The sequence below is a fragment of the Pleuronectes platessa genome, chromosome 6 (genome assembly GCF_947347685.1).
Source record: "Pleuronectes platessa chromosome 6, fPlePla1.1, whole genome shotgun sequence".
In the NCBI taxonomy this organism is placed as follows: domain Eukaryota; kingdom Metazoa; phylum Chordata; class Actinopteri; order Pleuronectiformes; family Pleuronectidae; genus Pleuronectes; species Pleuronectes platessa.
Genome location: NC_070631.1, coordinates 13,897,775 through 14,016,514, shown reverse-complemented (window position 1 = coordinate 14,016,514; position 118,740 = coordinate 13,897,775). Strand labels below are relative to the sequence as shown.

At 42.2% G+C, this 118,740-nt stretch overlaps 2 protein-coding genes and 1 long non-coding RNA gene across 4 annotated transcripts in view; 2 read left to right on the top strand and 1 right to left on the bottom strand.

Moving 5' to 3' along the window:
• dclre1b (DNA cross-link repair 1B) overlaps positions 1 to 1,904 on the top strand; it is a 5,024-nt gene extending 3,120 nt beyond the window's left edge. Inside the window, exon 4 of the mRNA XM_053425633.1 lies at positions 1 to 1,904. This exon is cut by the window's left edge and continues 709 nt beyond it. Coding sequence (XP_053281608.1) covers positions 1 to 487 — 487 coding nt within the window. The 3' untranslated portion in view covers positions 488 to 1,904.
• A 3,707-nt stretch (positions 1,905 to 5,611) lies between these two features.
• On the top strand, positions 5,612 to 6,737 carry LOC128443109 (uncharacterized). 2 transcript variants are annotated; one of them, XR_008338945.1, is made up of 4 exons: positions 5,612 to 5,798; positions 6,081 to 6,155; positions 6,328 to 6,459; positions 6,546 to 6,737. It is a non-coding gene; the product is annotated as an uncharacterized LOC128443109 (long non-coding RNA). The 2 variants fall into 2 exon arrangements; XR_008338944.1 differs by lacking the exon at positions 5,612 to 5,798 and having other exon boundaries at positions 5,947 to 6,155.
• Positions 6,738 to 27,357: 20,620 nt separating this feature from the next.
• On the bottom strand, positions 27,358 to 96,908 carry cpne5a (copine Va). The gene is given in 23 exon segments (XM_053424158.1): positions 27,358 to 27,546; positions 29,054 to 29,127; positions 29,310 to 29,367; positions 32,403 to 32,505; positions 34,335 to 34,462; positions 36,831 to 37,012; positions 37,904 to 37,950; positions 49,605 to 49,666; positions 50,228 to 50,281; positions 52,829 to 52,904; positions 53,194 to 53,235; positions 57,932 to 58,036; positions 58,302 to 58,405; positions 62,694 to 62,757; positions 75,503 to 75,579; positions 75,753 to 75,767; positions 76,741 to 76,780; positions 77,852 to 77,955; positions 82,887 to 82,933; positions 83,729 to 83,769; positions 96,444 to 96,580; positions 96,583 to 96,666; positions 96,669 to 96,908. Coding segments are annotated over 23 exon segments (2,073 nt in total).
• Positions 96,909 to 118,740: the final 21,832 nt, after the last annotated feature.

The following is a 118,740-nucleotide window of genomic DNA, read 5'->3' as shown; positions in this document are numbered from 1 at the left end:
AGGAGCTGGAGACACGTGGAGCCTCAACATCGTCCAGACAGTCTCAGAAGACATGCTAATGGAAGAATCTCTGCCACTCAGTCAACATACCCAGAGAAACCAGGCTCCAGTGGAGATTTTTACAAACAGAAGGCCTTTTGAAACTAATGCCAAAACAAGGAACACAGCATCAAGTGGAAATTACAACAGTCAACAACGGGGACACAGAAATGTTGAGAACAACCACAAACTGTCAGACGAGGACGGCATGAGTCAGCACAGTGGATGTGGAAGTGATTGGGACAGCCTGACATTATTGCAGAACAGCTCCAGTAACATTTCCTGTACTTCCTGTCGTTCCTCCACTGAGCTGAAGGAGAAGTATTTAGAGGAGTATGAAAAGAGTGTTTTAAAGAACCTCCCCTTCATGGAGGAGGATTATAAGACCTGGGGCCTCCTGCAGCACAGCTCTGTGCGGAGTTTCCCCTCTCCGCTATATGATTCATAATGAAATCTCAGTAAATAATGTGAGCTGAAGTTTTTTACCTTGTTTTCTATGCGTGTTAACATAAATACTTTAAAACTGACTATTTTCTGTCCTATATATAATTTTCCTTGTGGTGCTGCCTTTTTGTGGGTGGTCTGGAGTTAAGCTTCGGGTCTGTAATAGAAATTTATAAATTTAGATTTACCTCTTTCTATCCTCCCACTAGTCATCAGTGTTTCAGTGCCTCTGTTCGTCTTCTATAATTTAGTTTGTGGAACACAACTCAGAAACCATTTGGAATTTAGTAAGGACATGGTGATATATTTGGGGCGGTTAGGGGGTTGAATCAACTCCTGATGACCCATGTCAAGAGCCATGAGTTATGAGCAAAAATCTGCATTCAGTTTTAGCCTGAAAGTTTAAACGAATTGATCAAATGTATTTGCCATATTTCCAGTTCAGCCTTTTTAACTTACACTTTATTATTTTACTGCATATGATGCATACTTTATAGTAGAAAAGAAAAACTAAAATGTATGATTTTAACAGCAGTGTTCCTTACTGTATTAGTCAGCCAATTATGAAAAACTAGAGTGAAACCCTGTTCAGAAAAATCTTAAACACTTGAATAATTTATTATATATTTTGTCATATATTCGTAAAAATATGTGTTCCTATATCGCTGAAAATATAGATAGGAAATTTATTAAAATAATACTTTGTTTATCTAATGTTTTAAAATATAATGCTGTTTGAAATAAGGTTAATTTAACCCTATGAGACAAATTGTGATTTGTGAATATGGGCTATACAAGTAAAATTTGATATGGTTTGGTTGATATGGTTCAAGAGGTGCACATGGTGACAGTATTTCATTTGGCCAAATCACTTAATTTCAGTTAAGAATATAAAATTATGTATATGTGAATCCTTGGTTCTTTAATTCTCTTGTAGTTTATATTAGAACTACAAGAGAATAGAGAGAGAAATATGAATCTTCAAAGGCCTTCAGTATGATTATAGGCCATTATTTCAGTGAAGTGATGCAGCTACAAAAACAATTCAATTAGAATTGTAAGAAATGAATGGATATATGTGTAAGAAATTGCAGTATTTCTTCTGACTTTGTTCCCTCCACAGTGTACTGTGTGTTCTATATTGTTTTTTGTTTTCCATTATTTTTTGGACATTTTTGATAAAAGGTGACAGCAGCCTGAAAGCTGAAGCCCCCCTAAAATGTGCTTCAGCCCCCCAAAATAATTATTGTGATTTTTCTTTTTTTTAAATTAAACTATTGTTTTACACATGGACAAGTTATTTATAACTCTAACATGCTACATGTCATTTTAAATTGACTTCAGTGCCATGAACATGTCTTCTGATCTGATATGACCTCAACCATGAATAAATTGAAATAAATGTGTATATATACAGTAAATATATAAATGATAATGACTTGTGTGTGTGTGTGTGTGCGTGCGTGTGTGTATGCCTGTGTGTGTGCGTGTCAGATGGGCGTGGTCAGTGTGATGGGTGGGCCCTCAGATGAGATGATAGTATTATTATTGTATTGTCATAATTAATATATAGATTTGACCAAATGTAAAAAAGTTAAGAAACATTGTTTGTCTATGCTCTGCTGTGTTCGTATGAATAGTAGCAAACTAAATGAATCACTCTTATTTGTTTCACTCCAACACTGTGTTAATTGATCAATGAATCCTGTGTGTATATTCAGAAAGACAGAGGTAGATGTTACTGTACTAGTTATTTTTATTCAAAAAGTTTAACATATTTACAACACATCATTAGATCATTTCAAATATGTACAAAGGGGGACAGGGGAGGGGTTTGTTTTGAGGAGTAGAAAAAGGGTGAGGGCGGGGGCTTCTCCACCTCTTCTCTCTCCTCCAGCTCATCTCGGCCTCCTCCTTTCTGTAGCTCAGTCCCATAGTTGGAGTTTTCTCCTGCTGCAGTTTCGTCTCCTTTCGGCCCTGAAGCAAGCACCTTCTCGTTCTCCTTCTCCATGTTGACCTCCACCTCACTGCTCACTTGTGCAGACTTGCTTCCAGAATTTTAGCCTTGGCCTGACAGTCAGTGAGCTCCGCCAAGCAGTCAACATAGGCCCTGAGGCGAGCATGCCCTTTCTCTACCTCCTTCGTTATGACAACATCTTTGTCTTTCACCTGGTTTTCCAGCTGCTCCACCTTCTCCGTCAGGGCCTGGATCTCATTCTCCTTCTCCGTCTCCATCTCCCTCTCGGTCTCAGTCTCAATCTTAATCTCCTTCTTCTTCTCCTTCTCCTTCTCCGTCTCCTTCTCCTCCTCCTTCTCCTTCTCCACCGCCATCTTTATGATATCATCTCTGTCTTTAAGATGGTTTTCCAGCCGCCACACCTCCTCCTTAAGAATCAAAATGTTCCTGTTGGCTCGGAGGATTTCGACATTGTAGATCGTCACAAGTTTCTCCTTCTCCTTGTCCTTCTCCTTGTCCTTGTACTTCTCCTTCTCTTTCTCTTTCTCCTTCTCCTTCTCCACCTCCACCTCACTGCTACATCCTGTATCAGGCTGAGGTGGCTCCTGGTGCAGCCTTGCTTCCATCAGCTTAACCTTGGCCTGACAGTCAGTTAGCTCAGCAAGGCAGTCGAGATAGGCCCTGAGGCGAGCGCGCCGTTTCTTCACCTCCTTCGCTATGACAACATCTTTCTCTTTCAGCTGGTTTTCCAGCTGCTCCACCTTCTCCGTCAGGGCCTGGATCTCATTCTCCTTCTCGGTCTCGGTCTCAATCTCCTTCCTCTTCTCCTTCTCCTTCTCTTTCTCCTTCTCCTTCTCCTTCTCCACCGCCATCTTTATGAACTCATCTCTGTCTTGAAGCTGGTCTTGCAGCTGCCACACCTCATCCTTAAGAGCATTGATCTTCCTGTAGGCTGTGAGGAGTTCGTCATTGAGGATCTTCAGAATATCTGGTTTCTCCATGGTTCACCACAGAGAGTAGATCTATCTTTTGAAGAAGCTGTTGGATGAGTTGATGCACTATTTTCCGAAGAAGTTTCTGCTCTTGTCTGAAACTTGAAGTCAAAAGGCTTTATGTCTGCAGGTGACAAGATGAAATAGTGTGTAAGATTTAGGTGAATTTGATCAATCAAACATTCAATATAAAACAATTGACACAGATAGAGAGACACCCGCAGAGAGAAGGAGAGAGAGGGAGAGAGACAGACTGGCTGGTTTATGCGAGAGATTGAGAGAGAGAGAGAGAGAGAGAGAGAGAGAGAGAGAGAGAGAGAGAGAGAGAGAGAGAGAGAGAGAGAGAGACTCCCCTCCTGCTACGTGTGTATCTGGTTGCCATGGAAACTCAACTGAATGCAACTGCTCTCTCCTCACTGGGAAGAGAGAAATCTAAACTCTGAGTGCACCACTCAAACAACTATAATTCAGAAACTATAAGTCCTATCTGTGAAATAAAGACATCGGGAGAATTCCAAGACTTTGCCGGACACACAGATATATTTGAAATTTGTGAGAGTAAAAAAATGGGGCCGTGTGTGCAAGTTATGCAAGTTGATGCTCCTTCCAGAAAAGTTTTCTCTGAAATAACATTAGACCCAATAGAGAGGGATTGTTTTTTTCCTCAAAGGAGCTACACACCTCATGTAATGTGCTCCTAGCATTAACTTAAGCTTCCGTCAACTTGTCCTTCAACACATTCAAACTACACATTAACCAAAAAATCACCAGTAAATTTTTGAAATAAAACTTCCCTCATCAATCACCATGGCACCAAGCCCCTTCGATTTGAATTTGAATCTGAATTTGATTGGCAGTGATGGAAGCTGTTGTTTTTTTAACTTGTCTTAAATACTAAAGTTAAACACCAAGGTTAATCTTCCCAATGTTACAAAACACATCGTTTGGTAGAATAAGCTGTGAAATGGGAACATTTCCTGCTGCTACAGGTGTTTTGTCCACAATGCCTCGCTCTGCCTGGCCTCGGCGACTTAAAGCTACTTAGCATCACGTTAACACATATCACTCATTAAGATAAGCAGCAGAAAACACAAAAGAAGCCAGCAACAATATTTTCACATTTGTCATAAAAGCAACAGAAAACACCACATTATCAACATGTAACAGCAGAAGCTTCATATTATACAGTGGTTTAATTTCCAAATTGAATAATGAGCCTGAATTGTATCGGTTAGCATGCTGGGTAAATACAGAGAGAGGGTGAGACATGACTTACCTCAGTCAAGGTCAGAGTGCAATAGCAACTGTCTTAAACTTTAACAGTATTTAAAGCAATCAACAGCCAATCAGAGGTCTCCTATCAAAATAGCAACTATGATGCTGTTCATCAAAGCATCAAAGGAGGTATTGAGAGAGTGTCCCTGTCAATCAAAAACATCTTCTATTTCAAATCTTAGCATCTGGTTGCTATGGTGATAGAATCACCTACTGATGATGAAGTTTTGCGATCATTTATTTCTGTAAATAAATTTGTTTCATTTTGGTGGACTTTTAATTGCGTCATTCTTGCAGCATCTGATCTTTAATTTTTTAATGGCTCCTGTCTTATCACCTTCTTGTCTTAATATTAATATATATATATATATATATATATATATTATATATATTAAATATATATATATATACAATATATACCTACATACATGTTTATATACATATACATATGCATGTATACATACATACACATACACATTGTGTGATGGTAGAAAATGTATTTTGTTTCATTTCATTCTCTATTGTTCATTTCGTCGTGTAACCAGGGGTGGACTGGCCATCTGGCATACCGGGCATCGTCCCGGTGGGCCGTTGACCCAATGTGGGCCGGTCTGGTCCGCTATGGGTTTTTTTCCGTTTTTTTTTCTCTTCTTCCTCTCTAAATTCCCTCCAATTGGGCCGGCCAATTGGCTACAGAGGGCTAGCAGTGTGTTTCCAGCATCGACACATATTATTGGTCTATTGTTTGTCATTGTCAATCAATCATGGGCTGACAGGCTCAGAGAGCCCTGACAGTGCTGTCAATCACAACACAAACCAGGGTGGGGCGGGACCTCACGGCATTGGCGGGGGAGTCGCGGGACGGGCTGCTGCGGAGACAGAAACTTAAAATGGATAATAAGAGTTAAAAACGCCCGGGTGGCGCTGAGAAGCATCGGGAAAAAAATCTGAAGTCTCTGTAGGTGGAGGCTGCTACATGAGCCAAACTGACGGACCTGTTTGGAGCCGGGTTCACCAGCCCAGCAGCAGCAGGTGCGCCGGGAGACGAGCGAGGAGGACTCGACAATGATGAGCGAGTGGAGGCAGACATGGTAAGTAACGTTGGCCTGGGGCTGGCTAGGCTACATTTTTGAGACATGTCCAAAACAGAGTAGAAAACGTTTTTGATTGTGTTTTAATATGCCGAATTGTGATATTATGGGTTATTATTGTTCAGATGATTTAGCTAAGCTAGCTAAGAGTTGCTAACGTCGTTTACTGTTGCCATAGCACCAGTAAACTTTCTGAGCTGTAAATAGAGATGAGAGTGCTTATGTGTTGATCCTTAATGGTGTGATCATGTACACTAAATGATCAATTATTCTCCATTACAGGTTGTTGTGATATATTTGAGTAGTCGTTCTCCCTCTGTTTTATATGTGGACATTTGGGACCACTGTTAGAATTTGGTAAGTTTATCATGTATTTTTTTATGTATAAATTCATACTTCATAATTATAATAATTTTCAAAAGGTTTTAAAAGAAACACACATCCAAAAAGTTGTCAACTCTAGGTGCAGGACAGAGGAAAACATTTTCTTTATTTTTCAGACATTATAATGTATCCATGTCCTTCTCAGGTTGACCACTTGACATGTGAGAGCCTGAGGAGTTGTTCCCCCTCTGTCCATGTTCGAGGACTTGCTCTCTGTCTGCCTCCACTCTCTGCCTTCACTGTACCAAAGTTTGTCTGTTGAGTCTCCTCTAGTCTGGTGAGTTTATCATTTTTTATGTTTTATGAAATCATACTTAATTTGTGATGATTAGAGACATTATAATGTATCCATGTCCTTCTCAGGTTGACCACTTGACATGTGAGAGCCTGAGGAGTTGTTTTCCAGACACAGGTAGAGCTGGCAGGGGCGTCACCCTGGGCCGGCCCTTTTGGGCTGGGCTTCAGCTGCAGATCTAAAGGCTGCTTCCAGGGGCATGGGGCCCTCAGCCTTTGTTTTCTTTGCTTCTGCACCTTACAACATACATCACACCTTATTTTCACACATCCAAACACTGTTAACACCACTGACGCGTAACATATTTTACACATCCCACTACGTAGTTAGAGCTATCTTGATTTGGGGTTAAATAAACTTACTTTTGGCTTGAGAGGTTTGTGTGTGGCCTCCCTTCTTGTTGCCATCTTTGAGCTAGGTGGTAACAGTAGTATGCATGAGAGAAGACGCCGCGAGATTTGTGGACTTCTATGTGGTGTCCGCTGAAAATGTAGTGGGCTGGTCTGGACAGACAATGCCAGGGCTGAATTTTTGTCCCAGTCCATCCCTGCGTGTAACTCTTAGCCGCAGTATTTCATCACAAACGAACATGTGAACATTATACAACCCAGGATATTTCCAACCAAAATTCAGACTTAAATAGTTTAAATTTATTTTACCAAGAGGTTCATGTCACACTGTATGGAGAATATTTAAGAAAAGACGATTTTCTACAACCACAAATTCCATTGCACAAGTGTTTTGCAGCAGAAAATACCTTCATAGGTGTCTATGGATGAGAGTAATACGAACTCAGAGCTCAAACAAAACCTAAAGAATCACGGAGACTGATGACCAATTACAATACATATGATTAACTGGATATGAAATGACTTCTACAAGAGGATATGACATTTTGATAATTTTGCGCAGCCCTAGTTTTCATTGAAATGCTTGTTCTCTCACATGAAAATACTTTGTTCTTTAAAATGCACAACAATGTTTGTCAGTAGGACTTGCTGATATCTTCCTCAACGATGAATGGACACACATTCTGTTCATCCACCGACTGCCCTACCTTACACATGGCATGAGAGTATGATTTTGAAGGTCAGATTTCAAAAACATCTCAGAGTTAATTTTTACTGTTTTAGATTCTTAGTACTGGAGATCCTTAACATCTTTCTGTCTAAAGTCGATTTTAGGTCTATTTAAGAAGACGTGTACTGTTTGTAGTGATCTATTAATGCAGAATGCAACAAATTGGCAGCTAACATGGTCTATCAATGAGGCCTAACTGGTTTGACCGCTATAGAGGCTTTTGGAATATATTAACTTCATATGAACGGCATATCAACGACAATAAAGAACCAATGTCTGCTGCAGATGTTCTTTAGAAATTTGTATTATTGTACAAAGATAACAAGAACTGTAGGAGTAACCTTTTGTAATTCATTTCTTTGTCAACATAACACACCATTCATTATGTAAGAGAAGTTTTTTATGAGATCAAATTCTGACCTGATGTTTTGACAGATTCTTCTTCAGCGTGTCTTACAGTGCAGGGCTGTAATATTAATGTTGCTCTCTGTCCTGCACCTCACATCACCTCTCTGTTCCTCTGGTAACTCAGACCAAATGCTTTCCTGAAAATCCATGTCATATTTATTTAAATTAAGCATTTAAATCCAGAGCCTAAATTAGCGAAGTAAATTGTGAAATTTAAAAAATCTATTTTACTCAATCAGCTGAATGGAAATATTTTATCAGGTGCATGTAGAATATATATGTAGAGTATTTCTTTCTTTCTCTCTCTTTCTACATTTCTTGTCTGTTTGTAGTACTTTTGTGTGTCTCTCAGTAGCCATGTTGTGCCACTTCAGACTTGTGTTGTGTCTCTTAGTCTTTTTTTTGTCTGTTTGCAGTGGATTTGTGTCAAATTGTATTTGTTTGGTTAATCTTTATAGTTATTTTTTGTTTCTTGGTAGTTGTTTGTTCTGCCTTAAAAGATATAAAACAAGCACGACGATCTCCATGACTTTTATAACTTCAGACGACAAGAAATAGCAAATAACGATTCAAAGGGAGCAAACAACATGGAACCTCGAACAAACACAGGAGAAATGATACATGTAAAATGATTTAGAACAGTCAATTATATTAATGATTAGATAATAAGATATAACAAATACGATTCTTAGTTTCAAAATGTACTCAAAGGAGAGACGTTTAAATGTGCAAAAGTATTGACATTGACAAATGTGACAACTGAAACAATAACATTTGTATTGGAAGCTATCAAATCTGCACCATCAGCAAATGTAGTCATCCTTATAAATCCTAAACATCTCATTTAATTCAATTCAAAAATATATCAGGCAGCACTATTTTGACATGTGACCATGAAATACTACAAATTGCAGCACTGACTGAGCTTTCTCATAGGTTTGACCCAATAGTTAATACTTTCTCTGGGCTTCAGAAGAGAGTTTCCCTTTACGTGCCACAATAAGAATCCTTTTCCAACATGAACATCTGTCTGGTGTCAGGAGTCAGAGAGAGCGAGGGAGGGGGCAACTCTAGGACAGAGGTTGACAGAGAGAAATTGGGGGAAAAGGGGAGAGAAGATGAGAGAAGCAACAGAAACAGTCTGCGATTGAGGCTTTTCAGACGTATCCTGGTTTGACGATTGGTCAATCTGTAATGGACATAACTGAAATAGCCACATATCTTGACAAAATGTCAGAAACAACACAAAAACTGAGATGTGTTTGGCATTGTCAGAAAGTTTGGACAACCAATCAGGGATGAGTAAAGTCATTTGAAAGCAATCCATCGATGTGTCTGCCATTGTTACCTCTGCCGAGGTCAGAGGTCATGTTTTCACCCCTGTCTGTTTGTTTGAAAGGAAAATAACACAAGAACAACCCAACAGATTTGCATGGAACTTGGTGGAACAATTTGGTTTGAGTCAGAGAAGAAGCCATTATATTTGGATCTTCCTGTAACATTTTGAGATTCTACGTTTTTCAACGCTTTCACCATTTTCCAAGGGAGCAATCTTGAAGGAAAAAGATCTGGCACATTTATGGAACTAATATCTATGAGTGAGTGTAGCAGCTTGATTGAATTTAAGGGGACTGATGGGCCTTGGCGGAGGTGTGCTCCACCGAATGCCCTTCTAGTTTTAACTGTAAATCTCCGCTGTCTGTGAAACTTCTGCTCTCACTTATTGTGATTTGCCTTCAGCTGTACTCTAATCTCCATACTTGCTCGACTGTAGTCTCTAAAATCACCTGTGCCTACACTTCACTAACAATTATACATTTAGGAAACACCCTTCTCACGTGATAATCTGTCAAACCAAGTCAAAATGAATTTCTCCAGTAGGGGTCAGATTGCCTATTTAATTCCTACATGAACAACATAAAACCAACAATGTATCTAATGTTAGCATGCTGTGTCCTGCTCACTGTTGTTAAAGCAGGACAATGGCTTCACATCTCACAGTGATGACATAGGATTTTATAATAATGAGACATATTAGCATTGAGTAATAAAAGGGTGTAAATTATGATGACTTGCTCTTATAATAACCTTGCTGGTGCAAGGACACTAATACTTTTAAAGGTAATGGTAGATGGCTCTCTGATTGGTTTATTGCATGTTATGCCCAAAACCCACCTCTGAATAGTAAAGAGACAAAACAAATCTTGTGTCGAGTGCAGCAACATTTTGTAATAAATCAAGTACTACAGGGAGAGTTGTGTCTGTTTTTGGATTCAATGTTTGGCAAAAAAATGTATGACTGAAGATATCCTATAATTAATATACATTTTTTTTGACAGTTTTACATTTTGAGATTGACCTGTCCGGGGTGTACCCTCTCACCTAATGTCAGCTAGGGTTCGCTCCAGGGACCCTCAAAGGGGTTTTCAACATTGTATTGCTGCTAAACACAGTCAGTCATGAAGCCAAAATAAGCTTAAATGAATAAACAAATTTAAAAAAAAAATCTTCTGACAGTTTCTGATCAATTAGAAATAGTATAAACCATGTTTTGACCCATGATAGGGAGGAGTAACAGAAGCTGTTTTGAGGAAAATAAGAGCCTCTATGTGTCTCTGCATTAGTCAGTTTGAGAATACACAACCTCTGTACTCATCTGATTCGTCCTGTGCAAAGCAGAAACCTGATGCCGCGCTGCAGTGGCTGCAGTCGTTGCTGCTGCTCACCTGACACTCCAAGCGAGACTGGCCGGGCCTTTAGCTCAACCTCAGTCCGGTTCTCCCGACACTCGGCTTGGCACCAGTACCTGTCGGCCTTCTCCCATGTTACCGCGGTCATGAAGTAGCTGTCACCAGAGACCAGGTGCCTGGGGGGGAGCCCTGTGTGGTTTGGACCTGAACCACCAGTAGCTCTTCACAAAAGCAGAGAGGGACTCCACTGTGCACTGCAGTAGCACACGCTCACCCAGGTAGATGTTTGGCCCCGGAGGCTTCACAGAGACACTGGCCTCCAGAGATCCTGCAGGAACAGGGGGGGCTACATTATGGGCTTTTTCATGCCGGGGTAAGGGTTAGGGTTAGGGTTAGGGCTGCTGCGCTGGCTTTCTCACTCTGCCAAGTAACGTCTCTCATCAAGACAGCAGGATTACAGCCAAGGAGTTTAGCTCATAGTAAATGATCCACGGAGTGAAATTGTAAGTACAGTATCTGTAGTTGTTAACGATTGTTACCTGCTTAAATTTAGGTTTACTTGAGGCAAATGAAAGGGAATATTGTAATGAGCTATGTTAACACTAAGCTAGCTAGCTAGCTATTTTGTTAGAAAATGTCTCCAATGAGCAAGAGTGTGAACGAGCAAATTTGAAATGTAAGAAATAACTATCGACAGCTCTCTATTCTTTGCATTAATATCTATCTCTAGTATTTTAAAACAATAATATCAGTGCCTATAGAATGTTGTTGTATATAATCAGTTCATATTTGTGTTGTCAAATTTCACAATGACCCTGAAATTCTGTCTCTTCTGTTATCTTATACTGAATGAATGCAAGCAAAGATACAGAGAAAAATCACACTCTTTCTGATTGAACCAATCTATGAACTGTATGAAACATGGATAATATCTGCAGCCCCAAATGAGCCCCAAAAAAAAGCCTTAGGGGCTAAACCCCCCCTTTCTTTCAACCCTAGAAACGCCCCTGCAACAAAGTCAAAAAATCTGAAGGGGTCTCTCATATCTGAAGGTGTCTGCCATACCTAAAGTGTATAGATGCTAATTAAATAACTGTTGTCAAAGCAAGGGGATATGGTTGACTGTGTTTTTTTTTCCTCCACAAGATGGCAGTAGTTTATAGCAGATGTCACCTTTAACTTGAAGCCTTGCTTCTCATTTAATTAGTCTTGCAGGTCTCTGCAGCATGTCAGATTTTTATAAGAAAAAAAACCCTCACATATATTCAGGAGCTAACGACATGTTGCAGTGCAATGACTCAGCTATCAACTGAACACTATGAAGCAGGGATTGTACTTCTATAGTTCTGCCCATTGTCCTCACAGCTTTAATAGCCTTGTTATGTCTCAATAGGAAACTAATTTACTGTATTACAAAATCTCCTCTTCACCACCTCTACAAAACAGCCCTTGCCTCGAGCAGTGTAATCGCTGTGGACAGCATGGTCGTATAAAGTCATCTTTAGTTGGCTCTGATCCTAGCACGTCCCATTAGACTGCACTCCGAAAAAGTGCCTCTGTGTGAGGTTGAGAAACCTCAGTAGTGTCGTGCTGAGACATCGTATAGTCTCCGTCAGTGGGTTGTCAGATTGACACGAGCTGCCAACAGGAGTCTCCTCTTGTGCTCATAAAGGATGAATGATTGGCTGCTGAATGTAGGAGGAGGCAGATCTGGGATTAGCAATTAGCTACAGGCCCAGAGTCGACTGTGTGCAGCCGAATACTGATGAAGACCAGTGGAACAAGCACAACAAAATACTTCCATACAATAACCCAGTAAAAGTGAAAGTATTCAATGTAGATTTGTTTTGCCTGTGGCTATAATGCTCTTAATTGTTGAGTAATTAAATAATAATGACTGCTGTATTCATGTAAAGGTAGCATTTTACTATTGGAGACCAAAGGGCAGCATCTTCTCAATAAATCAAGCTTTTGTTTGTTTACACCTTTACAATGTTTCTTTTGTCCAACTATTATTCCAAACCTGATGACATAAAGTAGAATTAAATTACTATTAGTATATGTAAATAATTTAGAAAATGATTCTAATTAATAACCGTCACATTTAGCTCTGTTTGTTTGTCACCACAAAACATGGTGGAAGGAAGTAGTATAAGTCAGGAAATGTCCCTTTAAACGTTGGTGCTTATACAGATCAGGGGAAAGATCCAGGAATGTTTTTTGTATTTCACAATGTGAGAGATTGAGTTTTTCAAAATTTCCCTCGATTTCTCTGAGAATAATTCATGGATCACAATGTTCAGGAAATTAATAGTTATGTATACCTGTAATACAGTGTAGATCCAAATAAAAACCTTGATGTAGTGAATTTAAATGTGGTTTTTCATGAGGGGCCTTGGAATGTCATTTTAGTTTTTATATGCATAGAGCTGAAGTTGAAAAATAAAACATAGTGGAGTCAAAAGTCCATTTTAAAAATGTTCTAGAAGTATAAAGAAAGAAGTATTCAAGTAAAGTAAAAATAACTTTACTAAGCTCAGTTGCCATCACTCTTGCAACCCATTGCAACCTCAATAGCCTCGAACATCGCTCACCCACTCCACTGCCACTTTTCTATAATGCCACCAGGACACACTTAATAAGATAACCCACCATAAGCCCATCTGTTGTCTGAAGGCCAGTTGCGATCTATAAATGTTTATGAGTTGTCTTTTACGCATTTATATTGTTGTTGAATGATGTTCACTGTAGAGTTGTTTTAGTATTTGTTACTAGAGACGTAATTTGTGAAGATGAAAGCACAGTGTTGTGGAGCTGACTAACTGAGTACCATTGTAAAGCGAATAAGAAGTATATGCTCACTGTGTCAACATTCCTCCAGTGATAATGACTCCACTGCCACAGCAGAGGAGCGCCACAGGGTTGAAGTCCAGCCTGTGAGATGCTCCTTCTTATACATGACCAGGGATGTATATCCTGCTCTGTAGTGTTTCCAGATAATCAGATTCACATTGATGGATTGTTTTGCATGCCGATTTTGCGGTTTACATTATAGTCAGTCATAATCTTTCTTGAAAGCAATGTGGGACGAACTCTTGTAGTACTGAGCCTTGCTGAATGGTAATCGAGAGAAAACAACACCCGAGACTGGATTTGCATAAAGATTCCTGCATATTTTACACAAGCCTGCGTATTCCCCCCCTCTGCATCCCAGCTCCGATGCTATTTTAAGACAGTGCACTTGCATTGCAAAAGCAGAAAAACATGTTTGGGATGAAAATAATAATCTGTGGGGGAAAGACTGCATTTCCCCTTTTTTCCCCCTTTGTTACACTTGGATTGAATACAAAGCCCTGGGAGTGAGGTGGGGAAATTAAAGGAAATGGAGTGTCACATACCCCTACAAGCTTCACAGCAGGATATAAGGGCTAAGGTCATGGATTCCTCACACACACACCATTACCTCAAAGTGGAAATCCTGAGGATGCTGCTACCTACAAGGCCAATCCCTGATACCTACACTAAAACTGCCTATAGAAAAAAACTCTCCCTTTAATTTCTCTTTGGAATATTGATCTGATTAATGACATAAATTATCTCATCACGCAGGTACAATTGTGCAGACACAAAGAAAAGCTGGGCAAAGTGTAAGAGAAAAAAATGCCTCCAGGCAGCCCCTGTGAGTCTTTGGATATTTCTCTTTTCTTCGTGTGCTGTAAAAAAGACAGGAGCGAAGGATCCAGCTGTGTAATTTATAGCTCTGTCACAGCACAAGCTCTCAATAAATTCTTCAACTGTTGCTGGAGACAAAAAACAAATTCAGTTTCCCTCAAGACCCACAAATAAGAAAAAGTTAATGCACATGACAAGCCGGCACACCAAACTTCTGTTCTGAGTAGCAAAGCACTAAATCACATCGAGTCCCAGATTGTTATTGGAGACTGGAGATTTTTTTATTGCAGATTCGCTGCTGCTGTGGCAGAGTCGGGCTCCTTGTATCTGTGAACAGAGCGACAGCAGGATTTGTCAAGAGTCAAGATGTTAAAATGATTGTATTATTGTTGTTTCTGTATTGTATATCTGAATAACTCATTGTTTTAATGAATTTTGTAATCTAAATCTAGATATGCAGTGGTTAGCGCTGTCGCCTCACAGCAAGAAGGTTCCTGGTTTGAATCCCAATTCTTCCTGTGTGGAGTTTGCATGTTCTCTTCGTGTTTGCGTCGGTTTTTTCTCTGGGTACTCTGACTTCTTTCCTCACAGTCTAAAGAGAGGGTGGCACATTGAAGACACTAAACTGACTCTAGGTGTAAATGGTTGTTTGTTGTCCCTGTGATACACTGGCCACCTGTCCAGGGTCTATACCCCACCTCGCCACAATGTCAGCTGGGATTGACTCCAGCTAATCCCTGCGGGCCTCAAAGGAGAAGCTTTTGATAATAGATGGATGGATGTTATTTTTACTTTTGTGTCACTAACTCAATTAAGATGTGACCTGACTTGAGATGCTCGTGAATAAAGACAGCTGACTCTCCTTATTTTCATGTTTCTTTTGTGAAAATAACTTCATTCGGGTTCAAGCTGAGGTTTAACCTCACAGACCGGTGATTTAAAATGTTTTTTTGTCCGACGTACCCTTTCAACACGTCTAGACGGACTCAAATACCTCACCACTGATAGATGCATGGCCTTCGAAGAATCCGTCAATAGTATTTCACCACAGACCACGCACAGCTTTTGCCATTGGGTTTTTCAAGCATTTATTACTTTGATCCATACATGTTGACTGACTCAAGTCTGACTCACGGTCGAGGTGTGAACTTGCTGGAAGGTTATGCTTATTTTGACAATGAATAATTTTAGTTTTACATACAAAATGTACAATGAAAATAGCTTGCTAAAACCTAACAGCAAGGACTTATTAAAATGAATAAAGTGTACACTTAAATTTACAAAAATGGGCTTGCAGTAACATGAAACCAAACTAAAAGAGTTCATCATATTAAGATCTGCAACAACAAATGTATAACTTATTTTGTGTTTATTTACCCCTAATGCCATAATATTTATATGCAAATATTGTATTACCTCCAGGAGGTTATGTTTTCACCCCTGTCTTGAATGTTTGTTTGTGAGCAACACACAAAAACTACTGGAGGGTCAACACATGGCTTGGTGGTAGGAAGCGGTACACATCAGGGAAGAACCCATTAAATGGCTCCTACGCCTGTCCGATCAGGCGTAGGAGCCAGGAAGTTTTTATCACTTTTGTTAACATTGCAAGATTTCATATATTCTGATTAGATTTATACTGATTTCCCAGGGAATTCATGGGTCTTGATGAAATAAATCAGATATATTTAGGGAACTGATGAGTGTGTGATATTTGGTGCAGCTTGATTGAATTTAAGGGCTACTTTACATATACTCATATATCTATTCTTAGTTCAGCTAATCTTTCCAAGTCCCCAGGGGTGCATGTACTGCTGGTGAATAGAATCTTCTCAAATATTAGATAAAAATGAATAATTGCAAAAATGTTTCATACAAGTGAACAATCAGTGTGGGCGTTGGGTGGTAGAATCCCAGCTGACCTTGGGCGAGAGGTGTCCCCAGCTTATCAAAGGGACATTTACACTCTCATTCATCTATGGTTCTTGTACTTTGGACTGTGGAGGAAACTTAAGGCACTGTTTGCAGGGAGAAGATGCAAACACCACACAGAAAGGGCCGTGCTAAACCGGGGTTCGAAACCAGAACCCTTTTGTTGTCTTTCAACTGACAGTCCAGATCACTTTAATACTGTTCTACCCTGATTCACGTTTGCCAACTGCAGAAGTACCACTGAAGTACAAACACAACTTCACCATACAGAATACATGCATAGTATTTGTTTCTTTTCAGCACCATGGACAGCACCAAGTGAAATCTATTACCATGAATCTTCCCTGAACAGAAAATCAACCTAAAACTATTCCAACCATTTCGTCTTCCAAACACATAAATAAATGTAGAAATACAGAAACAGCCTTTTTCATTGAAAACATATTTATTTTTCATTTATTTATGTATGTATTTATACTTGTGTCATGCCTTTCCTCCTTCATACTCTGGGGAGTAAGCTAGGATGGAAAATACCTCCGATGAATGCATATTTCACAATGTTATATTTTGTATGTTTGAGAGAAAAGTTCATCCATGATGCAGAAGGAGTCCTCCTCCCCCCCAGTGAAGCACTCTCTGCTGTTAAACCAAATGCATCAACTTGACAGACCGCTTGTCTTGACACAGCTGAAACAAGAACTCTCCTGGAGGCAAAAACCAATGAGCAACGTTTCAGCCTTTTAACTCAGGCCCCTGAGAAAACCTGATTCCTTATTTCCTTTGCACTTTAAAGTCTCAAAACGCTGAGTTTGACAGTTTTTTTCGGCGCGGCGCTTCAAAGAGAACACCTTCCTGACAGCGCTGTGTGGGAGACGAGAGGCGGCTCGGAGCTTAGCATGGGTGATAGCACAGGAGCAGTGTGAGTCCTTCAGCCAGCTGCGGCAGACAGTAATAAAGCAATTGGTTTCTGCACTTTGTAGGGATTTCTCTCAGTCCCCCTTTCGCCTGGTCTGTCGTAGAGACTTGGAATGACAGAGCTGAACTGTGTCAAACCCACACAGCAGCAGAGGCTGTTATCTTTTTGCTCACAGTCGACTGCTTTTTCTGCCAATGTTTTGGCGTGTGGGCGTGCACTCGCACACGCACACACACGCACACACATATGGCGATGTTATGTGTAATTGTGTGTCCTCAGAGGGAGAAACACAAGGCTGAGCTGGAGTGAGAGGGAGGGGAGTTATCACAGCAGTCACAAAACATCGCTGTTGACTCGAGAGAAGATAGAAAAGATGGATTTTGAGAGCAGAGGTTAAAAAAAAAATTGGGACGTTTCCATTTCCCACAATCCATCATTAAAAACAGATTTTCAATTTTTCACCTCTTCACCGCCGGCCGGAGACGTATCAGTTGAGAAGGGTTGTCACCTCATCGTTAAATGTCGTACAGGGTTTTTTCGCATAGAACCGGCTTTTTGATTGTCCGTGGAAAACAACAGCGGCGCAGCCAGACAACAGTCAAAGCCATTCATCACAATCATTCACATGAAAATAGCCGCAATCAGGCAGCCATGGATTCTCTATTTTCTCTTCACCCAAGGAGCCGTCATTCATCACTCCCTCTTTGTTAAGATCCCAGAAGACCCTGGGAGGGAGTCTCTGGTTTACACAGGCCCACATCCAGCTATACTTGTGGATGACTAACGGGATATTGACTCCATATGGGGGGGCTCCTCCTCACTCCTACTGTAGTCCTCATGCTCTCTCTTGCTGACGCTCCTCCTCCTCCTTGCCACACTCTTCCTCCCCTCCTGTGCTCCCTCTAATACCCTTTTCTCCCTCGCTCCAGCCTCCCGCCCCCTCCTTCTGTCCCCTCTCCACCTGCCAGCTTCCCTTCCCTCTTCTCTCTCATCTTTGAAGTCTCCCCTCGCCTCTTTCCCCTTCATCGCCTCCTGTGCCTCCCGTGTTTTTTTCTCTTTAACTGCCTCTTCTCCTCCTTCTCCTCCTCCTCCAGCCAAAAAGATTAGAGACCTGGCTGAGAGTCGAGCAAGGTAATCTGAGGTTTACAGTAAACACAGGGGCACAGCCTAGAGAGCTGGATGTGATATCTAAAGGCCTATGTGTGAAACTACCAACCTCCCTCTGCTTTTTTTCTTTTTCATTGGGGATCTCCAACGCCTTTTACTGCATGACAGGGGCGGTCAAACCAGGCATCGTGTGCACTTTTCAGTCTGCTGCTAACTGGCACAGATCAACCAGGGAACGGTTCTCAGGGCCGAGATGGTTTATAGCTGCTGGCAGCATCAGCACTCTCAGATGGAACAGCCGTTCATTTTGACAATAATGAACACACGGTTCATGTTACGTAACAATCGTTGTCATGCTGTAAAAGAAAACATGAACTGAAAAGGGAAATGAAAAGCTGCCCCCTGTGTTCAAGTCCAATGTTTTATTCAACATACATCCAAACCACTTCCTCATGTGAACTTTGTCACACTACAACTACATCATCTTCTTCTTCTGACACTCCCGTTATTATTTCTCTAGCTGCGAGGCGAACGTATATGGTTCTGGGACAATTTCCTGTCTCCATTTTGAAAACCCTCTATCAGCCAGAGCAACTAGGGCTCAAGGTAGCACAGAGTCCAGTTACTTGGCCTGCCCCTCCCCCAGACTCACCTGCTTTCCATCAGTCAATCACTCACTCAATATGTATATATATAACGACCCATTTCCTGTGTTCTGTGTCAGATGTGTTTGTGTTTTACTAGCTTTCCAGTGTTGTTTCTTGTTTCTCTGCTCTGCCTGATTCCTGTTCTGAACTGTCTTCTTGGACCCTGGATTTCCTTTTTACCTGCTCCCTATTGGGTTTGTTTGCCCTTGTTGATTACCTGCCTGGTTTTGACCCCTGCTCGTTCATTAAACCTGAACTCTTGCTACATCAAAACTGCTCAAGTGACGTGCTATTGGGTTCTCGCACTGCAGTTACTATTGTTTCATAGACAGGGGCTGGGATATCTAGTTAATACAATGTATCATTTCACCTCTGATTGTACACATTGTGAAAACATTCAGTACAGTAAGTTTACTATAATTATTATGAGACGCTTGTGTGAGGCAACCTTCTTTCTCATTAACTCTCAAAAATGGATAAATTGTATGAATACAATATTTAATTCGCCGGTTTGATCATTATCAAAAAACTGTCTAACACAGACATTCAGATTATTGTCAACGATAAGAAAACAATTATTTGATTGTCAGGATGTTGCAAATAAATTTTCTGTCGTGTGAATAATTAATTCAACTACTTGTTTAATCTCTGCAGTCAATTAAACCTGTGTTGTTATTCCGTTCATTAGATGCAGACTGAGCTATTTACCTTGTTCTTGTGCTGTACTGTTTTGCACTGGCAAGCACAATTAAATAAAATCACTAAGCTATGCCCTGACATGTTCAATTTCACTGTTGTTTCTGCCCATAATGGGAATACATTTTTATGGGGAACAGGCTGTTCCAGAGAGGAGCAAACAGAAAACAAGTCTCCAGGAAGTAATGACATTCAGCACATTGGATTCTCAGCATCCTCAGACTGTGGATACTCAGCTCTTTATTTTTCCCCCTTTCTTCCTATTTATTGATATTAATAATGTGGTCAATCATTATCTCCTGCTTTGTTATTTCTTTAATGTCAATTTTCATCCTTTAAAATCTGAATATGTGACATTTGTGATGGGATACACCTAATGTGATTCCAAACTTAATACATCTAAAGAACATCTAATAAAATATTAATAAGTGTTCTTAATTTTAAATAGAAAATGAACATGTCAACAAACATATGGCACCTCTTCTCGACTGTGACACGTGGATTAAGATGATTCATCATGATTACCTTCTATGTGGATGGCGAATCTCCAGCCCATTATTTCATATGGGCTGTAATGGGCAACCGCCCACTGCTCCACTCTGGCTCCATTACAGTGCCCTGCAAACACATTCATTCATATCATATCATCCTTTATGGTAAACTAATGATGATTTATAGCCGATGCAAGGATGGCCAGAGAGCGGTAGTGGTGAGTCCATTTGTGTTGTTGAGTAAGACCTGTGCTGTATAGGCCCCGAGGTGAGTTCATCTTGAGCAGCAGAGTGGAAAGGTTGCCGAAGAGAGCTCCACCATTAGTGTGAGTGGTGTGGAGGAGGAGCTCTAACGATGCCTCCCACTAACTCAAAATCCAAATGTGAAAAAAAAGAATACATGTTTTCCATTGACCTGAGCTCTGCAAATTGGTGAATGTTGTCCTGCCCACAATCAGACATGAAGCAGCTCAGCTCCCTGCTGGAGAACCGGGAGTCCGGTGGAGGGCGGAGCTGGAACTGACCGGCAGGGAGAGATCTGGGTCTGGTTGGTTCTAAGTGTGGAATCAAAAACATTATTGATAAAAGAAAAAAATCCACTTTGAAGCACCAGGGTTCAGGTTTTATTCGTTGATTTTTTTAGCACAAGGCTCTTCCTCAGACATTTGTAACTGTTGATCCCACTGACTGCTGACCTCAGTACCTCACAAACACAAGCTTCGTTTGTTTAAGTTTCAAAACTGCACACGAATTTGATTGAGACCAGCTGCTATGTTGTATCTTAATTCTGTGCAAAACCTTCCCACTCCTGTTTGTTGAATTCTATTCAGGATAACCCAGCCCATATGCTTGTGTTTATTATAGTTTGGATTATTTTTTTCTTGTTTTTAAACCATTGAATCTCTTGGCGGAAGGGGCAGTCTCCCATTATGTCTCTATCATCGTTTACTGGGATTTACAGACTGGTCTTGGGAGTTCTGGTCTTTTTTTTAAACTCTTGATTTGATGTGTGCTTCATATTCAGTATTGTCTGTATGTTAGCAATCCCCCCCAAAAATGGCATGGTTATTATTGTTCTTCCAATTTAAATTTACATTCAGCCGCAAATTGTCTTTAGTTTTCATCAGTAGATATTTTTTTTTTATGCAGTCTAGATATTGAAATAAGCAGAAGCATTACCACACTGCCAACTGCCCAGAGACATGAATTCTAATGTGTCAACATTGTGAATGATCAAAAATATTCAAGCAATTTGAAAATTCTGAATTAAAGGACTGTTTCCACAGAGTTGTAGATGATAAGACTGATACCACTCTCAAGCTTTGTGGATAATTAGGAAGCTGGGTTAGTTTTGCTCAGACAGAGAGAGAGAGAGAGAGAGAGAGAGAGAGAGAGAGAGAGAGAGGAGTCTCTGATAGTGATGACAGGACGGCAGGAGGTAATGTCAGCCGGACAAGAAACAGTCACATAATCTCTTGTAAAACCACAATTTGGTATTTTTGTTAAAATGAAGCGCACACGATGTAACATGTTAATCATTCAGCTTTATAGATAAGAGCTAGATTTTCATTAATCCTGAAAGAAATGATTGTGCCGTATCTCGCTCCATAGGTACATTAGCAAAGAATTATATAATAGTATAATAGGTAGGATATAAAAATATCAAGTGTAATGAGGAGTAAGAGAGGACCAGTGGCTAAATATATAATTATACAAGTAAGATTAGTTACAAAAGAATAAAAGTGTAAAAGAATAAACTTAAAACTAGACTATAATAGGAATAGAAAAAGTAGTATTGTACAGGACAAAGGTATTGCACATGATTTTATACTACAAATATAATTCTGTACATGAAAAGAATGGGAGTAAGGATATGGTTAATGAAATAATAAAAGTAATAACGCACATAAAGCACATATAATGAAAGATTTGTGAGGAGATGGACTTTGTTACAATTAGACAGAACCAGGATAAATCTGCTGTTCCCTTTGTTTCCACTGGTTTTATTGATTATACAGATACGAGAGTCAACCCTCCCATTAGACTTTTAGCCTTAGAGTGAACACGATTTGAGTGAGTGAACAAGTACTTTTAGTATCTCTGCTGTTTAGTACAAACCAAACTGAGGGTGTTTTTTTTCACTTTTCTATTTCCGTTCATAAAATATTGCCTGCCAGAGCTCCAGAGAAAATTGGTGTAATTCGTTCTGAGCAGCAATTTCTCGTGAATGTTTTCTTTTCCTTTCTATGCATATTACACATGTGAAACGTTATATATATATAAGTAAGGTATAATTCTATGTCATTAGCTGTTGATTTTCTTCCTGGTTTCCAGTCACTGGTTATTGTTCGGGCAGTGGCTGGGTGGGTTGGGGAGGTGATGGCTCCGTCTTAAGCTGGTAATTTATGGCTCCAGCTGCCGTCTCCCTCTCCCCAGGTGGACAGCTTGATTTGTCAGCAGTGCATCTTATTATAGGGAGAAAAACAGTTTCTAAGCGGAACGCATTCGGCGAGAGGATGTAGCACTCACTGCTGATTGGACACCAGCCTCTCTGGGGATCTGTTGTGTGGATACAAACCATCTTGTTAAAAAAGAAAAAAGGGAGTAAAAATCTTAAGTTAGCAGCATTTCTAATGTAAGATGTATGAAAATAGGGGAAAAAAAGGAAAATGTAGAGAAGAAAGCTGGATTTAAAGAGGAACTCCGTTGGTTTTTCACATCAAGGTCTGTTTACAGGTCTTGGGGAGTAAAGCTTTCCGTGGCTCCAGAGGGAGCTGCATGTTGCTGCTAAGTGGTCGGGACCGAACACTACAAGAAGAATACAGAAAGAAAATATGGGGTGTGGGGTTGGAGTGAGTTTACCAGTCTGTTGTTTATCTCTGCCTGAGGCTGCACTGGATTAAGGTAAAACCAGCCAGAATCTCGTACCAGACTCAAGGCTATCATACTGCATTGTGGGTAATGTGGGCATCAGGTTTTACAAAAGCAAGAAATGAAATCACAATGAATAGATTCAAAAGTAATATGTGTGGTTTTGTGTGGAAGCAATTCACTTACATAATATTAAAATACTGTATAGCAGCTGAAATTGAAACTAAAATTGTCTAATGTAAATAACTGGTGTTGAAATTGCAGTAATCTACTACACTCAAATATTTCACTTTAAAACAGAATTTCTGAATTAATGTGGACTGAATTAATTTAGCTAAATCTTAAATAGACAATTTCAAGCTGTGCAACTTCAAAAACCTTGTGCCAAATTTTTAAAGTTGCTCTTTTTCAATATTATTGTGTTTACAGTTTTGTGAAGCACAACACATTCAGTGGTATTTGAACAGTCAGTTGGTGCTGTGATGGATTATAACCTTCAATCTGCAGCTCCCCATGGCTCTACGGAGCTTTAGAATGAATTTCAACTCATTATTTACTTGCCCGCCACAAATCTTTATTGTTTTAGTTCACTCTCACTGGTTTCATAGTGTTGTCCTCGCCTGCAGCAAGGAGAGAAATTATTTCCCCTGACATTATCCCTGAACACCTTGAATCTATAATATTCACTGTGATGATTTGTCAGGAGTTTTTCTTTTGGAAGAAATTACTTTTCCATCTTACTTGTGATAAAACACACACACAAAAAAAGCATCTTGTATTCTGCCAAAGTTGTCAATATTTTATTAATCGTCAGTTAAGGCAATCCATTACAAAGCATTTTCACAAACCACAGTATGACGACAATATCATGTCCAACACCTGGTTTGGAAATTATTCAGCATGCACGTCAGAGACCAAGAGAGGTATGTAAACAACCTGGGATAAAACAGGAGTAGTGGCAAGAACAACCCATACAGTACTGTATGTGTCTCATAGGAACAAAATGGAGAGAACCCAGAGATACAACATGCGAGAAGTGGCTGACATCTCTAATTATCAAACCAAGCACATGGCAGATGCACTAATCAGGTGAAATGAAGGCGGACTACCACACTTCCTGCCGTTTTGGCACAAACATGCACATTGTCTAAGGAGGCAAAGTTCATCCAAACAGATTTGGCACTGAATAGTCTTCATAGGGGGCTTATGTACATAATTAGTGTTCAGCCTCAAAGAAAATTCAAAATGCAGGGATAATCAAACCTTTTCGACGGAGAGAAAATAAATAATTGTGTTGTTGGAAAAAACTTATTTTTGACTAAAAACATAATGATTTAATGCTTCACAATTGCATAAGTGTCCTTGCTGTGCTCATTTCATATTTATTATATTTTTATTGAGGGAAGCAGATTTTTTAGGCGGCCTAGTACTTTATGTAACAGGCCTCAGGGAGTAAAAAGACCAAAGCTTGTTGTAATCTGAGCATAGCAGCCCAAAAAGCTATTTTGTCCTACTTTAAGTTATTTTCAATTAGCATTCATTTCACAACTATGTGTGCACACAACATACAACCTCCCCCCCCACCCAGCTTCATATGTTTCATTTACCTCTTTACTCACTCAGTTCATGAGCTGCATGCTGACTCGGACTTAACAGGCCTCACGCCTGCCGGATGATAAACTTTAATAGGTTTTTCTGAGTAATGAATACCTTATAATTGTCTTGAAACAAAACAATAAGGTTTAATAATTAAAATCACTTTGAAAAGTAGGATCTAAAGTGAGTACTTGCGAAGTACATACATTACATAAATATATATATATATATTTGAATGATATTTAAGCTAGTATAATTCATAATAATTATTTAACTATATTTAATTACAAACATTTTCAAAGTATAGTAATTATTTCTTTTTGGCTTGAATGGCTTTCCGTAGAGGTATTCTGGTAGATATGAGTGTCGTGTCACGAAACTTAATGGCCTCATTTGGCAGCAGATTAAACGCTGCTTTGTCTTTTGAGGGGGGAAATGTCATCAGTAATAAAAAATTGAAAACAATTGAAAAAGAAGAAATATGGAGCCGGGCCTGTGACAGAGAAGTTCACTGCCACCGGGGTGTTAAGCAGTCAGAGGATGTGAAATGGCTCACAAAGCTCATAAAGCAACATGAATTACATCAACACAAAAGTACAACAGCCGTGAGAAAACGTATATGTAAGAGCTCCACATTCTCAGAGAACACATCTTTGTAAACCTCAGTTCTCCAGCATCATTCAAGAAAACTCTTTGTAGGTCTGTAAAAACGGAATAAACCCAACGAATCACAAACAAACTAATTTCTTGCCATGAATGTTTACTTTCTCCTCGAGGCAAATGTAAATAGCCACAGTTCAATTGTAAACAAGTCTTGACTTTGAATATTGTACACAGCTCAGTGACACTGTTCGTTTTCATCACTTCAAAGATTATTAGCGAAGAACTATGAATACAAAAAGCACACGACACTGGTGGAGACAGTGTGTGTCAGTCACTGAGGCTGTTATCCTCTTAATTTCACAACAGTTTTATTGTCGCTGACATTTTATGTGTGCACATCTTGAACATGAGACCAGCTGCTGCCGGCAGAATGACACCTGGGTCAGTGAATTTGGATATGTTTCCATATAATAGGCACATTTGGATCGAGTTATTGAGTGACAGAGAGATATTAGTGAATATAATGGCCATTAGAGATAACAGACACGTACACGATGGCTGTAACTGTCTTGGAAATATCAACGTACAGTCACTTAAAAGAAATGAAGTGAACAAACGTGAGAATATCGACTTGAATTAGGCCGTAAAATAAAACAGTGACATTGTGTCGTAGGTATTGAAATGGTATCCCAGTGTTTTGCTATTAAATGGGCTTGTGAGCATTAGTGTAAAACAATATTATCCGGGAAAATTCAAAGTTAATTCGAAAACGTGAGACGCCGACTGAACCACAAAAGATGGACTCGTGACTGTTCTTGTTTTTGTGCAATCACTTAAGATCCAATAAAAAAAACAACATCCAATGCCAGAATATCTCAAACTTTGTTGTGAGAGTTGTTATCGATCTGTTTTCATTCTGGCTAAACAAACCAGTTGATCAGGGGGAGAAAAAGTGGGTATTAGTTGATCATCAGTCTTTCAAAAGTTTGTTTGTTTGAAAATACCGAGCAAAATCCCAGACAATAGACCACAACAAATATAATGGAAAGAAACACAAACAGAGATGCAACAAATGAGATTTGGCGGCATGAATTAAGCTGTGTAATTTAAGACTGTGCACACTAACAAGGAGAGAAAGTGAGTGCTCTGAATTATGCATCAAGTTTTCTGTAAAAATACTGTTTCTGGGATAAATATGAGTTCATCTAAATACATCTGTATAATAGGGTTATTATGAATATACTTTAAAATGTGTTAAAATGATAGTGGAAGACTATGTGAAAGCTCATTGAAAACTCAACGTGGGGTCCTTTCCATTATTTTCATTGTGGTAGCTGCTAAAATAGTGGTTTTATCAGCTTATTAACTTTACAACCTTTGTGCTTTTTATTTGGACAGTAACTAGTGCATTCTGTTTGTATAAACGTTAGAAATACATATAAGACATGGCGCTGGGAAATTAGTGTGGCAGCAGCTCACAGCGGGTCCTCTACATTACAGCTTGCAATCAAAAATCATCCATCAGTGAAAATGGTCCCTAAACTGCTGAATAGGTTTCATCTCATGCTTTTATATTACAGTCTTTATCAAAGTAGAAATGGGTTGAATTTTTTAATGGAAAACTACGAGGGAAATAAGACTCTAATGCCCGCACTTCAAACCCCCCCCAAAGGAATAAATTATTTCTGCAATAAATAAATTCATTAGTACACACACGATCTCCTAGTTTCAAACACATCAACTCCAAAAGGTATCACAAACATGATACGCACATTCTAATATATTTATGCCTTCCAACAGGCCCTCTCTACGGGTTTACTTGCTATCCAATACATCACCACTTTGACAGGTTTGACAGCGAACGACTAAAACCTCCTTTTTTCACCGGGCTCCCCCTCAGCGCTCTCATCCTCAAGCACTGAGAGGGAAGTGAAACCTCCCCAATCATCAGCCGGCTCCCCCCAGAACTCTCTCTTTGCTCCAGATCAAAATGGAGTCTCATCGCGTTTTTTTTGTTAAGCTGTTTCAATATCTACGGAAAGGGCCTCCAAAGCGTTTCCGTCTTCCCCCTTAAAAGGACGGTTGTTGGAGGCGGGTTTCCAATCGATCCCGATCACACCGTAACCCCGACAACACAACTGTAAAGTGTGTGTGGGGAGGGGTGGGGGGGCTCAGACAGGGTTTGTCTGGGAGTTGTCGTCGGGGGGGTAAACTGGTGGGACGGTGTTGGGTTTGATGCCTCTGCTCTTCATGTAGGAGATGAGCTGGTCGGGGATCTCAGCCAGCACGTCTTTAGCCAGCCTCGCCATGCTCAGCACATGGTTGCCCGTGCGGTCCATGTAGTCCCTGAACGGGACAAACTGGGGTGACACGAGAGAGAGAAAGGCGTGACTTCAGGGGAAAGTAGTGTGTCTGCAGTTGTGTGTTGGGATTAAAGGTTTTGACGTTTGGAGCAATTGCAGGCATGCGAGACAGCATTAAAGAGTAGAAGAAGAAAAAGAAGCAGATTGTCGCTTGATATAAATAAAATGTTCCTATTATTATTAAGATACATTTATTTATCCCAAACACATGCACAGACATGCACAGGCACAATCATGCAATTGTAGGGATATTTAACCTCTGCTTTTAACCCATCTGGTGCAGGACACACAGAGCAGTGAGCAACCATGTACGGCGCCCGGCGAGCAGATGTTGGGGGAGAAAGGTGCCTTGCTCAGGGGCACTAGACAGGGCAGGGAGAATCCTTTGGAAAGATCAATCCAGGTTCGTCTTTTAGTTTTTTCTCCGTGGAGTCGAACCAGAGACGAACCAGAGACCTTTTCTGCCCATAGTCCAAGTTTCTGCCACTAGTCCACCGCCTATCATGATATCATTATGATGGCAATACCATAATGATAGTACAGTGGCGACTAAATCAAAGATGTAAACACTGTACATGACCTTGGTTTAGACCTTGGTCTGGACAAAATGCCTTCATTCTAAGTTTTGACTTTAACAACCTGATGTTACTCTACGCTTCTCTAACATGTTGTTCCGTTAGTATATTCAATACATTTCTGTCCTTACATTGTTTCATTAACTTACTAATACACAATTCTGTGGGCTACACACCTACTTAACTAACCTAAGTAACATCTAAATATCTTCCTTTTGACCTTTGTACCCATCATTAAATATATGAGACAGAAACCGCACAGCTGCAGTGTGCATGTTGTGTCTTTCTCCAGTAAATTGAAGGTTTGCAGTGTAAATGACTCAGCACCATTTGAGTCTTCAACTTTCTCAATGTCATCTCCACCCTCAACAAAATCTCAAACAAACACCCCGAGCTGATGACTCACAGTATTTGCCGTCACTACATGGTTGCTCTGTAGTCACTGGCGCCGGACACGTAGTTAAATATTTGAGGAGAGGCTTACTAGGGGATATGTACCCTCTATAATTATAATTATTCAATAACCCCTTAACTGACAACCGTAAATCAATTAAGTTGGGAAAGGTTTTACATTTTAGCCTCAGTGAGAGCGGCAGAGGAAAAAAAGATGCAAAATAAGAGCAAAGGAGCAAAAAGAACAAGGAGTGTTGATTCATTAGTTTCTGACGGGCAGTGGAAAGAATCTCCGATGTGGAGACCAGTTTGGAAAGAGCTCATTCATTGGGGAACGGTTTGGGAAATGTCATCATCACTGGTGTTTGCTATTACATGTGCAAAATAATTTGAATTAATTACCTTAGTACCAGACCATATTTAAAGACCATGTATTCTTTTTTTAAACGCACACAAAATTTCCAGTAATGATCACAGATGTTGACACAAACAAACCTTTCATTCACCTTAAAAAAAACCATTAGAAAACGTGTCACCTGTACAATGTCTCTTTCTGCCAACTTCCCTCTTGAGGAGATCCTGATGTCGTCACCGTCCAGCTCCACCATGGCTACAGACAAAAGATCGTTTTTTGAAAGAATTATCTCCGGTGTGTCTTCATGTCTCATTATACAAGGGCGCACATTCAAATGTCTCTCATACAGTTGATTGAATTATTGTAACAGAAGGTGTGTGTTTGAACAAACCACATTTTTATCGGGCATTTTTCCCCAGAGAACTTATTTTTCTCACCATCAAACTCCGCTTGACCGACTCCGACAATGATGATAGACATGGGGAGTTTAGCTGCCTGTCATGGACAAGAAAACAGTCCGTTGTCATTCAGACACCTGGAAGAACACAAACTGTATTTTCCAGGAGTTTATACTCCGAGCATTGATGGGTTACATTTCCAATTATTTGTGTTGTTCCACCATTTCAATTTTCACCCCGCAGTGTCAGGATTAATCAGCAAGCACATTTCTCCGGAGATTAAAACAATAATGAACAAAACAAAATAAGATAAAAATAAGTGCTGCAGAGCAGAGCATCATTACTGGATTGTGTGTCACATCCCATTGTGTTGCACAGTTAAGGTTTCCTAAAGACGGAGAGACAATACAAAATACATTTTACAACAGCCAGCACACTACACAATGGTTCCCCTTGCTACTACACAGTGTTCACATTGTAAAGGCTGCTTTGAGAGTGCAGCATACCAAAGAGTTAAAGTGCACAAGCTTCCACAGTGTCCTCGTACATGATGTTCCAAACAGTTAAGATAACACGTACATACATAGAGACTCATATGCTGTTTTCATAAAACATGATTCCTTCAACCTACACACTTGCATCACGCATTAACATTATTTATTAATTGTGTTTGCATATAGAAATATTTAAAATGCTGCCACAGTCAGAACAAGATATTTTACTGTGTCCTAATCACCTCCGATCTAAAAAAGAAAACCCAAAGTGACGTCATACAGTTGATCTGAGGAGTCTGACCACAGTACCGATGTGGAGAATGTGGAAGCTCAGGCATGAATGAATGATATGTGCTGGTGGTGGAGATGAATTAACACGGGTAAAAGTGGGTCAGCTTTCCTGGAAAAAAAACTCCGGAGGGGGGATCGGCCTGACACAGATAGGAGTAAACAGACTGAGGAGGACCACCCTCTCCATGCTCTCCATCATTATTCTCCCTCCATCCCATTCCCTCTATCCTTCCACTGGGCTCATTCGTCACAACCTTACATTTTGCTCTTCACACAAGAATACATGCAGTCTGTTGGCCTCTCTGCAGCAACACAAAACCCCATAGGTACATAGCTATGATTGCCAGATCAGACTCTGTATCCAGAGCTGAATTATTCAGTCTACACCATTTATTACTTTGCCTGTATAGTAGAGTCACTCAGGGGATCTTGCTTCATCAACCTGTCTGAACACATACTTCGTCCTGTCACTGCACACAACCATAACAAACATACAAAGGCTGACGGCTGATGACTGAACTCACGGGGACACTTTGAGTCCTTTTTTACAATTAAGGACTATGATCAGGATTGGCAATAGAATAATCGCTGTACAGTTCCAGTGCACATGCCGACACTTTCATATCCTGCATGTTCAGAATTGTTCATGTAATTTAACTCCTAAAATCCTCTGCATCAGCTATTCCCTGAAGCTATGAGATTTTCATGCTGGGTGAAACATTATCAATCAAGACACTGTTTCCTATGGCAGCACTGCTCCATCAATATGAAATATTTTAGATGTGTCATGAATTATTTTAAGCACATTCCCACTAAATCAATCCTGATAAATCTTGTATGCTTGTAAACTCAAAGATCAGTGGGTTTAAACAGTTTTGTTGCACTGTTCAAATTTTTATTGAGGGAGTGAAGATGTTATTTGTGAAATTTTATTAAATATTCAAAAACTCACTGTCTTGATTAGGATAAAAAATAAAACCTCACAAAATGTCAAAACTGTTTTTGAGACAAATCCTCAATCATTTGAATTGTCTATATCATTATTGCCACTATTATTAATACATTTTTATTACATTTTTGTTGTCAGCTGAGCTTCCAGAGTCTAGCGTATATGTGAAAGTTTTGCTCTGTGGATTCAAACTAGGTACATGAACTCTGCCGAAGACGACCATTTAACAGTGGGTTCATTTGAAAACATTCATGGATTTTGTGATAAACTGGCCGAGCTGCCCCGGCAACAAACTGAGAACCGCAGACATAATCGAATACATAAGCACAAATTCGTCTATTTCTGGTACAGCAGGTCAGAAAGAGAGAGGGAGAGAGGCCCTCTTCTATAATTTATGATTCCTAAAATCTAATTTGGGGCTTAAAGGAAAAATATCAAAGCGAGAAGTGGGAGTTTGTATTCACCCCAGAGGCCGTCCTGTTAGATGCGTGGACATATTAGTCACCGAGGGCTAAGCTGAAGCTGTGCTGATTTGGGAAACAGGAAAAAGTGGAATAAACATTTGGTGCAGTTTGGCCAGCAGCAGAAAAATTACCAACAGAGATCGGATATCTGCATCAGGGAGAACAAATGAGAAAGCAAAAGTGCAGGGATGAGCGTTGTATGAAACTCTTTCCTTTTGAGAAAAAAAGAGGAGGTAGGTCCAGACTGAGAAGCGAGAGGCAGCAGGAGGAGGCAGCCGGTTGGGCCGGAGCAGCGCAGAGCAGCAGACAAGATCTTAAAAGGAAGGTGTGGCTGTTCGAATGGTTTAATTAACAGTCGCAAATTCCCTTTAAACCCAGTCTGCTGGGGGTCAGAGCACCTGGTCCACGAAGACTCGCTGAGCATTACCACTGTTGACATATTCAAATTCTGAATATTAAGAGACACACAGGCAGCATAGGTGAGACAATCACGATAAACGCTTGAAAAATTCGACCAGACAGGTGCTTGAGATGGGCCAATGGATGAGACCCCTGCCTCTAATTAAGTGAACCTGTCGACCTTAGACCGAATCTCAGCTGAGCCCCCTCAGCCTCCCGAGGGGCTTAATAAGGGAAGCAAAATATTGGGCAAACAGAGCATTAAAGCACAGGGAGTGAGACAAGTGGAGCCGAAAACCTCCCATAAATCCTCATATCTGCTGCGACTGGCTTATGAAGCCCTCAAAGTCGCAGAGAGCCTGAGCGCTGTGCCACGGTAGTAAAAGCACCTGCAATGCCGATGTCCTGCAGAGAGAGAGAGAGAGAGAGAGAGAGAGAGAGAGAGAGAGAGAGAGAGAGAGAGAGAGAGAGAGAGAGAGAGAAAGAGAGAGAGAGTGAGGTTAAGTCCTGCAGCTCATGTGAGAGATGCACTTACATTCACTATGGCCTCCTTGGTCTGCGCCATGTCTGATATGACGCCATCAGTGATGATGAGCAGAACAAAGTATTGAGATCCGTCTTGAACCGCTGCTGCGTAGCTGGAACAGAGAGATGGTGGGCACACAGTGGTTTAGGACTGGAGCAGGTAGATGATGTTAAATCTTAAAAACAGACAGTAAATGTTCATGATTTGCATGGAACTCTGAGAACAACCACAGAGAAAGACTGAGAGCAGCAACCACTATGCAGAAGAAAAAAAGATACGATTAAAAAAACATGTTCTGTGGAAACAAACTTCCCCTCCGCCCAGCATGTGACACAAAAGCTTAATATAGGCCTTTCACGTCTCAGAGGTCTATCCAGACACTATTACGAAACCCATCAGAGACACCACAGCGAGTGTGGCCTAGTTTCAATAGCCCATCGCTGGCTGCCCTATGAATAATTTATTTAACTGTTTATGCAAGTGCTGCAGTCTTATTCCCACAGAACACTATTGATTGCCGAGAGCTCAATCGACCAGACTTGAGATGGAAGAGGGGGGAAAAAACGTTTTTGGTTCATCTTGGGAGACAAGGGCAGGTCGGAGGTGAGCCCTCGCTCTCGCGTTCTGTTTAGTCATTTTAAATGTTAATTGCCGACGTTTTTATCAAAGTCAGCAAGAATGGAAAAGAGCGATGACTGGAATTTAGATGATTAAAGAGACGTTTGACATGTTTCACATCTGCCGTACAACAACGTGGGCAACTGGCTACATTTGGCCGTGTTAGTAGGACGCTAACTGCAGCATCAAACATTCATCCATCCATTATCTCCCCCCCCCCCCCCCCCCTTCTTTGAGAGTCGCAGGGGGAGCTGGAGCCAATCCCAGCTGACACTGGGCGAGAGGCGGGGTGCACCCTGGACAGGTCGCCAGGGAGGTGATCAGCATTGCCACCAAACATCATAGATAATCAATATTTTTTTACTTTCACAGATGAGAGGAAAGAATCACACAATATAAATTATAGTGTAGGTCTAGATCGCAGTATGCACGGTGCATCAACACCTTTCGCCCTTTAAAGAGCACTGCCTGCTGCCATTAATTAATCAGCCTCATCTTTGTGACGCTTGCAAGGAATAAAACGAGAGTAACCTTCAAACTCAAACTGCTGTAATGTCAAGGTTTGTTTCAGGTCATGTGATGACTCATTATAATACATTCTTCACTGCTTTACTAGATAACCTTTGGCACCTGTTCTTGAATCTCTCAAGGTCTGCAACATCTTTGTGATCAATTTGTAGCACTTGAGTAGGCAGAGACTTTAGACAGTGTATTAATAGAACTGAAGTCTCCAATTGCTTTTTACTCAAGCTAGTCACAGACAGAAAGTTTTAATTAGGTACAAAATGTTTCAAAAATGTGATACTACTTAACATTTGTATTTCTTGAAAACACACAAAGACGGCCGAAGGGGACTCATTTATTTTTTCAGTTTTGTATTCATTATACCGGTGGGTCTGTGTGGAACAGGAGGGATGGATGTAGTACTCTTAAGTTTTGAACAGGGTGCCACATTATTCCCCATTTAAATTTTTTAATTTGAAATTTGAAATATGGAAACCCATGAAACACAGAATCTTCTCCTACAGTTTTCAATTTGGAGTAAGATATTTGTTGAATAATGTGACTCATCCACACTTGACATGAATACCTAGTTTACCGGTCCCCTCTCTCTCCACACTCTATGTCTGAAACGAAATGAGTAGCAGCTCGCTACTATGCAGCTTGAGTGATTCTTCATCCTTCAACAGTTCGGCTCAATTCATAGAGAAACCATCACTCACTGTCTTCATACCTCCAGCGGCACACCGGTGAAGATTATTGACGGATGGATTTCACAGAAAAAGACGATTGGGCTCCGATAGGTGCACAGAGTGTTTGTACCTGGCCACATGATTGACAACGGGGGCGAAGTTGGTGGGTCCGTACAGCTGAACCGTCTTAAGGCTTTGGTGGTAAGCTTCAAGAATCCCCTCCATGCCGTTACAGTACGGGTTCTCTACGTTGCCGTTCTGAGGAAAAGAAAACAGAAGGGTTTGGGACTCAAAACCTGCAGTAACTTTTTGGGACTCTTGATCGCCCCCTGGTAGTTGGCTGAAGTAAAGGTCATAAATCCTCTATTCCAGGGGTTTTCAACTGGTTTTGTCCCAGGGACCACCATTCTGACTAGAAAGTAATCCGCAGCCCACTAATGTGCCTACGCGCGCGTGCCTACGCGTGTGTGTGTGTGGGGGGGTGTGTGTGTGTGTGCGTGCAAGTGGATAGAAGGAAGTATTAACATTTGGTTTTCCATTTTGTTTTATTTAAAACCTAAAACAAATCTACAAAAATGTGTAAAAAACAAATAAACGGTTGATTTTCAGTGCTTAAGAATTGAAAAAATTTAAATGCAGTTTGTAGTTGTACTGCATCTCAGAACCATATGTACGTCAATATATAACGCTCATGACTTAAATGTACAGACATGTAGCTGACATGTTGAGAGAACGTTGAAGTAACGGTGATCAATAACAATCAGCGAACGTGGTAAAGTTGACTGTTATTGCAATTAATTGTTTTGGCTATTATGCCAATTTATTTTTCTTACTACAAAGTATTTTTGTTTTGTTTTATTTAATATTTTCATTATTAATTCTGCCCTTTTGGGCCTTCTTTTTGGGAAAATCAAAATTCCCATCATACAAACTACATCTCCAAGACCTCCTGAGAGTTTTTAGCGCAACCCGCTCTTCTACATCTACCTTTAACACATATGCACAGGGGAAAACTGCTGGCAGTTTCTAGCCCCAAGCCGGTTTCAAGGTTCCCCTCATCACCTTTATATTATTTTAGACATATTTTTCTTATTTTAAATATTGTTAACGATATTCAAGAGTAATCTGGAAATGTGTTGATATATCAATGCAATTTCGCGGACCCCCTGCAATGCCGTCGCGAACCCGAGGGGGCCGTGGACCCCTGGTTGAAAACCCCTGCTCTATTCTGTATTAGTGGATGGGACAAGGATCAAACCAAGAAGTCAGGCAGAGAACATTTTCAAAAATGGATCCCTGAAATATTTGAGGTATTCTTATCACACTGACGTTTTGTTGTTGTTTCTGGTGGTGTGGGTTTTTAATTAGTTATGATTTGATGCAATAAAAATGTGGTGAAACATCATGAGTGACAGCAGAGACTGACTCATTATCGATCCAGGAAGCGCATCGATTCGACCTCGCAATCCCCTGATTGCTACTGTGCAGACTCTCAGATAAGTGTGATATTTTAGCTTCATTTCTGGATAGTGGGTGAAATTGGAGACACGTCTTTAGTCTTTAGTCTTTAGTCTTTGACACAGATGTTACGTTGCACGCGCACACTCCTTTATCCACCTCTATATCACTGGAGCAAGGTGCAAAGATAAACCAGTGGAAACACTTTGATATTCTTATTCCCTTTTTGAAATAGATTGATAGTGGTGTCATCTTTGTACATTTGTGTTGTTAATGGTCACTTACTGACAGGAGAACTGCCATCATGCATGCAAAAATGTAAAAAATTTTTACGACTACCAGTTGAAAGTTATAACATCCCTGTTGTGTAATTTTATATACAAATATACAACACAATGCTCAAAGTGCATGAGTAACAGTGTGTTTTGGAGTTGCCCTTTAAAAAAGTTTGGCTTTTAATGAAAGCCAGGCTGAGATTACTCGATAGCCTGCTCCTTCCACCCCCCGCAGCAGTGATGAGGCAGCGGGATGCGTTGACTGGTGCCACAAACGCTTCTCTGTTAGGGCAGAATGACATTTTGAAATCCTTCACTCCATGATCTGCTTGTCAAACTTTCCTTCAGAATGTTAGCTTCCTTATCCTTCAGGGCAAATTCTTAACTAAACATAATATGACAAATATTTCACACCAGACTGTAACTTTACCTTTGAACTCACCTACAAGACTAGTGCATGAGAATGAGATTTCAAGTATATGGTGAGATGAATCTCAATTTGCAAATTCCATTGGAAATATGGAGTGATGCAGACTTTCCCCTGTAAACAGACTCCTCATTAGGCTGCACTATGCAGCAGCCAACGCACATTAGCTGCCTGAGAGAAGCCAAATTGATTTAAGAATCCTTCAGCCTTACAGAGACTAATTTGCACTATAAAAGGTAAATGGAATTCTCTCTGAATTATGCATGTCAGAGGTGTAGCAGCATTCACCTAAAAATGCTCACATCCATATTGCAGATGCAAACATGCTCACTCCTGCGTGCAGGAAAGCGCAGAAACGCACAAATAAGTGTTCACACTCTAATGTAAGCCCCACTACGAGGGTATAAATCAGATCAAGACTTTTGATGCTGAAATAATACCTGAAATAACTTCCTAATTCACTCACCAGTGGGAACTCGTGGGAGACCCTCCCATCGGGGGGCAGCTTAGCACCGAATCCCAAGGCGGGGAACATCTTATCACTGTCATAGTCCTGGATGATCTCTCCCACGGCCTGAAGGGCCATCGCATAGGCATTCATCTGGTACGGGTTCATGTAGTGCAGGGAAGTGGATTGGGATGGATTTCCTTTCAAGACGAGAGAAGTCAGAGTCAGTGATGCAAACCAGAGGAGTGGGACTGAACTGACAGCTGCAGTAAGAGACACAAGAGAGAACCAAGTCTAAATTGGATGTTCTGAATCCGAGGTGCGGCTTGGTGGGACCGTGTGGCTTCTGAGCGATTGTGGAAATGAGCAGTGCTACGGTGGTAAGTGGAGGTTCATGATTTTCAAGTTGCAATGACATTTTGAAGGAATAGTCCAAATTCGATATGCATGGATTGGTTTTAAGGCCTGTTCATACAGTGAAGCACCAAGCTGTAAGACAAATCTGACCTCCTCAGTCATTCACTGTTTTTTTCAGAGTTGGGGCAAGTCAGCAATGGAACAATTTAAGAGGGCGCAGATGTATATGTTGGACTTTCTTAATATATCCCTTGGATATGTATGCATGTGTATACACTTGCATAAACTGGGTCATTATAAAATGATTTTTCTAAATCAGGGGCCAAAAGGAACCCCAATTTACACAGCAGGGGGAATTATACATCCTTCATCAATGCACAACTCCTGATTCAGTAAGGTGTTTATTTAAATCATTCCTTCTTTACTGTTAGCTCTAAAGCTTAGAGCAAAGCCTGACACCATTGAATACGAAAATACCAGCACATACAGCATTGTTTTATACAATTTCTAAACTCAGTTTGTAACACCTTCCCTGTTCTCTCTCTCTCTCTCTCTCTCTCTCTCTCTCTCTCTCTACGTGTCGTTCATGTTAACACGTCATTTTAGAAAGAAAAATACCAAATATTGCATGCAGAGACAAATCCAGTTCCCTCTCTGATACATGAGAAACTCAATAGTCATACATCAGGTGACAAATGGAGTCAGAGCAGGGCGATGGCAGTCGAAACACTCACCATTTGATGCAGTGAAATCAATGGCCACTGTGAAGTGAATCTGAGTCCTGAAACAGATGAATAGGGGAAAAGATGCTGTGAACAAAAGAGAGGCAGGAAAACCACATTGTGCAGTTTAATGAGGCTCTCCCTGTTTCACTGTGCTCTGTGCTTTCCCTCTCTATCTTAAGACATGAGGGGGGGGACAAAATAAACCCAAACTGTGTTGAAACTACATGGTTCAAAGCTTATAGTTCAGTTTGTGACACGGAGGGAGCTAACATTTAATTATGGCCAAACAGCATCCAGACCAGACTTCTGATCTTTTGAAAACAAATGGTTTTAAAGATTAAACAGCACAGTGAAAAATTCAGAAACACATCCCCAAAAACCTGGAGACACTGATGAAAGCACAGTAATCCCCCCAAATGGTTTCCACCGATAAATAATGAGTTATTATCCGCCTTAGTGCATTCGACTCCACCTCACAGCCGGGAGGGATGTGATTATTTAAAAGGCATCTGCGCTGCAAAATGAAAATAATCACAATCACTCTCACCTTCATTACCTTGTTTTTCAAGATATGTGAACAATAACACTGTGCACCACCACATCCATTACAGCCATCAGCATCATCAGTGTCATCCTCATAATCACCATTGTTGTCTTCATTTCCTTTTTCCTGCTTTTGTGTGCGATCAATGGAATAAATGAGGGATTGTGTTATTCACCGCGTCAGGCCGAGAAAGCAACCGAACAAGAAGACCATGCAAAATTAACTTGATGTGTTTTATTCATGAGCTCGTAATGATACCGAAAACCATGTATATAAACTAAACACGGCAGAAACTAGTCTACGCCGGATTTACTCGCTTCCCTAGAGAGACAAACGCGGCGCGATGGGAAGGTGAGCTGAGATCAAAGTCTATGCTCTTTCATTGCGATTAACACTGATTGTCTTCTCCGACTTCAGCTCCATTGTGAAATTGCCAGGAGCACAGTATCGGAGATGATAGCGGCTTCCTCCCGAGGAGAGGCTGACCCCGGCTCATTAATCAGCATTGAGCTGGACGGCTCGGCTGACAAAGGGGAATTGCTACAGTGGCAAGCTGCCTCCATTTGAAAGACTCTGCGGATTTCTGTGGTTGGTTTTGAATGTTTTGTTCAGAAATCAAGGTGGTGAGTTCGAGTGCAGGACCGTAGAAACAGTCACATGGGAACTGTCGGTCAAACCACCAATTAGACGGCTACTGTGTAGAGATGAACCGAGAAGTTCATCCTTGCACCGTCGCTACTCCACTACGGTCAGTTAAACAACCAACAACAAGAAGGAAATGGTGTAAAAACAATACAGGACAGATTGTCAGGAAACTTGGTGGAATGATGCAATATGGCTGAGAGGTTTTTCAACATTTCCGTTGTATCTCAGAGAATAATTCATGGTCCATGGTTTTATAAGGGGGCTGCTGGGCCTTGGCAGAGGTTTGCAATCTGAGTCCTCTTCTAGTAATCTTAGATTTTAAAGGGACAAGGACACAGCCCTGACCATAGTTATCTTATCAAAAGTAACTATTCTTTTGCTTTATTATTATAATAGATTTGATATTTTTTGCTATATTTTCATACACTGATGAACAATAAAGACTTTGATGCAGTTTCAGTTCAATGGAGAAGTCGCAGAAACAGAGATTCACACAAGAGCCAAGTACAAATCCCCATTAATGCAGCATGAACAGCAGTTTTCACAAGGTCGGCTATTGTAGACAATTGAAAGATTTTCGGGTGAAGGTAAAAAAAAATCATTTTCAGCCTGGTATTCTAGTTATTGAAAATTGTTCATGTTGGATTTGACAGATGGGGAGAGAAGGTGCTGGATGAAGATGGAGCATGTCTGACTTTTTCTCCTCCATAGTCGTAAACATTTTCCTTATTAAGACAAGGCGTTCTCTAGAAACCTAACCAAACCAATCCATTGCCATAGTATTTGGCATTGGACATTTAACTTTACAGGTCTCCCTCAGGATTCACCTGGTGAACAGGTCCAGGAATTAGAGCGGCGTCAGTGATGACACTTTCTATAAGCGGCAAAAAAACTAGCCAACAGACCATGAAAACACTCTGCCCTCTGGGCAGCAGTATTTGCTGCTGTCTGTGGCTTGGTGCAGAAAGAGTAACATACATACATGTATGACTGTGTTATAAGTTTCACAACCGGCTTCTTCTTTGTTTCAACTTAAGGAAAACAATCAATATGGACTGATGTTGACTGATGCTGCAGTATTGTCTTTCTGTAGGTCTTCTTGCAAGCAGCCAATAGTTGGTATAGTCTGTAGATCCTATTTGTATCCCTGCAAACCTCCAATACTCCTCTAGAGTCCTTGAAAACAGGCAGCTTTCTTCACTGCCTTGATATATTGCTCTAAGGACAAATTAATGAGGCATCTTCATTTCCTACACTTGATTACAACTTCATAAATCTGACACCAGCCTTGAAATGACCTTTAACAACCGGAGTCTGTTCAGATCCTTCAGACCAGTAATTTGTCCCAAATATCTCCGCTACCTTCCTCAGTTTACCATCTTCTCAGCTAAAGTAACGGCTCCTCAACCAGTGTGTGTGTCACCTACAGCAAGAGTTTAAATCAGGCACTAATGTATCAGTATCATATGGACTTTCTCCTCCCAGTTACACAAACACCAGATGTCAGGCGTCTTTAATGTGAAATTCCTGCACAGTCTTGGCAAACTGGGATTGGTGGGATATTGTTTGGGATGTAAAACATTGTGACAAGGAACACAGCTGTGTTCGCCTGCACACAGAGCACAACAATGAACAGATGCTTTTTCGTTTTTCAATCAAATACAGACACACACACAAACGAGTGTAGCTTGTACTGAGTGGATGTCAATATGGATATTTACAGGTGTTTCTATTATTTTGTCCATCACATCTATATGGGTAAATACCCGAAACACCTCTAAGTGTAAAGCAGTAGTGTAACAGCACCACAAACTACATTCTACAAAATAATGTTTCAGTCTATCGTTATGAAAAGTACAGAAAGTTTATCATAACAATTCTACCAGCTCTACCATGTAATTAGAAACTCTTAGATCATTTGTTAGAGATTTGGGGATGGTCTTTATAAATCATTCAAATGATCCTGTGGGAATTAACGATATAACGAAAGGTTATCAATATATACCTCCATCTCTGTGAAACTGTATACATTAATACGGATTACAGATGTAGTCCCCCATGCTGTTCTTAATACCAATTATCTAAGCTAAATATACATATATCCCAATTAGATGTGCAATTATTTGCAGAAAACAAAGAAGTTCAGTTTTTTCAAACAAATCAATGTTGACAATAATTCTGAAAATCCTCTACCCAGCAATAATTCCATGGGAACCGTCTCAAAATTTGTCAATGCTATCTAGTGATTGTTATTAAATGTGTATTTTCAGAGCAGAATCTAACCATTAATCCTTCCAAGTATTTCCAGCTCACCCACATTACCTGTATATCTTCCTTCGAATGGTATATATAGTACGAAGCACTGCTAACATGAAGGGTAGTGCTACTGAATTATCAATGAGCTAACCTGACTCAGAGATTCCTCAAATACGGACCTGAAACTCTATGATGTTGTGTGCTTTGAAGCCTGTCTTTGACAAAAAATACAGAACAAATGATCTTATTAAACCCACTAAACCAAAAGAGAAGTCCACCTGCTGAGCTGCTCATCAGGCTGAACTGCTGTGAGCTCATGGTAACATTTTGAGTGCCCACTCAGATTTATCATACATTTATCAACTCTCTCCTCTAGAGCACCGCGGCCAAGCAGTACAGCAAACATATCTGAAATCATTTAACATCAATAATAAAAAAAATATTTTTGTGAAAAAAAGAAATCATTACAGATGCATTAAAATATAATAATAATAAAAAAAGGATTGTCCCAGCTGAGAAATATCTTTGATTTTTGAGGAAATGAAAAAGACAGTATCTCATTTCAGGATAACACACTATTTTGGTATTAAACTATTAAACCTTAATAGGATCTCCACACAATACAAGCCACCACACGGCCCATCTCGCTGGAGAATTAATTTGAAAAGAAACGTTTCAACATGTGATGAAAAGAATATAAATCTTTCATTAGGCTCTCTGAGTCGGGACAGTATGTGGCTTCTGGACTTTAATTACCTCTATTTGATCATATCTGAGCCCCAGTTGAATCGTTAATGAAAAACTAATTCACTGTGAAACCACTCAGGGGGAGATGGTGTATCTGGAAAAGAAATTCCTTTTCTTACCCTCTGTTGAAACCATCTGAAGTTAGTCTTCATATTTAAAAAAGGGAGGAGTAAAGTAAACTCACATGAGAGTAAGAATCAATAGAAATGTGATCAGATCACACACACAGCCTTTCAGGCTCTTGCTCATATTTCTCATTATGCCACTGAATGGCAGATATTCAGGTTCAGCTTCTAGTTTTCTCAATTGTATTACATTTGCATGAACTGAACAAAATTCAACTCATTCACTAAGCTACAGTACAGATGCCAAAATCTGTATGTGATCCATGGAGGTGTCTGTGCACTGGGCCATAACTTCTTCATCACCATGTCTGGATATGAATAAATAAGATTTAAAGTAGAATAAAGTCAAATCTAAATCTCACTAATAAACACACTTGTGTTTGCAACTTGTGTTCGAAATTATATATATATTTTTTTTTTTTTAAACTTCACAAAAAACAACATTTTGAGGGGAAAAACCTTGTTGTGTTCAAATGTGTCTTTTCGGTAACGTTGTTGTTGTTTCTATAATCCCGTTTGTTTGCTGTAATGCTGAAGTTTTCTGTAAAGTTGCGTTTTCTGTAATATTGTGTTTTGTGAAATGCTGTTTTCTGTAATCTTGTTGTGCCCTGTGAAATGTATTTGTATTAACTTAAATGTTGTTAGCTGATGTTTGAAGTCCACAACAAAACACACAACAAAATACACCTGCAGTGATCCCGCGGAAGCTCCACCCACCCCCCAAAATTGATGAACACATATTGCTACGACAACGACAATATTGCGAAATCCACAACATCGCACAAAGTGGAAATTGATTCTCTCTCATACCTGAAGCAAAACCAACCTTTTAATGTGAACCTTCATCACACAAAAGACATGCACACAAACAAAGTAAAAACTATGCTTTAAATTTAAAAGTAAGGGGTTGTGTGGGTGGAGATGATGAGAATAACTTGTTTTATCTTAGACTTGTAGTATATTTAAATCAATGTCTTCATTTGTGGCTGAATGATTAAATGTAGGTTGGTTCATGCTGAGCTCTCATGGCTCCAGAGATAATTTGGCACAAAAACCACCACGACAGCTTGCGGGGTAAAAAGATAGAGCCTCAATCAAAACAGAAAGAGAAACGCAGAGATATAATGTCCCCAACTGTGTTTTGATGGTATTTCCGCTGCTCTGTGTGAGAATTTTAATACACAAAGGTTTCCATTGTTGAGAGCACTTCTCACAGATAACATGAGTTAGACACTGACAGCAGAAGGCACAAAGGCTGCACCGAGTTCTCATGATGATTTGAAAGACCTTGAGAAAAAATATCCGAAACATCTGATGCTGGAGCAATTTTCTTTCAGGGGATTCATATTTCTGAAAAAAAACTGCCATGATACAAGATTTTTTTTTTTTCTTATCAAGCAACAGCCTCTGTCATCAGTCCCTCTCCCGGGCGCATGACTGCATCTGTACAAAAGACTTGATGAGCTTTTAAGATCTCTAAATGTCTGGAGCAAAAAGATGAAGTATACCACTGCATAATGCTTCACCCCCCCCCGCTGGGTCACAATAATTAATGGTGTAATCTGTCTCTCATTGCTCTCTAAACAGTTTCATGTGATGATTGCCACTTCTCATTTAACACGACCGATAAAAAGCTATTTCACTCTTGAACACGTCGCCTTTATTCAGAGTTCAAATCAATTCTGATCTTGGAGTACGGAGATTAAATAACAAAGGATTGGCCTTTAACTACATATTGAGGTGAAATCACTTTGACACAAGCCACACTTGACTATATTCAGCCTCTAATCACAGTTACAGCACAATGACAATCATCCTAATTCCTCACTTAGCATAAAGCATCATTCATCGTACAGGCTCTTCAGGGAGAAGACTTTCTCTGGGGAAACCTCGATAAAAACTTAATATTTACTAGTCATCAGATAAACAGACGGCCCACCTTCTGTTCCATTACTCCAGCAATAGCGATTATAAGGAGGACAACACACAACAGGTGCAATATGAGTTGTCGGATTTGTGTAAAACCTTCCGGCAGAAACTCAGGGAGGAGATTTGATGGGGACATATTTGATCAGGAGCGTTTCAAGGGACTTTGGGGGCCCTAGGCAAAAGGGACACAGGGGGGATTCAAACCACACTGACCCCCCACCACCACCCAGATATACATGATAAATGATATCTGGGTCTTAAACCAACACAATGCTTCTGGCAGAAATCTATTGGGATGGGGTTTCTTCCATGGTGTTTTTGCAGTTTCCTGTACATTGCCCAACAGAGACATTAAGGAGCACCTTGCGGGTTATGAAGTTTTGACTTTACCTCGTCTGAAAACTCTCATTTAAAAAGTGAATTCAGGATTTTATGTTCAACAAGACTTAAGGGAAAAATTTCAGAGTGAAAAGTGGCAAATTTCATAAAATCTCCTACAAATGCTTTATTTTTTTTCACATCACATCTTATTACAGTGCCTTGCATAAGTATTCACCCCCTTTGGACTTTTCTACATTTTGTCATGGTATAACCACAGATTAAAATTTATTTCATCGTGAGTTTATGTAATGGACCAACACAAAATAGTGCATCATTTGGAAGTGGGGGGAAATATTACATGGATTTCACAATTATTTACAAATAAAAATCTGAAAAGTGTTGAGTGCATATGTATTCACCCCCTTTACTGTGAAACCCCTAACAAAGATCTGGTGCGACCAATTGCATTCACAAGTCACATTTGCAAGTCACATAATTAGTAAATAGGGTCCACCTGTCTGCAATTTAATCTCAGTATAAATACACCTGTTCTGTGACGGACTCAGAGTTTGTTGGAGATCATTACTGAACAAACAGCATCATGAAGACCAAGGAGCTCACCAAACAGGTCAGGGATAAAGTTGTGGAGAAATATGAAGCAGGGTTAGGTTATAAAAAAATATCCAGAGCTTTGAACATCTCTCTGAGCACCATAAAATCCCTCATAAGAAAATGGAAAGAATATGGCACAACCGCCAACCTACCAAGAGGAGGCCGTCCACCCAAACTGAAGAGTCGGACAAGGAGAAAATGAATCAGAGAAGCGACCAGGAGGCCCATGGTTACTCTGGAGGAGTTGCAGAGATCCACAGCTGAGGTGGGAGAATCTGTCCACAGGACAACTATTAGTCGTCTACTCCACAAATCTGGCCTTTATGGAAGAGTGGCAAGAAGAAAGCCATTGTTGAAAGGGATCCATAAAAAAATCCCGTTTGGAGTTTGCCAGAAGCCATGTGGGAGACACAGCAAACATGTGGAAGAAGGTGCTCTGGTCAGATGAGACCAAAATTGAACTTTTTGGCCTCAATGCAAAACGCTATGTGTGGCGAAAACCCAACACTGCCCATCACCCTGAGCACACCATCCCAACAGTGAAACATGGTGGTGGTAGCATCATGCTGTGGGGATGCTTCTCTTCAGCAGGTACAGGGAAACTGGTCAGAATAGAGGGAAAGATGGATGGAGCCAAATACAGGGAAATCCTTGAAGAAAATCTGATGCAGTCTGCAAAAGACTTGAGACTGGGGCGGAGGTTCATCTTCCAGCAGGACAATGACCCTAAACATACAGCCAGAGCTACAAAGGAATGGTTTGGATTAAAGAATGTTAATGTCTTAAAATGGCCCAGTCAAAGCCCAGACCTCAATCCAATAGAGAATCTATGGCAAGACTTGAAGATTGCGGTTCACAGACGGTCTCCATCCAATCTGACTGAGCTTCATCTTTTTTGCCAAGAAGAATGGACAAACCTTTCCATCTCTAGATGTGCATAGCTGGTAGAGACATACCCCAAAAGACTTGCAGCTGTAATTGCAGCGAAAGGGGGTTCTACCAAGTATTGACACAGGGGGGTGAATACTTATGCACCCAACAGATGTCAACTTTTTTGATCTCATTATTGTTTGTGTCACAATAAAATTTATTTTGCACCTCCAAAGTACTATGCATGTTTTGTTGATCAAACGGGAAAAAGTTTATTTAAGTCTATTTGAATTCCAGTTAGTAACAGTACATAATGGGAAAAAGTCCAAGGGGGGTGAATACTTATGCAAGGCACTGTATGTCACTTAAGAGAGTGTTATGTTACACCGCAATGCACAGCGGTGGTTTGTTCGTGAGTCTGAGGAGGTGTGTTTGAGTTAGATGGCATTTTTGGTGAATTTTACCACTTCATTTGAAATATGAGACAATTCAGAGAGTGGGATTGTGTTCCTGGGGATTCTCACAAAATTTCAGTTTTGGATCAGCCGTCCTCGGGGGCCTCCTTTTGCTTGGGGCCCAGACAATTACCTGCTCTGCCCACCCATGGTAACACCCCTGTCAACAGTTAAGTAGTGGAGTTTACTTCCCTATATTTCAAAAACATTTTAGAATTTAGACTTTTTAATCATTTGGAAAAAAGCAGCTTTCATTATTTTCTCTTCTCATTCTTACTCCTTTGTGTTGCTATATTTCTTTGGATTTTCTCTTCATAAAACCTTTGTATCCGCCCAGATAAATAATTTGCCACATGCCAGCACAATCCAATAAAATGGTACGATGTGCTCTTAAAACCTTTGCAGGCATGTTGCTTATCTTATTAAGACAAGGACGCATTCAAGACATTAATTATAACACAAATTTGTGAGTATGTTACCGCTCACCTCACGCTGCTAAATTTCTGCTCCTCCAAATGTCATGTAGAAATATGCGTGCACCAAAATTAAAGTGAAAGTCCATGTCCTATACTAAACTAATCCTGGCCCCCTAAGGTAAGTGGTAATCCAGGCTTTTGTGAATATGAAATAATGTAATAATCTCACCAAAAACTACATCCAGTTTAATATGTATACATGTTTATTTATACCTGTAGTGTATTAATAATTAGTATATTGTGAATCTTCCTACAGTGTCAAAACTGCTGTTAATTTAAGTGTATGTGCTCTTACAGTATGTGTGACCATGAGTGCTAGCCGGGAACGGACCAACCGGACAGATCTGGGACACGCCACCATCAGCAACAAAGCAAACTAAACCAGGGCAGCCGCTGATCCACCGAGGAACATTTCCACATGAGACAGGTCGTCCTCCCTTAATTAAGCTCTCAGATCTTCTCCATATTTTATTCACGGCATCCATATTCATTCGCACTGCAGTTGTTGCTCCGACCAAGATGGTCTCCTCTCTGCCCACACTGAACTCACATGTTAAACATCCCAGGCATCTCAGTAGTTACAGGCAATAACACTGAAGCGCTTGTGCTGCAGGAGAGGATAAATCAGAGGAGCCAATGTAATGCATGTATTAAATCTCACTGCATTGATCTTCTACCTTATTTTCAAGCATTAGTCACAGCCAGAGCGTTTCTACAATGCCCACAACATTCACTTATGTTCTCTGTGCTGCTTTTTAACTCCCACTATTGACTGCTATTGTAATGCTGCGTCTGTGAAACAGTGAAACTTCAGACAGAGTTCAGCAAAGTGACCTCAATGTCTGTGAGTAATGTTCTGCTAGGAAAGTTTGTGCTTCACCAAACGAAACGAAGAGAGAAGATGGAATATTCTTTTCATTCATTCCTTTTCTTCCAATAGTCTAAAGTCAACAGTTGAGAAACAGATAAGGGAATGACATCATTCAAATTTCTCCAGGTATATATTTACGTAGCACTAAGTACTTTTCTTACACCGTTTTCAGACACGACCTCCAGAGCATGTCAATGAGAATCGGCTCCAGACTTTCACACGTGCACCACACAGCCGGTTCTCCAGTCGGACACATTCCCAGTAACACAGAAGTCTCTGCAGCGTTCAAGCGAGGGGAGGGGCAGCAGGCAGAGGCAGGATGCAACAGATTTGATTCCACTGTGGACTTCACATGTTTTTGGTTACAGCAAATCGACACCTGCGTCAGCCGGTATCAGCAGAAGCTCTCTTGACATTTTGGTCCGTGTCCTCTATGTGTATGGCACCGCTATTTCATCCTTTTTGTTTTCTCATGCTCTTTTCTCACAGCGCCTCCTCCTCTGGACTTTCTGCAGACTGTACACCGGGGGACTGGCTGGAGAAAGTCTGCAGGAACTCTGGGGACTTCCAATGCCTCGGCCAGTGTGATGCACCACGCACAGTATTAAAAATCTATGTCAGCATCTTCCTCACACATGCACATAGGGGCTAATATATATATGACAATGATTTATTTTAGATCTGAATTGTGCTGCAGATGACGGTGCAGATGGGTCTCTGCTATGTGAGGAAACGTGGCACTTCAAAACCTCTTTCAAGATAAACAGTCCGTGCCAACAGGGACAGGAGGCCTGTTGGTTACTATAAAGTAACTGCTGAGCTGAATTTATCTGCTAAATCTTTTATCTGCTCCTCTTCAACAATAGTGGCCTTTGTTGTAACAGTCAGTTTCCGCTGCGTTTGACAGGCAACCCCAAATGTTACTTTAGCTTTTAGAGTTTCGATGAAACGAGCCATCATTACTTTGGGACAGTGTAATACTGCGATCATGTCATATGGCACTGGTTAATAATGTCATCAGGATAACCAGTTGTATGGTTACATGGGCTGCATCCATATTAATTGGATTTCAGGCACATCAATAGTGGTCACAGCAAAGTGACTATATCAGAGCTTTCACAAAAATCAGTTTCCCAGTCCTAATTACATTTCGGATGTTAATGTGAATTACACCCTGAACTTGTAAGCATGGCCTCGTTTTCCTGAATAACCAGAAATACATGATGCTGAAGCGTTTTGACAGACAACAGATGTAACTAGCACAGCAGCTAAATTTATCTTTCATGAACAACAGAGAAAGTTCAGGAATTCCTGTTCCCTGATGTAACAATTGCTGTTTTTGTGATCTACTTGTTATTAGCATTTGTAAAACAGCATGACACAGTATAATGTAAGACATAAATATGTTGAAAAGTGATTGAAGATCACCTTCAAACCTCTATGCAGCCTATATTTCCTGTTTTACCAATAAAAAAGTTAGTGGTTCTTAAAATGACACCTACTGTTCCTTCAGTTAATCAGTTTCTCAGTGTGAGACCACTGGAAGTTGTGTGGAAGTTGCCGAAGTTGATTATAGAATCACCAATTTGTTGTGATGCCACACAAAACAAACTCAGATTAAAGGTGTGCATGCAGAGAAAATTCCTCCGACAGCAGATGAAGGTGAGAACAGACTCCTAGTGCCAAACTTTGCACATGAATCATTTTGCACAGTGAAGCTAAGAAAAACAAATTTTAGAGCGGAAAATCTAATTATATGATGTCAGACTTTGAGTTATTGCTCAAATTAGGGAGGCTGCCGCAAAGGTAGACAACATTAACATAGAATGTCCTCATGTAAACAGACGAACTAGACTCACCCTCCTTTAATGTAATCCAGGAAGGTGTGCTCCGACTCCACGCTGAACGACAACAAGGACACCTGAGAGAGAGAAGGTCCAAACAGATTATGTCGTGCTCGGTGATTAAGAAATATCAGAATCTACCAATCTACACATTGACACTGACCTCAGAGCAAACAAACCGTAAAATTACTCGCCCACGCGGAATGATTCTGACTTCTGAGCCGTGTATTAGCATCGCAATCACTGAGAGCATCAGTGTGACTGCGCACTGATGGATGATCGGTGTGATGGATAACTAGCCACAGATTTTAATCACAGAGTCAGCCAAACATTAAGGCAGTGACAAAGCTGTGGTTAATTTATACAACAAAAAAATCCATTCACTACTCTTCATTGATACGACCCAGACGAATGTTCCTTTAAGCTTTACTGCGGAGTCGGTTCTCACCCTGTCTCGGGTCATGAGAATGTTTTTTCATCTACTTAGATTCACTGTCCGGATCAAAAGCTCCCAGACTGGGGAGGGAACAAAAACATTCGACTGAGCTGAACTGCCTCATGCCTCCACTCAGAGGAGACATCCAGCTGAGGGCTGTGTGAGTGGAACAGGGAGTTCGCTCTTATCTTAGAAGTCTCACCGTCCCAGAGTTGATGTATCTCTTTTTCTTTAGTTTCTTCTTGGCATTCATCACCTGGTGTGAAGGAAGAATGGAAAAAAGAAAAGAAAAAAAAAGGTTAAGGGGAATGTAAACTTGCAGCACAATTCTTTTCATCCGCCCTTGGGCAGGTAATAAAAACATCTTTGTCCTCTTACTCCACGTCTGTGAGGGTAATGGAGCATATGGACTGAATCTTATAACTGCACCGGGTGAGAACGAGATTGCATTGATCATGGCGAGCAGCAGATTTTTCTGGGGGGTTATTATTATAAGCCCCTGTATTGAGCTGTACATTGTACATGCATATTATCGAGTTTGGAGGTGGTGCATCAAATGTCCCATGTCTTTCCCAAAACCATTTATTTGTCATACACAAAATGACAAACGCACAAAGATTGAATATTAGGTGTAAATGTGCAAATTCACAGGTGTGCAATAAACTGTAATGTGCGCAGAAACATGCACGAATAAGATGAGCTGATAAAAGTGCTATTTGCTTTGCCTTAATGATGTGACAGTTAGCTATCAGGGTCAAATATCTCTAGTGCTCATTCATTCTGTGGGTCTGCACAGAAGTCGGAAGGAAAGTGTAATATATAATATAGATAGAGTAAAATCCTCCGATCTGCAGGCTCTACTCCTCCACTCTGCCTCTGTGATGATGGCTCTCAGCACCGCGGCCGCCGCTCAGTCACAACCAGGTTTGCATAATGTCACCTAGGCATCACCCCGAATTAAACCAGCCTCGGTAAGCATTAGCCCGCTGTCGTATCAACTCACATAGCTAATGTTTGCAGGGCTCGTGCATGTCAGGCTGGGTACACAGGGATCTGCAGAGAGGCGAACATCACGGCCTGTGACCTATTCAAAGTCTTTATTTGTCAGCTGTGAAAAGGTGGCTTCATGTAATCGTTGGCCACATCCAGAAACTGCTTCGAGGCCAATGACCTGGCTCAGAGTGCACGGAGAAACGGCTGTGTTTCATTTTCTGATTAAAATACAGACAGGCCCGGTGAAGGGTAATGGATGCACCTTCTTCTGACCTCCTAGCGGGGCACTCAGTCATTCTGCCTTCCTCTCCGTCTGTCCCCCTGTACCCACCATCTTTTCCCCAACTCACTCTATTCACTGCCCTTTTCTCAAGCCAGCGCCATGACTAATTCAGAGGCTAATGTAACATGGCAAGTGTTTTAATGAGCAGGGAGTGACATTAGCCTCCCAGCGCTGAACAGTAATCCCCAATATGACCCTCGAAGGACCATCCCAAAAAACTCTAATCAGCAGTACAGTTCTGTTGCATTTCCCATTTGTATTCTCACCACGGCAACACATCCTTCCTCATCTGGTCTACTGCGACACTTAACGCTTAATGTCGGGCAGGACAAGGAGAGACAGAAGAGGCTCGCTGCTAATTTCAAATAGGCACAACGAGGCTCAGACGACCAAGGCCCGGAGAGTTTCCCATCATTAAACTTTGGATAACAAGACCTTGCCAAGCCAAAGGGCAAACTGAATTGGTCTAAAGTGGAAGAAGGTTTCTCACACTGGCACACAGAAAGATGAGCATTAGATGGTTTTGTGCCCTTGCAGGAGAACCTTTCTTCCAAAGGTGCAAGTTGGTTCATTAACTAATGCACTGCCCGTTTTCGTAAACCTGTTTTCCTGGCCTGTGGTAATGCTGGTCGCTGCTTTCTTTCTGAAACTCTGTAAGCTGTACAAAGAGCTATTCAACTGTTCATTCAGTGAAGGTTGACTCAGTAAGCAGAACCCTGAACTGCAGAATAAATTGTCATGGCAGTTGTTGTGATCAACGTCACTTATTTTGATGAGTCCTAGCCGCCACTACTACATGTGCCTTTTGGCTAATATCAGACACCTCGCTTGTCCAGATCGCACCAAATTTGACCCTGCACTTTCCTCTTTAAGAATATAGATTCCAAGTGTGAAGCTGATAAGATGAATGGTTCTCAAGATATGTGAGCACCAAACCAGTGCAGTTTCCAACGAGATACATTTTTTCCTAAATTCAAATAAAGCTAGAGCGACCTTTGAGCACTGAATGCAATCAGTTCATCAGTGGGTCCAAGTGGATTGTGCCACATGTTATCAAATCAAGCAGACCTGAAAAATACTTTGAGGCTACCGTGACCTTTACCTTTGACCTTTGGCTTCTAATTCAAGTCCAAGTGAATGTTTGTGCCAAATGTGAAAGGATTCCTTGATGGTATTCCAGAGATAAAGTGTTCACAAGGCAAAACAATTGCTTTGTGAGGCCACTGTGAATTTGGACCTTTGACCTATGACCACCAAAATCGAATCAGTTCATCCCTGAGTCCAAGTGAATATTTCTACCAATGTTGAAGAATTCCCTGAAGGCATTCTTAAGATACCCCCTTTACGAGTATGGGACGTACGGGCAGAGAGAACAAATTGCCTCCAGCCACCGGCTGTCACTGGCACAGAGTCATAAAAACAACACACAACAGCCAAAACGAAACGTGCAACATCAATCACTGTTTCACATCTCATACGTTCTGAGAGAAAACTGAGAGACTGTTGTTAGTCTTTGTCTTCACTCACCTCATAGACATTCAACTGGCTCTGACCTCGGCACAGCTCTTTGTAGCTGGTGGTTAATTCACCGATGAAGTCGTGGCTGGAGGAAGGGGAGGAAAAGAAACTGCCTCACATGCTGGTCATTTAGAAACAATACTGTCCAATTAAATACAATACTGAGAGGAGAAACACCACAACCACTGAAGTGCTGTAATGATCAGTTTGAATGGAAAACTAATAGCAATTAAAAACGTTAATATTGTGATTGTGTGCAGGGTTTTTATTGTTTAAAAAAAAAGTCAATGTAAATCACAGTTAAATGAGAAACTTTAATGAGAAAAACACCACAAATGGCTTTTTAACTATAAATGCTTGTGTGAGTGCGTTACCTCCCGTCTCTGTCCCAGTCATACAGTTCCACTTTGATCGTCCTGTGAAACAAATCAAACAGAGGACAAGGTTTGTGTGACCACCTTTGACAATGAACACATTTGACAGCCACTACCTGAATGTCCTTGAGGGGAAACTTTACAGAAAACACTTCTGAAATGACCAAGTCTCAAAACACGGTAATAAAGCTCACTGGGAGTGAAGGTTGAATCAAATCAAACGAAGCGAGTCTGCTCCGTCTTGCACCCAGAAGTAACAATATAATGGTTCTGATGATTTAATGGGGTTGACAGTTTCTTACATCTTGAAGCTAGACTGTGTTGTGCACTTCTGCAGTTTTTGTCTCAGTCAGTCAGGCATCAAAAGAGGAAAATCAAGGAAGGTTTAACTTTTTAAAGAGAATGGGTAAACTGGCATCAATGATTTTAATGACTTTGTGTTTGTCACAGCTGAGCGAGCAGGTTGATTGTGTTGCTAACTTCTGCGCACAAAGCCAAAGATAGAGAACTAACCTCAAGGGAGGGAGCATATTTCACAAGTTCCTGAAATAAGTTGGAAGGCGAGATATCAAATAGGAAAGCCTGAGAGAATTCACTGAGAAGGAATAAAAAGCTTCTCTCTCTCTCTCTCTCTCTCTCTCTCTCTCTCTCTCTCTCTCTCTCTCTCTCTCGCTTGATCTGACAGAAAGATCAGTATTTTGTCCCCAAACTCCACCCCCTCCCTCCCCTTCAGCTGCTGTCAATCATGTGTCGATGGCTCCGGGAGGACGCCGGGTGATGGAGGGCTGCCCTGTTATTGTGACCTGAACTCATTCTGTCTGCACTCAACTTATTTCCCCACGTAACACACGTGTGTGCGATCAATGTCGAGCAGAGAGAGATGAGACAAGAACTGTACCGTGAATCTGTTCTTAAAACACTCTGTGCTTCATAAAACTGACAGATATTCAGAGTCAGTGACAGAAGATGATCAAAGCCTCCTCCGACTACTGACCGACACTTGGGGCTATTGTGTTAGATGTTTCTCGAGTGATGTGATAGTCACAGTCTACTTATCTAATGTAATTTATTTACGGATAATGATCTTAGATGCCGCACCAAGTCATGACCCAATCTACTGCAGAAGATACAGAAGATCTGTTCCCAGATCAATTTCATTTTGCTGCACTCGCAGTGGAAATATGAGCGATTTCACCCCCTGACAAGAGATGTGACTGATTCACATGAGGCAGAGCTGTGATAGAGGAGCGATCACCATACCAATGAAAAGTGATGTAGAGCACATGACATGAGGTTCTCTGTGCTGGAGCACTGGCCATCATGTGATATATGTCCTTCTGTGCTTTTGCCTCCTGCTGGACATCTTTGATCTAGTTCTTCATCCTCCCAGAGACTCATCCCAACTCCGTTCTGACCTGGTATTAACTTCTGTCTCACATGATCACAACTGGGAAACTCAACGTACTTAGAATTAAAAAGCAAAATGCAGATCCGACCTGTCCGGCCATATCCCTTTTCACTGTGAACGTAAGTGATTCCTGGGCCACCCTGAAAAAAGCGCCTCCTCAGACTTAAGTTTCAGAATGAACCAGAAATATATTTGTATTCTTCCCCCTGTTTTCCAAATATTGATTTATTTGTGGCAGCCCGCCCAATATCAACATTGAGCGCCACTTATTGATTTTCAATTTTTTTATACTATTTCAAATAGAGGATAGCTTTTTTCATTGTAAAGCTGAGCACGGCGTATTGATTCACTCAGCATCTCCTTACCCTGTTCCTTCGTCTCCCTCTAAAGCAAACAAACACACACACACACACACACACATTGACAATGGACTCATCAGTCAAAGTCAGTCTGGCCACAAACAATAACACATTTTGTCTTTGCAAAAAGTAATGATGTACCGGTTTATTTCCTTTACAGCAGGGAAGTGAAATCGGATCACGAGTGGAGACGCCTGAGGAGACACCATCTGAGGCCATGTGTGAACTGACGTATTTAGAGCTGTCAAACTGCGACTGGCTCACCCAAGATGCATGGTCATGGCTGGTATGAACAGAGCCTGTGTCAGTGATGGATCCACATTCTTCACATTTTCTTTTATTCAAGGGAAGTAGGATAGAGGCCAGTGAGGTGGTGATTTTAGACTTTATAAATTAAACTGTTGATTTTGGGAAATTAGCATTATCATTAAACTGGAGAAGGATGATCGTTTGACAACATGCCTGAGTCAACTGGGTCAGAACCAATGCGGTTGTATTCATCCCAAAGCAGTTGTACTTTTTGATTTCCAGAATTTGATTTGCTGCAAATTAGTGAGTTAAAACTTGCAGCAACTCATGTCAACTGTAGAAGTTTCATATGAAAATCTGGGGAATTAATAAATTGCTATAGATTTCTCTTGCCATCAAAATCCTCAAAGGGAGTCGAGCAACTTTCAAGCCTCTGCACCATCTGTCCGACCCAATTAGCTTCTGCGGGCAGGTGAGCAGAGACGGGATCCAAGCGAAGAACCTCTGGTTGACACAGAGCGTGGTGAGAGGGTGAGATTTGAGGTGTTGTCTGATAAGTTGTACAGACTCTCATGGCTGCCTACAGTGCCTTGCATAAGTATTCACCCCCTTTGGACTTTTCTACATTTTGTCATGGTATAACCACAGATTGAAAGGTATTTCATCGTGAGTTTATGTAATGGACCAACACAAAATAGTGCATCATTTGGAAGTGGGGGGAAATATTACATGGATTTCACAATTATTTACAAATAAAAATCTGAAAAGTGTTGAGTGCATATGTATTCACCCCCTTTACTGTGAAACCCCTAACAAAGATCTGGTGCGACCAATTGCATTCACAAGTCACATTTGCAAGTCACATAATTTGTAAATAGGGTCCACCTGTCTGCAATTTAATCTCAGTATAAATACACCTGTTCTGTGACGGACTCAGTTTGTTGGAGATCATTACTGAACAAACAGCATCATGAAGACCAAGGAGCTCACCAAACAGGTCAGGGATAAAGTTGTGGAGAAATATGAAGCAGGGTTAGGTTATAAAAAAATATCCAGAGCTTTGAACATCTCTCTGAGCACCATAAAATCCATCATAAGAAAATGGAAAGAATATGGCACAACCGCAAACCTACCAAGAGGAGGCCGTCCACCCAAACTGAAGAGTCGGACAAGGAGAAAATTAATCAGAGAAGCAACCAGGAGGCCCATGGTTACTCTGGAGGAGTTGCAGAGATCCACAGCTGAGGTGGGAGAATCTGTCCACAGGACAACTATTAGTCGTCTACTACACAAATCTGGCCTTTATGGAAGAGTGGCAAGAAGAAAGCCATTGTTGAAAGGGATCCATAAAAAATCCCGTTTGGAGTTTGCCAGAAGCCATGTGGGAGACACAGCAAACATGTGGAAGAAGGTGCTCTGGTCAGATGAGACCAAAATTGAACTTTTTGGCCTCAATGCAAAACGCTATGTGTGGCGAAAACCCAACACTGCCCATCACCCTGAGCACACCATCCCAACAGTGAAACATGGTGGTGGTAGCATCATGCTGTGGGGATGCTTCTCTTCAGCAGGTACAGGGAAACTGGTCAGAATAGAGGGAAAGATGGATGGAGCCAAATACAGGGAAATCCTTGAAGAAAATCTGATGCAGTCTGCAAAAGACTTGAGACTGGGGCGGAGGTTCATCTTCCAGCAGGACAATGACCCTAAACATACAGCCAGAGCTACAAAGGAATGGTTTGGATTAAAGAATGTTAATGTCTTAAAATGGCCCAGTCAAAGCCCAGACCTCAATCCAATAGAGAATCTATGGCAAGACTTGAAGATTGCAGTTCACAGACGGTCTCCATCCAATCTGACTGAGCTTCATCTTTTTTGCCAAGAAGAATGGACAAACCTTTCCATCTCTAGATGTGCAAAGCTGGTAGAGACATACCCCAAAAGACTTGCAGCTGTAATTGCAGCGAAAGGGGGTTCTACCAAGTATTGACACAGGGGGGTGAATACTTATGCACCCAACAGATGTCAACTTTTTTGTTCTCATTATTGTTTGTGTCACAATCAAATTTATTTTTGCACCTCCAAAGTACTATGCATGTTTTGTTGATCAAACGGGAAAAAGTTTATTTAAGTCTATTTGAATTCCAGTTAGTAACAGTACATAATGGGAAAAAGTCCAAGGGGGGTGAATACTTATGCAAGGCACTGTAGGTCAGCGCACAGACACACACACACACACACACACACACACACACACACACACAGTCTGCCATTCCAGTCACCTGTCAACATCTATAGAACGACACAAGTACAGAAACTCCTTCTTCCATTCGTCTCATTTTTTATTTCCCTGCAGAAACTCTCTCCGCTCCTCAGGTGTCCCACGAGGTTCCTTTGCTCTGAACAGATTCATATATGATAGGAGATGCCATCAGGAGCTTGAAACGCTCTCAAAACCTCTTGCCACTTGAAGGCAAATCAATGAACAACCAGTCCAGGCAGCGTGTACACAGAGTTAGGCCTTTAATAATTCTGCACTTCAGCCGCAGATAAAATAACAGTAGAAAATCAATGCCGTCTGAATTTGACGCACCCTTCCCACTTTGAAGTAAGTAGCCTGCATATTGAAACTTGCCGTTTTGGATTTCCCCCGGAAAAAAATCATGCCGCATGCCAGTGTGTGCGTGCAGAACATTTTCTTGTACCTCGTTTCTCCTCCTACCTGTTGTAGTCTCCATTGCAGAGCGCTCTGACGGGGATGGAGAAGGGCTGCCACACAGGGTTCAGCGTGTTCTTCATCACCTCGGTCTTGTGGCAGATGGTGAACCTGGAGACTCAAGGTCATCAGGAATTTGAAATCCCGACACACACAGCTCTAAGAAAATACCAAGCGATAAAGATCCTCCCACTGCCGCCCGCTTTGGATGCACATCTGCATAAATCTATATCTGTATGCAGCCGAGTTCATGGGAGCTCAATCTAAGTCTCTAATGGTTGCTGCTCCTTTGAAATACACACAACCCTCCTACCTGGCTTTGATAAGTCAAAAAATCTAAAACCCACTGAGGAGGAGAAAAGAGATGCAAACTCACGTGCCGTCCTCGTTGCTTCTGTAGAAGACCATGAAGGGGTCCGATTTCCCAAAGAAGTCCTTTTTATCCAGTTTGTTGGCACAGAATTGCATGGTGGAGTAGTCCTAAAGACAAGGAGAAATTTTCAAAAATTAAAAGCAAATTACATTGTAAATTCATGCTCCTGCCGACGTTGTTTGATGATACACGCTGTGTGCCGAGATATAAAAGCACCAAAGCCCCAAATCAGAGCAGAGTGCTGACCGAATCCTAATGTGAGCAGAGCAAACCCAGCCAGTGGCCCCTATGTTTCCACAACCCCACAAATGCATTCATTACCATTTCTTTATTATGCAACCGCTGCACAACAGCAGCGGATGGGATAAGGAAAATCAAATTGAAAACCCCTTGTTGTGCTGCATATAATCATAATAATAGTATGAGGGAGCGTGCAGGGGCAAAGTAATGGATTCTAAAACCCTGCACAGGGAGAAAGTGGGGTGTGTTAGCCAAAAGGATGTAGAGGGTGTGAGTGCAGCTAATGATACATTAGAAAGGCTAGTATTAGCATAATTATACTCATTTAGGCAGCATTTCAATGTGTGCTTCCAATACGAGGACAATGGCCATGCCATGTAATGCCTTTGGTTCCAGATAGACTCCCTGTGGTCAAGTTAATATTCTGCATCTGTATAAATTGCTGAGGCTGTACAGTGGCCACAGACTGGACAGGTAAGAAGCAGGAGAAACTCTGCAAAGTGTCACTGGAAGCCATTACAGGATATTTTAGAAAGTGTCGCCCCTGGGAACATGCTGCATCTGCAAGTCAAGTGTGTTAATCATCAAATGCTCAAGCCTGAGATGTGATATCAGAAGACATTCACAGCTCTCTGGCTTTCAGGGATTTAAGTGCAGCCATTAGATGGGAGTCAGCATGGTGCCGGCCAGGGCCTTTATCGACTGCTTTGACCCACATCAGTGTGGTGCGCCCTGCCTCTCACCTAACGCTCACTAACCCCCCAACGTGTCACTTTATGCCTTGGACACAGACCAGCTTCTATTTCTGAGGCAATCGCTGAACAGATAAACAGTGATTATACTCATCAATTAATTCTATTCACATTCTGCTGAAAATTGAGCTAATTTGATTATGTGCTGTCTCTAATTGTGCTTTGTTGCCAACTAATACTGTGGAAATATTGGAACCAAGGCAAAGTAACGGGCTGATTAAACTATCATTTGAGGCTCCATTTGCTGCTGCATATCTAATTTCATCTCCTACTGTTATTTTCTTTGTTTCCAACCAGCGTACAGGAAGAAGGGAGCATTTTAATGGATAATTGTTTTCCCCAGTTTGTGCAGTTGGATACGTACCAGCCGCGCTAGAGAGGAAACAGCTGTGTATTTTGTACCTGAATCTCTCCCTTGACGTCTTTCAACAGAAAATCCCATTTGCCCAGCAGGGCTTGTTTGGTGGATTTAAGAAAAGGTAAGATATTATTGAAGTGAAGTTTGCATAGGTCACTTATCAACGTCTTTTAAAATAGCACCCCCCTATAACTGTCCTGCTAAGCCCTGACACAGCCTCTGCAATTATACTATCATGGTAACACTGCGCCTCAAGCCTTCATTAGGCACAGATAACACACAGTCGCCTCGGTGCCCAGCAGTGTTCTCTCATTAACTGGGAAAAAAGGCAGAACATTCATTTCAGCCACTGAGGTTCAGGAGCAGAGAGGGAATACTGAGAGCAGACTGCATCCTCCCGCCTGTCTCTCTGCTCCACTAAGATATCACTACCGTACGTGGCAGAGCAATGCACTCCTTTCAGAACGTGGGACAGAGTCCATGTTACAGGAGCTTATAAAAACCTTGAGATCACATAGTGAATCACCAAACGAGGGGCGGGCAGGAGGATTATTGGAATCAGAAATGTACACAATCCTTTTGGATGGATCAGGCTTCGTTCCATTCAGTCGTCTGTAATGACTGTAAGCCTCAGGTGAAGGATTTTTGTGTCCGTCTAAGAAACAGTTTTAGATATATAACAAAACACAATAATGGGAACTGTAATAAGCTCAACTTCCTTTTCTGAATGCAGCGATAAACTTAAGAATACATGTTCAAGGAAAACACAACAAACAAGCCAATACATAAGTGGTACTGTACATATTCTGCAGAGGTATCTATATATATATTTTTTTTTATGGTCGAGTTTTCGGGAGTCTAAGAATAATGGCATATATATTGACCCTAGGCAATAAAGATGGATGATATGTCTCCATTTCTTCACACCATCCATAAACAAAGCCGAAAAATCCTGGATACAAAACGCTGCCATCGCGTAATTTATACTTCAACCAGCCACCAGGTGGCGATCAAGACGCTTTGGCTTCACTTCTAGGCAGCCGTCCTGTCGCGTATCTTCATACACAGTCTATCAACAGATTGAGAAGCTGAGTTTTAAGAGCATTTGTAACTTTGGATTATATAAATAAAGTGTAGTTGACTATGTTTATTTTCATACATACTGAACAAGACTAACACTCATCCTAATACATAAACAAGAAGGAATAAACCTCTCTTTGCTTCACTGCAGTTAAACATATGGTGTTAACGTAGATTTAAATCAGCCAGAGCTGCTGCTGGACACTGAGGCGGATGAGAGAGGGAGGCAGCCGCTGCTCAGCATGTCTCATGTGTCAGAGATAACAGCAGCCAAGAGGCAGACTTGTATCCATGCAGAGGCTCAGTCTAATGATACCTGGCAAATCCACCACCATGAGGTGAGGGCCAACCTGCCTCTCAGATAACGCTCCCTCCAGAACTTCCCCTCTGCTGGTTACAGTTTCCTCCAAACATGAGTTACAGTGTTTACCTCAGGTGATGCAGTAACTCTGCTGCCTTCATTTATTGGCCACAGATGGATTATAGAATAAACAGCATCCGGATGAATGGCACCAAATCTAAAACGCTATAATTCACAAGTGTGAGATCGGTACCGACAGTGATCTCCCTTTTCTTTCATGTCATCATCCTGTTCTCTACTCATGCCGGGGGTCTTTCCCAGTCAGGGTTAAACTCTGTAAACAGGGCAGGTGTGGAGTGACATGTCAAGTCTGTGTCTCTCTAATTGAGTCTGGGAGAAAGGAAATGGTCATTTGAACCAGCGATGATCATTTGCATTTATATTACAAAATCGCCTCTTGAAGTGGTGCTTTCAGGGGACAATGCTAACTCCCATCATCGCAGATCCAATGCACCTGATGACTCCCAGCAGCCCCTCAACGACTCTGAGCTCTGACGCTTCTATACTGCAGGACAGAACAAGTAGCGGCCATCACTTCAGATTTATTACCAGCACGCCTTTTCTGTCAGGGGACTGTTTTTTTTTGTCAGGACACAAATGATATTGTTAAAGAAACGTTGATGCATCAAAGTCAAGTTTTTTCAAGTCAAACAAGGTGGATTTTACTCCACATGTATAGGACAGGAAGTTACTAAGCTCAGTAACATTAGATAATTACCTGTATTAATGTATAAGACCATCGTAAAAAATATTGATGCAGTCATTACAGCGCAGTGATTTGCTTTACAGCCTCTGCGGGAGGCCAGTTGTTCCGACCAATAAGTCTTGGTACTTCCTCATGCTCCACTGGCAGCACTGCAGTGTGCTGTGGTTATTTACTATCATCATTTAGCAGGGCAGAGAGAAAGCCAATGGACATTAGTGGACACAGGTTATTAGCGAGGACTCAGGGATTAACACACCGCAACGCCGAGGGGAAATGCCCGCTTTAGTAATTGGAATGAATGTGGCCCCATTAAACAGCCATTCAAACTCAGAGCATATTCACTATGTACACAATTTCCAAATGACAAACGCTGCAGCACAGTGACATGGCGTATCCTGCTTGTTTAATGGGGACAGTTATGATACGCGAGATATAACTGTAGTCGAGGCTATTAGACAACCCACTTCACTTCAGTAGGCTGGTGAAGAAGATTGCTCAACATGCATTATGCAGCTCACACAAAGTGCACAATTCCCCAAGTGTGTCACATACAATTTCACAGTGACATGCTATAATCTATCACCTATAGCGGATATGCTCAATTAAAGACTAATGCACCATTGTTGCAGGGCCCATTTCAAATTATATAAGTGAACATTGGACAACATGTATTATGATGTGGTCTGTGTAATGCTTATTTGTTGCATTTTCTAGATGACAAATGAAAGATTGGTCAATTTAATTCAATTTGCCAAAATTGAATTTGTCATTCATCAATGTAAATTAAGGCTTTGGAGTGGTTTTTCCAATTTTTATATGGAAAGTTGTGTCAAATTTCCCCGAGGGCATCACAGACAGAGAATTCAGATATATACTTGTCAAAACTTTTTGGACTTACTCTGCAGTTTCCCAGCTCCTCAGCCGACAAGACAATGGTCCCACATTTCTTCCCAGGTATGCCACTGCGAAAACAAAAAAGATAGGACTCACTCTTTCAACAAAAGACGTTCACATCACAACCTGGAACATTTCCCCTTCATCATTCTGTAGCTTAGGATTTTAATGTTTTCTTGCGATTAATTATATTGAAAAAGATGAATGTTTCTACTTTCCAAATTTTTCTTTTCAGGCTGACAGTACAGGTGATTTTCTATATAATGCAATACAGAATGTAACTGACACTTCCACAGTCCGAATGAGCACATTATTTTGTTTGTCCCTTGTAAGAAAACCGTAAAAAAGTTATAAATCCTGCCTAACGTTTTTTTCAGCCAAATGTGCGACATAACAGCTGAGACACAGAACCCGTGTGATCCCTGTTTTGCAACCACACAGAGACTGTAAAGGCTCCGTCGGTCTGCGGCTGTTTACCGCTGGTTCCTGCTGCAGCAGATGATCAAGATGTGTCTCTGCTGCGACACATCTCTGCGTTTCTGCACATTACCTCTTCACTCGCTTCTCACATCAACACAAAAACATTGCGTCTCGAGAGAGTTAGTCCTAAACTTTATTTGGCTGTAATTTTCAATCTCGACAACTCTCGGCATCCTCTGAGGCCTTGAGAGGCAGCGAGCCCATTCCACCCAACACAGAACAACATGTCTCCTTTGTGGTGCTGCAGCAGCACTCCAGCTGCTGACACTGCTGTCATCCCTCTCGATGAAGAAGGAAATTACACGGGAGTCCTGCTGCGGCCTGAGCGGGGGACCAATCGTGAGAAGGTCAGACTCGCTGTTGATCCTCATCAAGCTGTGACAGAATATCTGACGGGCAGTAATACTGGATTCCATTCCGGTTAATGGGAGGTCATCTGACTACAGGAGCAGATGGTTGCATTATTTACAATTTAAAGCTCAAACCTGCTACGGCTGAACATGCGGTAATGGATATACAAGGAAACCTCGGCCATTAGCAGACATTAGGTAGTATTTTCACATATGAAGAATGCAGATTCTAATATGGAGAGATTCTCCAGGTCCCGACACGTACAGGAAAATGTCCAGAGTGCTCGGGTGAGGGCTGGGGCTGCGGAAATTGCTGTGTGAAAACAATATTTTTTGTTTACAGCACCTCAACACCAGCGTCGGACCTCATCACGAAAAGCTCTCAAATCGTATAATTTTTCCCAGTTGACATAATCTGCGTCTTCCACGAATATGACAACGTTATTTTTCATTATTTTTTATTGTTAGATTTCCGCACAATATCTTGCTGTATCCTCACAGGGACTAATTTGGACATTTACTGGGGAGCTGGCAGGAAAATCTCAGGAGAATGTAAGAGCCACTGACATTCTCACATACAGCTCCTGAAAGACTTCAGGACAATATCCGGAGTTCCGTGCATGTCTGAGAGCAGCTCTATAAGATATAGAGTCTGTTTCTTTTCTTTATTATCTCCTTGTGCAGCATTTTTTAAGATAAATGGCACAGGACGTTTTCCATTAACCTTTACTGGCCACACTTTGGTTTACCAATCCAATAAGACACACAGTGTAATGCATCATAAAAGCAACTGTCCACTGATGAATCAATTTCGATCGATGCGTTAATATAGATCCTCTCCGACCACAGCGGCTGCATGTGCAAGAGAATTATCCCAGTCTGCGATGAGACCAGATTTTGAATGAAGAGGGCGCACACATTTCTTTCAAAGGCTCCATGTTCAGGCTCCACGGAGACCAATCTCAAGGTGAATCAACTGTCCTTGAATTATTGATGTTTCAGTCTGAGTTGCACACCATGCAGTCTGATGATGCCTCAAAGAGCCGTAAACCTCTCACCGACGAGACCAGTAAACCCAGCACGCCCCACAGGTCTCCCTCAAGTCACAATAACGACCAAATCGCCTTTCAAACCGGGAACTGCTATCATGTGATTGGTTAAAAATCAGCTCCAAGATGAATTAGCTGCACCGCTCGGCTCTTATCTGCTTCCGAGACCAGAGCAGGTACCAAAAGGGCAACGGCGTTTTAAATGAAGCACGACATTTCCTCTGACAATGACTTAACTTAACCTGAAGAGCAAGCACTGATCGGATAAACACACTCGTCGTTTATCTGTGGCCCGAGCTCCTTTTTATTGCCCAGGCTGGCTTTTCATTATTATCTTTTTTCCTCGCTCGATCTAACGGCCTCTGTACCGACGTGTGACTGTTGGGGATGAAATGTCCCGCATCAAGAGGCCTCATTCGCTCAGCACTCATTCGCTGCCACTTCCTCAGCGGGGCAAGAGGCTTTGATGATGAAACCATGTGAAACGCGGTGCTGTGGTTCCTCCTTCCCGCGCTATCAGCAGTGAGCGAGGCCTTCAGTCGGACTGCTGCGAGAAACTGACTGGCTTTAATCAGCTGCTCGAGTACATTTGTTCCATATTTGTCTCCACTGATCCTGCTGCAGCTCCAACGCTTGGATCTTCAAATGACTACGTTCAAACCACAACAGGGTATATTGCGATGTTTAACAGTCGGGGCAGACCCCAGCTGGCCGACTCATGTCAACACAGCAATGTGACAGCTTCAATGTTTCATGTTACATCAACAACAACACAAACACAAACTCTCCCTTTTCAGTATTGTGCTTTTCATTATATGTTGTCCTGTATTTGTATATCATTGTATCTTCTGACCTAGAGGTGGACGTGTCAAGTAATAATCAACTAAAGAGTTTTATATAAATATCAAGCATTATTCAAATCATACCCTAAACTGTATCATTATTGGTTTTCATATTTCATCTATCTATTAATTAGTCAGTCTGTCTGTTGAAGGCATATCTCGAGAACCGTTTGTCTTATCGGTTTCACAGTTGTGTATTATTAAAGGCCAATGGAGGTGCATTATGGAATTGGTGCGATTAGGACAATATTAATAAAGTGTGAATAAACAAGTGACCCGCACTGTGGCAGGAGAAGGAAGTGGTACTGGCCAAATAAGCAGAGTCACAACGTTAAGTGTATCTTAAGAAAGAAAGGATGATCTATGCTATTCTGTTATTTAAGTTCTACAAGATAAAATGTAATCTTTAGTTGAGAGAAGCAATCGCGAAGAGCAGATCATTTTGCAGAAGCAGTAATGAGGTCTGAATTCAATTCAGCTAAACGCAGACATTGAGTTTAGACGAGGGGGTCTTGTTCTGAAAAGACTGATGACTTCCTGTCGGCGTACAAGATTTCTGTGCTTACAGTGAATGATTAATGTGATATAATAAAGCAATTGAGACTTTCAGCATCAAAGCAATCCAGGTGAGTAGTGGCTTCACGAGCCACATGCCAAGTAGCTATGTGCTTAACACCACAGTCAGTAATTCATACAGTCACCTACAGGCTTCCCTTGGCGTTCGACTGTGCCGTAGGGTCGTAGCCGATCCGATGCCTCGCTCTGATTCGTCTAATGTGTCTGTGAAAACCTCTGCAGGCCTCGATATTTACAGTCAGATAACCATCTCGTCAGTGAGGCTCCCTCAGTGGAGACAGAACTGAAGCCGAGCCTCGTGGCACTGTGTCGTCCTTCCCCACGACGGAGATGAGAGGAAGCAATGCTGTTAAGTCACACTGAAGCAGAGTTAGCCACAGTCGTCTTGACAGATCCTCCTGTTAGATCAGGTCAATGGAACGAGATCAAGCAGCATAGTTCCGAATCACTACAATTGCTGGGCCAAAGTTTCAGATATTGCTGTTCTGCAGAATACCGATGAGAATACCCGGCATAGGAGAGCCCAGTTATTTATTCCTGCACAAAAGAAGCATCAAAGGTCTTTGTGCATGAAATATTAAATTATGGCTATGCAGGCTCAATGTATGGGCTCTATAATTTCCTATCTAGGGACGGTAGCTGTTGCAAAATGGTGATTCACAACGGTCTATGTTCTTCATTACCTTTCGCCGCAGTGGTGGGCGGAGGCTTTTAAGATTAAAGTCCGAAGAGGGGGAAGGAAGCGATTGTTGATGCCATTCACATTAGGTCATTAGGGTGAGGAATGGTCTTGATATTTAACAACGCTGCAACGTGTCACGCATATGAAAGTGGGGGGAGGTTATCTGCTTGGCAAAATGAATGAGAGCTCAAGCAAAGGGAAAAGTGCAGGGTGGGCAAATGAGATGAAATGCCTGCAGTGTTACCGTGCTAAAGGAAAACTGTTATTTTGCATTGTGGTTGAAACCGTGACACTCTGCCATCTAAACTGATTATCCGGGTTTCTGAACCATCTCATTGTGGCTGAGGTGGTGAGAAATGAAGAAACACCTGCAGTCATAAGAAACCTGGATATTGTTATGAATGGGGTTAATTTTCTTTCTTTATTCAACAGTGAGATCTTTCAGTTTGAGAGCAGGACTCATTGCTTTCACCTTCGGATTTTGTAATGTTTTTACTCAAATCCCAGCGCTCACTCTCAAACAGCCCCTGCAAGTGCTCGCTCGTTGTGGGAACTGTGGGTTTCTCTACAAATGTTAAAGTCTCGACCTTCATTTCTTATGCTTTGGTGCTAAAATTGAACTGAATTGAATACCTTGTATTGTAATTCATTAAATTTCTTGCCAATGATTTTGTAAAAGCATTTTATGACCTCGTTGAGATAAGAGCTATAAACATAAAGCCTTCATTTTTTTTCTAACCCTTTTTCTCTCTGATTGGATTTTTTTTGTCTGACTATAGTCTGTTAAAAATTCCCAAACCAAGAAGGCCAGGTGTATTGTTGACAGGTTACATTTTCTGCCCTGCTTGTGGGTATGTTACTTCTTAACACAAGTTACTTTAAGTGCAGGTGTTTTTGAGTGTGAGCGCAGGGTTTTGAGGGAAAGCATTACAAAATCTTATATGGACATACACACACACACACACACGTGTATTTTATTGGATCTGGTGTAATTGATTGGAGTGACTGAACCAAACCAGTTGAGTGACGGACCAGCAGAGATGGAGGGCAGGCAGATAATGTGGCTTTGTGCCACAGTGAACATGAGAGGTAGTTGGCAGATCATAGTTCAACAGAATAGCACAAGGCTGCCAAAACTCTATATGGGATTAATGGGATTATAACCTTAATCCTAGTTATCTTCATACACAGTTCACACTTCATTGACTGGGGTAAAAAAAGGAGAGTGTTAAAAGTGTAGTGTCTGATTCCGAAGGACATCAGAACACCCAACTCTATTTCTCAGAGAGGAAAAGAGAACTGTTTCCTACTGGTGCTGCAGTATTGTGGTTAAAGCAGGTATAGCTACAGGCAACCTGAGCGGAGTCTTTGAAGAAAATAATCTGTTTGCTTCTTTATCTCCAGCGGAAACGTCGGGAGAGTATTTCATCACCGGCATATCATCCGTTTATTGTCCCTCTTGTTGTTTTGTGTAATCTATAGTTTTGTCTTGTTTGGATACATATTCTCTCGCTGTTGCATGATGACCATTATCAGAACCTCAATGAAAGAAAAGTTGTCTTGTTATGCGTTGTGTGAATTCTGTTTTGCTCATACGCAAAGGATAAATATGAAATACAACTTCATTTTGATTGTATTCTATTTTTATGAGTGTGAAGTGATGTAATGAGGTCGTTGTTGACATTTTCACTGTACAAATTACGGCCGGGGCTTCAATCAGTGGGACAACGTTTGATTTATTTCGGAGTCCAAATCCATGAGATGTTCATCAACCACCTTCAATTAAAAAAAAAAAATGACAAATTTGCTTTTTTAGACATAATAGAGAGGATTCGACTTTCAATCAATTAAGAAATGTTCTCTATTTTTAATTCCATCGCATACTTTCATCCTTGTGTTTTCTCCTGCCAATGAGAAAACCTCTCTCTGGAGGACTTGACATGCCCCCCCCCCCCCCCCGCTCCAGCAGGAACAGAACATCCCTCTTTCGGTGAGGCCAGATGAAGAGCCCACTTCTCTTTGTTATTACACAAATGATGCAAGTTGCATTTCATCCCGTTTCCCCACTGCAGGTGCATGACACCGAATCAAAGCCAATTTTCTGTTTATACCTGTCGGGTCATGAGGCCACGGCACCTTTGGCACCCCCTCCCCCTGGCGTGGCGGGGAGCGAGTAATGGAATCCATATCGCGTTACGCTGGTCGCTCTGACCTTCTCTGTGGTAGTTACTGCTGAGATTACAGATTGCCAACTCTGTGCCGACAGATGGTTTTTCAGCTGCTAAATAGATTAACAACTCGTGGTGTTAAACGCGGGGCAGCGAAGCACTCGTTCAGACTCCTCGAGGAGGCTCTCTCCCACCTTTCCAGACGGCTCATAGCCATGAAAGGAATGAACAAATTCTGCTCAGAGTGAAAAACAAATTAGTTAAGCTTAACTACTGTGTAAAAACCTCAGCTGCCCTTGTATGCACTTGCACCTGAGGCCTCTATTAATAGTGTGAAGCTAAAAATCCATTGCCTTATTATGTACAAATCTTTTTTCGAAAAAGAAGACCTTTACCAAGTGGTTAAATGAACTGCCTCTTTTCACGGTAAAAAAAGGCGAGATTTTTAGAGCTTGTCCCTTAGGAGTCACAAACAGATCAATTCACAGTGTGAAGGCCGGGCTGAAAAAAAATAAAACAGTTTGCTACAAGTGATGTGTTGCTGCTTTTGCCTCTTGTAGAACGCAAATGGCTTCTATTAAGTTCCTGTTTCATCGGACAAACGGGGCTCTTGGACAATCAGCACAGCAGGGATACGCGCAGAGAGAGGGGCCCTTGTTGATGCTCCGTCTCTGAGGCCAAATTGGCATTTAGCGAGGCAGCGGAATCTCCTAATTGTGTGTGATGTCCTGAAGCAGAGGACGCTGATCACTGTAAAGCAGTTCACTTCACCTCCCAGTTAAGCATTATTGACAAACGCGCGGCTAATCGGGCAAATAAACGCTATAGCTGCATCAGTCTGTCTACTCACAGTGCTACTTGGACCAATTTGATGAGTGTGCCACTCATTTAAATGTGGAGCACAGATGTTCAGTGCAAAAGAACGGCTGCTTTGAAGCCTCCAGTCAGTCAGTCAGTCCGCGAACCAACTACTTTAACCAACAACTTTAAAAGAAGCCTCTCAAGTCGAGATGAATGAACCGATGCCCTTTCCTTCTCCTGAGTGCACTTCAATTGAGTCACGCAGCCATGCTACTCGACACACCCAGTTGGACATCTCGTGAAGAGGATACTATTACACACTCTATTTTCTTATATTTAACAGAAATAAAAATGAAGTCGTTTTGGAGACAGGGCAAAAAGTCAGCGGCTCAGCTCCCACTACAAACAAACCCGGACATTCATTTTTCTGGCCACATTAACGCTATAACAATTGCACTTATTGCCACTTTAAGAAAATACAGAGAATTAAATAACTAATGCCTCATTTACAAGTCTCTCTGAATAAGATTGATCAAAGGCTGCAGCTGATTCAAAGCACGGCCGCTCGAGTCCTCACTTAACCCAAGAAAGTGGATCATATCTTTACAGTTCTCAGATCTTTACACTGACTCCCTATCTGTCAAGAAACTGACTTCAAAATACCACTGTTGGTATATAAATCACTGGTTAAGGGGCAGCACACATTTCTGGTCTACTGCTCCTTTTGAACCATCCCCACGCCGAAGGGTCTGCTCTGAATCAAAAGTAGACATGAGAGAAGCAAAGCAGTTCAAATGTTACGCTCCACAAATCTGGAAAAAGTGCTCCCAGAGATTCCTTCATGTCGATGCTGAGGACTCTCCTGTTTGCCACCGCCTTTCATTAAATCAAATAACTGCTCGTTTCAAACAACCTTTACTCTTGTTCATCTTATCATGCTATGTATTGATTGATATGTGTTAATTTATGTGTTAAATTATGAATTTTTATCATTTGTTTGTGTTGTCTGGTGTTTTCACAGATTCTCAGGACGTCATGTTAAAGAGAATTATCTGCCAGATGCATTTCATGTCAGTGAGTCAGCCAGAAAAAATCTAAAGTTTCCCAAAAGCAGCGTTGTCAGCTAACACAATGGTGCTTTAGTTGTTTTGAATTGCATTATTTAATATAACAGACACATTGAATAAAATACAGTATATGCCATATACTTTATTTAAAAGTATTGCAATACAATATGCTTGTATTGTATAATATTACACAATAATAATAGATTTCTTGTTTTTGCAATTATTGATTCAAGAAAACGTTAAATGTACTAGGACTCGAAAATGATATGTAGAAATTAATAAGAGCAGAGACAATGTTGAAATGAGGTGAAGTTCACAGTGCAGACACAAGGATAAGGGTATTTTGGGAGAGTAATACAATATTTCACATCTGTATGATGATACCAAGATTGATGTCATTTCAAGCAATCTTGTTCAGAACTTCAAACAGGTTTTCAGATGTTTTACAAAATGTCCTATTTGTTTTGGAAGAGAGATGAATCAGTCGAGTCGAGCGTGAATGATTTCATAAGAGCAGCTTCGACGTTCATCACGACTTCACTCCTAAAAAAACATTAGCATTCATCGCCGGTCGCTGTTCGTCATTCAACATCTGCACTGGTGTGAGCGGTCATCATTCAACATGTGTATCAACATCTGCACTGGTGTGAGCAGTCATCATTCAACATGTCATTCCTTAACATTGGTACCAGCCATCAAAGTGAGATCTTATCAGGTCTCTGTTGATCGTTTCTAACTTTGTTCCCTGAGTCTCTGTCACACAGCCGGATATCACAGACTCACTATGGAGCAATTTGAAGCTCAGGTCTCCACCTACAGTGGGAGATGGACTTTTCTGGACTTTTCTCCCCAGACTCTGTTTGACATGGAATAATTTAGCGAGCTGCCATGTGAAACTTCATCTTTCTGAAGAGGGTTTGTTGAAAAAAAAACCTCATCAAGTTCTGTATTACTCTGGTACAAAGAGATATTATACCACATCTTATAACTGCTGGAGACAATGCGGGTCCTAAGAGGCAAATCACTATCACACATTCTGGCCTTTAATGATATCTTTCTGGCAGGAAGTTCAGAAGGTTTTCGAAAAAAGTGTTTCAAGAGGAGATTCTATTTGAAGTGGAGACCGTGACCATGGTCTCCACCTCCCTGGCTTCAGAGCAGGATGGAAATATTCACTTTTTCTATCGGACTGCAAGGCTACACATTTTTTAAAAGATGGTAATGTTGGATTGGGCACCTAACAACTGTTCTACCCATATTTAATAAATGTTCTTTTTGTAATGTAATTTGATTAATATGAAGGCCCACCTCCAAATATTTGTTAATTTAGACAAATTAGGTATTCCATTTTGTATGTACCATTTTATTTTGTCATTTTTTTTAATCTTTTTAATATATTTAGTATTTTGGTCCTTATGCGCACTGTACTTTTAGTTCTAAGTCGGCCCCACTGTGTATCGCCATGACTGAGTCTTGCAGAAGGCTTTGAGAGATAAGCTTTCACTCTAAAATTGTTTTCATTGTTTATATAGAGCGTGACAAACCCAATCAAAGAAAGTACTTCAGAAAAGCTAGAGGTTATTTTAACAGGAGCAAAGAAGCAAAATATGAGGAAATATATTTCTTCACAGGAATGACTTGGAGTAATTAATGGAATCAGAAAGCAGGTTGACTCTAGCACGACAAACTGGTCAGTGCAGATATTGATTCCTTGACTTCTCACACCAGAGAAATAAATAATTTACATCAGAGCTCCTCTGCTCTTATCAAATCTGTCATGTTTTACTTAAATATGTTTTATCAAAACAAATCAAGAATTCAAGAAAAAATCTATTAGTTTTACTTCACTTTCATCATTTCTGTTTCCATCTTAAAATTTTGGAATCCATCCCTGGGCTCAGTTAAATCAAATTTCTGTTTTGGCCTTGTACGTTGAAGAAGAACACAGAGTAAAGATCCATTTCAGTTTGAGGTGGAGGCTTGAAAAAAAAATACTGAATCATACATGTCCCACTGATAATAGACCCGAGGACATAAAATCAATATTACATTAAACTGCCATGTTATCTCGACATCCAAGGTACATTCGCACGTTATGTAACGCTTTCTTTTAATTTATTACATCTATTCCCACAACTGAGAGTGGAGATAGGCAAAGAGACGAGCTCATTGACGTCATGAAGTCACACACTGTACATTGCTATTATTTTCTAGATTTACCTTTCCTCCCTTGGTTCCCTTGGCTCCCATGCTCCCACGCCAGCACACCCACGACAGTCACTGTGGTTTTGATTACAGTTCATTTCCTGCTTCTATGGGAGGGCAGGACGGCACATTCACAGCTAATGGGTTTAATATGCTAATGTTGTGCTGCAGTCGCATGCTCTGGTGTGTGGCATAATGCAACACACCTACCGAAAAGGTGACTGTTATTTGTATAATTGACTTTATTATCATGTCACGTGCACGGCCATACTATGATTCCTGCCCACAGGCTATCACATGTACGTGTTTTCACTAAAAGATGCCATTTACCTGCATCACTCAATCATTTTGCTTTGCATTTCCTCAGCGACGCAGAACTCTGATACATGGCTCTCATTAAAACCACATTATAAACAGAACGGATTTGTACCAGTGTGCACACGTTTACATCTTAATGCAGTCACGTGGGAAAGGCCATACATTACATCTTACCCCGTTATTATCCCCAAAACAAATAAGTGCATGGAAACCGGCTCAGGAGCAAACACCAGATTACGACCGTCCTCATGTGCAATGCTCGTACAAATTTAGAAATGATTGAGTGTTGTTAATCATTCAGCCAAGTGTGAGTTGCCAGTTTATGCTAATATGACGGGAAAAGTAAAAACAAAATGGTGAATGCTTGTCCACATATAATCCAAAATGTCAAATTTGTGTAATATTACTGTTCCTTTATCGTACTATTTCAATATAATCGGAAATATTTCAATGTTCTATACAATATCCCATGTTAATTACTACTTTGGCTTAGTATTCGTTTCAGTGTCTGTATCTTGTTAATTCATTCTCATGTCATTTTTTTTTCAGGGACTGGTCCTGCATTACTCTGTAAACACTTTATAGTTTATAACACACAATAAACTTTATATTTTATTGTCACCTTTATCTATTGTTTCAATCAAATTCTATTATGTATTATCTCTCAATTAATTCCAAAATTACAATAAATTGTTTGGGGGGGGGGATTAAACCCTGACAATGTGTACAAACTGACACGTCGTGACTCACTATCAATTGTGGACAACGGTATGGTCCCACTTATGATATTGGGGGGTTTGGGAGGCAGTCAGCAGTGATGGTAAATGTTAACTAAGATACGTTAGTACAATGTTATCATTGTATTGTGTTTGTTGGGAGGGGGGGGGGGGACAGCAAGAGAACAGAGGCCTTTGGGAAACAAAAGTAATAGAGAACACAATGCGGAGAAATGGGTCAAGCTTGAAAAAAAAAGAATCTGGTGGAGAGAGAGAATAAATCAGAGATGAAGTGTGGAAAATAGGGAAAGGGGTGCTGATGTGCTTCTTAAGCAGGTCATTGGATGCAGTGTGCCTTGGGAGGGCTTGTTTAAGCATGGCTAACAGATTTCCCCAGCCGCTGCGGGAGCTGTTCCTCAAAGCTGCAGTCCAGAGAGGCTCGGTCACGTCAGGATGCATGACAAGGAAATTGAGCACAGAGCCATTAAACAACTTTTGAGCTATCGTCTATGACAGGAGGGGAGGGGAACTCCATTAGCCGACACCATGGACAAACTATTCCAAAAAGGATGGAGCTGAATAAAACTGTGCCTGGAAGTCATTACGAAGAGAACATTTAACTAAAGCAGTATTTAGCTTTATTCTTGTGGGTCTGAATCACCTGCTAACAAGTGCTATTTTATAACCATTGTCCTCAGCTGCAGATAAATTAGCCGTTGCAGCAGAGCAGATTGCAGAGTCTCTGCGGTTACCAAGGTGCCCCGCTGAAGATACACGATCAATACGTTTGTGCATCATGTCTGCCTGGGGCTCCCGAGCCGCATGCCTGCTTCTGATGTGCGGTGTGAAGCCCTGTTTACAGCACACTGGTGAGCACTGTCTCTTGATCCTGCTCATCCTCTCATTCAGCGCTGAAGGGCACCGAGCTCTGTTATCCACCGCCACCAGGCCCTGGCAGAGTTCATGGTCGACACCAAAGCCCTGCTGTTCACACCAACCCTCCGGTTCCCGGGGCCAGCACACTGCCCCTCACTTCACATAGATGCCTGCACACACTGCACTTCACATCCTCACACACAAACACGACATCTGTAGTGTCCAAACCTCCTTCTCACTGAAAACAGACAGATGTTGTTCAAAGAGCTACACACACGGGTCCATGCTAATGACAGTAATTGAGGAAGCTCCCAGTCGTGTTCAATTCGAGAGGATAAGTTGAGTAAAGATCCCTTAACAGTGCTGAGTGAATTATAAAACCAGGATGGCCCTCAGAGAACACATAGGCCCAACAATTTTCTTATGAAGCCACAATTAATAGCCCTAGATCCTGATTTGAATATGGATCTGCACCAAATAAGCACATGTCGAATTTATTTCATCAATGTTAAAGTGTGTAAAAATCCTGGATCCCCCCCCTGATCCAGATACACAACTCAATTAAATGGGTTCTTTCACGGGTCGTGCCTCACCTCTCCAGGAGATTTTATGGGAATTAGTGGAGTGGTTTCTGTGTAATGTTGAAAACTAACAAACCAACACAGACAAGAACATAGACTCACCCCAGAGGCTTCTCCAGGCGACTGGCAGGTGAGCCCACAATCTCTCCCAGTGTACAGTGCACCTGTCCCAGGAAGTCCTGCCATGGAGGGGGAACATAAAGTGGGATGAAGAGAGACACAGGTTGGGGGAAAAGGATGGGGGCATTCAGGTGGATCACGGGAGGGTAACAAGGAGAGTCGGTGAGGAGTTAAGCATTGTTTAAAGGCATTGTACGTTTGTAAATTAGGGACGTCTGAGGCAGACACGTACGTTAAAGTCAGTCGGCTTCCAGGGTGGAGAAGAAGGAGGAGGAGGAGGAGGAGGAGGAGGAGGAGGAGGAGGAGAGAGAGACCAAGCAGCAAGAAGTGACACAACAGAGCATATCATGGAACAGAAGGCACACCACTCAAATACCAGACTGTCATCAACCACGTGCAAGAAAGAAGTGCAAATGTGGATGTGTGGAGCAGCAGAGAGGCAGAGCGGGCACAGTGGGGACGAGGAGTCTCAGAGAAAGAGAAAATGAGCACCAGAGAAAACAAAAGCAGCGAAAAGGTAGAAACAGTTTGTCTCCAGCACATGGACCACAATGGGAAAGCATCACAAACGAGCATCGCATCACAGTGATGGAAGCAGAGTTAATGATAAAAGATTTTTGTCGTATGCAAACCAAGGGCTGTAAACACATTCATTAGGTGTCTGTTTAATATGTGTAGGAGTTTATCTATCAAAGCTTTTAGCATGAATTATGACAATAACATACATTCACCTTAAATGGGCTGTTTAACAGAATGTATGTTCGTTAACAAAGCACTCTCCCCTCTCAGACTTCCATTTTCAGAAGATATGTATATTGCTTCGAATGACTGCGTGCTGTCTTGGAAATGAAAATCTAAATTGCAAACTACACCACGGAGCACTCAGGGAAATGTGTCGAAAAGCTTTGATAGTGTGCAATGCTTCATTTCTAATTTAGTAAAAGATAATGAGTATGTGCCGGATGCCAATGAAAGTTTGATTGTTATTGCTCTGGAGAAATAAAACACCTAATTTTCGAAATTGAGGCAGATGGGAGGTAAAGAAAAGTAAACATTTTCTTTGGCAGTAGAAGCGTAATTCTCTCATTATTTCGATTTGCCACAAACGTTGGTTTGCACAGAACCTAAATATTAAAGACATGCACAAATCAAACAAATGCAAAAGGTAGAATATTAAATAAGAATCCTGGTGCACAAAGAAAATAAAGATCTTCACTTACGTGCTTTGCCAGATCTGGACTTTTAGAGTCAACATCGTACCTGAAATCAAAAAGGGGGCCAACGAATCACATGAGGCAAAACAAAAGGACCTCACGAATGAGGACCGGCTCAAACAGGAGACACACCGGCTGCAGCCTGGACAATTTCTGGCTGTCAATCACACACCTGGGTCACTGGGTGAAAGCAAAATGGAGCAACCGAGGGGAGAAAAAAAAACGCAAGCAATAATGGGACAGCTAATTAAGGGAAGTCATTCTATAGTTTATGCATTTAATTTCCGCTCTATCTTCCGATGCATAAAAAAAAGTTTTGTGCATCTGCCAGTCAAACTTAATGTAAAAGTAATTAAGCCTCGGTATGCACTGGCTCCCACCTCTGCGATAAAGGCGAGATGTAAATGAGTAACACTAATTGTAAGGGGAGGCTCTCCCTCCTTTGCTGTTCCATGGTCGCACCATGATAACACGCCAAATTAATTCATTAAGTGTCTTAAGTGTCCATAGTGATTTTCGTATGGCAGGTCCACCGGGGGTTTCATGGTTGAAGGGAGGAAAGAAAATATATGGGGATTTTTTTTTTTTTAAAGCATATCTCTTTTTCTTGAGGAGGGGGGGGGGAGGAAATTATGCTGACTCTGTTCTGAGGGATCCTCGAAATGAAAGCGCACCTTCCTGACCCTCTCACTCGTCCGACCTTCTCAAGAGGGAAAAGGTGGCTCGATGTGAAAGAGGGAAAAGACAAGGGGGTCTCACTGAGTTTCACAGGACTTGGTTTGAGTGGCTCCCTTTTCTGAGCAGCAGGGAGATTAAGGATAAAACTTTGTATGAAATATTTATTACCCTTATACCAATCTGTCTTCAACGAACGCCTATTGAGACACTGTACCGATGAATAATTCCTCAGGAGAGAGCAAAGCTGAAAAAAGGACTCAGATAGAGGGGGGGAGAAAATGAGAGGCAGAGTGGATGAAGAGATGGAAGGGTGAGGAAGAGGATGAGGTGGAAGCAAAAGGAGGAACTGGATGAGGGTGAGAAAAAGGGCGGCACATCTGAAACGCACGCACATCTCGGGGTGTGTCCTCAGAGGAGAAGATCAGAGGAAATGACTTACACATCAAAGCGCAGGTTCTGCTTCTCCTCAAAGAAGTAGTCCAGGATGTACTTCCTGACAAAGTCCGGGTTGAGGGTGTTGTCTATCACCTCCGTTCTGCCAAACTAGATGAGAACCAGGAGAGAGGAGGGGGTGAAAGATAAAGACGAGGAAGATGCAACAGCCCAGAGCACACAGCACGTCATGCATCGACTCAGAAACGTGACATGTATGGCTTTATTACCTCGCCCCACCCCTGACGCCCATGTGAAAATCACAGCTCAGATCAGATTTGATTAACACACGTCAATGATCTCTACAGCTCCTCCCTCTTCTCATTGTGCTGGTGGATGATCGAGGAAAGCACGGGTCTAATTACACTCGTTTAATTAATAGCACATTCACACCACTGTCACATCCACTTCTGCACAGAGGGAGAAGGGAACGAGGCAAAGTAAAACTGTCATTTTCACACGTCTCACATGGGGGAGGATGGAAAACCGTCTCCTGCTCTGCGGCATCCGGATGGATATTGTAACCTGCCGGCGCAGGCGACCGGTGTAAAGGATTTTTCAGTGTTACAGACCTCTGATCAGGGGATGTGCCGATGAACAAATCAACAGACACAGAGTGTGTGTGTGTGTGTGTGTCCCCCCCACGAGCACACCATCCAGGATGAATAATTCAAGGTCGGACCTGCATAAATAACATATCCCCAGAAGAAAATGTTACCATAAACTGACGCAGTGGATGTGTAATCGCGGTGGTCTGGGCTTAATGAACAGTTAAAACAGCAGGATTACAGACTAACACCTTCGTGATTACATCCAGTGGAGTTGAAACCATGGGGGGGGGGGGGCTGTGTCTCAAATAGGATACTGCAGTAAGCTCACTTACAGTATACTCTCTAGTGTAAGTTATGCAGTGGTGGGATGTAGCAAAGTACATTTACCTCATTACTGTACCCATATATTTTCATGTATCTTTACTGTTTTCACTTTTATTCCACTATCAGCAAATATCTGTACTTTCTACTCCAATATAATTTTACAATGCACTGCCTTACATGTTGACATTATTTAAATGTTATCAATAGTTAGAGTAGAATCTGTCCTTTGAGCCAATCAGGGCGGGCCGGTAACATTAGACCCCGCCTCCTGCAGCAGCAGCATCAATGCTGAAGAAGAACCACTGAATTCCCAGGGGGTTGACGCTGACACTCAGCTTTTAATTAATAACCCAATATGTTTTCTACATCTTCAGCATTCTTCATGAATATGTCAGGCTGCACTATTCTTAGATTAAAGAGAATATACAGTAGGCTTAGTTAATGATATAGCAGCATTAGGGAATAGGCTACACTCTGCAAGTACATTTAATGCATTTAAAATTTAGTAGAAATGTTGATGCGGTATTTTAACGGCTTTTTATTTTTACTTTTACTTTCCATAAAATGTATGAGGGCTTCTTCAACCAGCGGTAGTGAGTGACAACATTTATTGTGACGGTTGAGAGTGAGAGAGAGGACCAGTGTTTTACATTCAACTTTTTGACCGATAGGTGCATATCAATGTATATATGCATGCTGTATATTTCCCTATGTGACAAATGCAAATTGTGACACAGCATGAGACAACAGGAGGAACATTACACCAGTACAATAGATGGACAGTCAGGCTGGATTGTGAGGGTGGATTTGCTGAAGTGTGACCTGCCATCGAACATAAAAGTGTGTCTAAGCCTATAAAAGTTTAACTACTGCGTGGCGCTGCCTCTTCTCTCACTCCTCCTGTCAGAAAGCGTCGTTCCAGCAGATGCAAAGGAGTTGAAATATCCACCGAGCCTGACAGCAACCTACTTCAGTGACAGGAGATGAATGTGGCGGCAGGGGGCCGGATGGGATATTCACTTTGGTCACAGGCCAAACTTAACAAAGGAAGATGAATCAGCACCAGAACAAAGAACAGCCACTTGAGGAAATAACAGATCTACCACTTCACGTTTTAATCCTACTTCGGCAAGTACACAGTCTGTCTTAAAAGCCAGAGTCGCGAAATCACTACAATTAACTGTCAACTTTAAAAAAATGGGGTTAGTGGATAGCTATGCGCTGGCAGTATGCACTTCTTCACCTCCAATAACCCTAACCAAAATAAATTGTGAGCTGGAGTGTCAGAAAATCCATCTCGGTGAAAGATTAACGTCCATGACTTTGACAGAAAGTGGAAGGATCCTGTTGAATTCAGGGAGGTTATATTGCGTCCACTGCCCAGCTGCGTGAAAGTGGAAGTGGGGAACCTGTCACGATCCAGGAGTAATAACAAATGAGGGAGTTGAGGATTAAGACTGCGGTGTCATGTGGTAACAGAGTAATGGGTTACACCAACAGTTGGATGCTGACTAAAATTATTCACTGGGTCCTTAGAGGGAGTGGATGATGACATCCCTAGAGAATCAAAATCCAATAGATCCATAAGATTTGTCTTCCTCTTCTTCTCCTAATGGAGGAATGTGAGCGACTGGCGGACGATGGAGGTTTGTAACTGGGTAACAGACGCTTGGTGGCACAGTGAAAGCTGCACTGACCCTATCTGCTCTCAGGAGGACAGAAACAAATTACACGATGGCGGCGCAAAAGAGGCGCTTAGCTTTATCAATGCGCCAGGGGTTGAGCGCCTTGCTGTCAAAGCTCTCGTCTGTCGTCCGTTACAACAACACACCTTTATCTCCTTCAGAGAGACGCTTTGAGGATGCAGCCACGGCCCGGAAGCCCGAGGTGGGCCAGTGTAACCAGAGGGGACGGCTGCAGGAGGCTCTCAACACTGCAATGCACCATGCTTCAGTACATTTGTATGTTAATCACAGAAGCTCCCGCCCGGCTGGAGAAGAATAACACTGTGTTGCACTGTGTTACAATCAATCACACTATCAACCAGTCTATCACTCCATCAATCAGTCCTTTTAATGGTCCCTGCTGGGAAATTTATAATGCAGTGAAGTTAGAAACACAGACAAAGACTGATTACACACAAGAGCCAAGATAGATAACACAAATACACAACTATGACATAGACATTATAATGAAATGAAAACTGAGGCTACATCCATACTCGTACATGCACATGCCAGTGTAGACAGTAATTGATTGAATAATAGCTCATCTCCTACACATGTAGGTAGATGTGCAGGGTCAGCAATGCTTGTAATCGGTTATCCATGTTGCCTTCTAAACTGGTAGCCGAGGATAATGCCGGTTGTTTTTCTTCCAGAAGGACGTCATGTGACAGGAGCCTGACGAATCAGGGAAGGCTACTTTGTGATCGAAAAGACCCAATCAGCAAGCTGCTGTAAGTGTCTCCGTCATCGTTTCCAAACTTCTTAGTCTCTGCCTCTACAGATTAAAACGCTCAGCCGGACTTTTCAAATTAAAGCGGGGCCAGCTGCTTTTCCAAACATCTCCCATTTGGCGGCTCTTAAACTCTGAATAGTGTGGATGCCAGGTGGACTCGTAGCAGAGTATATGTATTATGCTACAAAAACATAGTAGTGTGGATATAGCCATAGAAATGAGTAAGTGGACAACGTCAAGATGAAGACGTAAACATTAACAACACTGAGCTGTGAAACCATCCATGACTTCAGTCTAAGTGTGAAGCCTTTGTTCCGACTGTGCTGTTGTGCCTCTATCTTTGTGAGAAGCGCTTGCTTGACATCTTGGCCCCTCTTCACTCATTCAGGAGGATTATTGGAGGGTTAAAGCAGCAGTTTGACATTTTGGCAAATGCACTTATCCACCCTCCTGCTGAGGATAAGATGAGAGCAGTGAGACAACTCTGGAGGAATGTGGACCAGATAACCGGATCCTGGATGTTATTGCTTCTGGCCAAACTGTGACTTGACCTTTATACACGTCAGTTTTAACGTATGGATCAAAGAGACAATATAGAAGGTTAAAATAAAAGGTTGACTTTATGAGGATTTAGAGGCGCTGCTGGCCAGATTTCACCTGTTTCCCACCTTCATTGTCATTAGACAAAACGTATGGTCTGCCAGCTGCAGCTTATTAACCGTGCAGGCATGAGAGATATTATCATCCATCTCTCGATGAGAAGTGCACAAGCCTATTTCTCATATTTTCGAATAAAGACTCTGTTAATGGGGACATTTTGAATAACATTTAGGTTCAGGCTTTGTTGTTTAGGCACTGCATTATGTCAGAGATGATCCCCACATTTACAGCAGGTCAAACATTAGTGTGTTGCTTGGCCATATTGAGGTTACAAAATATCTCACCACTCAAACATGTTAAAACCTTCTTCTATTTCTAAGAACCCACGCAATGGTGAAAACTGAAATTCTTCACTTTGAATTGAGGGAATCTGTTGTGACACTTTGTGCAGCAGCGTGACACCGAGGTCTCTGTGGAGTCAAAAAAACCTATTTTTCGATCAAAACAACATTTTGAGCGTTAAAGCAGAAGCAAAACATTTGGATCTTACAAAGTCTTTGTCGGCACGTAAACACGGTATTAACTCTGTTGCATATTTCTGACTCTGCTGGATATAGTTCTTTTAATGTGTTTCATGTTCAAAGTATGATCGGGCTACCTTTGAACAAAAAGAGAGGATTTAAAGTATTCCCAGCTGAGAAGTAATTTAATTTGGAATTTCTGTGTACGCCCATCCATTGATATTATGGGGACAAATAGTAATCCCAGAAGGACCATGTGTCTCGCAGAAATCTCTTCCTCCCTCCACTTCACCTGCCTCTCTCATCTAATTTAATCCCAGCGGCCGGTGGCCGAGGGAGAAGTCAGGCACAGAGGCAAATCTTTATCGATACGTGTAGCTGTCACCTTAATCGGTCCAATCAGTCACAGCTAACACAGTGCTGACCAGCACATGGGTATTCACAGGGTCAATCAATTGAAAATGATTGGCACTCACAGCATTTACCCTCGGAGGAAGCAGCCAGGGTCTGTAAACAGGGAGCCGGCTGTCACGGTGAGGAGACAGACTGATTGAGTTGTGTTGACAGAAGCGATGTGATATCTTACCTCTCTCCACTGCTTGGTCTCCACGCCCTGGGTGTACAGCACGACCACTGAGAGGAGGAGGAGGAGGAGGAGGAGGAGGAGGTAAATAGAAAAAGAAGAGGATGAGCAAAGGAAATAAATTGTCACCAAACAATTTCAATCAAGCATCCCACTTATTCAAACACTGTTTGTTATATCGCTCCTTTGCTGACATTCGTCATTTATCATCCCGCCACGCCCCGACAGCATAGATGAAGCGCCGAGCTTGATGGTGCCGCGCTGCATCACATTCTGAGTGTGATGTCCACATGCAAAGAACAAAGCCCTTAGGCAAGCAATCAAAACACAGCCCCAATGCTTGGATCTCCTGATTCCTATTTGATTTTGCGCCACTAAGGCTACATGACCCATCATATATCCCAAGGTTCATCTTCAGACGAATACAAAACAGGGCAAGTGTGATCTTTCCACAGCAGCCTGTTTATACAAAGGCCTTGAGCCTTCTCCCCTTATTATGTTAAATGCGCCCATCGTTCTCTATTCTGCAGGAAGGATCTAAGAAAATTCCTTTATGGCGGTCCCCCCCCTCTGTGCGTCTCACCAAAAGATACCCATTTGTATTCAAAGGCTGGCGTTTATACCCTGCGAGCATAAAGGCACTTTCTGTAGCTCTGAGTGAGCAAAGGTTGTCACATTACTGTGCAGAAAATATGCAGATCTTGAAGGAATACTTTGAAAATGAATCAAAGTAAAGCTCAGCAAAGGTTAAAAAAAGAAGAAGACAAGCTGTGCTGAAAGGAGATGCGGTGTCAGAGAAACTGAGCAAGGAGCTAAGCTGCAATTATCATCGTCGAAAAACTTACATGGGTCGGACTTGGTGAAAGTGTCTCGGTCCAAGAGGTTCCTGTGGGAGGAGGAAACAAGTACATATTAGAATCTTACTGTCCTTGAGTTTTCATTTGAGAGCAGAACAATGAGCAGCTCTGGGAAAGGACACCGAGGACACACAGGCTGCGCAGTCAGCCATTCTAATGAGGGAACATGTTTTTCAGTTGCATTGATAGAAAACACACAGGGAATATGGTGAATCATGATATGCACATGGCTCAGGGCAACATTATAACAAGACTGTATAAGACGATGCAGGATTCTGCACTGATTTAATAGTCACAGACAGAATTGAGCACAGAAATAAAATGAATTAAACAGGTTCATATAAAAAAATTATTTTGGCTGCAACAAAAGTGATAAATCATTTATCAGAATAAAAAATATTCTCTGACAAACATTTCATGAGAGTAAACAACATATATTTGAATTTTTTACGTTGGTTCTGAAATGTATAGAAAAATCAAGAACATTTATTCCAGATTATCTGATAATGAAAATGATTGTGACAATGATAAAGAAAAAAATATGAGCATCCACCAAAATAACTTTTGGTCTATCCAGGAACACAATATCCATTTCTCTTCATACATCCATGACAACTAACCCTGCACCATATGGGGAAAATATGTTATGTGCGATAACATTGTTAAATGTTACAATGAAGATAAGACTTGGGCTAAATCGACAAATATTGAAGCCTGCGAACTCAGTTGCTACGCTTCCTCAGCCAGTAGCTGACGGCTAGTGGCATCAAGCGTCATGTGATTAGTCAAATGGTGTGAACGTGTGGCCCGATCCTCCGGGGCTACACATGATAAGTCAGGGGTTTGCACGCTGACTGAGTGCATGGGCTCATGTAGGCTGCGGCTGTCATGCAGTGGGGGGGTTCTCTCATCAGGGTAAACTCGTTTTGAGCAATACAGTACACACCATATCTGGTTCTTTATTGTTACTCCTATTGGTATTTGATTGTTATCTTTTTTTTCAAAGCACAATGAAAAACTAAATCGTATCTCTCTGGGAAAAAAATGGAGGATGTCAATAAACTAAATGATGTCCCGACATGAAAACACGGAGTGAAGCAGCGGGAACAAACACAGACATCATTCAGGATCATCCTCCCCTCTGTCCTCCTCCTCCTCCTCCTCCTCCTCCTCCTCCTCCTCTGTGCTGATGTGGACTCATCCCCTGCAGGTGAGGCTGCATGTGAGGGGGCGGCTGCTGTCAGCCTGTAGCTGGAAGTTTACAAAAATGGGCCACATATTGTCAGATATGTGGTAAATTAACCAGGCGGTCTACATACATGCAACTTTCCTTTGAGTTCATTCGTAACGTACTTTAACAACCTCTCTGTGGCTGTGTAAAACATATACAGTGGTGTTTTTGGGGGGGGGGGGGTTAACATATCTCTTCTCTATGTGTTTAAAGCTCGTTGAACAGGTGGTGAGATTATTGGCGTTTTACTCAGTAGGGTTTTACTACCATTTAGAGCTACAGCATAGTCAACTTGAGTGGTCTCTGTGGTCTCCATCACCGCCTGTCTGCTGTCCACCACTGGTGAGTGTGTGATTTGAATACGTGTGTACTTGCAGAGATATCTCTGTGTAAACCATTTTTAGCCTGGACCATACGGAGTAAGGACATTTTGGCCGGCCCTCACTTTCTGACCCTGTTTGAGGGTTAAGGTCAGGATAAGATGTATTTAGTGTTGTGCTGTGATCACACCGCACGGTTTATTCAGGATAAACACAACACATGAGTAATCACCCGCTCTGTCTGACAGGAACACAGTTGCTGCGTTGGACGTGTTGCGGAAACACCGGAGGAAGCCAGCAGAAGAGAGGAGAGGAGTAGTACTGGCTGAAGTAACTAAAACTGCTGCAGGGTATTTGCTGTGGGAAACATCGGAGAAGCCAGCGCTGTCGTGTTTGGATCCACGAGCCGATCCGGAAGAGCACACAGCTCAGGGACTTTTACCTGCTACTCCAGGACCCTGTGTCTGGATGAGTGTTGTTTCCACTGCTACCTGAGGCTGTCCAGGTGAAACCTCCCTCTAGCTCCGGTCGGTGCTTGAGGGTGTTGTCTCTAGCTGTCAATCGAGTTGAAATATTTTTACCTGAATGCTGGAGACGTGTGGGCGCGTCGCGATATAAGCGAATTTCACGTCTAATAAAATGTTTGCAGTGACTTTGTATGTAATCTCGACGCACCAGGCATTTAGCTGATGGCTTGGTTGTGCTGGTACTGGTGGGGGGATAGGGAATGCATTATGCCAGTGTCAGAGAGGAGAGCTCACAGTGCAACCACAAAGGACACCATGAAACATTCCGAATATCTTTTTCTGATTTGTTTTTCTCAGGTGTTGCGTCTCCATCTTATAAAAAATACATGGTGCAGTTCCATTTTTTTTTTATTGTTTTATTTATAACCTTTAAGGTCGCCTTTTTCGCAGGGTTTATATATTCATTGTCATATCGCGCTCACAAAAATACGGTTTATCCATCAGCACTGAAGACAACACAGAGGGAAGTGTGATGTAAAGCTCTGGCAGCTCAGCATCACTGCAGCACAGAGGTGAGGAGTGGAGCTGGTTTGTGCTTTGGTGGCTCTGACCTCGGGGCCAGAAAGCATCGAGCCAGAAACGCACACTACTACATAGTGTATGAGGACTCCACCGCTCACTGCAACATGGGACTATCAATACATCTAGCAGGACCTTCACTATGCATCCCTGGGCTAAATTAGAAGCTCATTTCATATTCACTGCAGCGTCCTGGAGTCACTGGAGGCCAGAGCGTGCTCGCGGGTGCTGCAATGTTTTCTCACCTTGGATCCGGCTCTCGTGGAGTTATGTAAGTCACGCTCATTCAGTTCCTGTTACGGCTCCCTAGGTTTGGACCACAACCAAAGTAAAATCAGGCTACTACAGCCTGCCAGGATTCCTACAACAGCCTCAGCCTCATCAGACAAAGCACAAACTTCACTCAATGCAGAGATATCCAGTTCACCGACACTGAATCATCATCCAACATTTTTTTCCGCCAGACTCTCACTGATTATCTCATTTCAAGATCTGAACTGCAATCAGCATTAACATATTTTAATCGATTTTTATTTTTTTGCCTTTTCCAGTCTGGATTTTATAATTTTTTTAGGGGGGGAATTCTGAGATTTTTCTCTGCTCATTCCTTTTACCTTTCCCTCCTCTCACTGCAGAAGATCTACTCAAACAGACATTACCTTCCGTATATAGGACGAATCCACCATCAGTCACCTTCATTCAACATTTTAGATGACACTTTCCAGATGCCCACAACACAATTAGCATATCAATGTATTGCAAGAGCCAAGAGTATAAATATGTCTCGTTTCTGGTTTGCTGAGCAGTGTCAATAAATAACTTGCAGTTCAGAACAATCCTCATCCCTTTAGGGGACAGCCAAGATTCCAATGAATATAGATTAGATTTCAGGACCGAATCCGAGCAACAGGACATCATTCATGTGCACGTCGATCGTGGACATGAAATCTTCTGTCACAGGGGTACGTTGGGGGGGATAATAGATGCAGCCTGGGCAGGTATTAGCCTTAAGCTTAACCTGACAAGAGTTGGAACATTATCAGCGTAATTATCGCTGGAGATAACAACGTCATCCGTGACTAACTGCCTCTTTATATCCACCTGTTAGGGTCTGGCATCCGTAACCATCAGGCAATTAGCTCGTCCATCACTTAATCCCGTGTCTGAGTTCGGAGGAGAGTGCAGACGCACATGAAAAATGGGGAAACATGACATCCCATTTCACTTTTGTCTGAGATTACTGTGGAAAACAAGCCTTCAAGTTTGCATGCCCCCTATGACAAGAAGTGATTAGAATTCACGTCTTCACACCATCACAAATGAATCCTCCATCTCAACGTGCACATGGCCAGAGACCACTGCAGGATGAGTATTAAAATCTCAGATGATCTGTCTGCTATCACAGGAGTGATGCTGCAGCCTGTTTCAAAAAGTTACCACTTCTCTCAACACAGACCTCAGTGGAATAAGAGAAGAAGATCATTATCCTGAAAGCTCCTGCAGAGAGAAGTTGGTTGACGAGGATGAAGTTCATTAAAAAGTAGGACAAAAGTAATAAGCTACTTTTCATCCACACATTTCATGTACCAACCTGGTTTCAGCCCATTAGTGAAACACGGGAATCGAAAAATTGGCTAACACCACTTTCTTATTCCTCTTGATGTCCCCGCCTTCATTAAATCTCTATGTGTGATTATCTGCTCTTGTCATATATACATATATTTTATATTTTGTGGAAAATACTAGGGCTACGTCCACATTTACACATAAGGCCAACAAGTAACAGGCTTATGTTTTTCGATTGAGTCAGTATTGATAATAATCAAAACAAATGTCAAATTATTAATTATTTTAAGTCCGATTTTCGCTCCTCAATGAGGATTGTGGTTATAAACTCTTCCTTCTGAGCAGAGAATGACAAACACCTTGATATGTCATGTTACACTGACTGAGACCTCCTCAGAGTGTTTACACAAGGCATATGCAATGCACTTATATTTTACTTTTCCTACGCTGCTATTGATGAAAGTCATATTGCGATAGTTTTTGATATTGTTTTACTGCCCAGCTCTACTAACCACTGCACACGAAAATTGATTTCACTTAACATTTAATTCCTTTTTTTTCCTATTACCCGCAACAAAAAAATTGTTTATTAATGACTGCATTGTGGTTGAGGTTGTTGGTTATGCATACTTAATTAAATTAGAAAGCCAGGACCAGGAAAATCTGTAAAATGCTGAAAGTAGCGGCACTAAATAGATGCATGTGCTCTGTAATCAAATCTACAGGCTGGTTAAATAAATGTGAGCAAGTGTTTTGCTTGGTGAAAATATTGAGAAATAGTTCCATCTCCAGCCAAGCGTGAATAGGGAATGACCTCCAGAATTGCGGCCGGGCACTGAGATCTAATTTAGAAGAATATATGAGGAGTACGTGCTCCGTTTTAATCAGTTTCATGGAGACATTTAAGCAGATCCGTCTTCCATCTGATTGATTATTAAACTAAATAAATGTGGAAAATGAATTCCTGCACCCGCAGTGCCTTATTGTCAGCACTCCTTTAATTTTCCCTTTTCCTAAGAGTTTTCGAAATCATAATTGGCACCTTTGAGAAAAAAGCAGTTAATTCAGTGGAAAGCAATTTTCAATAATCACCAATATGGCCGGCTGGGTCCTGTATGAACTGCTGCCTCATTGCCTCTTAAAAGCAAATGGAACCTTGAGAGTCCGTGAGTGGGTTAGAGGAAGGAAAGTCTCTTTATCACGGTAGAAACAATAGGAGATGGCTGGGAGCGGAAAATGAAGAATGGTTTCACTCTCATTTCACTTTCCCCTCCTGCCTGTGGCCCTCTACTCTTTCGCTGAAAACACACTTTTCTTTCCACTCACACACCACAGGGTCAGGAGGTCCATTTCCTTGTCTAATACAACCTTAAGCAGCGTCTCAGGGGTCAAAAGGTCAGAGAACAAAAAGGAGGATGCATACGCTGCTGCAGGGGTTCATCCAGCATTTGATAGAAACCGGTGGAATTCTCTAATCGAAACAGAAATGTGGTGTTTTCCAAAGGGGGCCTTTTAATTTGCAAAATTGACTTTACAATTCGTTTTTTTCGTGAGAAGTCATCAGATACAGGCTGAAATGAAAACAAACGATATAAACAACTGATAAAAACCTGAAGCTCTTGCGCGTTTCATTAGTAGAAATGATCTGTATCTGAATTGCAGTAAGTGAATCCCCGCATGGCGACAGATGACAATGTTGTGTTGCTTGTGTCTTGATCTAAAAAAAAACAATAATAAAAAAAGACGAAATCCAATCCATTACATCCGGTGACAGACCCCATCTGCTGACCTTTACTGGGATGCCAGCAGGTGCCTTCTTCTCCTCCTCCACCTGTTTAATTATTCTGTCTCTGTCCAGCCTGGGATCCCTGCAACCGTCTCACAGGCACTGACAGACTCTCAGTCATGGAACTGCTCTTCTGCTCGCGTAATAAATGTGAATGTGACTACGATGTGACTCCCTGTTTCCGGGTGGCTTTCGGAATGTGACTAATGTCTGACCTGGGAATAATATCACCGCTAATTGCCCACCGTGACAGCTCGGAGTGCGCGGTGCACTTAGCCCACTATGAATTCATGCCAATTTCATCTCTCTGTTCCACCTGAGAAAAAAAACCAGGCTGCGAATAGCTTCTGCAGGCGGAACAGAACCAGTGTACTTGAGACAGGCAACATAAAGCACTGGTACACCATAGGAACATGTCAGGCACAGTAGAGCCGCCCTAATCTCACTGGCGTCTCAGCTTTGAAATGACAGTAGCTGATCATTAAATAGAGACGTAAAGGAAAGCCGTGGATTCAGTGGAGTGTTGAGCGGAGGGACCGGGTCAATTTCAAATAGTGATAATGATAATAAAGCATGGAAGGAATTCTCTCTGAGGGTAACACTAAGTGAGATTAGTGAGGGATGAGATGACTGCGAGCGGACCTGATGGGATAAAAAGCCTCGATGAGTGTTGACAGGTGACAGCAGACGCAGACAGGCAGGTAGCTCAAACTGACGAACCCTGACTAGCGCTGCGTGTTGTCAGAGGTCGGTCACTTTGTGTCACACACTCGACATGTAAACGTAATGTAAACACTGGACTGTGAGTAAATGCTCCAGGGAGTTTCTCAACAGACGACCTGATAATCCGATTATCAGACAGGACCGCCTCTTCATTTGACTTCAAGACATGGAAGCTGCACTAGAAGATTTTTAGATCTTTATCTAGTGAATCACTGCTGCTGATAATCGCTGATGACTAATTGCCCTGCAGGTGTCCATGTGTTATCAACATGTTTTATGTGTTGTATGTTTTTTGCCCAACCGAGGAGCTTGTGTTTTCATTTGCTTTTGTTTGTTTGAAGGCAAGAATAAGCAGACACTACTGGAGGGATCACAAAAGTTGGTGGACTGAACCGTTAAAACCCACTTGGTTATCTGAGCCACCCGCTTGGTGGCTAGTTGGCTATGGGAAAAGATCCTCATTAATCTTCCATTTTGCATATTTATGATTGTTCAATTGTTTCTCTAAAGTCACAAGGTATATTTCAAATTAGCATAAAGAGTATGAGGCGTCACTTGTAAAGTGATGGCCACTCACTCACACAGCCTTCAGGTGCACTTTGTATATCAGTATTTTAATGCGGAATGGAGGAGATGGGATTCGAACCTACGCCCTTCTGGTTAGTGGACACTCTTTCATGGTACTTCATCACTCCCTAACAGTCCATGTTCTCACTGTCCATGCAAACTAATAAATCCTAATACTTTCAAGTCTGTTTGATTCAGTGGTTTGCCTACGCTGTCAATTTCCATATCATGTCTCATTTCCAGTGTCTGGTAAATGTTCACTCCAGTAAAATGCAGCATTTACATTCCCAGACAGTCAGCAGTAAGTGGAGTAGATTCCATGGACACTGCTTTCTCCTTCCGTCTGAGTTGAACAAGCCACTGATCTGGTATTTAGGATTTCATAAATGGACATTCTCTGAAAGCTCCATATTTACAAGATGTGATTTTGTCGGATTTATAAAGATTTTTTGGAACCAATCACAGCTGACGTTGGGTGAGAGGCGGGGTACACCCTGGACAAGTCAAGGAAGAAACTAGCATAAACACGACAATGACTGTAGCCAGGAAGGATTCCTACCTCAGGTTGGTCTACAGACATGACAATGATCTGACAATGAGTAGCTTGTTTAGCCCATAAGCTAAGAATGTCAACAAGTAACAGATCCTGAGCATATGCAACATAATGTGGTGAAATCTTCACAGAGCTACCTGCCTCCCTTTGTACAAATCCACCACCGGCTCTCACATTTCCCAGAGACGCTGTGTTCTTGGGTCGAACCTCCCTCGACACAGACATCCACTCACACACGCTGCTGACCCTTCAGGTTCTCTGGAAATAGTGACAAAAGCAGTTCGATACCTCAGAGCCAAGAGGGACCGCTTTGATTTATTTTAGCAACGCCGCGGTCTTGACTTCTCCTGTCACTCCAATCAACACTTTCAGATGACACAGGCTACATGCAGGGTGTCAGAAACCACTGGCACCACAACTGTGCTTCTGCGGGATCCCCCCTCTGCTCTCATACATCCCAAATGAGAATATATTAATAACACTGACACCACCACAAGCCAATTGTCTGGGATCCAAACCTATTTTCACTGTGTCAGGGGTTCATGCATAATCATCTGCTTCATTGACCTGTGAGACTCGCCTGCTGCCATCTGAACATCCCCAAAATTAGAAGAAATTGCTGGCACCGTCGTGTCTCTCAGCCTTGATCCCCAAAACAGATGTGACACGTCAACCACAGACTCGAGCCGCCCTACAAGATGAGAGCTGCGAGGGGGCCTCAGGTCAGTGTTCACCCAGAAAACGATATGAAGACAACGGCAGAGCAAAAAGAAGTTTAAAACTCTCCGACACAGACGGAGATCTTTTATTCATATTTTGAACTCTTGCGCAATGCCAACTAGTTCCTGCCGGGGCAAAACAAAAGGATGTTTGAACAAGATAAACCAGGTCACAGGGTTTGATTGAATGTGTAGCCACGACTGAATGAGACTAACAGCAACAACAGCTATTAACACAACAACAGCAGCAGAGTTACAGGCCATAACAGCACACTGGAATAAACAATAGGTTGGTTACGCAGCTTGCATCCCAATTGCGCCGCTCGAGCTATTGTTTTTGACGGATCGAGCAGCGATGCAACCCACCGCTAATCGTCCTGATGATTTCATTAAACTTCCCTCCTCTGCTGCAACGATTGCCTGGGGAGGAGCTCATATGGAGAAGCATGCCCCGAGTTTCCAGAGTGACCCCCGGGGGAAGAGCAATCAGTGGCCTTGTGTGCCAGGGACGCTCTCCCGCGAGCATTTGTCACCGGTTTGTGGCAGTCACGTGACCTCTGGTGGGTTTCACCAGGTAATGAATCCCTCTGGAGCAGAGCGGCCCGGCTGAGTTAGACCCCCCCGAGCTATGGAATGCATTGATTGGATGCAGTGCTACTCGAACCAATCTATCACAGCAAATGAACGGTTATAGTGAGCACGGGAGCGACGGCAGAGACAGAGGAAGGAGCGGACGACTTCATCCTGACGAAATGAGCAATCCAGGCTGATAAAGTTTGATGATCAAGCTGTCAGGTGGGAGGCAGAGCCGGTGGAAGGGGGGGTGGCTTTGTCAGCCGATTCCACTTTTAACAGAAGATTCGTGGTCTGTTTTGATGCGCTGCAAAGGACCAATAACTTTTTATAGTACGCCCTCATTGATTTGCTTAGATTTGGAATAAAATTCCAGCTGCATCCTCGTCCCTGGTGTTTTTTGGGATGTTAAGAGAAAATCATGTACTTAAAATGATACAGTGCCCAAATCATCCTGCTCTTTTCTTTCCCCTCCCTCCCCTCTGAACCGATACTATCTATAAGAGATGGAAACATGTAATCTGTCTCATTTGTTTGCTCTTTTTTGCTGATAAAGGTTGTTAGCCTTTGTCAGAGTTGTCAGGCTTATCAGCAAGTTTCTTGTACTTGAATCTGGCAACACAGGCAAGTACAATACTAAAATCCAGGACATGGGTCTGCACTGTGATGATCAAATATGCAGGGGGAAATATTATTTTCCCAAAATGAAATTTCATATGTCGAGCGCTTTAAGGGCTTTGTGAGTTTTTGTCAGTGCGCACATTTTTTCCAGCGTTCATTTCTAAAACTGTGCTTCACAGAGCTGAAGCCCCAGCTTCCCTGAAGTCATTGTACATGGGAACTCGGAGACGGTCTGGTAAACTGAGATATAGAAAGGGCACATTCCACAATCCACCAGGATTTATATTTACCACTCCGCTCATAAATTGGGCCTGATGTAGCAAACTGCACAGACAACTCCTGAAATATTCATCAGAGCAGCTTAAATATTAACTAATGAACAACCTCATTACTGCCACGCAAAAGGTGGGAGGACGCCTGTTTAATCACCAGGGAGCCACCGGCCCTAACCCACTGAACTGTATTTACTGCCATGCGTTCGATTTCCGCAGATGTCGGAACAGAGGCCGCTATTGTCTGAAGAGCCGACAAATGGCGAAGCTGGAGTGCCGCCCCTGCAGCAGAGGAGCAGATGCACTGGGCTCGGCTCACTGGCTGACCTGTGAGTAAAACCAATCACAGCCGTAGACGGTGTAACAATGTGCCATCCCGCCGATATATACTTGTTTTGATAAGAGGTTGTCTGCCTCAGTTCCTCCAGTTTTTCATGGGGCGTGCTGCCATATTGGCAGAGGGTTAGGACAATGCCTGTAGGGCTGCACGCCACAATTCAGTTTCGTGCACATTGCAGTCTCCGGGCTTTCAGGCTCACTGAATCAATTACGGAGTTGTAGAGCCTGTGCCGCTCACCCACGACACCCATTGTTTCCATGTGCTGCTATCGGACTAACACAGTTGCTGATAAGGGGGAGGAATGGCTGCATGCATGGACGTGTATTTGATATTTGTTCATCCTTCGAGCTGTCCAGTGCTTGATCTCTGAATCAGTCCTCAAAACGGAGCGACAGTAACAATCCCCACGAGTCACAAAGAAGACGAGACAGGACCTGAAGAATTTCCATGTAAAACAGACCAATGCTTCAAGGCCAACTGAGTGTAAATGGTCTGTGTTGATATTTTGCTTTTCTAGTCTTAATGAGCTGTTAAAGAGCTTTACAGTACAGTTTTCCTATCACCGATTTACACTCATTCATTTTGTGTATCTACGTTCAGCCCATTCTCTATCATATATCAAATATACACTTCGGTTGGAGGCAATTTGGCGCTTGGTATCTTGCCTGAGGACACTTCACCACGCAGAATGGGGGGAGCTGGGGATCTAACCTCCAACCTTCTGGTCAGTGGACAACCCGCCCTATACCTCCTGAGCCACAGCTGCTAGGTGAAAGCAGCAATGAGCTTTTCTTCTGCTATCAAATCGTGTGCTGGAGCAGGTCTTTATTTGGAGAGATGTTAATGACCGACGAGGGAGCGGCAGATCCACAGAGCCTGGAGGCATCAACAGAGATTCCAGCTTAAAGTACGAAAGACAATAACAACACTGCGTACCAAGAGGGAAATAACAGTCCAGCTGCAACTCACACCAAACGCCCCGAAATAGACAAAACACACACAACCTGGGCTTCATGCAGCCTTACACACACACTTGCTCTTGCCTCTTTCATACAGTGGACCTAGGGAACAATGGTGTTCATCGTCTTCAAACTGCCTCCACACCCCCCACCGCTGCGCCGTCCTCTCAACCTGCCCACTCTGTATTCTGCATAATTAATGTGCATAATGCATATTCTGTATAATGAATCAATATCAAGGGTGAATTATAAGGTCGCCTACGTGGCAACAGCAACGCTAGATTTCAAAGTGGCTGATGAAGCAGATTTTTTCACAACTAAATGAACAATCAAGACAGATTCTCTCTCCGAACCATTGACTTGAGGGAAGGAGAGATTAGAAGAAGAATGTGTTTGCTCGATAAATCTCCATCCTGTGGTTTTGTGTACATTCATTAGTGAAATGGCTACAGGATCCGTTTTTCATCATTATCCTTATTTACATGCATATATAGGACTGGTGTAGCCAGGAGGTGAGAACAGCTAAACACTGTGGATTAGGGCCAAGTGGAAGAAACAGACATGAATCAACTTCAATAATTAACACTGACCCAACCAGTCGACCTAACCGCTGCACTGAGTAGGTTGCAGCAGCAAACACAGTGACCTGCAACCAGAGCAGCCCCACCCATATCCAGCTGAAGTCACATCAATGGTAATGTACTTTGGGGGGGGGGGGGCAGAGGCGATACAGTTGAACTCCAATGCACAAGCAGAGGGGGGTGCAAATCATGGTCTTCACGTTTCTGCAACAAACTGCTGGCGAAGCGGTGGCAACACCTAGCGTGACACGCACCCGCAGGGGGGGGAACTCGCACGCTCGCACCAACAAACTCCACGCACGGTCGATATCTCCTGTGGCACGCAAAGTGGCGCGCGTTCAGCACTAACACACAGAGCTACGCACTCACGAGACTCACCGGTGGATCAGATGATGATTTATCTAAAACACGCAGTAAAACCACAAATGGCGAAATAAACTGGGTGAAACCAAAAAGACGAAAAAGTTCAGGGATGATCACATTTAAAGCGATTTATTGAGGAATATATAGACATAATTAATAATATAGACATTAGTGCAATCGTATTTGGATACTATGTTAATTAATAATTTAAAACTATGAAGACATGTCTCTTATTCTGACACATCACAATGTCCTTTGGACCAAAGACAAATTATCTGCGACTATTTTAAGTTTGAAATCTGTAAAATAAATCATCTTTTTCAGACACAAATATTAAACCTTTCTTTCTAAACACAAATATAGAATTGTTCGTTTGCCTGCTCCTGACAATGTCCAGTCTGGTCACAGCAAACCGCATCCAAAGAGCGCGGAGCGACCCGAACCATGACGCAGACGCAGTAGCGGAAGACTGGACTCACTCACCTGCAGGACACGGTGATCTCCACTTTGGTGGCCGGGATGCTCCCACTGATGGGGTCGAAGTCATGGACCGTCGCCGTGGCCTCCACTTTGTCCATAACGTCCCCCTCCATGTGTGTGGGAGACCCGGGCAAACAACAACCCCCGACCCGAGCGAGTCCCTCTGAACCTGGAGAGCCGGCGGTGGAGAGGTTTGGAGCGGCGCGGCGCAGGAGCGAGCAGGAGCAGATACGGTCCAGGCGAAGCTCCTATGTGCTGTCCATTGGACGGGCAACAACTGCATGGAAAGTTACATGTGGGGAAGCTGCAGCGCGGAGGAGACTGATGTGACTGAGGTGGGATCACATGCCAGGACGCATCAGCGCCAACTCCGCTGTTTCCCAGGCAAAGACTGAGCTCTTCAGCCAGAGGAGCGCTGGAAAAGTAAGAGCTGGGAACTCCACCCCTCCTGTCTGCATTCTCCTGCATGCTGGGCTGCGACTGACACTCGCTGCAGATTCACGCTATTGATCTGTGGCTGGATGGATCGTTATTTTAAGTCCAAATTGGTTTTAAAAGGCTCAAACAGGAAAATAAATAAGCACAGAGGGTCGTGAATAGTTTTCATTTCATCCAGTATCCCCTCAGAAGAGATGCATCCCCTAAAGGTGAAATATTATGACTGAATTGATCCAGCTATTAATGAACCTTTCTCCTGTTACTGTTTATATTCAAGAAACTTCAGGCTCAAATTAAAGTCAAAATGAAATGTTGAAGCAGAACCTTCGGGTCACGTGAATGGAGGAATAGTTCATTTTGACAGATTATTAAAATGACACCAGCTCCTGCAGAGCCACCAGCTCTTAACACTAATTGAAAGGCTGCTTGATGCTCCTTCAGCATCTGGACAGCTCCTCAAACTCCTGCAGCCTCAGTCACACCCTCCTTCCTGTTTATCCTGCCAATAAAAACTGTTGTTTGATATTTCCCCACACACACACTCATACACACACACACACGCCCACACACACCCTGGCTACTGTATATTCATCACCGGGAGACTCCGTGGGAGGCTGTGCTCTCCCTGGGGAGCTCCATTTCCGATTCATCAGTAATCCGCCTGGTGAAACGTGAAGGAATTCAAACTGTGAAACGAATAACTCAAAGGTAAACCGCGGCAGCAACTCTGTGGACACTGTGTATGTGTCTATCTGTGTCGTACCACCATCAGTCACTACGACCAACTACCGGGAAATTACAGACGACAGGATCAGTGGTCAGAGTGATTGTTTCTCTCCTGCAAAACTGTTTTTAAGAAATCACTCCCTGTGTCCCCATGAAACATGCACTCAGTTATCCGTTGTAAATAACCAACTTCCTCTCACATGGAGATGGAGGATAAACTCTCAACAAATCATCTGTTTTCGCTCAGAACTGCCTCCGCTGGTGACATCATCATATTCTCCATGTCGCAGACTGGGGCACCTTCTATTTTCTCACTTGAACACTCGTGCAGCCACAGAAACTGTGTTTAGGTGGTCCACGCTACAAGCTATCCATCATTCTCAAGCATCGTTTCAGAGGGGTGAGCTCTGTGGGAGGTCTACGCACATGGGTAAAGTGCTGCTGTAGGTACAGTTATACACCTGGGAGGGGAACTTAGGCTGATTGGGGGACGAGGGCAGCATATTTTGGACACTGCCTCCTCATTACTCATGTTCCCTCTGTAATTAGGCCTCAGGGTGGCCCTAGGTTGGTTGATTTTGCACACCCTTAAATATGCTTTTCCTATAGCCGCCTCCTGAGTGGGTCTCTGATGTTCCCACCCGGTGCCGCCTGGCTTCCTACAGCTCTGGCAGGAGCATAATGACTGCTCTGTGTGTGTGTGTGTGTGTGTGTGTGTGTGTGTGTGTGTGTGTGTGTGTGTGTGTGTGTGTGTGTGTGTGTGTGTGTGTGTGCGTGCGTGCGTGGGTGCGTGCGTGCGTGCGTGCGTGCGTGTGTGAGTGTGGTACCACCAGAAAGGCTCAGTAACAGCAGGAGGAGGAGCCGGGGTTCATACATACCTGAAGATCTGCAGTAACAACAGCCTACAGCGCAACAAGAACAGAAGCTTAAAGTTAAGTACAGTTACAGTTACTCCAGAAATATGTGACTATTTGTTGGACTATTTGTTGGAATAATGGAACACTAATTCCACTACATCGAATTGACAGCTGTTACTTTAAATTACAGATCCCCTCCATGCAGACAAGTTTTCTTTGTTTCTATTTGAAGTAGTAAATCATCTCTGAAAATACTTTTCATCCCAAAAAAGTTCTACTACCAGTCCAAATGACCACAACTGCTACACTCAAAGCACTCATACGCACATAAAAATATGAAAAAATAAGTTGAGTGAGGAATTAATCAAATAGAGCCTCAGAGACGCGTAAAAGAGAAATCAAATTGTTATTAGAAAGATCAGGACAGGTCCTTCACATTTCCTCACCTTAACACCTGCAGGGGGATTCACAGGATGCTTATTCAGGTGCCAAATACTTTCAATTACTGAAAATACAGCAAAAGAACAGTTTGATCTGTTCGTGCCACAGCTGTTCTACATTTAGACGGTTGTAACAAGGTGTACTTTACACCTTTGCATGAGCACCAACATATCACCGTGTGTAGTCGAGGTACTGTCCTCTTGTAACAGAAGCCTCTATGTTGACTGCATGTATACAGATGTAAAGAATTCCACACCTCCAACAAGCCCAGTAGTTCACATAAATTAAATCCAACTGAAACAAATGTCATACACACACACTTAAAGATATCAGTTCAGATGACACTAATGTTTACGACAGTGATAAAAAAATTCCTGGGTCTGCCCCTGATCTGGATCTGACTGATACCACATCCTTCAACCAAGTTTCATGGTAATCCATCCAGTAGTTTAATTATAATATTGTTGTATTTCTTTTACAAACTGAATGGTAAATGGTTTTGTATTTATAACGCGCTTTTCTAGTCTTGATGACCACTCAAAGCACAGTACATTTTTACATTCACCCATTCACACACACATTTATACAGTGCATCTATTAGCAGCACTTTCTTGTCCTCTGATGGGAAATTCGGGGGTTCAGCATGTGTGATAAAATATTATAATCACAGAAGCGTTGAGTATCACAACTTATGCTTAAAGCATATTTTCCTGGTAATTTGTATCATACATATTTTAACTGCATGAGGCAACATTGTGAATGCAGGAATTGTATCTGTGACAGAGCAGTTTCAGTCGTACTGAACTGATGAAATAATCTCTGTATCATCTGCTTCTGTATCATCTGCTCTCCATAACAGCTTGATAATGTTAACATCAACTATAAGTGCTCTCACACTAAGTAAAGCGAAAAGAAAATTCAAAGAAGGGCCAGATTTACACAATACCTCATTTTCATACATGGCTTTGATATGTAGCAGCAGACAATGAATGTACAGGGTGTGTTCTACTTCCTCACCTGCTAACTTAGAAAAACAACAGATGTAGATGATTAGAGGGCGTGTTGCTCTCTGCTACTGAAACTGTCGAAGAAGAGTTATTCATTCAATAAAAACCTAATATAAGCAATGAGGACGTGGACAGATGGCTGCAGTGTTGCTGTTTGACCAGTTCATGAGCTCAGGACTCGGACTAGTGATTAGGTAAAAAAGCTGTTTTTTCTTCTTCTTCTTCTTCTTCTTCTTCTTCTTCTTCTTCTTCTTTATCTTCTTCTTCTCCTACTTCCAAATTAAAGAAAAAAATGATACTTTTCACAGCATTAAGGTAGTTTCCATCTATAGAAAGTTAGACATTATACCTGAGGTTTTCAGACTGTGAGGGAGGCTGAGGACAGAGAGACGTGAGGCAAAGACTCTGAGACAAACAGGTGCTTTACAACAACAGGAAGTCAGTTATTGTAGTTTGATCGACTCCTCAGCTCGGTTGCAGCTTCAGGAGCAGTGAGGCACAGCTCAGGGAGACCATCAGGTCCCAGTTCAGTCACATACCAACTCACAAACAGGATGCATTTACATTCAGAGTGTCTATCTGAGGAGGCAATCATCTCCGACATCCATTGAAAATAAATGAGTGCAAACCTCTTCAGAAATCACAGTATAAACTTCAGACCTCGCTTTAGAATCATTAGGTTTTATCAGTGTCAAACAGGAGAGTTCATCTAGCAATCAGAAAACAGGAAGTGTTATTAGTTCTGACTTGTTTTCCAAAAAGTAAACAGATGTATCGATTGTGAATTGAAGTTGGGACTTTAATATCACACTGTTGTTCACTGAAAAGACAGTTTTACTCTTCAATTGAGGACTTTTCTACAGCAGCGCTGCTACGTTCACTACAGTATTCATGTGAATTCTGGTTCCACCACTTAAGGCGACGACATTCAGAGAAGCAGAGAGAAAGAGGGGGGGCTGGAAAAAGATATGAGCATCCACACACTGCTGGCATTTCTAGTTTTATTATGAAAAGGGTAATAATAAAGAGAAGCACACTAGATGGTAAAGTCATCTGTTTTTCTGTGCAGTCTGAAAACATTGCATGCATCTAACTCAAATCTATGAAGCAACATCCTCTGAAAGTACCATGGGAGAAATATTGTGATTTTTCTAATTGATGCTAAAAGTGAATTTTGTTTGTTTTAGTTTTATGTTTCAGTTTCAACGTCTCAGTGGAAAGGGACATTCCAAGGACAAGTGTCAATCTGTATAGTACAGTGTGTTGCCGTGCACAGCAACTGACGAACGAATGAATCATACTAGTGTGTTGATGAATAGTATTCAGTTTTTTTTTTTAAATCATTTCTTTCATCTGTTTACATCTACTTTGCTTGCTTGTACAATGTTTTGACTCTATCTTTATTTTTTGGACTTTGTCTGGCTACGTTTATTATATCTGATGAGACTGTTGGACATTGTAAAGATTGCTTTGGTATGTTTAATTATTCTATAACTCCTTCAATGCAATTTTCTATTTTTGTAACTATGCAACTTTTAAAAATTGAACTTTAACTTCACTGTAAAAACTTTAATGGTGAGTCTGAGAATCCTTTGTGGAATTCAGAGGTGTGAAAAAATGTCCAGGGGGCGATACTTTCAGTGAGTTCAGTAAGTGGATAAAAGTTTTCTATGCAGAAAATCACTGACGGGTTAAGGAAGAAAACAAAAAACAGGAAAACCCAATGTACATGTCTTTGGACTGTGGGAGGAAGCCAGAGCACCCAGAGAAAACCAGAGCGGAAAGGAACTGAGCTTGCGACAGCGTAAACAGTGTTTTTACAACAAATTTCCATCTTACCTTTAATATAACTTTGGTAGATAGCCTATTTAGCAAAGTATAAACCTTTTATAATAAGCTAAAATATCCAAAACCACCTTCTGAACAGAGTCGGGCCAACAAACATTATAATACAGGTTGATGTAGAGCTAAATAATACATTAACCTAGAGGTCAGTCAGCTCTAATAATACTTGCGGACGCACTAATAACAGATGCACTCAGCATTCGTCAATGGTGACATCTGTGTCCAATATTCTCTTACCTGACAGACAATAATTTAAGAATTTCAGATAAACCAACCTCAACCTGCATGTGTTTGGGTTAGGTTTAGGGTTAACCGCCATGTTGCCCCATAACAGAAAATTCTAAAATAATTAAAGATTAAAAAGAGTAAGAAGAAATCCATACATAAATTAGACACAAACTTGTTTTCAGCACCAGCAGAACTACACACACTGCAGCTCCATGCAGTATCTTTAATCATACGGTGCAGCCACACTCAGTCTTCCGTGACATATATCTGCTATGTTCCCGTGCCGAGCTGGAAACACATTTGTCATTCTCCATTGCAGATGATTTGATTACTGTGTCAATGTGCTTTCTCTGAGGAGAATGAAACAGGAGCATTAAATCCCTCCAGCGCGCTGATGTTAAGGTTGTAACTAGAGGAGCCGTGTGAGGGGATCTCCAGTCACACATAAGAAAACTGACTTCTACTGAAGAGCAAGGTTTTGTCCGTCACTGCCCCACTGCACCAATGTGAGGTGGAGGGAGCTCCACAGAAACATGCATGGAGGACGGGGGCTGAGATATTGTCTCATTTATCTTACTAACATGTGACAGAGACACAGTGAGGTGTGACCACTACAAGGGACATCACAGGACAGGCCCTTCTTTACGTCGGGAATGTCTGAACAGGGGTGACACTTATGTGGAGGTACATGTGTGTGCAGCAGAGACTCATCTGTTACAGTGATTGAATGCCCTGGTTGTCGTCCGCTGCACCACCATCATCACTAAAACACTGGAGCGTGGCTGTTTTCAGTGGTGGTGAAGGGACCCAGTCGTATTTTGCTGCCAGTTCCCTGTCAGGCAGGTCATTAAGCCAAGGAAGAGATACCCAGTCCCACAGTAAAATGGAGGCACTTCTTGTTTGCAATAGAGATGCAGTATTTCCGACTGTCACTTGTGCTGCATGTTCTGGCTGAAAACTGAAGAATTTGCACGTAAATATTTTTTTCATGGAGCATATATCGGAGATTCTCCTGGTGAAGAAGTACAGGCACAGGTTCAGCTGCAGCTTTGTCAGTTTGCTTTTAAAAGCTCAGGGTCACAGACTTAGATTTTCAGGGGGCAATTCATTCACATCATTTTCTCTTAAAAAATAAATATAAGCTGGAAGAAAACATAGCGTTTATTGAGAGGTGTCATGCACCACAGACTCATATTACCTCTCATAATTCCCGAGTGTGATTGATAGGGTGGGGGAAATGCTGGCACATTTTAATAACAGACAATAATACTGGGGGCATTTCTCATATCCTCTGAGAGATCACGTGTCTGTGGCAACTCGCAGCCCTCAGACGTGTTAGGAGTCTTTTCTCCTCCACCTCACGTTCGATGCAAACTTTAACGTCGATCTCAGCTCTTTAGATCGACCCGATTATTATTGCTGACGGTATAAGACAGAGGAATTTGGTGGGAGCAAAACTATGAGCTGTGAGATTTGTCAGCTGTTGTAATTCCAGTAGTAATGATCCCGGAGAGAACAACTGAAAACATTATTAGCTAAAACTGCACTGCAAACAGTTTGCCTCAGAGACCACTGGGGGACCAGGGAGATCCTCATCATGACAGGTGAACTCTGGCTTTAGTATTGATAATGATTTATCACTCATGGTACGTTGGTGCAGTGGTTAGCCCTGTTACCTCACAGCAAGAGAGTTCTTGGTTTGAATCCTGAACTGTGAGTTTGCATGTAACCCCCATGTTTGCATGGGTTTTCTCGGGTTCTCCGGCTTCCTCCTCCGGTCCAGAGAAGGTGAATGATTGTTCGTCCTCGTGTTCCAGGCCCTGTGATTCCCCGCCTCTTGCCACGTGTCAGCCAGGATCGGCTCCGGCTCCTCGGGTAAGCTGTATATATCGATGGATCTTATACTGTACCTTTTAGTAACTAAACAGCTCAAACAATCGGCTGGATGTAGAGATGTACAAAATGACTGTGAATGGGGTGAAACATCATGATTTACAGATGACACTGACTGACTATTGGTCGAACATCTGGCTCCAAATGCAGAAGATGGCAGCGTTCATATCAGGGAGATGGATGGATGGCTGAAAAGATGGATGAATAGATGGATGGATGGATGGATGGATGTGGTATACAAACCATCTATAAACCCCACAATAAAGGTGAGACTATCTCCAGGCTCTGGCGACATATGACACTGCTTCACCATGTTTGTATAAATATCTGTTTCACATTCTGTTTGCCAGTGAGTCGATGAGCCAATCAATGCATCCAGTTGCTCTGCTTAAATGCCAGGTGGTAACAGACACAAGCGATCCCCAGAGAAGTCATTTAGGGCCTCTCAGCTGGATGAGCCGCCTTCCTCTGAATTCCAAAGAGCCCCATAAAGTTGTTAGAGACGCAATCTGCAAAAGTTAAGGCCCCTCACATCTGCGTGCCTCACGAGGGTTTCTCTGAATAGCTGGGTGTTGCCTCACGTTTCCTTGCTTTACTTCACAGAGAGCTCATCATCCACCAGCTTCCTGACCTAGATCCATCCCCGTGCTCAAAATCGTATACATATTCATCAGGCTCTCTTAATCATAGGACAGACCCTTGAGCAGAAGAGAAAACTCTAATTAGTTGCTATCATTTGACGGCGGCTCATTGGGCTGCGTTTGTCTTGCCTGCCACATGTTTTTTTCCCCGTCTGCTGCCGCCGCGGCTGCATGACAGTGACTACATGCAAGACTGGCTGTCTTCTGCCATATATGTGGTCACTCCTTCAAGGAGTCGCGATGAATTCCCATGACTCTCGTTCTGCTACATTATGTTTGTCAAAGTAAGCACATGATGTGTGCTTGAAGCCGCCTGAAGAGGCAGAGCTTCAGAGGCCATGTTGTGTGATAGAGGTTTCTGTTTCTTAGAGAAATCAATCTAATGCTCACCTTCTGCAGAGTGTATCACTGTTATCTTCTTAGTCCAGATACTTACTGGTCATTCATGCAAACTGAGGACATTAAGACTTAAACAAACCAAAAATTATAAACGGCTCTTGTCTTTTTAAACTGTTCATAAAATAGAAGTCGTCATTGTAGACTGATGACATTGGTAGCTGGGGATTGCATCAGATCACTGCATGCATTGACTTTTAAAAGTGTCTGTTTGAGTCTGTAAAGCCCATACTACTATCAAATGTCATAAAGTTTAATTATGATATGAATAAATTCAACAAAGACATTATCAATCAAGACACATTTGTGTTTTGTATTCAGTGTTTCTCTTTCATAAAGTGGTTAGATCTTGTAAGACAGGCGGAAATAAGATGAAATACCCTGAATCCACCACCTCCCATGATGCATCATGACTTTGTTTTTGTCGCACCTTCCCTGACTTTCAGGAGGGATCACTGTTTGCGTCCCATCACAGACCTAATTCTTGCCGTCTTATTAACTGTGAACACACGTATGTAGCAAAAGTAGATTTTCAAACACTGACATGCTTGAAATCAGTGACGCTGATCACTCCCTAGTACTGATGAACTGACGACCAAAGCAGCACAATCTGACACACAAGTGTCTAGTCCATATAAATATAAAAGACAAAGGGAAGTGTTCTGATAACCTCAATGATTTATTTGTTATGAAACATTAAAGAAAGGGAAGGAATATCCTGGAACTTGCCCTTAATCCCCATCCGCACAAAGATGTAAAGGAATCTTTCTAGGAACAGGCTCCATCCCTCCATCATGTTTGGAGGAAATCCGATTTGGTAGTTTTTGTGTAATCCTGCAAACAAATAAACTAACAAACGAAACAGGTGAAAAACATAACCTCCTGAATGTGGAGGTAATCAATTAATGACACCTATAAATTACAGAAATTTGAGTCAGACAACTGTTCAAAATGTATGAATGAACATGTATAAAAACATTTCCAGTAAAAACCTCCGAGGTCTGACTTTGCAAATTCGGAAGTTAATGCATCTCAGTTGTTTGAGAGGATGGAGACAGTTCTCAAAAAAGGAGCATTTATGGCACAACACAGAAAGAGCCAAACTGTCGACTGCAAAATAAAAGATGATTGTTCTTCTTCCAGTAACATGTTTGACAGCAACAGACAGAAAGAGCTTAATGGAGAAAAGAAAATCCAAATATCTTCAAAGGCTGCAAAAGTGAAAATGTCTGCAGCCCAAACAGAAGCAAGGCAAAGTTGACAGGTCCACAGGTTCCTCCTGTTGAGGGAGTGAAAAGCTGCTGAAAAGTTCCTTCTGTCAAGGTTTAAAACTCAAACCGGTCCTTACAAACATGGGTAAACACGGACACACCCGCACACATTTATTACTGCACTTGTGGAATGGTTAACATTAACATCAAAATAGCCCTCAAGTAATGATGACCACTGGTCACAAGAACATCTCTCTCTTACAAAGGAAGTTAGACTAAACAAACACACACACACTGGTTTTCAAAGTAAATTGTCTTTGCTTACTGGGACTTTTGCATTGACCCCAACCTTATCCCTACCTTAACCATGACCGATCCCTACCTTGCCCTAATAAGCCCTAACTGTATTCAGGACCTCAGAAAAGATGTTTTGCCTCATTGATACCAGACTATAGGTCTTCATGAGGTCTACTGGTCCTCACAAGGTCAGTATTTATGTTGGAAAATGTCCAAAAGAGGTAACAAATACATGTACAAACACACACACACACACACTAGCTGCCATCGCTTCCAAAGAGATACAGTTCGTTGTCAGGAGCCAAATTGCAAGAAATTCCTTCATTATTGCCGCCTGCTTGCATGAAGTGAGGACGGCACATCGTCCGATGTCAATCAATTGAAGCAAATGAATTGAATTACCTCCGAGGCAGGGAGCCTGAGAGAAATGTATCATCTGTTCATCCACAGGATCTCAGGCCACAGCATCATCTACATTTTCCATCTCACTTTCTTCATGCAACAGCAACACACCCAGTCATCATTCTACCTCAGGATGCTAACTGAAGCTATTTAGTTTGTCTCCACTCAAACTCAGAGGCGTCGCATTTAATCAAAAATGATGGCAGTGGCATTGGCATCATCACCCTGCAGGCTGGTTCTAAACCAGAGGCTTTGACCTTTCCCACATTTTGATCACATCTATTTTTTCAACAAGCAGAGGGTCTCATCTCATATCCTGCCCCTCTTTAGCCCCTCTGTAGCCCCTCTGTAGCCCCGCTGTAGCCCCTCTGTAGCCCCACTGTAGCCCCTCTGTAGCCCCACTGTAGCCCCTCTGTAGCCCCGCTGTAGCCCCACTGTAGCCCCTCTGTAGCCCCGCTGTAGCCCCTCTGTAGCCCCTCTGTAGCCCCACTGTAGCCCCTCTGTAGCCCCGCTGTAGCCCCCTTGTAGCCCCTCTGTAGCCCCACTGTAGCCCCTCTGTAGCCCCACTGTAGCCCCTCTGTAGCCCCCCTGTAGCCCCTCTGTAGCCCCCCTGTAGCCCCTCTGTAGCCCCGCTGTAGCCCCTCTGTAGCCCCGCTGTAGCCCCTCTGTAGCCCCGCTGTAGCCCCTCTGTAGCCCCTCTGTAGCCCCGCTGTAGCCCCTCTGTAGCCCCACTGTAGCCCCTCTGTAGCCCCTCTGTAGCCCCCCTGTAGCCCCACTGTAGCCCCTCTGTAGCCCCTCTGTAGCCCCCCTGTAGCCCCACTGTAGCCCCTCTGTAGCCCCGCTGTAGCCCCTCTGTAGCCCCACTGTAGCCCCTCTGTAGCCCCTCTGTAGCCCCCCTGTAGCCCCACTGTAGCCCCGCTGTAGCCCCTCTGTAGCCCCACTGTAGCCCCTCTGTAGCCCCTCTGTAGCCCCGCTGTAGCCCCCCTGTAGCCTCGCTGTAGCCCCCTGCCCCTGCGATGCCAGGAGGCTTTGAGACCTTTTCCACCCTGTTTAAAGTTTGTTTTCTCTATCGGGCAGGAGGGACTTTAATCCCAGTGTTATCTCAAAGCTATATCTATGCAAATAATTGCTTTCATCCCATGTGCACCGTGTGAATGAATACTCAGCCGGTGATATGTGAACATCGCCATGGTAAGACTAACAGCAGGCGCCGTGCTCCTGCAATGGCTCACCGAGGAGACATAGAAGGATTCCTCCCACACAGTGATCAGATGCAGGTGCAGCAGAGTACCGCTGAGCCGGAGCTACAAAAGGTGGACTATCATTACAGCACACATCCTCAGATATTACCGCGGGGGATCTGCAGGGAAAGTAGAGAAATACAGAGCGCTGTATTCCTGCGGTATGCGCTGAGTGTTGACTCAGTGTCCACACTAGTTGTTGTCGAGCGTGTGATGGCAGGAACCCCTGTCTCTGGAGTGGACCCTCACACGTGTGACAGGATGATTACTGTGACTCCACTCCCTCTGCATTATTCGACCCTTGTGGCGCTCACATCTAAATAATGAGGAGAGCTCACTCCCCCCCACCCCCTGTTCTCTGTGCACATGCCCTCTGGTGCAGCCATCACAGCCGGGGGAGGCTCCGTACAGGATTTGCCATTATGGTTTTCCTCATTACAGGAGCAGCGTGACTTTAGTGAAGTTGATGGGCATCCACATGCTCAGAAGGGGGGAAGTCAGTGCTGTCTGGGGGGAAAGAAGGAAGAAATAACAAAAAAGTCATCAGTGGTGAGAGCTGGCAGCAGTACAGGCCGGCTGTGGTGTCTTTAACCCCTTGAGCTATTCCTCACCTCGGCCCCAGCAGCAGCAGCAGCAGCTGCCACTTGACATGTTCCACAGAAATGACAACAGGCTCACCTCCATTGTACCATCAAACCAGACAGGAGGTGCTGAAATGAGAGGGACTCATAACTTCCTCATATTAATATTTTGCATTCAGAGTTCCACTGGATCCGCCCCTGCTTATAGAGTGTGTTGTGTGTGTGTGTGTGTTACTATCAGCCAGATGACAAAACGACACCTAACCTGGATGCTGTTATGCTTCATAAAGATCAGTGGGCTGCACCATTGCTCCTAAACCTTGCCTGTCTGTCTGTGATTGAAAAGAAGCAGACGTGCTGAACGTTAACATCTTGTTCAGGGTCGGCAGATGCTCTCGTAAAAAGATTTGATCCCCATTCACGCTGTCCGGTGTTTAGCCACAGCCACCGCTTTATGTGATGGAGCACCTTCGTGGATAACAGAGAAGCATAATGGCTAAACGCCCAGCGGTGTCAAGTGATTTAAAATTCGACTCAGCGAAGTAATATCAATTGTAAATCTCCAGAAAAGAGATATCTAGTGGAGGCAAAGGAAGACAACATGAAGAGAAGAGAGCAGAACCAAGTGTATAAGAGAAGAAATCTTTTTTAGAGACCATCTTGAAGCTCGACCCAGTCGCTCTCTGCCATCATCACCATTGTTTCACCTGTAATTCATGCAAATAGTGTTTGTTTGGTTGAAGTTTATCTCAACAACCCTCCTGAAAAAGTAAGTGCACGTGTAAAGAAGAGGAGAGAGCGAGACACAGAGGCTGTGGCCCCTGGTCCACCACATTAAAGCATAATCTAAAATGACAGCAATAAGTGTGCTCAAAGACATCGATGTGCTCTCTGAATTAATTTCATGCTTGAGCGTGCTGTTGATGAGCACTACACTGTCCCACAATGCAATGCACAAGGTATCATAAGAGGTCGCAGATGGTGCTGAGGCAGCTCCAGTGAGAACATAAACAACAAGAAAACAGGAATTAAACACAATTCAGTCAGGACCACTTTCATCAAAATCAACTTGATTTCAATAAATACAACAGGTTGTATTTGTGGCTCTGTTCTGACGGCACGGTGGTACAGTAAGTACTGATGCCTGTTCCCGGTTTGAATCCAGATGAAGTTAGCATGTTCTCCCCGTTTCTGCATGGATTTGACCATAGGTGTGAATGTATGTTGTGCCTGTGATGATGACATGTCCAGGTTGTACCCCTCCTCTAACCCGATGTCAGCTGGGATTGGATCCAGTCCTTCCACCAGCATCAAAGGGATAAGTGGCGTAGATAATGGATGGATGTGCTCCAACACAGAACACGCCCCAATGACAACTGATTAAGTCCGATCCAGTATGAATAGGAGGAGCTGTGGTGGAGGTGGGTTCATATGAGCTGTGGCCAAGTGAAAGCATGGAAGTGGATCAGCAGAGCGATCAGCCGATGTGGCCTGGTATAGATATCTGTGGATGGACTGGATGGGGCTCAGCTTGTCTTTGTGACCTGAATGAACTGACACTGTTCTCAATCTCATTAATTCCTCTCAAAACATATATGTGCACTTTCTTGCTGAGAGTTTGAGATTAATACTGCTATCATGGAAGCAGCAGCTGGTTAGCTTAGCTTACAGACTGGAAGCAGAGAGCAGCGTTTGTGGACCTGATTGACACCGAGTCACAAAGCCACCCATCTGTCATTAATGTGTACTTTGGACAGAGTGTCCTCCACAGTGTCCTCCAAGCTTCCAGTCTACGTGCTGTGATATAAAATATGAGAGTGCTATCAATACTCAATGAGTTGTGTATTTCAACCAGGAGAGACTGCCGTGGCAATTTTGCAAATCCCGCTCTGATTAACTAACGAGGAACGATACATGATCAATACATAGGGGGAAATGCACATGATTACATTGTGTATGATCAATAGCTACATTTCCCTTATTCAGAAGACTTATTGAGAAACAAATGAAAATGTATATATTAGAATGAAATTAGAGTTATTGTGAACACAGGAATTCGTTGTGGCACTTAGACATGAGCAGGAAGTACAGCGCAATGGAATGGAAGCAGATCTATAAATTAGGGGCTATGGATATGAAGGAGTCTTTCACCAGGAGCCTGGTCACTGGTGGTGGTCATGAGGAATGGAGCATGAAAGATGGGACGACTGATGAAGGGATTTTTATTGGAGGGCTTGAATGGAGAGGTATCCAGGGCTGAGGTGGTGCAGGGGTGGAGGCGGGTCACTCGTTGATCTGACCTGACAGCCGGTGATTGGCTCAAGGTGAGTGTGTCAGCCGGTGATTGGATGAAAAGAGAGACCTAGCTGGAGGAGCCCAGAGGTGAGCTGTGCATGTGCAGGAGGTGTGCGTGATAAAACCTCCACTTATCTTCATATCCCAGAGTTGTCCTCCAAACGGGCATTTTGTCGGTGCATCTCTTGCAAAAGAGTAAAGCGCTGATTACTTGTATAGTAAGAGCAGAAGCTGTAGAGTCTGAATATTCCATGGTACACTCTGAATGCGGTTACTGCATGTAATGGGGATGTAGAAGGCAGAGAGGAAGAAATTGAGGACGTGCTGTAAACTCTTCTGCAAAGCATGGTGTGAACTTGCAGAGGAGGAACAAAGGTGACATGGGGAGTGGGTTGAAGAAAAAGAAAAATCATTCACAGTTCAATTAACAGCCAGAATACCTCCTCTCTGGCAGCACAGCCTTGTCACATGCACCGACAACCTAAATCACATCCGATCTGACAGAGAGACGATACATAAAAATAAATGAGCAGCTACGACAAGAACAGAGAGAAGCGTGGGGGGGGCGGCTACCTTCGCCTCTGCTCAGGTCTCTTGACAGACATATTGATGGTGACATTTCAAAAGGGCAGTGAACATAATGATTGAAATTATAGGTGTGTTCCCTTTAATCAATTGAGGGTCTTTGATATTAGACGACAGAGAGCGTTGACACGAAATCAAAGTTCACAGCTTCGGGTCTTTGCACAGGACCAAATCAACGGAGGGAGGTAAGAAGGGAGAGAATAAAGAGGAGATAAAATATGCCGCCCTTGTCACGTGTGCCCTTGCATAACTGCACCCCTGATATCTCATGCAGCGTGTGTGAGCTGGAGAGAGGGAGCCGGTGTCGATGCAGCACTACAGGGAGAGGCAGCTGTGGGATTTTCACAGGGATTCAGTCTGTCAGGAGCACTGAATGATGACCTCCTCCCCCCCACCTCTCATCGAAAACCCATCATGTTCACACAGACACACACACACTCACTCACTAGGCCTCGGTCCAAGAAACAAAAAAGGTGCATCTGCAAAACGTGCAGGGGATAAACACATCAGTCACAGATCCCAAAGAGGAAGAGAGAAAGAGAGAAGGAGGCAGCGGGGGAAGATTCCTCAGGTGCATGTTTGGAGATGAAAATCAGTGAGTGTGACGGATGATTTTGTGAATTAATGCAATCACCCACAGGAGGATTAGGAGCCGCTGAAGAGGATTCAGGTAAAAGACACGCACAGGTCTTTTTCAACCTCAGAACACAACATAGGTAAACTCCAGGAAGAACAGGGCTGTTAGAATGTGTTCAATTCATACTTTCTCTCTATCGTAGGTGTAAGGTGTTTGGCTGTTTGTTTCACTGAAGTATGGGAAGACTTATACACTCAATACTACTAACTCAATACACTCAATGGCATACTGCCCCCTCTTGGACAATCTTTGCCATTTAAAAGATCCTCTTCATTGAAGCAATGAGAGCTCAGGAAAACCACTTTGAGGCTGAAGGTGTATAGCGGTGTTGATGGTGGGGGAGTCTAATTAGTGTGACACTATACACATATTCCAAGGGCTGTTACCATGGCGTGTGCCTCAGTGATCCTAAATACACTAGAGCTGGGTTGCTGGGGATATGAAACCCATTTTACATCTTTCATATGTCTGATAGTACACGATGCATCTGGGGTCTGGATCACCTACCGCTCCTCTGCTGCCAAAACGAGCTGAATCTTACAGAGGTGGGACGAAAGAAAATTGGCCTCCGAGCCGGCTGAACAAGCATCTGAGGAGCTGCACTGCCGTAAGACCACGTCAGTGCGGGGTCAGACATCAGGGAGCAGTGGATGAGGCTTTCGCTGTTTCGTTGGCTGCTGCAACTATTACACCTGCACTAATCCCCCAGTGCTCATTATCTTCAAGCACTGGTGCTGCAGGGAAACAAAGCCGCGGTAGACACCTGAGTGCCGGGGCTGTTGATGCAACACAACAAGGTGTTTAGGAGGATAATGCGAAATGTGCACGACCCTGATGAGAATAAAAATGCAAAAATGGCGGGATGCTAGACAAACACTCACAGTTTCCCCCCTGTAACAACCTCTCTGCGTGCTCATCAAAGTGAGCTATTCAACTGAATACTAAGTGGAGAAGACTAACTAAATCTTGGCTTTCTCCTCCCACCAGAACCAATGGTCAGCGCCCTCACAAAATAAATCATTTCCTGAGTTTGAAAGGTTCTTAATATTCAGATTAAAGGCTTCACCTCCGCTGGCGTCTAAATCTACTCGGCTGTGGCGAGAACTGTATGTGGATTCAAACAGCTTCTTTCACAAACAAAGACAGACTCCTCAGTGTGAGGTAGGATGAGTCACACAATGTTTAACAACAATACAATGGAAGGAACATATGATGATAGAATATCTGTCAAACTCTCTGGAAAACATTATGATGTCCCCTGCTCTCCATCCCACCAGCGCGCCCTAATCACATCGAGGAATAAGCATGTCGCTCATTTGATGAAAGTTTGGCCATAAATGTAATAAAGCTGCCAGGTTATTAAAACTGCCACAGGCCATTTTACTCACAGCCCTCATATTGGATTATGAAGAGATATATGAAGAAGCGAGGAGATAGAACTAGGGCCATTTAAAAAGGACCAGGGGAGGTTTAATGGCCTGTGACTCAATCCATTCATACACATTAATTCCTGGAGCTATGACAATCTGCAGTGGTTCATCACAGCTCTGTGAAAACTCACAGTCGTCATTTAAAGATGTGCTGTAATCCACCTGATGTCAGTAATGAGTTACCTGTGTACATCACAAACAACCTACAGCAAATACAGGCCACTGATAAACTCTGCCCAAGCTTTGCTCAAAGGCTTGTTCCAGTATATTAGAGTTGATCAAGCTCTGGAGTTTCCAATATCAACATCTTAAAGAGTTTATTTGCCTCTAATGGGATTTTTATAGCCTCACAATCAAGTTAAACTGATTAAACTGAGACTACTCGTTTCAAGTTTTTTGGAGTCGATGATAAACCAAGCAGGCCATTTATTACCTATAGTGAATGTGAGCCTGAAGGATTTTGTATCTCTCTGGTGACCTGTCCCCCCCCCCCCTTCTGCCCAGTGTCAGCTTGGATTGCATTGTCTCCCTGTGACCCTCAAGGTGTGTGGATAATGGATGGATGGATCATATATATGTTCAGTCTGATGGATCTCACACAATTTTATCCGTTTTTTTGTTCAGTGTTCAAGATTTCATACAAGTATCTATTGGCAGAAATTGAATACAACATAACAATGTTTTCACTAGTTTAAATAGTACAACGTTCTACATTACCGTAGAATGTACCCTTTATATTTAAATACTTTATATTTACATCCGGAGCAGGTCCTCTCTGCAGAAGCCACCATGTTTTTTGCAGTAGCACAGACTGGACAAACTAAACACCTTTTGAGTTTTAATGACAACTGAAGGCTGCCACAGGTTATCTCATGTTTGTAAGGGAAATAGTGAGGTGAGGGGTATTCAGCTGCAACATGATACTTCACCACTAGATGTCACTACTTTCTACACACTGAACCTTTAACAGGTCACATGACATACTGGAACCATAGACTGTTTATAAAGATGGACGAATATGACAGCCGCCCAAAAATGAAGCCAAAGTGTCTTCATTGCCATCTGGTGGCTGGCTGCAGTATAGGTAATAAATCCTGCCCCCTCCATGTTAGCAGATGGGACGTGGACCAGAACAAAAAGTAAACGTACACTGTCATTTCTTATGTTCATGTTTTTTCCAGGAGGTTTCATTGTATTTAGTTATTTGATGTTATACATATGGAGTGAAATGTTGTGATTGACAGCTGAGACCGACTCATGAGTACCCGAGTGCGCTCCATCCACCGGTTGCTACTCCACAACTGGACAAGATGGCAGTGTTCGTATCAGGGATATTTTGGCTTCATTTCTGGATAGTGGGAGGAGGAAGTGTTCTCCATCTTTATATAGGCCTGTAGTCTATGACTGGAAAATGTACATGGATTAAATGTTGCACCCTTTTGTACACAAGAAGTCACATTCTTTTCAATATAGTGAGAAGGCATCCTGCTGCCCTCTGCAACACCTCCTGTGTTAAACCCTGATAACGAAGGAACCGTTTTCAAACAGCCAACATTCACTCTGCAGTGTGTTTATCCATCCCTTCATTTATGTTCTGTAAGCCGTGGTTTGCAGAGAGTTGGGTTATATGTGTTTACTTGCAGCCCTCTTCACTTTGCTCTTGCGTGCCTCAGTATAGCTCGTGAATTTGATGCAGAGAAAAACCAAAGTGGCAGATCATCTGAGCAGCCTCTCCGAACTGCAGCGAGGCACAGGAATTACTGAACAAATGGATAAACAAACCTGACTCCCTGAGGTACGAGGCAGAAGACCTCGGCTATTAGGTTCACTTAAGAACTCACTCGTCTGAGGTAAAGAGTCCAAACACTGTGGCTCCTGTAAGTAAGAAGTAGTAGAGGCAATAATTAGCAATGCCTTGCTCCAACATCCTTTCATTATTTTCACCTTCAATGGAATTGTTCCTTTTCAATCACAAAACAAACAGGATGTTGCTGCAGCGTCCTGATGTCTTAGAGTTTAGACCCCGAACACCTGAGCCCAGCTGAAGACCTGTGATGCATGTCATCATTTTATGTCACATCAACTTGTGGATGATGAGGATGTGGCATTAAACGACTCCAGGTTCAATTTAATTACTTGCTTGAAGTCAGGTTAGCCACACTGAGCTTGGCTGCAGCGACTGGGCAAAGCAGAAGTCTGATTCCCTCTGTGCCAGCTGGTTTGTGAAGTGCCTACAGGTAATGTATTGTAGAATTTGCCACTATACACATAACATTTTATTGAATTGAATCATGGGTCGTGTGTTATCTCAGGGCTCACACTTACAGAAGGACACACATGGAGGATTGTTCAGTTCTTTATCATTCGTTCATTATATCCCCTGATAAAACCTTACATCTTACTTAATCCTCGATGGGGAGCATGAGGTCTAGAGGGGAGCATGAGGTCTAGAGGGGAGCATGAGGTCTAGATGATCTGCCTCGGTCTGAGCCGGTCCTGGGCCACGTGTTTGGTCTCTCCCCTTGTCAGACTCGTCTTTTTCAGCTCGACCGTCGCAGTTCGGTACGGTGTATCTGATAAGAGCCAATCACAAACTTACACAACAGACTTCGGTAGACTTTGAAAAAAAACTTGACAGCACTTATCTGGCTTCATGTGATGACTGCAGTTTGGTTCGAAGACTTTTTACATGCAGTGTCATCCCATTTACTTTTGTCAGAAATGTGACGAATTATTTTGCAGCTCCAAGACAAATGATCTTGACTAACACAAAAATAATTTCCATCTCTGCTCTCTCCAGTGCAGACACTTTTCAAGTGGCAGATGGTGGGATGCGTGAGAAGTCAATGTAAACAGGAAAGAGCTTTAAGCTTTCATTTATTTTCATGAGACGTTGACGCCGCGAAAATCCAAGCTGCGAGTTCTCCAACTTCCTCCCTCTGCTAATGTTTGATCTCGATGCGAACAGAGGATGTAAAATCAACAGGGCTGTAGAAAAGCTTTATTAACTTCCTGGTTAACATCTGCTATAAATCCAACACATCAATCCTTCAGACACATGCACATCAAGGTTCATCTTCATTTAGGAGCTGTGACAGAGCAGCTCTGCTCTGGGTTGAAAACAGATGGATTCAACAGGTGGAAGTGGAATTAAACAAATTCCCCTATATCAGGTCAGCCTTTCTCTACTTTGACTTCTTTCTTTCTTTCTTTCTTTCTTTCTTTCTTTCTTTCTTTCTTTCTTTCTTTCTTTCTTTCTATCTTTTCAGCTGAGCTATTCTTCCAAAAGTCCATCACATAAAACAAGAAATAACGTAAAGATGTAATGTGTATAAGAGAAACATAAACAGTATGAAAGCACATTAAAAATATACTTTCACTCACATTGAGGGTAAGACATAAACCACAACCTGTACAGATAGTAATGCCCTACATGTCACAACCAATCATTCAGTCTTGCATTATGATACCATTAAGCATAAGTCATCTTTGTTTGCTAAAGCATTTCCACCTTCTTAAGAAGGATGTCAATTAAAACCCACACAAACAAGAAGATAAGTGCTGCTGCCATGGTTAATGGAATCATTAAATATTTACCAACAAAGATATTAAAACAAGGGACTTATTCTCCAATTAGATGTCAAATAAATAAAGGAAGGTCATTAGAAGAAGAAGAATTTTCTGATAAAAAAATATAAAATTCCTCCACTAAAGCAATTCTCTCAATTCAGAGAGGGAGAGAGGGGAAGGGGTGAGCTGGAGTGTAAGGTAATAATACAAATGCACTGTGTTGCACCCAAAAAATAATAAGATTTTACTCAAAATACACAATGCTCTTTCTTTCTTTATAATGTGAATAGAATTTTTCATAATTCCTCTCCGTAGGCTCACAATGAAATCAATTTAGCAGTTCAACAACTTGACATCCTAGGTTGTACATTAGCACTTTAATTAGTTTCCTTTGTGTCAAAGAAAGAAATGATGGAAGCTGCTTTTTTCCAATTTTGGCTTCTTTTCGACCTGCAAGTTATTGAAAGAATAGAGATTACTTAACGCTGTTGTATCCTCAACTTATGGCGGGTGCAGTATTTTTTAACAGTCTCCAACAAAAGCTTATTTTGGGCAGTTTGGATTCTATCAATTACCCCTAAATGGCAGCACATTAATCTACAGGACATCTCATTAAAGAATAGGTCACCTGTAACTATAACTCTCAACCATGCCAGCAAGACGTAAGCAGCTTCTTCTACAGGTGAGATATGTGTGTGATGTCCATGACAGGCAATTATCAAGATGTGCACCTCCACCTCTCTGGGCTCTTCTGTCCAATCATTGCACCATCTGCCACCAGCTGTAAACAGGGACGCGTTTGCCTGTTTCCAGCCCATAAACATCATATTTGTTATTTTGTCATTATCAACAGAGCTTTATAGGTTTAAAGGTATATCTGTGTGTGTGTGTGTGTGTGTGTGTGTGTGTGTGTGTGTGTGTGTGTGTGTGTGTGTGTGTGTCCTAACAAGACAGTCAGCCGGTTGAGAAGCTGTCAAACGTATCAGGGATTACACCTCATTAGAGCAGCATTCAGAAGCAGCGTCCCCCACATTCTTCTCTCCACAAAATGCTCCTGATTAGTGTTGTTTCATCTAAACTCTGACGTCTCCTCTCCATCTCATCCCTCTCTCTTTCAACTTCCAGAGCCCACCCCCCAACCAGCAGCTGATTGTTCCCTCCAGAGCTGCAGGGAGCCGACAGACATCCTTCCCGTGGAGAAGCAGGACAACCACTCATCCCTGGACCTCGTTTCCTCCACAACATGGTATCATGTCATGTAGGAGGTCCTCCAGCAGCTTGTTACCGACTCTGACTCTCCCCCAAGGGAGACAGGCACAGATGGTGGCACGCTCTGTCCGGCTGCCCCTGTCAGCCTGGAGCCAGGGTTGTCATCCAAAACTGAATATGGCATAAGGAATGGAGTGAAATGCATGGAGTGAAACAATGTGTGCTGTTGTGGTTTAAAGGTAAATGTCAATGTTGTTTCAATGATTTACAACAACAAAAATCCCAGATTTATACTGATAAATGAGAGGGTGGGGCTTCAACACATTACTACAGTACTAATTCAGACTAAAATGTTACTTATACATTTTTT